At 32.3% G+C, this 119,876-nt stretch overlaps 4 protein-coding genes and 1 long non-coding RNA gene across 5 annotated transcripts; 1 reads left to right on the top strand and 4 right to left on the bottom strand.

Moving 5' to 3' along the window:
• Positions 1-562: 562 nt before the first annotated feature.
• LOC139490785 (uncharacterized) lies at positions 563-1,274 on the bottom strand. Its single transcript, XR_011656414.1, has 2 exons — positions 1,235-1,274; positions 563-671 (listed from the first exon to the last, which is right to left on the bottom strand). It is a non-coding gene; the product is annotated as an uncharacterized lncRNA (long non-coding RNA).
• A 10,351-nt stretch (positions 1,275-11,625) lies between these two features.
• LOC139491003 (TPR and ankyrin repeat-containing protein 1-like) lies at positions 11,626-62,035 on the bottom strand. Its single transcript, XM_071278247.1, has 22 exons — positions 61,923-62,035; positions 61,173-61,264; positions 60,443-60,552; positions 53,492-53,736; positions 52,233-52,395; positions 50,826-51,167; positions 49,662-49,931; positions 49,065-49,367; positions 47,884-48,144; positions 45,659-45,814; positions 43,394-43,977; positions 42,233-42,361; positions 31,556-32,462; positions 28,974-30,079; positions 27,888-28,301; positions 27,154-27,247; positions 24,157-24,375; positions 22,891-23,216; positions 22,171-22,335; positions 20,166-20,409; positions 15,995-18,999; positions 11,626-12,658 (listed from the first exon to the last, which is right to left on the bottom strand). The coding sequence occupies exons 3-22, from the start codon at positions 60,483-60,485 to the stop codon at positions 12,503-12,505; spliced, it is 9,132 nt and encodes a 3,043-aa protein (XP_071134348.1). The 5' UTR covers positions 60,486-60,552; positions 61,173-61,264; positions 61,923-62,035; the 3' UTR covers positions 11,626-12,502.
• Positions 62,036-67,563: 5,528 nt separating this feature from the next.
• Positions 67,564-108,595, top strand: LOC139491014 (cell surface hyaluronidase CEMIP2-like). Its single transcript, XM_071278259.1, has 24 exons — positions 67,564-67,762; positions 72,235-72,454; positions 74,340-74,479; positions 75,375-75,534; positions 76,949-77,116; positions 77,642-77,860; positions 78,921-79,019; positions 79,710-79,846; positions 81,387-81,459; positions 83,448-83,572; positions 84,705-84,850; positions 91,886-91,955; positions 94,959-95,099; positions 97,462-97,612; positions 98,149-98,212; positions 98,614-98,649; positions 100,079-100,207; positions 101,439-101,631; positions 103,070-103,297; positions 104,640-104,842; positions 105,513-105,683; positions 106,462-106,633; positions 107,647-107,766; positions 108,352-108,595. The coding sequence occupies exons 1-24, from the start codon at positions 67,652-67,654 to the stop codon at positions 108,397-108,399; spliced, it is 3,324 nt and encodes a 1,107-aa protein (XP_071134360.1). The 5' UTR covers positions 67,564-67,651; the 3' UTR covers positions 108,400-108,595.
• A 3,242-nt stretch (positions 108,596-111,837) lies between these two features.
• LOC139490997 (hepatic lectin-like) lies at positions 111,838-115,022 on the bottom strand. Its single transcript, XM_071278238.1, has 3 exons — positions 114,888-115,022; positions 114,234-114,318; positions 111,838-112,118 (listed from the first exon to the last, which is right to left on the bottom strand). The coding sequence occupies exons 1-3, from the start codon at positions 114,990-114,992 to the stop codon at positions 111,910-111,912; spliced, it is 399 nt and encodes a 132-aa protein (XP_071134339.1). The 5' UTR covers positions 114,993-115,022; the 3' UTR covers positions 111,838-111,909.
• A 2,489-nt stretch (positions 115,023-117,511) lies between these two features.
• Positions 117,512-118,900, bottom strand: LOC139484295 (trophozoite exported protein 1-like). The gene has a single exon (XM_071268060.1). It carries the CDS (start codon positions 118,898-118,900, stop codon positions 117,512-117,514), a length of 1,389 nt encoding a protein of 462 aa, XP_071124161.1.
• Between the last annotated feature and the right edge of the window lie 976 nt (positions 118,901-119,876).

Genomic DNA, 119,876 nt, shown 5'->3' with positions numbered 1-119,876 from the left:
TAACCACCGCCGAGGGTAGACAACCCAATTTTTACACTGTTATTTACTGGTTACCTGCTTTGGTAACTATGTAACCTTAACGTTCCAAAATATTTTATAAGACCATCAAATAAAAAAAGAATGATGCTTTCAGACACCCAACATACATATTTACGACTCAGAAAAATTTAAGTGCATTGAAATGCAGGGTTAATTTTCTACAACTGTCAAATTCAAGGGAAGATTTTTTTAGGCCTACTTTCGTATGCAACCGGATGTGACGTACCATGATTTGGTGGTATTACACCTAAAGAACACCTAAATGTCAAATAAACTTAATGCAATTTTTTCCCCTCCAATTGCAAGTTATTTCAAGCATAACTGTCAAGTTTTGTCTCAGTCAGAACTATAGTTTTAGAGAAAATCACTATAATGTAAGGCCATATCCTACGGCAATTTCAGTCCAATTTCTTCGAAAAATCCTAATTTCAGTGTATCATTATAAAATGCAGTGTTGACTAATATCTGATCATAAACTCATGATATATGCATTCAAACAATTAAATAGAATACAAAAGACAACTTTAAGATGATAAACAATTTTATTGCACCTTTTAGAGTTCATTTGAAGGTCTGTTTTGGTCCATTTTTCCTCCTTCCTTCCTTTTTCATCAAAACTTGATATCTTTTGTCTAAAAAATAAAACAAATGTGATTATTTTCCCACAAAAATGAAATAAATGTAATGTTAAATCAATAATTAAAGTGTTTTAGCTGAAAGAACTGTCTCTATAAATGTTAACAGTCTACACGGAAGTTTCTATAAGCCCTTATGTGTAACTTGAGTTTTTGGTCTGTTCCCCTAGTGTGAGAAATAACGGTTCCCTTTTAGTCAATCATTTATTGCTACTGGTATCAAAGTCTTTTTATTTACTCATAACAGTATATTTCTAATAGATTTACACAAAAAGTCCACTTTCTTGTATTTAACATTAGAAAATGGGGAGAAAGAGTAATAAAAAAATAACTCAAAATGTTTTTAAAAAGGGTTATGTCCCTTGGAATGCTGGTACAAAAAAATAATTGGTAAGAATTATAAAGTTTAAGTATGTGAGACTGGATTCTGATGTGTATAAATCCAGGACAAATAAGTGTTTAGATGAGTTATTGTCTAAGCAAAATGTAGACGGCACAATGGCAAATTGTAAACTTTTGCGGCCAAAACAAAAAAAAACATGATGATAGTTGATACATACTTTAATGCTGAAGTGTCATCTGCAGACCAATTCACATATGGCTAAGTATTCAGTAAAGTGCTGTTTCAATGGGTGTCCCAGAAAAATGCATTTTTTTCATATTTTAAATTATTTTGAGTTTTAATGCAGGTAGCTAATCAATTCACTGCATGATGAAGAGATAATATAAACAGTCTCATATGAAAAGTTTATTGTTGAATAAAGTATTTTATAAATGAAGTGTTGAATTCCCTATTTTTTGCATGCTTATTTTGTGACATGGTCGAATGACCCAAAATCAAAATTGTTTTATTAACCTTTTTGTATGAATGGCAACTAGGTAAAAAGGATTTTCAGGTAAAACAATAGGGTTGGCAAGGTTAAGGACACTAAAACATGAAAAATCATCGAAAAATAAGGATTAAAAACAATTTTAAATGGTCATGTTGTTGGACTAACATTTTCTGTCTTCTTCCTATGTGAAAATGAAATATAAGTTATGTAACAATAGAGGGCAATTAAATGCACAAAATATCTTGAGGCTTGAGCTTATTAACTAAAATGTGATAATTCATCATGAAGTTACAGCAGAAAGTTTTATTTTTTTCAGGAATTGTCATTAAAGTTTACTCTTGAAAAATCTGTCCAACCGTTACGGACGAACATTTCAATTTTCATTTGCAAGTTGCCAACTCAGTTTAAGTTTTTTTTAATGTTTATGACAACAAATTTTACTACAATTGCGATGTGCATACGGTATTGCTGTCAACTGTTCCTTTTTACTTGAGGTCAACGACATTGAAGGGGTGAACACTCTTTCTGTCCAACCAAGAGATGGAAGTTACATCCAACATTTGTCCAAAAAAATGTTACGTCCAACATCCAAGATATTCTCTAAAATGGCTACCACAAGTCACAGAATAAATTTCGCTTCTACTTTGACAATTACTTAACCTTAAATACTACCCATATAAATGAAAAATAAAGAGGTTTTAAACTGTTGACAGTCTAAATTTGACATAATTTTGAAAATTAGGACGTAACAAGAGTCCATTAATTTTCTGTTGGACGAACTGTAGGACAAAATCTTCTAATGTCGGACGTAACAGCTTTTTAAAAGTAAAAAGAACCTTGTTAACAACTAACAAGTCCACATAAACTAAAAAATAGTTCTCAGACCCTTCCTAGTCTCTTCTTAAGAGGTGCCCATTTTTAAATTCCCATTAGGATCAGTAAATTAATGAATTCTGTCCTATGTTTGTCCGACAGGGAATATAATCTGTCCTATGTTTGTCCTACAGTTTTTTATGGTTTTGTTTTATCCATTTATTTAATAATGAACCATTTTACCTCTTGCTGAGGAACACCAACTGTAGATATTAGTATAAACAGCATAGTTTTGATTTTGTTTTTGACTTTCAATGATGTAAATGGAACAAATTCTCATCCAAAAATGTCCCCGTTTGTCCGACATATTTTAAGATTTTTCCAACTTATAAGTTAGTTTTTGAAAAATTTAACAAAATGATATACTTTAATTGAAGATCTTATGAACTGTCAGAGAAAAATTGATATATTTATTAACTAGGCCTTCATATAAAAGGAAAATATTCAATTTTTCAATGTCCTGTTACGTCCAACATAACCTCTGTCCAACATGCTATTTAGGTCTAATTTTATGTTTTCTGACTAAATAACTATCTTTTTACATGTAAAACCCTAAACTAGAATCATTCTCCTTTCAGAAAATTATGTTATTAAGATTGAAACAGCTACTTTTAAAATCATACATGTTGTCACACACTAACAACACTATACTGAATACTTAGCCATATAAGATTTTTCAACAGAATGCTCTTCAGAACATGGTTAACACTGAAATAAAAAATTCACATGTTGTATAAACAAAACAAAAACTGTAAGGGTAATTTAAAATTTAACACAGTAATCTAAATACAGCTTCGTCTGTCCACCCATTTGACTAAGAAAACACCCGTAAACCCCCATTTCAATGCAATTTTACCTCAAACGTACTTTCTGTGTCAAAATCCATTCCGAATAGTCCATGTTTACAATGTATGAACTGGTTTATTAATAACTTTTAAAAATGAAAGTACAATAGGGTCACGAGTGCACATTTAGTTTCCCTAAATAGGTGTAATACCACCATTGATTTTTCCCTATTAGTCTTTGTTAAATTGGCACTTTTAAAAAAATCGTACAGTATTTACCTTTATTTCAACCAAAGAAATACTTTGCATGTGTAAAGTTCAATCCTTTCCAGTGATACAGTGAAAATTTCACACTACATTTCATTGCATATAAGAAAGTAACCACCGCCGAGGGTAGACAACCCAATTTTTACACTGTTATTTACTGGTTACCTGCTTTGGTAACTATGTAACCTTAACGTTCCAAAATATTTTATAAGACCATCAAATAAAAAAAGAATGATGCTTTCAGACACCCAACATACATATTTACGACTCAGAAAAATTTAAGTGCATTGAAATGCAGGGTTAATTTTCTACAACTGTCAAATTCAAGGGAAGATTTTTTTAGGCCTACTTTCGTATGCAACCGGATGTGACGTACCATGATTTGGTGGTATTACACCTAAAGGGGGAGGGTTGATATCTCACAAACATGTTTAACCCCGCCGCATTTGTGCGCCTGTCCCAAGTCAGGAGCCTCTGGCCTTTGTTAGTCTTGTATTATTTTAATTTTAGTTTCTTGTGTACAATTTGGAAATTAGTATGGCGTTCATTATCACTGAACTAGTATATATTTGTTTAGGGACCAGCTGAAGGACGTCTCCGGGTGCGGGAATTTTTCGCTACATTGAAGACCTGTTGGTGACCTTCTGCTGGTTTTTTTTCTATGGTCGGGTTGTTGTCTCTTTGGCACATTCCCCATTTCCATTCTCAATTTTATTCAGTACTTCAGTACTTCAATTTTCAGAAACCTTACCAATAAAATTCTTCCTTTTGCCACGAGAACACAGTTATTTCGTAAAAGTAAATCGCACCTGCTCTATCTCAAAAAGATTTTTACAGAGTAGTTTACTACTAGTAGGACAGATAATATCAAAATTATAGAAACTTTTACTAGCTCTAAAATATTGATAATTATGTGTTAAGGGGTGTAAAATTCAGTTTGACAGCTTCAGACGTAATCTATTTTTTTTAACTGGACCAAAATCACTACTTAACATAAAGATTCAGCACCCAATGACGGTTTTGGACGACTGCTAAGCAGTTGTTTAAGGGGAAAGATTTATAGATATAAGAAGATGGTGTACGAGTCAAAGTTATAACTTGTTTAAAGTAAACTATTATAGTTAAAAAAAAAATGACCTTAAACAGGGAGCCTTGGCTCACACCGAACACCATGCTATATAGGACCAAAATATTACTAGTGTTAAACCATTCAAACAGGAAAACCAACGGTCTAATTTGTATAAAAAAACGAGATTGAAAAGTACAGGTCAGATTTTGTTGAATCAATCTGAACGAGGACAGTATGATTCATCTTTGGCACAAGTTAGTTTCATTGTTACCAATAAAGAAAGTCTTCCATGCCTGCGTTGGGAGAATATCGGATATATATTGTTTCGATGCGTTCATTAAAAAAAATGATTGAATGTAGGCAATGGCCTAAAAACTGCTTATTAACATACAATACTACCAAGAAGTAAAATCACAAAAATACTGAACTCCAAGGAAAATTCATAACAGAAAGTCCCTAATCGAATGGCAAAATCAAATGACAAAACAAACAAAACGAATAGACAACAACTGTCATATTTCTGACATGGTACTGGCATTTTCAAATTTTAAAACTTGTTGATTGAACCTAGTTGTATAACCCCCACACTTGTATGACAGTTTCATTAAATTGCATTATATTTATAACGATGCGTGAACAAAACAGACATAATAGGTAAAATTGTCAAAATATCGGTACATCAGTCTAACATTAATCCTAATATGCACTAATACAAAAACACTGCTATGATATTTTAAAAGTATCGCATCGATATTAGAATTTATAGCATTTGTTTATTCATGCACATAAGAAAAACACAGCACTTCAAATTTTACTCGGACATACACGTTTGCTTTCAAATAACTTCTGAATGTATAATATTTGGATTTAATTGATCTTTATATTTAAACAATAAGTTTTAAAGTTCGTATTTTCTTAAGTTTTCGTTGCCATAAACAACATTTTCTGCATGGAATGTCTGCATATTTATATTTAATATAAGACAATATCGCTATGTGATATAAGAAACAATTTTATCGATTCGCTTCTTCCATAGACTATATACACTTGGATGGTTGTCCAGGTCCAGATATATGATATTAAGTTTAAAAAAAAATAATCTAGGTTTGAATTTGCATCTTTTTGGTTTATTTAAGATACAGACATACTGATTAGCGGCGGATTAAAGATATACGAAAGGAGCTGCGCAGTTCAATAATACGGGTTATATATGCGTCAAAAAAATTGGACGATTTTGTATTTTTTTCCAATATAGTAACACATAGGAAACAAGAATGTATCCCAAGTACACGGATGACCAACTCGCACTATCATTTTCTATGTTCAGTGGACCTTGAAATTGGGGTGAAAACTTTAATTTGGAATTAAAATTAGAAAGATCATATCATATATAGGGAACATGTGTACTAAGTTTCAAGTTGATTAGACTTCAACTTCTTCAAAAACTACCTTGACCAAAAACTTTAACCTGAAGCGAACGGACGCACAGACGGACGAACGGACGCACGGACGAACGGAGGCACAGACCAGAAAACATAATGCCCCTCTACTATCGTAGGTGGGGCATAAAAATATTATGATAAACTTGATTCACCTCCTGATAATATTGTTTGTTGCCGGACATTCAGAACATACAAACACATATAATAGTATTCATAACTAATTTATTCATCAAATTAATTAATCAAAACATTTATAACCGTTACCTTATGATACATTTCATTCATTTGATAAAGGTAAAAGAATAAAATACTGACAAATGTTTCATCAGAAAGCGCTATAATATTTTTTTCCTGATGGAAGGATGCATATAATGTGGTAACATTTGGTAAGTATTTCAAATAATGGTTAAATATATTCAGTAGATAAAATTCATAATATTTGATTATTTTGGTCGATCGTTGGTTTTAAACGCATTATATTATCTATTATCAGATATAAAACAGGGCACATTAGCTCTTTGCTGAAAATTCACTTTAGGAATTATTTGTACTGCGTATTCTTTTTTCCTTTATTAAGAGTTAAAACAGAGAAAGTAAAGATGGATAAACACAGAGGAAGCCAAAATAATTGAATTACAAGACAACCCTTAAAATGGAACCCACAAGCAAAGCGTGGTAAAGGTTGGCCAAGATACATTTGGAGAAGAAACCGTGCAGCCGAAATGGAGAAAGAAGGGTACCAATGGCATGATCTGGTGAGGCTAGACAAAATAATCAGAACATGATGGAGAAGTATCGTTTACTGCTTATATTCCAATAAGAGGCAGCAGGAGTAAGCAAGTAAGCATATTTCATTGGTTTTCATATCAAATTAAACTTTTCAAGAGTTCCATTTCAAAATAATTCTGAACGGCAAGCATGGAGTGGACATTTGAGAAAGGAACTATGTTTTTGTTATATTTATTTGCTTTTCGATAGTGAAGATTTTACATATCCTTTTCACTGACTACGTGACAGTGTGTAGAAACTAAACCAATATGCAATATGTATCTCTGACTGATTGATTTTTACAATTATAAGAGTATTTTTAAAAGGTTACAAATAAATTTTTATTGATTAGTATCACTCGCTGATTTTCTCTTATACATTACTGATACTTTCTCATCTGATCATGATTTGCCATATTGTCATACATGTATCAAACCTACTTTTTAAAACAATTATTTTGATAAAAGACAAACATTACTTTCAGTGAAAAGTAGGCCGACTGTCTTACACAACACCTTTTAAACATGATATAAATTTTCTTTACCTTAATCAATTACAGTCACCACTGGGTCGATGCCACTGCTGGTGGACGTTTCGTCCCCGAGGTTATTACCAGCCCAGTAGTAAGCACTTCGGTGTTGACATGAATATTAATCATATGGTCATTGTTTAGCTCACCTGGCCCGAAGGGCCAAGTGAGCTTTTCCCATCACTTTGCGTCCGGCGTCCGGCGTCCGTCGTCGTCCTGCGTCGTTAACTTTTACAAAAATCTTCTTCTCTGAAACTACTCGGCCAAATTAAACCAAACTTGGCCACAATCATCATTGGGGTATCTAGTTTAAAAAATGTATCCGGTGACCCGGCCAACCAACCAAGATGGCCGCCACGTCTAAAAATGGAACATAGGGGTAAAATGCAGTTTTTGGCTTATAACTCAAAAACCAAAGCATTTAGAGCAAATCTGACAGGGATAAAATTATTTATCAGGTCAAGATCTATCTGCCCTGAAATTATCAGATGAATCGGAGAAGCCATTGTGGGGTTGCTGCCCCTGAATTGGTAATTTTAAGGAAATTTTGCTGTTTTTGGTTATTATCTTGAACATTATTATAGATAGAGATAAACTGTAAACAGCATTAATGTTCAGCAAAGTAAGATTTACAAATAAGTCAACATGACCGAAAAGGTCAGTTGACCCCTTTAGGAGTTATTGCCCTTTATCGTCAATTTTTAACCCATGTTTCGTAAATCTTAGTAATCTTTTACAAAAATCTTCTCCTCTGAAACTACTGGACCAAATTAATCCAAACTTGGCCACAATCATCTTTGGGGTATCTAGTTTAAAAATTGTGTCCGGTGACTTGGCCTTCCAACCAAGATGGCCGCCATGGCTAAAAATAGAACATAGGGGTAAAATGCAGTTTTTGGTTTATGACTCAAAAAACAAAGCATTAAGAGCAAATCTGACACAGGGTATATTTGTTTATCAGGTCAAGTTCTATCTTCCCTGAAATTTTCAGATGAATCGGACAACCCGTTGTTGGGTTGTTGCCCCTAAATTGGTAATTTTAAGGAAATTTTACTGTTTTTGGTTATTATCTTGAATATTGTTATAGATAGAGATAAACTGTAAACACAATAATGTTCAGCAAAGTAAGATTTACAAATAAGTCAAACTGACCGAAATGGTCAAATGACCCCTTTAGGAGTTATTGCCCTTTATAGTCAATGTTTAACCATTTTTCGTAAATCTTAGTAATCTTTTACAAAAATCTTCCGCTCTGAAACTACTGGGCCAAATTAATCCAAACTTGGCCACAATCATCTTTGGGGTATCTAGTTTTAAAAATGTGTCTGGTGACCCGGCCATCCAACCAAGATGGCCGCCATGGCTAAAAATAGAACATAGGGGTAAAATGCAGTTTTTGGTTTATAACTCAAAAACCAAAGCATTTAGAGCAAATCTGACAGGGGTAAAATTATTTATCAGGTCAAGGTCTATCTGCCCTGAATGTTTCAGATGATTCGGACAACCTGTTGTTGGGTTGCTGCCCATAAATTGGTAATTTAAAGGAAATTTTACTGTTTTTTGTTATTATTATCTTTAATATTATTATAGATAGAGATAAACTGTAAACAGCAATAATGTTCAGCAAAGTAAGATTTACAAATAAGTCAAACTGACCGAAATGGTCAGTTGACCCCTTTAGGAGTTATTGCCCTTTATAGTCAATTTTTAACCATTTTTCGTAAATCTTAGTAATCTTTTAGAAAAATCTCCCCTCTGAAACTACTGGGCCAAATTAATCCAAACTTGGCCACAATCATCTTTGGGGTATCTAGTTTAAAAAATGTGTCTGGTGACCCGGCCATCCAACCAAGATGGCCGCCATGGCTAAAAATAGAACATAGGGGTAAAATGCAGTTTTTGGTTTATAACTCAAAAACCAAAGCATTAAGAGCAAATCTGACAAGGGTAAAATTGTTTATCAGGTCAAGATCTATCTGCCCGGAAATTTTAAGATGAATCGGACAACCCGTTGTTGGGTTGCTGCCCCTAAATTGGTAATTTTAAGGAAATTTTACTGTTTTGGGTTATAATCTTGAATATTATTATAGATAGAGATAAACTGTAAACAGCAATAGTGTACAGCAAAGTAAGATTTACAAATAAGTCAACATGATTGAAATGGTCAATTGACCCCCTAAGGAGTTATTGTCCTTAATAGTCAATTTTTAACAATTTTCATAAAATTTGTAAATTTTTACTAACATTTTCCACTGAAACTACTTGGCCAAGTTCATTATAGATAGATATAATTGTAAGCAGCAAGAATGTTCAGTAAAGTAAGATCTACAAACACATCACCATCACCAAAACACAATTTTGTCATGAATCCATCTGCTTCCTTTGTTTAATATTCACATTGACCAAGGTGAGCGACACAGGCTCTTTAGAGCCTCTAGTTTAAATTTCCTGTTTACAAAACTTGGAATTTTTCGAAAAAATAAGGATTTTCTAATCCCAGGAGTAGATAACCCTAGTCGTATTTGGCACAACTTTATGTGATTTTGGGTTCTCATTGCTCTTCAACTTTATACCTTTTTAAGCTTTTCAACTGTTTTGATATGAGCGTCACTGATGAGTCTTATGTAGACGAAACGCGCGTCTGGCGTATTAAATTATAATCTTGGTACCTTTGAAAACTGTTTTATACCACTGGGTCGATGCCACTGCTGGTGGACGTTTGTTCTCCGAGGGTATCACCAGCCCAGTAGTCAGCACTTCGGTGTTGACATGAATATCAATTATATGGTCATTTTTTATAAATTTCCTGTTTACAAAACTTGGAATTTTTAGAAAAACTAAGTATTTTCTAATCCCTGGAGGAGACTACCTTAGCCGTATTTGGCACAACTTTTTGGAATTTTGGGTCCTAATTAATGCTCTTCAACTTTATACTTTTTTGGCTTTTCAACTGTTTTGATATGAGCGTCACTGATGAGTCTTACGTAGAAGAAACGCGCGTCTGACGTATTAAATTATAATCCTGGTACTTTTGATAACTGTTTTACTAAAACCAAGATAGACACAAGAAGACAATCGAACATATTTGAGAGTTTGTCAATGAAGTCGCTATCCTGGCAACATTCTATTAGTCATTTCATTAGAAAAGTTCTTGTGAAAAAGAACCCATCTTCACAATGTACTAAATGAGCATAGTTTCAGAAATGTAAGCAAGTTTTTTTGCAGATAATATTGGATTAAAACTGTTTACATGCAACTATCAATAAGTCATTGCATTAAATTCATCAAATTATATTGTCAGTTACTTTTTATTGTATATATTTAATCAAATAAGAATCCGTTTAAAAGTATACATCTTTAAAGTTCCTGCATAAAACTTACTCATAGGTTACAGTATATAGTAGATAATAGGTCATGAAACTAAAATTAATTTAAAATTTTTCCTTTTATTTCAAAATTTACTATAAATTGCTTTCGAACATTTCTATATTCAAATACCTACAAACAATTTTCTTATTTCACTAGTGGCTGCTTATTCATTTTAATAATAAAAAAAAAATAATCTGACATTGAAGATCAATGGTTATAAGGTGAGATAGTGAATGTCCTATAATCTTTGTTTTTATAAAAGTGTATTTATTATTTCTTTTAATAAAGATCGACCTTTCCCCCTTTTAGATACAATTTTAATATTTCAACTTTGTAACACGGTATTTCTATTTTGGAGTTAATGCTATTCCCCTTCTGATAGAACAAATAATTTTCAAAGAAATAAAGTTAAAAAAAAAACCTTTTGTATCTCAATATTGTACAAATGTTTGTCCTCTATTCAAATATACAAACACATTAAAAGCAATATAATCAGAAAAGATATGCATACATTGAATTGAGTCTGATGAATTGCGGTATTTATACATCCTTGTATGTTTTTCGTTTTTGTTTTGAGTGTTCCTGATAGAGGCAAATATTGGAAATCCCTTTAGATGCACAATTTAAAAAGTTTTATAGTTTATATGCAGTTTTTCCTATTGTTTCAGGCAAAGATGAAAATAACAAATAGAATTTAACAAAAGACAAATGAATGTAAAATTCCTATTTCGTTTAAAATTAAAATTCGCTGAATATATGTGTATCTATGAAAACCAGGAAAATTTGCATATTGTGAAAAGTAAGGAATCCAATATACGTTGTACTGAGAAATTAGAAAATTGATAATTATATAAAACTTAAATGAAGCCTTCCATGCTTTGAGCAGTGTACCATTGACTTGATATAAAAAAAAATAATAACCTGATTTTGTGTCAAACAGTTCATAACAGTCTTTTTGACTTTCGAAGAGAGAAATGAGACATATTAAACATTACAAAGTTCATAACTATCCAAGCGATATAGATTTTTTTTATTTTATTGAGGTAACCAAGTATTTTTATACACACCACTATCAAAATGTGAAGGAAACATGTTAAACACCAACATAAATAATGTTTAATAGACAGACAACTATGGAATGTATATGTTAATCAAATAACAAATATTTACTACATGTACATATGCTATGTAAAGCTCAACTATAACAATTTGTAAAGATAGTAATACGGTACATTCTGGGAATATGCTGTTTATGCAAAAAAAACAAAAAAACCTCGGAGACCTTTTATATAAAATGTATACAAAATTGACAAAACAAACGAAGAGAGATTGGCTCTTTTCTCATCATCAAATAAAGGCTGCAAAAATCCTATACCCGTCAAATTTACACAAATCTAGCTAAATCTGAATAGGTCAACCCTAATATTTCGACACCTTGAATGCTAAAATGGTATCTTCCTAAAACTCTTTTTCAGATTAATACTTGCATGTAAATATATGCTTTGAGTTTCACATTTAACTGAACAGATAGCTAAATCTGAATAGGTCAACCCTAATATTTCGACACCTTGAATGCTAAAATGGTATCTTCCTAAAACTCTTTTTCAGATTAATACTTGCATGTAAATATATGCTTTGAGTTTCACATTTAACTGAACAGATGGGAGGAAATAACTGTCAAATGAAATCGTTTTAAATGGTTAGCAGGGGCAACACTTGATTTTAGCCATATTTGTTTACACATATCACAGTAGCATTAAAGAAGATGATTATTAAAAAAATTCCAAGTAATCGACAAGGTAGATGGATAGACACCGAATAGTGGCCATAAAAGCCACTTGTCTTCAATGCTATCACGATTTAAAAAAAACCACACAGGATAATATTTTTAGTTTAGTTTTGTTTTCCATTTTTCTTTTTTTTTCTTTTGCTCTTCCCATCTCTTCTATTTGTTGGATCTTCAACAACTGGCACCACACCATCTTCAACATCCTCATCATAATCCTCATTTTCATTTGTCTTATAGAGCTTACCTGGCTTGGCTGATACCTAAAATAGGAGAGAGAAAAATAAACGAAAAATTAAGACCGAGAAGAAAAAATATCAGTTTTGAGTAACAAATAATCATTCATTAAGTAAATAGAAAGTAAAATGTATTCTGTAAAAAATAACTCGAACAAAGTAATGTCCAGGGTTTTATATAACACAAAAACTTAAACTAAAGAAGAATGTGTCCATGGTACACTAATCCCCCTGCTTGTAAATATACAAGAGTCAATGTACTGGTTCAAACCATTGACTTTTTGTTTTCTGTTTTAAAAGTTTAAATTTTATTCTGTATGTTGTCAATAGAGATTGCTCAGAGTTTTGAGTGTTCTTTGTTCAATAACAAACAGTGATGGTATTATTTCAGAATAGTGACGCAACCGAACTCAAACTTGATATGTGCTTGGTGATAAAAAGTGTGTTCGCTCCATGCTAGAATTAGACATCACTTTGACTTTGAGATGAAGAACATTAGTACAAGGCATGTTCCTTGGCTTTCTGTGTGTTTTTAACCGTGCGTGTACTGATTTTGTGTCTTGGATGGATACCCACACCCTCTTTTTCTATTCTTTATATAAGATTAACAACATTTGTTTGGGGCACAGTAAAGTTATGGTGTGAAAACTGAAATTTCGCCAAGTTTTTCTTTTATAAAGAGCCATAAGTCAAGAAAAATGAAAGTGACGCACGCACATTAGAAATGTGTTTGGTGGTACTGTGCATTTTTTAAAAGTTTCATAATATTTTTTTTATGACAAACTGAAGTTAGAAAACGGTAACCCATTTCCGGACGTACGGATATGTTGACTTATATGTAGATCTTACTTTGCTGAATTATTAATTATTTCCCCCAATCTATTACAGTTTCTTAAAAAGTTAGTAAAATCTTTTCTTCAGGGCAAGAATCTTACAAGGGTTAGATTGAAAACCTGACATATCATGTAGATAATTTATTTTTGAACATTTTCTCTTTTTTTTTTCTTTTTTTTTGAACATTTTACACTTTTTAGATAATTGTTTTGAACATTTCTACTTTTTATATTTTTCTTTTTAACATTTTCACCTTTTATATTTTCCTCTCATTTATATATAGATTTTACTAAAATGATTGAACAAGTCTTACAAGGAAAGTAATTTGGATAAGATATCAACTGACGATTGCTGTTAATCTTTCTGTCAATCTTTCTCTTAAATTCGCTGTTTTTAAATTTAGAAATAATTAAGAAACTGAGGTTCTGACTATTTGAGGCAAAATTGACCTTAAATAGACTTGGCTATTGCATCGGACGCATACACTTTATAAAATGGGACTTTTATCTTTTTATCATTTAAAATTCTATACATATAATTATATTTTTTCTCATAATTGAAGGTAGTACGATAGCATATAATTGATTACATACATCACGTAGACACTCTTTCCGAATGGATTAAGGCAGTGAGGTCGTTGATACAAATCAGAATTAAGAAACTGAATGGGTCCATCAATGCCCATGCTACGTCAATCTTTAAAGACCCAAATGTTGCAAAACACCTATCCGACCTCCATGACAAATATGTTGTTGTCCCTGCAGATAAAGCCCCAAATAACATCGTTTTTGTGTGTAAAAGTCACTACATCAACTGCTTGATAAACGAATTAGGTATTGACAATTCACTTGGTAACTCAACATATACCCTCACGACACTTACCAAAGAGGAAATCCTGGATAATCATAGGTCTGTTCTATGTTCCTTTGGAATTTCAACCAAAGATGAAGAACTGGATCTTCCATCAATGTATTGGATACCTAAACTACATAAGTGTCCTTACAAACAACGGTATATTGCTGGGTCTTCCAAGTGCTCCACGAAACCTCTTTCTAAATTATTAACATCTATTTTATCAGCAATCAAAGACGGGCTTCAAAGTTATTGTGAAACTGCCTATTCTAGAGGTGGCGTGAATCAGATGTGGATACTTAAAAATTCAAAAGATCTTTTAGAGTACTTACAATCTAACTCTCTTTCATCTTGTAACAGTATTAAAACATTTGACTTTTCTACCCTGTACACAAGTATTCCACATTCCAAACTAAAAGACAAATTGAAAGAGTTGATATTACTTTGCTTCATAAAAAAGAATGGCCAACGTAGATACAAGTATCTTGTCTTAGGGAGGGATAAATCCTACTTTGTAAAGAATCACTCTGATTCAAACAAAAAATTCTCTGAAACTGATATTATCAAGATGCTTGATTTCTTGATTGACAACATATTTGTTACGTTCGGAGGACGTGTTTTTCAACAGACTGTCGGCATTCCAATGGGAACAAACTGTGCCCCTCTACTCGCCGACTTGTTTCTTTATTATTATGAGGCTGACTTCATGCAGGAACTTCTTAGGAAGAAAGATAAGAAGTTAGCAATATCCTTTAACTCTACTTTCCGCTATATAGATGATGTTCTTTCACTAAACAATTCAAAATTTGGTGACTATGTGGAACGCATCTATCCAATCGAATTAGAGATACTACAGATACAGTTAAGTCGGCTTCATATCTTTACTTACATCTAGAAATTGACAATGAGGGTCGGTTGAAAACAAAACTTTACGACAAAAGAGATGATTTCAGCTTTCCAATTGTGAACTTTCCATTTCTAAGTAGCAACATTCCAGCAGCACCTGCATACGGGGTATATATCTCCCAATTGATACGATATTCCCGTGCTTGCATTTCCTATCATGATTTTCTTGATAGAGGTTTGCTGCTCACAAGGAAGCTATTAAACCAAGAGTTCCAAATGGTGAAGTTGAAATCATCCCTTCGTAAATTTTACGGACGCCATCACGAGTTGGTTGACCGTTATGGAATAACCGTTTCACAAATGATATCGGATATGTTCCTTACGTTGTAACTACAATCCCCTTCCCTTTCATGAATATGACCTACCGAATTAGACTATTTACCGGATTTGTAATCACTTAAGCAACACGACGGGTGCCACATGTGGAGCAGGATCTGCTTACCCTTCCGGAGCACCTGAGATCACCCCTAGTTTTTGGTGGGGTTCGTGTTGTTTATTCTTTAGTTTTCTATGTTGTGTCGTGTGTACTATTGTTTTTCTGTTTGTCTTTTTTATTTTTAGCCATGGCGTTGTCAGTTTGTTTTAGATTTATGAGTTTGACTGTCCCTTTGGTATCTTTCGTCCCTCTTTTTTCATCGGTGGATTTTTGTCTCATTGGCAATCATACTCGATCTCTTTACTCTTATATTGATAAAACAAAATGAAACGTAAAACTTATTGTAAACAATTGTATGTGATTGATTAAAACAATAAATTTGATTGTTACAATACCTTTGATTGTTTACTGTAAATTTCAGATACCCAATGAGATATCTCATTCATGTTACCAATCATTTCTTTGGCTTTTTGAAGCACGGAAGTGTTACCCCAATCCTTCGTCTCCATTGTTATCCTTATGATATTTTCTAATTTCTCGTGACAAGAAAGTAAATCTATCACTTTTAATGTAAAATCTTTATACAAGGTTTTCGCTGCTGTTGAACGCAGTTCATATGTTTCAATAAATATCTTTACGTCATCAAGATCTTTTTTTATTTCTTTGACATACTGCTCCCTGAAAAAAGTAAATTGTGTTTGCTTCTGACAATGAGATTGAAGTGACATGTGATTCTCTTTTTGTGAAAATTCAGTGACTTCTTTTGAAGCATTGGTAGCAGAAATCTCTGACTGATGGCCATCCATGCCTTTTATTAAATGGAGAGACCCTGCCTCTAAAGGAGAAGTTGGTTGTCTGGATGAATTATCAATAGACCTTCGTGTGATCTCGGCATAACTTGCATGTTTAGAGGACTCTTTTTGTGCATCTTCAAAAACTTCCCCACATATTCCACACATTTTATCATCTACTACAATATCTGCAAAAATTCCCAATTCATCTTTCAATCGTTCTTTTCTCTGACCTTTTTCACAAAGATCCCTCAATATTTTGCATTTCCGAATGAACATAAAATTTCGAAAAAACTTTGTAATAACAACAGCAGATTTGTTTCGTTTATTTTCATCTTCTAACTGTTTTCTAACAGCCTCATCGTCTGTAGTTTGCTCGTCTACCATATGCATGTCCTCTTCCACAACTGTTTTCTGTTGAGCTAGAACTATTTCCGGATTATCTATAACAAGGTTTGTTTCAGGAGAACTAAAAGTTGAACTCAACATGTTCATTTCCTGCAGTGGTTCTGACACTATCCCATATCTTCTGTTCTTGTTTTGATTCCATCGACATAATAGAAGATCGTCATCTCGTTCATAAATAATGATTTGTAGGCAACCAACAATATCTAAAACACCTCTTGAACATTTAATCTTTTCTAATGCTCTGACAAGCCGTTCGGGACAATGTAAAGGCAGTTCAATCCTACAAAGTTCTCTGATAATGTAGGATTCTGATGTTGAGTAAACTGTCATTCCCATATTGGTTAACAATATCAAACTTAAAACAAGTACTCTTTCAGCAACACATATAGCATTGAGAGCATTTTCAGTATACTGGACATCAATTATTTCTCCTTTCTTCGGATCATCACCAGTCTGTACTTCACTCATTGCTTCTGAAAGGTTTTGGAAGACCTTTCTGATTACATTCATCCTGTTATCGGTGCCTGCCAACATTCCAATAAACCTTTCTATTCTGTTTCGAATTTTATCTGATTCTGGTGCATACTTCTGACGGGTTATTGATTCAAATGTTGTAATCCCATTATCTTTCCTGTAACTTGAATCAATAAAATAGACTAAGGCTATATATGATGACGGTACAACAAACCATGGATCAGGATTTGAGGAGAATTTACCCTCCATACATAACGCAGTTGTTGTGAAAAATTCTGTCCATGTAAGTAAAAGAGTAAGATCTGGAAAGATAAGTTCATAGTTTGAATATCGTACTTGTTGTATAAATTTTGCAAACGAAATCAAAGCTTCCCTTGTTTTATTGTTTGAGGAATACATTTTCCCGTAAGCGTCCAAGAATTGTCTGACCATATAGAGCTTTTGTAAATCTTTTTCAAAACTGAAGGCAAGTGTTTCTATGAGATTGAGTTTCATAAGTTTCATTAGAAATACCATTTTCATAAACAACTCTGTATTTCTTTCTCTCTTTAAATTAGTCTTTTCTTTAATGAAGTCATACTCATGTTCAAAGTATCTTGTCATACACATCTGAACAGTTTGGTATTCGGTTAAAGCTGTTTGCAACTCCATTGCTTGGTGTATTGTGTCAGAGATACCTGCGCCATGTCTAAAATGTTGGAACAAGTCACCTACCAACAATTCACATGAACAATATTTTTTATTAATAAATTTCTCAAGAAGGCTTTTTATTTCACTTGGTATAGTTTTGTTAAGCAAAACTGAAATCCCTTCATCAACATAATACTCCATTTGGATAAACAATTGATCAATTTCTATCAATTCCCTGAATTCCTTCTGAGTAACCTTCTTATGCAAACCACCACAACAGTCACTTCCAATGTTCTTTCTTAAACCTACAGTGTACAAAGGACACTGTGCGAACCTTCTGTGTTGTTTATGAATTTCCACTTCTATTATCTTGAACCATTCTCTGCCCCGGTTTATCAAATGTTCTGCAATTGCTAGGACAGCACCTTTAGTGTTGATTTCAGCCTTGATAGTCCTCAGATCGTTTTCTGAAACATATCTTCCTATATCTAGTTTCAATATTCTTGGCTTATGCTGTGGGTTGAGTACTAAGTGTGTGTCTGAAATCATTTCTAATCCATAAAACATGAAAATCTGTTTCAAATATTCCTTGTCTAATAAATTTTCAGCAGTTAAGACAATTCTCAACACTTCAAATAAATCGTGCATGGCATTGATGACCTTCACTAGATTTTCTCGTTTAGATAGATCGGAATGATTAACCATCCAGTTTGAACATTCTAATTGTCCAGCTTTATATTTCTTCTGTTGCAGAAATGTAAAGTTTGCAAACGCAGTAGTAATTCGCTTAATATCATCTGTTAACTGTCCCAATAAGAGTTCTGCCTCTCCAGCTCCATGCTTGGGATTATCAAACTTGTAACATGTCTTTCCTTTGAGATTATGATACAAGTCAATAGCAGATTGTAAATCTTGTTTAATTTGATCTAGTTTTTCAGAGGTTGCACTTTCGTCCATTTGGGTAGTACATTCTATAGTGGCAATCATAATTTGACAATAACCAACTAAATCTTTCTCTTCAATTTCTCGGAAAAGGACCAACGCTTTCCTGATTTGTCCTTGTTTTAAGTATAATTCAGCGGCTACTTTTATACAACCTTGTAAAATAGAAAATGAATATGAATGTTGTCTGCTCTATGATCGGGTTGTTGCCGCTTTGACACATTCCCCATTTCCATTCTCAATTTTAAAAGTGGATATCGTAAACATTGTAAGTTTATCTGTGTTGGACAAATGCAAACCGTTGCTATATACAATTGATCTACAGTAATTTATACAGCACGTTATATTTGTAGCATATAGATTCAAAGTGCTTTTCAGCAAAATCAAATGTAGATATTTCATAAATTGCTATAATGAACGTACGTGAATGATAGTGAATATTTATCCCTCTAAAAGGTATTTTTTAATGATCTTTAATCTTTTCTGAACCATGTAATATTCTCAACTTACACAAAGTATGGCTACATAAAATGACAATAGGCTTCAAAATAGTATTGCAAATAAGATCTATGTTTTAAGTTTGTAATAAGATCAAGGCAATAATTCAGAAACATGAATAATTAAAAGCGATAACATTTAAATATTGAAAAAACAGGGTCACTGAGTCTTGACAAGGTTTCAATTTAACTACTAGTATATAACACTTGATAAGACTTGATATAAGTACCCTACCACTTCAACTCGTATAACTTATAAGATGTATTACTGCTATGTAATATCTGATGAGTTAAGCCCTTTAAACGTTTGTTTTATGATGTACTGTTACAACACTGTCCCAGATTAGAGAGGGGTTGACGCCTTCAAACTATTGTAACCCCGCTTCATTCTATAGGCGCCTGTCCCAAAGTCAGGAACCTGTAATTGAGTAGTTGTCGTCTTTGCTGTTTCTCATATATTGTATATTATGTTGGTTTTAGTTCATTATTTCATATATAAATCAGGTCGTTAGATTGCTCGTCTGAAGTTTCTTAATTTCTGTGTCATTGGCCTCTTGTGGAGAATTGTCTCATTTGCAATCATACCACATCTGCTTTTGTCATATTTTTTGTTTTTTTTTGTTTGTTCTACCAATTTCACGGATAGTACGTACGCCTATTGATATTGAACTTTTAACGGAATAATATAACTGTATGAATGCCACAGCCAATAATAATCTGAAACGTCATGAAATTATTGCTATATAAAATATCAGTAAATTTTGAATATTTTGTTCTATATATTAGGTAACTCTCACATGAAGGTATGTGTATTTGTTCCTTACCATTGTGTATTAGAATCTCAGCAGCATGCGACATGTAATTATTCTTTGCATTGTGATGTTCTGTTAGGAAATTTGTTCTGTGGTCAATATTTGGTAACCTGTTTAAAGATGCCAACATTTTGCCAACATTGTTCGTTGAATGATACAGTTCAGCTGCTGCAAAGGCAAGCTGTTCTTCTGTGTGCTTCATTGGTGCATGATCAATGATATGTTGGGGAACAGACTTGCCTACCTCTTCAAATTCCTGAAAAGAGAAAAATAAACATGTAGATTAGAGATAAACAATATTGTTATCACAATTAACCTAATTGAACAAAGTATTCTACACATTGTCGCTTGATTTGTCTTAGAAATATAGTGATTGAGATCATATTGAAGTAAATTTTAATTGAAAAAAAAATCAATTGAAATATGATATATGCAATATTTTGATGTGAAGCTTTTTTTCTTATCCTAGATCCATAACGATAATGAGTAAAACGTTGACTAGTTGCTAGCTGTTGAACTATTTCTAATTCAGGTAGAGATGAATTTCAACAACAATAATACTAGCTTTTAATATTTTATCAGGATCGGCTTACCCATGTATAGTACATGAGACAACCACCTGTTTTGTGGGGATTCCTGTTTCTCAGTCTCAAATTTCATATGTTGTGTCTTGTATTCTGTTACTTGCCTTTGGTCGGTTTTTTTGTGCTCCATGGTATTTTCATTTTTTCAAATTATGTGTTTGATTTTGCCTTTGGAATTTATCGGGTCTCTTTTATACACAAATAAAATGTCAATGTCAATCTGTTTTCGAAAGTATTTGGATATGACCGTGTTTTGGATCCAGTATTTTTGTAAACCTTATACACAAGACCAGTCTGCAGTTAAATAAATATATACTTTCATATGTTGATAGTTTTTATTGGTTTGCTAAATAAATCATAAGTGGGCATATGTTAAGTAAATTTTTATTTTATTTAATTCTACCATACCTCTAAAATACTAGGATAATATCAATGTTATTTTCATAATTTGTTTAGGTAGACCCCTCTTTGTTAATGAGTTAACCACTAATGATATTTTGAATCGGGATTGTTATGAGTAATCAATTTATGTACAAATGAAAAAAAAATGGCGAGTCCTTTCTTGTTATCTATTCATTTCAGAAACAGTGCATTACTGGTTGATATGAAGTAGCATCCAAGATAGCCGTCTCCCATGAACCAAACACAAATGTTCAATTAATCTCCCCTCATCAGTTCAGTTAGTTATAATCCTTTTGAAAGGAAGGCAAAAGATACAAAAGGGAAATTATAACTTGGAAATTCATGCACATCATGGCAAATTAAGACCAAACTAACACACAACATTAAACAAAAATAACCAAGAAAACCAAAGACTGAGCAACAAAAAAACCACCAAAAATACGGAGTGACCTCATGTGCTCCGGAAGGGTAAGTACATCATGTTCCATATGTGTCACCTATCGTGTTAAGATACTAATCACTTTCATGAAAGTGTGATATTAAATTTGACACACTAAAGTACAAACTGTTGGTGACAACTGTCACACACCCTTACAAAATGCATTAAATATAACCAAACGCGCTTCAAACTATTATGGAAACTGTTGATGAATTTCTGTGCGATGCAAGTATATTGAGTGTTTTCCCGAGTTTTACTTACGCATTCAATAAACTTACAGAGCTACCTTTAAGTTTTTTGATAATTCCTGGAAACCAGAGAGATCAATGCTAAATAAACATAACAAAATAATTGCGAATTTTAGCTTTAGGGTTTTAATGGTCTGCTGGTCTATTGGTCTAGCGCGAGTTTTAGGCAAGTTGTCCACCTTAAAACGTAGTGTCTTGTTTATGATAGGCTGAAGGCTTCATGAGTTCAGATACATTGATCTGTAACTTCGAAGTAATATGATTGAAATTACATGAGCCATGAGGAACAAGAGACTTAAATGCATTACAAATTTGAACATATTTTTTCTGCGGCATAACATTACCTTTATCTGTAACTTGTATCTTTTCCATATGTCATTTGCCATGTCAAATAGTTTATGGTCATACAATGTAGATATTGCCTTGTCAAAGAATCCCAATCGCTCATAACAAGCACTACTATCTACTGGGCGATTTAATTTTCTGTACGTTTCTGCAGCCTTTTCTAACTAAAAATAGTAATTTAGGCATTGCTTTATCACTAAAAAAAAGTAGTTACGAGAGCAGTTAACAATTACTGTAGTGTTAAATATTTTCATTCAGCTGTCAGTTAGAAAATAGATGATTATCATTAAATAAACTGCAACAGATAAACGACTTCCTAATTCCTGTTCATACCTTTAATTTGTAATGACTATATCTGTAATGAATGGATACTAAATATGCTAAATGCTATGAAAAATAAGCAAGCAACAATATACTGTTAAACTGATATTTTAAGTATATCATTTTCAAAACAATAGACTTGATTTATTAAAACGATTGCTTATGTATACTACCTCCTGAGGTACCATTGTTATGTTTTGGATATTTCAATGTTTGAAACGAAATACTACAAAGAATGTGGTGTTACCAGCCCTATGTGTTATGATTGCACGTTGGGTCACGTACGATTATTTCTGGAGCATATGAAGTTTAATTTGAACTAGCATGCACGAAAATAATTTAGCTCTTTCATTTAAATATTGGTATCTTTTTGTAATATTTATATTAAGTTATCGTACTTGTCCCGCTTTGTCGTACGCATACGCCATAAGTTCCTTCTCTCTTGCATTCTGTAAACAAATAGCAGCTTTTGCAGGAAGCTCAACTTCCAGATATTTTTCAGCAGCAAACAAGAACGCCTCCCTCATCAGAGCAGGATTGTCTTTAATTCTCGAAGCTTTCAGTGCCATCTGATGACACATAGCGACATTTGCCATATAATCATCTCCTCCTTGTCTATAGCTCTTAGCTGCTACTTCATACAAATTATTCCTCATGAATTCTTGAGCTCTTTTTATCCATTCTTCCGGAGTTGATTCCTCGGCAAACATTCCACTAGTAGATACTTTTCAATGATATATAAAATAAATTCATCTCCCACATCAAATTAATTTATACTGTTAATTTATTTCTTCAACTAACCAGTTTTTCATCTATTGTTTTGTAACAACACGAGAGGAGAATCCGCAAAATTATAAATGGTTGTTTCTAGAATAAATTATTATTGACCTTGACATTATTATCTTTTATCCAATTTGGCATAATATACTGGAAGAATTTCAGCCCACTCGATTATAATCATTTGAAATAATTCATCATATACATTCTTTTTAATAACTTACTTTGTTAGTATAAATTCTATGAATATTTTGATATCTGTTCTGTAGCTCATTTCTTTTAGACACTGGAATTTTCATCCTTATTCCATTTTTAATTACAATTGTAAGAACAATATTCATGCACTGATTCAATAATTGTTGATTGTTTGGCACTTATTTCAGTACAACAAGATGTGGTTTTGGCATAATGAAAATAGTGATAAGACAATTACAATAACTATCATCTATAGAATTAATGTTATCTTCAAACAAGGTCATATCAAATCTATGGATCTGGGGTTATATGTTTTAATGTGCAAAGCGTACGGAGTTGAAAGAGTTATATCCGAGAATGCATTAGAAACAAAAATAAATACAATTATAGGATGATGCAGACATGGACCTTCAGACATAATATTAGCTTACAGTCATCACACATTCACTAAAAAAGAGATAATCAAAACATATGTCTGAAATATGCCCTCATTTATTCAGTGCATGCATCAACTGTGAACTTTTTGTTTTAGATATTACTATTTGTTCATTTTAATTATGCACCAATCTTGCAATAATTAAATGTCATGCCTGTTGTTTTTATCATTATACATATGGTCCTTACATAATGTCAATATTTGATCTTTTCGTTTTGGAAGAATAAACTATGTGTCTAGGAATCAATACACTTACAATTCTGTGCATCTTCAATACTGATGACTTTGACCAAATGTTGAGCTTTGAAGTACTCAAACATTGGTGCTCTTTTTTCTTTATCTTCATCAAAGATCCATACATTCACCCTAGCTCTTGTAACTGCTGTGTATAGATGCTTTAATTCAGAGTTCAATAGTTTATGTTGATTAGGATCAAAGGTCAATGCTCTGGGTCTGTCCTTCTGTTCCAAAATGTCTATAAAAAATATGTTGCAGTTTAAAATACACGTAATTGTATTTCTAATTGGTCTACATGTTTAAGGGAAGTTAATTGTAGATATAAGGTAGCCTCGTCTAAATTTATGAACAATCCGTTTATGTTCAAAGAGGTAAAAACTAGCACTACCATGTGGATATATCGATTGAATTACTGCTAATTCAAATCTTTTGAATGTTTGAATAATACTTACTTAGTAACAACCTGACATTTTTAGCTAAAATATATACGTAAATATCCTTCGATTTACCGACGCTTATCCTGGAAACACACCTGGTCTGGTTTCACTTCTGGAGTTTGTGCGATTCCCTCAGGTTTTGATTGTTACCTTGATTGTCTTTTCCAAATCGAATTACAAGATTTGAACTTTTTTTTGTTGTAATATTTTATTTTTGATGATGAAACCTGGAAACATGTGAAATTACATACAACAGTATTCGATACACATAAAAAAATAAGTAACACTTGATTGATCAATTAAGTCATAAGGATATAAGGATATAATAAGATATAAATATAAATAATACAAATGATTTTGTTAATTAATTAAATAAAAGTACAAGATTTGAACTTCGGCAAACTAATGTTGCCTCAATTTGTAGATCAAATGTGTATAACAGGATGCTCTATAGAGGTTGCACCTTACAACATTTGCATTGCTGGTAATGTTTTGGTGATTTCATTTGCTGCTAATCTATGTTAGTTTTCTGTATTATTAGTAAACAAGAATGTGTCCCAAGTACACGGATGCCCCATCCGCACTATCATTTTATCCTCGAGGCCCAAAACATAACAAATAGATAATAAGGTTTTGGCAGTATTTGGCCACAGCTTTATCTTGAATAAAATATAACATATATGATATATAATATGTATTTAAATTGGCAATCTTGCTCTGAAATATATTTATCAATGTCTGTATTTAATATATATGTAAATTATAATGTGGCTACCGCAAATTATGGCAAACCACTAATATAAATATATTTAAGTAATATGTCTGGTACGAGAAGTTGACTGATGAGCCCTGGTAATCAGAGGCTATCATTACTGTTCACTGAATATATGAATGTTAAATCCAGCGCAGCGAAATGTGCCAAATGTGCTCTGCCAATGTCCACTTTTACATCTACATTGTGTTCACTAGTTGTCTCCTACTCTCCCATCTCAGTACCATTAGCAGAATTAAGCTGAAATATAAACTTAAAAGCAGTATCTGGTTTCTTACTTCCATTCAGAACAAATACACATGTAACACAAAATTAATTTACATTGGGAGGGTGGTGGGTTTTTTAAGAAGATTATTTTCTCGTCCAATTTTCGTCTGCTGCAATCTTGCCGACGTATTTCGAAAAGACCAAAGCGAGGTTGCGATCAAACTAATAAACACAAATGTTAAATACCCAACAGTGAACCACCACCTGCCCAAATTAAAATCTTCGAGTTTGTACCCAATGGATAACGGGCTTTAAAATTGTAGATTTTAAATCCTTTTCTATGTTCAGTGGACCGTGAAAATGGGATAAAATCTCTAATTTGGCAGTAACACTAGAATGATCATATCATAGGGAACATGTTTACTAAGTTTCAAGTTGATTTGACTTCAACTTCATCAAAAACTACCTCGACCAAATCCTTTAACCTGAAGCGGGACCGACGAACGGACGAACGGATGGACGAACGGACGAACGAACGGATGGACGAACGGACAGACGCACAGACCAGAAAACATAGTGCCCATAAATGGGGCATAAAAATTCGAAAATAATAAGTAGTTTAAACAGTCCTTTAGGAAGTCGGCAGATGGTTTCAGTTGTATAGCCATTATTTGAAGTTTTGTAGCATGGATTTAATTCTGTTTGCAGTTTCTGCATATATATTATTGTTTTCGAGATAATAAGAGATTTCTAATATTTGACGGACACTCTCTACCTATAATGGTTTTCAAGGTATATTACCATCTATGCATTTTATTTACTATGATGTTTAGTTTTTTGGCCATTGCAATCATGTCAGTTATTGACAGTAAAAATGATAGCATAAGGGTCCTTTGATATGAAAAAAAGAAAAACAAGCTGTGGTGATGCCAAATAAGTTACGTTTTATTGATATTCGATCAGTGGTTTGATAGACAATTTTTTTTCTTCATAATATCCCTTTGATATCTTTCGCCTCTCTTTTATAGAGACAACGGCCAATCAGTGATGAGAAAAGATTCTCTGGACATTTGGGCAAGTTTAGCTGCTAAAGATGTTGAAAACGAAAAATGATGGTAAAACAGATCAATTTTGAAAAAAAGGTCTTATTGGATGCTTCACCGTGTAGGCGTAGTTCAAGAGAGTTTGTGATGATCGCGGGAAAATAAATTTTCTTTAAAAAATGGAGCTAGAAATTAGGGTTATCATCACGTGGTTAGCATGGGTCGTTTGGATGGAGAACAGATATTCACCCGTTATTGTATATCGAATAACTTGAGTCAAATTTGTATTAACATGACAAGTGAACCAAATAGCTGACCATTGCAACAACAATACTAATATAAACATTTATGCAGACAGTGACTGACATATTTCCTCAACATTCTCATTCAAGCTAAAGTAAGTATTCATTCTGCCAGATAAGGACTATCGACCAAAACCTGATCTTGATATTTCTGTTAAGGTTGTGTTTTTAGGAAATGTCACAAAAACATAGAAGAATGTTCAAACTTTGTCAAAATATAATATTCATTTAGGATAATTAAATATTAAAACTGACCTGAGCTAATCTTGACCAAATTTTCTGTGGAAGTTTCATTACTGCTACATAGTTTCTCCAAGAAATCTGTAATTACTCTCCATTCTTTTTTAGCCTGCAGAAATATCTTCATGTGATTAAATAAAGAACTATCAACATTGCAAAATTATATACCATTTTCCCTTAACGTTAAGTACTTATAAAACATACAGTAATTTAAACAATGTTTCTGTTTTACAAAACGGTACTGTGTGTTCTCTTTTGTGAGATGATAAGTAGGTTTGTTTAACATATGTAAGTAATTCTGATTTTTACTCTATTTTAGTTGTCAAATAGAGTGACGAAACAAATAATGATGAGAAAGCAGGACAATTCGGAAAATGAGAATCACCAACATATTTTAAAATACAGTTGTCATCCTTTTCTGAAAAGCGATAATTGTTAGTGACAATCAATGCATCTAGCATGCTAACAACAAAAATAAAAAATACATCTTTACTATGGATGTAATTAAACGATTAAATTCCACGTTTAAACATATACTATAAAAAATAAAAAGTAAAATTACAAACATACCGAACTCCGAGGAAAATTCGAAACGGAAAGTCATTAATCAAATGGCGAACTCAAATGACAAAACTCATCAAATGAATAGACAACAACTGTCATATTCCTGACTTGTTACAGGCAATTTTTAAATGTAGAAAATAGTGGATTGAACCTAGTTTTATAGCGCTAAACTCCTCTTATCTTACCTGTGAATCCCTGAAGAAATTGTAGAGCAAAATGTCATCAAATTCCAGACCTTTGGCTTCATATATTGTCAATATCAGACCACACTGAAGTTCTTCTGGAACATTTTCTCTTGCTGCATCATTTACAACCAAGATTGCTTGATGAGCTCCAAACTCGATGTGAGAGGTCTTACGTTTATTTCCTCTGAGTAACAGAGCCAAGTCACTAAAGCTACAAGACTCTAACAATACTGGTTCTGGTCCTTTAAAAAGTCCTTGATCTTTGTTAAGTCTGTCGAAGGATTCTGGGAATAATTCAACCAGAATATCAAGGATACTAGATGCAAGAGAGAGAATTCCTGCATGTGAACGGTAATTGTGTGTGAGCTGGTGCACTTGCTCAGGAATAGCTATATCTGTTGTTTTGCCCATGGCCTAATTGATTAAAATGAAATTATAAACAAAAATTCACAAACAAACAGAGGAGAACATATCCTACCACTGCAATCAGATGCTATTAGAATTACTGCTTTGATTTGCATTGTCGTGTGTCTTTGATCTCAAAAGAAAAAGAAAAATATTTGTCCATAGGATATCATGCTACGTTTGCACTATTACATCTCCATATATTCAGTGAACCTTGAACGTTTTCAAAATCCGTTACATATTCGAATATATATTGTGAATCATTCACATCATAATGAACGTGTGAACTAAGTTTCAAGTTAATATGACAACAATTTCATTGTAAATGAAATCATCATAGATACCAGGATTGAAAGGTTTTATCTGCACCAGACGCGAGTTATATTTAAAAAAGACTCATCCGTGACGCTCGAATAAAAATAAACTAAAAAGGTCAAATAAAGTACGAAGTTGAAGAGCATCGAGGACCAATAATTCCTTAAATTTTGCAAATACAGCTAAGGTAATCTACTATTAATCTGCTGACAAAATATGAAGTAATTCTTTCAGAAGAACATGACAAAAGGATGACCAAAATATTTGACAAACGATGACAAGATGGATGCAATGTAGCTCCACTATTATTTCTTGACTCAAATGACTGAATATTATTAATTTATCACTGATAAAGATATATCTTACCTGTAATGAATGACTGGCATAGAAGAAAAGAGATTTGAGATCATTGAATCTGAAGGATATTCCTCTCATGATGCCCTGAGCTGTATCACCTGTCAGAAACATATCGTTGGGATTCTGACACAATCTCAGAAGTAAACAAAGCTCAGCCTGAGTGAAATCTTGAGTTTCATCAACAAATATCTGATGGATCACCCAGTCCATGTTCTGTTGTTTACATAAACGCTGATACACATCCCGAACTAGATCTGTCTCGTCAAACAAGAATTTTTGTTTCCTCGCATGTTCATAGCGTTTGAACAAAGTGTAAATATGTTCTCTTTCTCCAGAAAAGTTTGGTGCTCTTTTTCTCCCAAGGTCAAAGTATTCTCCTTTCTCTAGGTATCCTGTTGGCTTGGATAAAGCTTCATATGAACCTTTTATAAATGACATTATTTCTGTCCAGACAAGAGAAGGATGATATTTCTTTCCAATGTCTTTATTCATGTGCGGCCATATTGTTTCAGCAAACAATTCATATGTCATTTCTCTTCGAGGAGCAACTTTTTTTCTTTTTTGATGACCTTGGTTTTGATTATCTTGATTTCCTTCCACTATGTCTTCTATTACTTCATCACTGTCACTTTCGCCATCAGATTCTTGTAGAAGTGGAAGAATACTAAGAGGTCCATCTCCATCTGTCCATCCCGGAATCTCAACCTTCAAACTTCCATCTTCTGTTCGATCAAAGAAGTAAGACTGGTCCACAGATGCATCTAACATTAACAGTAGCTGTTTAGATGTTATGAAAAGAGGAAATTGGTAATCATTCAAATCTTGAAGACGATTAGGCAAATTTTGATGTTCAGCTTCTACGTGTTGTTTAGTTTGATCACAGCCATGCAACAGTTCTCTGAAGTTTTTTTGGACTTCATTACATAATACAGCATTCTTAGTGATAAAGATTTGATGTAAATGATCATACTGTTGTCCCTCTTCTACCTCTGCCTCATCCGGCTCATCAGTCTTGTTTTCATTTTTTGATGCAGAAGGTTCATTAGGACAACCTTTAGGTATCTTTCTTGCATGAGATATATTTCCTAAATCAACACCACCCAAGTCATTAGCTTCTAAAATTAAGGTAAAGAAAACTACTCACTTAAATATTTACTGTAGTTATGAACATTATAACATATTGTCTTATTTTTTATAAAAAGGGATATACAACATGCATGAAAGACAGGGTTTTTTTGTTTTGTTTTGTGTTGTTAGAGGGAAGGGAGAGGGGTAGCTAGGAGATAAAAGTTTTTTTTCGGATTATTTGCATGTCAGCATCCATGACATCCAAAACAGAATACAATCATTGTTACAGAAATTTTCATTAATGGCTATTTGTAAACTGTAGTATACCCCATTTAAACTTATCCATAGAAGCACAATATATTTCTAATTGTGAAGCCGAAAAATATAAAAGAATGAAGTCAGTTAGTTTCCAGAATTATTCTATCATGTCTAGTTTAACATGTTTAACGTGGTATAGCTGTAGAAGAATGTTTCTGTATACTTCAAAATACTCTTATTCGTTTTCTAAGGCATTTAGTTACGGTCTCCTGTTTAGAATAAGCCCGTAAAGAATATGGCGAAGTTTAACATGATTGTCAGCCCTTGAATATCCACATGACATATGTAATAGCAGTGTAACCAGGAAACATAAGAAACTAGAAAAGTATGTTCGTATCATTAGAATTGTGCTAAGCACAGAAACCAACCAAAAAAAAAACATTCAAAGAGTAATCGCAGGTTCTGAATGATTTTTTAAAGCCAGTTTAACTACTATTAAAGAAAATCATTTTTTTTAAGAACTGATATTGACAAACATGGAAATATGAAAATATGACCGTGAAAAGGGCGACATTTGACCATATGAATATGCTCATGCAACAATAATTTATGTATGTTCTCCCTTACTTATAATTACAACACCTTTTTCTATGTCAATGCATTGTGAATTAAAGTATCTCTGACTGGAATACCTTACCTTCCCTTATCCGTTGTGGTTTCTATATATAATGCAACATGGATTGACGTGTCTTTCCAACCACCAGAAACCTTAATTATCATCTCCCTTTCTATTGAGATATATAAATTGACATACTGTAGCGTTTTTATTTAGTTACAAAATCCCTGACTCTATATTATCACTTTTCACAAGACAGGAAAAGCCAATTAGAAACCTAGCTGGGTAAATGAATAGACCTACAGGTTTATTACAGTTGTTTATGGAATCACCTGAAAATATTTGACTTTCTTCAACATTTCTTGTTACACAAATCATTTTTCAAACATGCTTACATTGAAAATGATGAGTAGCTTAAAATTCTACATAACATGAACTGGTATGACAATAAGCTATGGCCATACATTTGTTTTAATATGAAGCATAATCTGTACACTGAAATAATTTTTACAAGTTCATTTTTTTAATGACTGTTAGTCAACGTGTTTCAACATCACACCAATGGTGAGTAACAAATAATGTCACGAAAGTGATAGAAAAGGTCACATCCAATAAAAATTATTTGACATTAATACATCTAAATTCGTACCTTCAGTGTTCATCTCCCCTTCTTGCATTTTCTCCTCTTGTTTATAGATCATGACTCTAGGTAGCAATGGAGCATCTGCTTCAACAGCTTTAGTCCAATATTGCAAAAACCTACTCCACAGCCTATAGAGACAACATGTTGTCTTGCCTGTACCACTTCGCCCAATTAAAAGGATTGGTGCATTCGATGGGATGTTAATGATGTCGTGTTCTAAGCCTGTTACACAAAATGGAAAGTCGACCTTTATTTCTATGTTCTGTAAAATGTGTGACACAAGATGTGAAGAGAAAGAATAAAACTTAAGAATATGATATTCTGTCTCGTTGGCACTTGCTGGAGGGAAGAAAGGCTTGATTTCCTCCAAAACACTTCTTTCAATGTCTGTTTCAGCATAAATCCTAGGGACTTTTTTCAATTCATTCCCAGACCGTTCATGTTTAATGCCCTTTATCTTTTTTTGTATGATACAAGACTCACCTATCTCATGAGATTTTACAATTCTTTGAACGGAACTATATATTTTATCATGATCAAAAACTATGTCCCAAACTCTTATGTCTTCTGAATAAATTTTTCCACCTTTAACTGGACGATTTGACAACGGTTCTTCATTGCATTCAAGATTTTTTTCTGCTGACTCACTCAATCTTGGAGAAAAGGCTATAGCTTGTTCCCATATGATTCTACTAGCCTTTGTGATCTTTGCTTCAAATAACCTTAATGTATCAGGCACATGATTGAGTTTTTTACTCAGAACTGGAATCCAATTTCCTGCTGCCAGGTGCTGAATCTTACAGACAATTCTTTGTTTTATTTCAGGGAGAACATGTTTGCTGCTCAGGGCTTTCCATACATCAGCAGTACACACAACTTCCCATGCTAAGTTTTCAAATACTTGTGGATCAAACTGTTAAAAGAAAGAAAGTTATTTTTTAAAAAGGTGGATCTCTTTGTGAAAGAAAATGGTATTGGAATCCCAATTATTGGGGAGAGACTTTAATGAAACATTAAAAAAAATATTGATAGAATAAGTGCAAGTGACAATCACAAAAACAATAAACCAGTTACAAGCTTGAAATCGTTGATAAAAGATAAATCTTATTGATATTTCGCAAGTTATGAACGAAAATGTGCAACAGTTTATTTGGAGTAAAAAAGATAAATCTCAGGTGAGTAGAATAGCTCTAATATTGATTAGTACCAATTTAAGACCTCAGATAGATACCTGTAAAATAAAACCGGCACCGATTCAGTATACTGATCATCAGTGTTTTTTTAACCATTTAAAACGCGGGCGTCAGAAAAAGGACGTGGATTTTGGAAACTAAATATATATATAACTCTGTCTTAGAAAATAAAGATTATCAAAGTTTAATTAACAATTTGATTACTAACTTTTTAAATCTATACCAAAATAGAAATACAGAATGTCGGATTTTTTGGGATATATTAAAACTTGAAAATTAAAGAAGCTACTGTAAAATATTGAAAATCGAAAACTAAAACCTAAAGAGAACTCACACGCACCTTAGAAAAAGAATTACAAGAAAAGATTGTTGAAAGAGACCAATTAAATTTATTTAACTATAAATGGGATGATCGTATTAAAAATTTGGAATCAGAACTGAATAAGGTTGATTAGAAAAACATTGGTGCACAAATCATATTCAGAGAAAAAAAAGGTTGAATTAGGAGAAAAAAGAATGCGTATTTTTGGGGACTTGAAAAGCAAAGGCAAATTAAGAAAACGATAAATAAGTCATTAGATGAAAAAAAAACCAATGTTTTAAAAGATCAAAGTAAGATTTTACTTGAAATTAATAACTACTATAATAAAAAATTGTTTTCATCACAAAATTCTAATGATACATTATCTCAAGAATACATTAAAAATACAAAATTAGAAAATAAATTAAATGATGACGAAAAACTATTGTGTGATGGTTCAGTTACGCTTGAGGAGTTTTCTGGAGCGATAAAAAGTATGAAATTAAACAAGTTTCGTGGACTTGACGGTCTAATCGTAAAATTTTACAAAACGTTTAGGGAGAATATTTACTTGTCAAAGCATATAATAAGGACCATGAAGATAATTTATTGACCTATTCGCAGCGGTCTAGTGTTTTGCCGTTAATATTTAAAAAGGGGACCCATTAGAATTAGAAAATTATAGACCAATTTCATTATTAAACGTTATTACAATCTTGTCCCATTTACTAGCTCAACGACTGAAAAAAGTTTTACCAACACTCATACACAAAGATCAGTCTGGATAAAAAAAAATAGATTTCATTGGATATGATTTAAGGCAAATACAGGACATTATAGATTATGCAGATATATGTAATATAGAAGGGGCTATTGTTTTTTTTGTTGTTGATTTTAAAAAAGGCTTTGACACTCTTGAATGGAAATTTATGTTAGATACTTTATATCACTTTGGATTCAATGAATCATTTATAAATTGGGTTAACACTTTGTATACTGATATTCAAACATGTATTAGTTATAATGGTCGGATTTCAGAAATGCTTAAGAGTTCAAGAGGGAATAGACAAGGGTGTCCTTTATCTGCTCTGCTTTTTGTCATATCCGTTGAAATATTGGCACTGAGACTTCGAAATAACGAAGATATAAAAGGATTTCAGATAAAATTTCATAGAAAAACACATTGTATTAAAATAAACCATATCTTTTTTAATGATAAAAATGATATCGAACTAGCATTGAATGAAATGGAAATCTTTGGATCTTATTCCGGATTAATTATAAATAAAAATAAAACAGAAGGGATGTGGATAGGAAACTCAAAAATAGTAAAGACAAAAAAGCAAATATTAACTGGACAGATAAACCTGTAAAAGCTTAAGGGATGTATTTTGGACATAATAATGAAGATTGTGAAAAAAAATATGTTTTCAAAATAAAATAGATAAGAAAGATAAATTATTTATTCATTGGAAAAAGTGAAATCTCGCTATTTTGGGGGAAATCTTGATCATTAAATCTTTGATTATACCACTCTTTACCTTTTTAGCTAGCTCATGTGTCTTTCCAGAAAAATGAAATGACAAACCAGATAAAGTTAAAAGAAATACGATAATTGGTAGTTATGAAAACGGGGGTTTGAATATGATTGACATTGAAAGTCACTTTGAATCATTAAAAGCATCATGGATAGGTAGAATCTTAAATACAGATATTGCCAGATGGCAAGCTATACCTTTAAATTATTTACAATGCTCAGGAAAAAATTGCTTAGCAGTTTATATGAATATGGATTATAATAAAGTTGATCAATATAAACCTAATATTCCAAAATTTTATAAAAATGTATTAAAAAGCTGGATGAAATTAGGAGGAGGACAGACAGATATACCTAAAACCTTTTACGAAATTAGAAAACAAATTATTTGGGGGAATAAATACATTAAATCTAATATCAAATGTCTTTTTTCAAAAGTTGGATAAAAGGTAATTTGATTTATATAAATCATATTTTAAATGAAAATAGGGAAATTTTGTAAAAAATTGAAAAAAAATCCAACGGGGTAGCTGAGTTGACATCCCTAAAAAACGCAATTCCAAAAGATTGGTTACAATGTCTTAGATCAGAGAATTTAACAAGAAGTAGTCAATGTAAAAAGACAATGTTTGTCAGTAAGTGGTAAGTATATTGACATTGCTTTTTTTTATCAAATAAGTTATCATATAACAGATTAATAAAGAAAAAAATTGTGAAACCTTTTGGTATAAATGTATGGTTAAATGTATTACCATTACAGACAGAATTGTATTTGAAACCATTGAACAACTTAAAATAAATTGAAGATGTTTCGATGGAAACTTGTACAAAGTATATTACCTACTAAAAAGTTATTATTTAGATGGAAGGTAACAGAAAATGATTTATGTAACAAATGCTTAATTGAAGAAGATTATCAACATTATTTTATGTCGTGTTCTTTTTACACGATTTTTGGAGAAAAATTCATAATTTATTGCAAAAAGTAAATATAGAAAAGATTTCACATTAAAAGATATTGTTTTTGGCTATAAAATATCTGATAAATATTACTTTGGCTTTAACTTTCTTATTACTATTATTGGGTTTTGAATTTATAAATCCTACTATGTATCTGATCAGAAAATGAAAAGACTTTTCTATTCATTAGATAATTTACAAAACGAATGTATTATTCAAAGAAGATACAGATATTTTGGCTCTCAATAATGACGACTTTAGTATGTATATTAAAGAAATTTATCCTGCTGAACTTACTTTAAATAAAGCTAATACTAACAATGACCACTGTCCTTTCCTCGATCTTGATATCTATATCACTAACGGAAAGCTGAATACTAAAATTTATGATAAAATAGATGATTTTTCATTTCCTATCGTTAATTATCCATTTTTAGATGGTGACGTTCCCTTGTCACCATCTTACAGTGTTTATATATCTCAACTTGTACGATTCGCTCGTGTATGTAACAATGTTTTAGATTTTAACGAGAGAAATTTATGTATTACTGAAAAATTATTACACCAGGGTTTTCGATATCACAAACTAGTCAAAACATTTACTAAATTTTATCATCGGTATAAGGACATCATTCGTAAATATAGCTCAACATGCAGACTTCTTATACGTTCAGGTATTTCACATCTAATTTTTTATGGAAATATTCTTTATAAAGCACAAAGGTGTCAGTATTCACCTAAAAAACTAACAAAACCTTTGAATAGACTTATTAAGAAGGGATATAGTTACGATACTGTTGTCAGGTCATTAAAGATTGCATATTTTGGCGTTAATATTGATTCACTTATAGGGTCTTTGTATCGGAACTAAACACATATATTCAAAAACCAGTTGTTTGCATGACACGGGTTATGTTCTTCTCATAAATGTTATGATGGTATGATACTAAACCCCTAACGGGAAGGATTGTGCCTGATGTTCATATGATGAAATTATAATCTTTCAGTCAGTTTAATTGAAGTCTGGAGCTGGCATGTCAGTTAACTGCTAGTAGTCTGTTGTTATTTATGTATTATTGTCATTTTGTTTATTTTCTTTGGTTACATCTTCTGACATCAGACTCGGACATCTCTTGGACTGAATTTTAATGTGCGTATTGTTATGCGTTTACTTTTCTACATTGGCTAGAGATATAGGGGAGGGTTGAGATCTCACAAACATGTTTAACCCCGCCGCATTTTTGCGCCTGTCCCAAGTTAGGAGCCTCTGGCCTTTGTTAGTCTTGTATTATTTTAATTTTAGTTTCTTGTGTACAATTTGGAAATTAGTATGGCGTTCATTATCACTGAACTAGTGTATATTTGTTTAGGGGCCAGCTACAGGACGCCTCCGGGTGTGGGAATTTCTCGCTACATTGAAGACCTGTTGGTGACCTTCTGCTGTTGTTTTTTTCTATGGTCGGGTTGTTGTCTCTTTGGCACATTCCCCATTTCCATTCTCAATTTTATTCTTAGTTAAAGTTTAGAAACATTTATTAGATTGATGTTTTATATATTAATATAATAGAATTGAAACTTATATATCTATTCTTCACAAGGAGCTTGGACTTGTTGAAGACAATGTAACAAGCAACTGATTGAAATAAAGGAATTCAAAAAAAATTAAAAAAAAAAATCATTCAATCATATAAAATAGATGCAGTTAACTAATACAAATGAAAATATCTTTTTTGTCTTAAATTCAACAAGAAGTAATTGTAACAGGATGCTGTTACGAAGTCTACCAAACAAAGCTCCCATAATTTGCCATTCCAATGGTCCCATATTTCATTTGACTTGTTTTATTATCCTATACAAGAATATATATGGTTTAGGGGAGAGGATCTCGACCGTTTACAAGTTTTCAAACATGAGGGGGTGGGGTAAATCCAATGGACTCCGCCTAAATTTCGTTTGATTTATTTTCTTGTCACATACACAAGAAAATATATGGTTTAGGGCTGGGAATCTGTACCGTTTACAAGTATTCAAACAGGAGGGGTGGGTGACCCCAGTAACTTAACCTATATTTCATTTGATTTAATTTATTGTCCCGTACAAGAATATATATGTTTTTGGGTGGGGATCTAGATCGTTTACAAGTTTTCAAACAAGAGGGGGTGGGGAAGGACATATATAAACAAGAATGTGTCCCAAGTACACGGATGCCCAACTCGCACTATCATTTGCTATGTTCAGTGGACCGTAAAATTTTGGTAAAAACTATAATTTGGCATTAAAATTAGAAAGATCATATCATAGGAAACATGTGTACAAAGTTTCAAGGTGATTCGACTTTAACTTCATCAAAAACTACCTAGACCAAAAACTTTAACCTGAAGCGGGACGAACGAACGGACGGACGAAAGAACGAACAGATGGACGAACGGACCCACAAACCAGAAAACATAATGCCCCTCTACTATCGTACGCGGGGCATTGCAATCTAAGATATACTGTTTTTGTTCAATCATTGATGAAAGTGAAATAGTGAAATTATTTTTCGCTTTTAGCAGCCAGAATTGTTCAGTTTTGTCCAAATAAGCTAAGAAACATTGATGAGGAATAATTCACTTGCAATTGAATAATTCGACCTCATTGAATTCGTATTCATTTGAACTTCACTTTAACAACTTAGATAGAAATGGATAACGCATTGTCCGGGTAAAGTTATTTAAAATTAAAATAATGTCAACATTGAAAGTGAAACAAGGCTAAATCATGCGATTGACTGAGTGATTCGATCCACAGAAAATCATTCTTATACAAGTAAAAACGATGACAAACATATATTTTTAATCTATAATATAAGATTAGACAGACCTTACAAAAAATCTAATAACATGATTTGTTTAATCTATTTATATCTATATTTATGTTTATACCGCTTATAAGGTCATCGGAGGAGTTTAGAAAATTAGATGGCGTCTAGACTAAGATACACACGAATCGAAGCTACATATTAACCAGCTCATTACCTGTAAACTCTTTATAAAAGACTTTCAATAGTTTTGATAAATGTTTTACATTGTTAAAAAAATTAAATATGAGAATTGGAGTAAAATCGGTGAACATGAATTTGACAGCTAGTGCCCCTTTAATTGTCTCGAAACGATGCAAATTTGTAACACTACACTTTCTTAAAGTCTTGTTACTATCATTTTTATGAACACAATTAAATCAGCTGTATTTAACAATTTCATGAATCACATAGAACAAATAAAGGAAAAGAATTATGACAAACGAAAGCTTCTCAGCTGTTTTATGTTGGATTTTTTTAAATGACAAAGAATTCTCAAACTTAAGCAACTCACTACTGGACACCATATAAGTCAAATGCACATGTTCATACGTACTCGTGTAATAATATCGGACAAAATGTTATGAACAATTCTGAGCAACATAATGAATTAAAAAAGTTGACATCAGGTTACTTATGCTATAATGGGTTAACTCTTGCACACAATTGCCATAAACATATTTCATTGATAGATTCCATTCTATAGAACTACATGTTAATGATATGTGTTCAAGATTACAATGAAAGAAACAAAGTAGTACAAATGTATATACCAAGCAGTAAGGAATAATAATCCTGGAATAACAAAATTAACAAGAAGTAATTGTAACAGGATGCTGTTACGAAGTCTCCCAAACAAAGCTCCCATAACTCGCCATTCATATGGTCCCATGTTCATTTGTTTTGATTTTTTCCCCATACAAGAATATATATGGCTTACGAGTGGGGATCTCCACCATTTACAAGTATTCAAACAGGAGGGGATGGTGATGACCCCCAGGGACTTTACCTACATTTCATTTGATTTGTTTTATTGTCCCATACAAGAATATATATGGTTTAAGGGTGGGGATGTTGACCGTTTACAAGTTTTCAAACAAAAAGGGGTTGGGAGACCCCCTCGGGACTTCCCTTTTATATAATTTCATTTGTTTTATTGTCCCCTACAAGAATATATATGGTTTAGGGGTGGGGATATTGACCGTTTACAAGTTTTCAAACAAGAGGGGGTGGGGTGACCCATTCAAGAATATATGAGGTTTAGGGGTGGGGATCTGGACCGTTTACAAGATAAAAGCATATTCTCAAATTGAAGGGGAAGGGGATGACCCCCTAGGGACTTCCCTATATTTCATGTGATTTGTCTTATTGTCCTTTAATCATTTCTGAAGACTATATGTATCCATCACTTACAGTTTTCAAGTTATTTTCATTTGAAAATTTTAGAAAATAAAATCCCATAGGGTTCTATAGTAAACCCTTCCCTTCTTTCTGCCCCCCCCCAAAATACCCCTATGAAACCCTAAGTTAATCTGACCAGGAGTTTTGGAGAAACGCTGCGGACAAGTTCATTTTTAATGTGGCGGAAGAAAAAGAAAAAAGAAAAAGAAGAAGAATTAAAATGTCAATTGTTCTTGAACAATTGAGAGGTCTTTCCTTTTGTAATGTAAAATACATGTTCCAATAGAAGTAGAATGTATTGAAAGCTTTAAAACACACTAAAAACACTTTAAATAAGGTCAAAAACACATAATCCTCTATTTGGGACATGACCTTGACCTTTGACCTGTTGAACTTTATTCAGGTCAATAGTTTCCAATGTCCTGAACATTTTGCACTATTTACTATTTCTATAGGTATAATAGTTTTTGAGATATCCAATAAAAAGTGAAAGGTCAAAGGTCAAGGTCAACCTTAAAAAGCTTGAAAACACACTAAAAATCCTTTATATAAGGTTAAAAACACTAAATTCGCTATCTGGGACATGACCTTGACCTTTGACCTCTTGACCTTTGTCAAGGTCATTAGTCCTCAATGTCATTGCTGAAGACCCCATGGGTCTAGGACCTTTAGTTATATAGAAAAGGCTGATTTTGTCTTTTCAAAAACCTAAAACAGGCTTTATGCCCCTTAAAAAAAGGTCAAATCTCTTCGGTCAAAATATAACAAAGTTGCGCCGTCATGACCCAAACATTTTCCACTATTTAAAACTTTTGTAAGTATAATGGTTGCTGAGATTATCCCATAACAAGGTGTTAGGTCAAAGGTCAAGGTCAACATACAAATTTGACCTTGAGATATTTTTCAAAGATACATGAATTGATGATGAATGGTGAAGATCCTAGGTGTCTATGACTTACGGTTTCTGAGTTTTGGTGGTCAACCGACACCGGTTAATTTAAGTAGGGGCATAACCCTACCAATGAGTCGTTGAATCTTTTCGATCCAAATGTAACGAAGAACTGGGGTCTGGTCCTGAACAAATTTCACCCTTTGTTTTTTTTCTAATTTTTACGGTTACGGTGTTGGAGCGATAACAAGGTTTTTGGGTTTCGGAGGGATTACTCCGAACCGACAAAATATTTCGACTAACAGGGTGAGTTCCGGATAGGTATTCATGACACCGATACAATGTGTGAACATGAAAGCGACACGTCTTACGGTTAAGGCTGCTAACTTCGTCAAAGTTTGGCGGAAGAATAATAATAATAAACAGAAGAAATACAGTAAGGTCTTTCCCTTTTGAAAAAGGAAAGACCTTAATAATAAAAATAATAAGAACTGAGCAAAAACAATAAGTCTCCAAACTTTGTTTGGGACTTAATAAAAGCGAAGTGCACGTTTTAAGAATATAATATTTAACGAAAAATAAACCAACAACTATGGAAGACATCTACGGAAAACACCAAAGGACTAAATACTCATGGCTAGGAATAAAAACAGCGCTGTAATATAAAAAAAAAGTTTGGTTAAACTGGCAAAAAAAAAATCAAGGGATCAACTTCAAGTTCGTAACTTTTCACAAAAACACAGACAAGTTGACTCTGAAAGCACCTTGTATATTCTTTATTTTGGAACTGGACAATGCCTTTCTTTTCTCATACTGGGTCATGTACACTTAATCAGTTGACAGTTTACTATTCGATATTTTAGTCTCGCTAAATTACGGTTTATCGTATTAATGAAATGAGGCTTAGGACCGGACTAGCTTTCTGAAGCTGAGAGAAATCTTAAAATATTTTTTTTTGTATCGCATCTCATTTTGGCATTCTTTGACATATCAAAAAAGAGAAGCCGAATATTTGTAATGCATACTTTAAGTATTGGGTCAAAATACAAACTGTCAATGGCATAGCAAAAAACAAAACAAAGAACACAATACACAAACAAATGAGGTTTCTAAGACAAAACACAACATGAAAAAAAAAAGACTGAGCAACACGATACTCACCAAAAATCAGGGGTGTTCTCAAGTTCATTCTGGAGTTGATCTTTATTAAGGGCTACACATTGATCTATATTTTTTATATCGTTGTAATCGGTGATAACAGATAATTTGTCTTTTTGACAAAAATACCACATCTTCTATTTTAAATAATAAACAGAACATGTTTTCATTGAATATTTAATCGGTACACATCCGACAGGTTGGTGTGAAAACTTCATAAGCAGTGTGAGAAAACCAAGACATTGTTTACATCAAACAACATAGAATGAATCGGTCCAGGACCATAAGGGAACAAACAGCAATGTCAGCATTAGTGTCTCGTTATTTTATGAGGTCCCAGTAATATGTACATTAACGCAATATCAATTCGTATCAATTGGTTGTACAAATTATGTTTTAAAGAACCTTAAATTGCTCTTCATCGCTGTCTTCTTCGTCATCAAATATTTCTTTCTCTCCTTGATGTAGTAGTGCTGGTTCCTCTGTTACTTTTGGTTTTACAAGATAGGGTCCAGGATCAGGTACCATTTCAATCTTGAAAATATATCAAATCAGAAAAAGTAATACATGGAATGTCTGAAGTGTATACACAACCCTTCACAGAAACACACACAAGATATACATTCGCACAAAAACAGAACGCAACGTTTTTCTAGAAACGACAAACTCATGTCGAATGCTTTATTGAGAAGTTATGATTGGAACCTACAAAAAAACATTTTTTTAAGACTATAAATGAAAACCAATTTTTATTATCTCCCTATAATGATAAAATGCTATCTTACATTAATCACAGAGAGGGGCTAGCAAAAAAATATTAATTAGAGCTTAATTAACGCTAAAACAATTTTCCACTAAAAATGAATGTTACTTTATTCATTACAAATATAGGAACTTAGTTAGCCAAATCTTCTACTTTATTTTATATTATTAATTATAATTATATATTTGCAGGTGCTTCTTGAGTGTAGCAACAAAGAAGTGGATATTAAACAATTGGGAAGCTAAATTTATCCTTTTTTGTCTTCTTAGCCGAATTAGATTTTACTGACATCCAATTTAAGATGTCAGTCAAAATATGAGTATATCTAACTTTAAAAGTTGTATCATGCATGGTGTTTGCCTTTTTTCGTCGTTATTGTTTTGTTTATGGTATTTGATTTTCCTCGACTTATGTTTTTGAACTGCCACTTTGGTATTTACCCCTTTTCTTTTCATTGTTGTTTTTAATCTGTTTATTTGAGTAAATCTATACGATTCCTCATGTATAAAACATGTGTACTTGATTATTAGGAGAGCCGTGTAGTGGTTAGTGCATCGGACTACTAATACGGGCTGACCCGTGTTAAGAGAGATCCATATCTCTTGCACGTAAAATACACCTTTGTAAATTTCGAAAAAGAGTTGGCTAATTCCGCTAAAAGGAAGCACTAACACCTGTAAAGTGGAAAGGGATTAATATAAGTTGCAATAACTTGTTTCCCAATCGACTATAAATAAATATGTTTAAACTAATAGAAAACATGTTTCCATCTCTCCTTTTAAATCAATTAACCTTTAATATACCTTAGATTTGACTTTCTCTTTCTTAGACTTCTTACTCAAATTGTCAACATCGTCACTTCTGCTTGAGTATTTACTGTAACCCGCATCATTTAGATTATGTAGCAACTTCTCTATTCTTTTCCTAACAGCTTGTTTTCCTAACGGTTGTTTAACCGAAGGTTTTCCAACAACTAAATGATTGGTGTCTCTTCTGTCATGTAGAAGAAGATCTTCTCCTTCGAGTTTAGTGTTCGTGAGTTCTTCCGTTTGTAATTGCTTAGCCTTATTCATTTTGCAAGATTTTCTGGACACACTTTTTGTTGGTTTCTCATCATTTGCTAGTCTAAAAAATTGTAGTCTTCGATCATTCTTTGTTTTCAAATAATAAACTGGCAGTTTATCATCATTATTCTTTACATTTGATGACATTTTCTTGTCACAAAGAAGTTCGGTTGCTTTTTGAACAATTGAATTATACTTCGTTTTGGCAACCAAATGAAACAGACTGTCTCCGTTTATGTCTTGTTGTGTAGGATCTAACATGTTGTATTTTTTTGGGTCTCTTTCGAACATTTCTAAAAACAGGTTCAAAACAGAAAAGTTCCCTGTAATATAAAACATATTTTTTAACCATAATTGCAGTGGTTACTGTGGATTCATTATTATCCATGGGACACCAATTTTCTTGGTTTTCGTTGGGACCTGTGAACCCCGAATTTAAATGTTCAACGTATCACAAATTAGCAACTGTGGTATAGACAGACTTTAACAAAACCACGGAATCAAATATCCACGAAAATGCAAGATTTTCTCAATCCACGAAAATTGATACACACGAAAATAAATGAATCCACAGTAGTTTTACATTTTTGGATGGGTTAAAAGTGACAAGATACACATGTTTTTCAAGTAAGTGACATATACTATAAGAGGGGCGAAAGATACTAGAGGAACATTCAAACTCATAGATTGAAAATAAATTGACAAAGCTATGGCTAAATAAGAAAATAAACGACAAACAATCAAGCAAAAGTACACAAGACACAACATAGAAAATTTTAGACTAAGCAATATGAACCGCACCAAACCTCGGGGTGACCTGATGTGTTCCGGATGGATAAGCAGATTCTGATCCACATGTGAGTCATATTGAGATATGTAAATTCGAATAGAGTCAATGCACTAGTCCAAGGTCAGAATATTCGTTAGTGATTGTCTGTAATATTTATATTAATGTTATGTTGTATTTGGATGATTTTGCATTAATTTTTACATTTTATTCCTTATTCATTTGTATAGGATTGGCTTTGCTATTAAGACACAAAATTAATATCACCAGAAAGGACTAAAAAAATCGAATTGAATAATGTGTTTGAGACAAGTTTCCTTCCTTATACCGTGTTGATTTATTTATTATCGCATGGACAACTATCCGCCACAGATTAAAAGACATAGATATAAGCAATCATAGGTTACTACACGACCTTAAATAATGAGCAAAACCCAAACCATTAAGTACGTTATAAGTTGAACTTGCATGAATAAATGGTTAAACGATGTAGCAAGAATGTGGCCGGGTTGAAGAGATGTTTCTGAGATGTTTTTACATAACTACTTTGCTATTGATAAACAATAATGAAAACTAGTTCTACGTACGTATTATTGTATCGCTCAACTTTTATCAGACTGATTAAGACAATGCAACATTGTTAGGTGTGTCGCCCTGTTTGAAAGACATGTATCACCTTAATTATCTCTATACTCAATCTCCGGCGCAGAGTTCATATCCGTTCCATACATGCTCCGCAATACTGCACTAATATGAGTGTAGTGTTACAAAGTAACGGATATGTGATCTCTGCGCCAGATTGCTCTATACTGTTTTACTCCTATAGATTCTAGTAATAAAGCATGGATGGTGTGTCCTTAATTGTTAGATATCCATCACATTCCTGACTTCTATTCCTTTCTACTGCTAAACATATAATACATCATATATGGGCGTGTCTCCATGATTGTCAGACATCCATCACCTTTCTCACTTCTATTATTTTATATTGCTTAAGATAATCCAATAGTGATAGGTGTGTCTCCTTGATTTACAAACATTCATCACCTTACTTACCGTTATCTCTTGTTATTGCTTTAGATAATGAAGCATGAACGGATGAGTCTCCAGGATTGACGGCTACCTATAGCTTGCTTCACTATATCCCTTTCTATTGCGAAAGTTCATGCAGTGTAGATAGGTGTGTCTCCCTTATTGACACCTAAAATTTTACTTGCCTTTGTCCTTTTCAATTGCTATAGATAATGCAGCATGGATAGGTGTGTCTCCCTGCTTGACAGACAGATGTGATGGACATGCTCCGTGGCTAAATAATGTCTCCAGTATCTTGAACTGATTCTCCTGTACAGCAGCTTGTATACATATCTTGCCTTCTAAAATATACAAGTACTTTAAATTGGGCACATAAAAATTATTGAACCCAAAATAACGTTTGAAGATTAAGTCTTATGCGTTGTCCTATTTATTCTAACAAATAGTGAGTGCTTGCTAAAATCTATACCTAGGAAATTACATGATGCCTTTGGGCATATCGTATATTAAAATTAATTCGCTACAAGGATGTTGTTTGTTGGCTTTAACAAACACAATCAGACCTGTTTCTTTTTCCATCACTATCATATTTTGATTTAGGACGTTTTCTTTATGTTAATTGATGATGCTAAGGTGTAACAATAACCGTTTTGATAAAAAAAAATAAATAATAATCTGAATAATAGAAATTATGTCATGTTTGAAGTGAAATATTTTAAGGATCAATCATCACAATATACATAAAAATATGTCCTTTGTTTTCATCCAAAAGAAATAAAAGATACAGACATAACCTTTAGCAGTTTTTTTTTCTAATATAATAGAAATTGGTTTAACAAGTAGACAATATAACATTGGGACTATACACGTCACATTTACATTGGATGACATAATGAGATTTTAAAAAAAATGAAAAAGACAAACAGACAAATAATGGTACACAATACACAACATAGAAAACTAAAGACTAAGCAACACGAACCACACCAGAAACTGGGGATGCCCTCAGGTGCTCCGGAAAGATAAGCAGATACTGCTCCACATGATTGTGGCACCCGTCGTGTTGCTCAAGTTATTACAAACACGGTAAATAGTCTAATTCTGTAGGTCACATTCATATGAAACGGGACGCGGATTGTAGTTACGACGTAAGGAACATATCCGATATCATCTGTGAAACGCTGATTACATAACGGCCAACCAACTCGTGATAACGTCAGTTAAATTTACGAAGGGATGATTTCAACTTCACCATTTGGAACTCTTGGTTAAACAGCTTCCTTGTGAGCAGCTACCCTCTGTCAAGGAAATCATGATAGGAAATACAAGTTCAGGATTATCGTATCACTTGGGAGATCTAACTTCGTATGCATGCGCTGCTGAAATTTTGCTACATAGAAATGGAAATTATGTTTTTGGTCGTAAAGTTTTGTTTTCAACTGACCCTCATTGTCAATTTCTAGATGTACGTCAAGATATGAGGGAGACTCATTTATGTCTGTGCTATCCTTTGTCTCAAGTTTGATGGGATAGATGCGTTCAACAAAGTCACCAAATTTTGTATAATTTAGTGAGAGAACATCATCTATATAGCGGAAAGTAAAGTTAAAGCATACTGATAACTTCTAATCATTCTATAAAGTGAACGTTAAACGAAATGACAATGCCATTTAAAATAAAAGTAAACAACGAGCAAAGACAACTAAAGTCTATAAAAAGCTACTTCCAATGTAAAAATGTAGGCAACTCTAACCCCACCAAAACAGAGGGTGATTCCATGTGCTCTGTATAGAAGGTTAAGCAGATCCTATTTCATGCGACACCTTCGTGTCGGTCATGCAAGTATAAATGTAGTGAAAAGTACATGTATAACTTGATAGGTTATTCGGGAAAGAGGATGGGATTGTGGTTTTGACAATTGGAACATATATGTCGTCATATGTATGATATTTTATAACGTTCAACAACTAGTGATGGCATCCGAAAATTTTCGAAGAGATGAATTCATTTTCACTACTTGGAACTTAATTTTAGAAGCAGTTACCTATCAATGGAAAATACGTCTGGCTTAGTCAAAACATTTTACAACTGTTGATCATATCAGTTACAGAGGTTGGGTCTACCTTTCATGAATAGCAGATATATAAAATGTTCTTTGTGTTCTTTTTTAATTTTTATTTATATGTAACATCTCTAATATTGGTGCGTTCATTTTCTGATCTTATATAGTCAGATCTTCTTCTGCATTGCTTAACGTTATACATAATCTTCCATAACATGATTTACATCATCGAATGTCAATAGCAAAGTCTGTGTCTATGAATGATTTGTTATGAATATATAGAAGCAATTTATTGTATTGAGTTACCAAACATATAAAAAAAAACATTACTCTTGATCTTTAACATACCATTCTCCATTTCTGCACCACTTTTAAGCATAGACGTTATAATATTGATAAGAAGTTGATGAGAACCTTTCATTGAAGAGTGCATGATAACACGTGAAAGCTTGATACGCTTGGCATATTCTGGTAATTCCATTTTACCATGGCATTTTCTGTACTCATCTACCACTACAACTAACTGCGTCCAATTCTCTCCTTTGAGCAACCCATTTACAATTTGAAGGTATTGTTTATACATTATTTTTAAAAGAGGCTTCGGAATTTCTGAAATTCAAGTCATTTCCATATTTACTATTAAGTATACCAAAGCCTGAACAAAGCCCTGTTTTGTTAAATGTTAGTTTCGAAAATTTTCAGTGGTCATTATGAATATAATCATGCAGTGATACTCACTCATCTTCACGATTACCTCCTATGTGTCTGAGCACTTGTGTTTAACTTTAATGTAGCGATGACGTTAACAATGCATTTAGTTATTTTCAGTCAGTCATTACTATCTTGCAAGAGTTGAGCTCAGTTAGAGAAACATTATTAATTTTTCTTAACTTCCTCTTTTTTCAATTTACCTTCTAGTGTGATATTTTTGTAATTTTGCTCATGAACTTTGTCAAAAGAGTGTCTATATGCCATTTTGTTTTCCTTTTCTTTTGAAGTGATTAAGATTATAGCACAATATTGACTACTTTAGCCCATTTTTTGAAATTTGAACCTGTTATGTCTGTTTGTTTTGCTTACACATTGTTGTCAACATAATTGATTTATATATGACTATCATACAAGTGGTTCGAGACTGTCAACAGAGTGAGAGGTTGAGCGCTTTCAACCAGCTTTAATCCACCATTTAATACATTAGAAAATGCATGTACCAAGTCAGGAATATGACAGTTCTTGTCCATTCGTTTTTTATGTGTTTTTCATTTGATTTTGCCATGTGATCGTGGACTTTCCAATTAGATTTTCCTCTGAGTTCAGTATTTTTGTGATTTTACTTTTTTCTGCTTACTACAAAACTAGGTTTAATACAATGAAATGTTTTTACCAAGTAAGGAATATGACAGTTATTTTCCATTCGTTTGATGTATTTGAGCATTTGATGAAGGACTTTCTGTTGTTAAATTTTTTGGTCAATAAGTCCGGTATTGTTTTTGTTTTACTTTTTGTTATACTTTTTGTTAAATAAATACCTGGATTGAGAGTTTTTGCGATAGATTCAGTAATCATTGTCAACATCTCGTCAACAATTTTCTGATGTTTTGTCTTATCATGACTTCTTTCCTGAATAACTTTAGCCATACTGATGTATGTTTTTGCTGGTCTGTTATCTATAGTCTGTTTACTCATCTCCAACTCATCTTCACACTTTCTGCATTTATCATATTGAGGTTTAGATAATGGCATCTTTGGCAGCCATGACACATCTACTGTATTCTTGCTTTGTTGATGTTTGTGTGTTTTTTGTAATCTCTTGTCTAATGTATTTATCGAATCTACATAAATCAGTATACAAAGGTAAAATAAATATATCACATGACAAAAATCACATATGACTTGTGTTATAAATAAAAGTTAGATTGATTTATGATATTTTAAGCTGTATTGAGATTACCACAATGAACTAAAATAAAATAAAAATACAAGACAAACAAAGGCCAGTTGCTCCTAACTTGGGACAGGCGAAAAAGTGGTGCATCTCAACTATGCAAGTGCCCTCTGCTGGTGTCCATTAAACAATGCTCAATCATGAAGTATCCTATGTTTATGTAATGGAGATGTTTATTTACCTGGGTCATTATTTACTGTCTGTAATAGTGTATAGCCCTGATCTGTAGGTTTTAAGTACTCAATTGGTAGTTTTCCTGACATATCTTTATGACTAAATTTACAGCCATTGTTTATCAAAAGTCTTAAGATTGCTTCTCCAAAGGTACCATTTGTTTCTCCTGTCTTGATAACCACATGGATTGCAGTGTCTCCATTTGAATTGATCATGTCTTTCTTTGCTGAAGTGTCTATGTATGTTCCCAAAAGGAATTTTAGGAAGATAATGCTACCTAAAAATCAATATAGTACTGTGATTATACAATAGACAAACTTGTTAAACCATTGGATGCGTAATTATTCAAGCCTACAAAAATATGTAAATGGCAAATCAATCACTGTACCTATTCATATGGTTGAATTCATTTCTTTGGAGGTTAACATTTTCATATATATAGGAAGATGTGGTATGAGTGCCAATGAGACAACTCTCCATCCAAATAACAATTTTAAAAAAGTAAACCATTATAGGTAAATGTACGGCCTTCAACACGGAGCCTTGGCTCACACCGAACAACAAGCTATAAAGGGCCCCAAAATTACTAGTGTAAATCCATTCAAACGGGAAAACCAACGGTCTAATCTATATAAAAAAAAACGAGAAACGAGAAACACGTATAAATTACATAAACAACTACTGTACAACAGATTCCTGTCTTAGGATAGGTGCAAACATTTGCAGCGGGATTAAACGTTTTAATGGTACCAAACCTTCTCCCTTTTTCTGAAACAATAGCATAACATCACAACATAGAAAAACACACGATAAAATATAAAAATCATGTTTTCTTTTTTATATACCCTGTTTTAAAAGTTGTTTATGTGTCATTTGAAGTAACACAAATGCAGACTCAATGGAAATGATATCTTTCTCATTGAAATCCATAGTTAGATGAAACCTCAAAATTCACAAAAATGGTACAGCGCAAACAATAACTATATCGCAATAGACTGAGATCGTGTGTTAATACTGCACCTGTTCTTAAACAAACTTGATTGAAGTATTTGTAGCGTATTATTTATAAAGTATCAGATATACTGGATTTAGATTTGCGTATTGTATACGTAATGAAGAATTATCTGTATGACAGTGACAATGATTGACATCTATAGATTGATATAACTACCTGTTTCTAAAGCATCCTGGACACCAATATGTATAGCAGCTTGTCCTACACCAAGTTCCATTTGTTCATATGATGCACCATTTCTTAGTAAGGCAATAGCTAATTGTATTCCCCAACTTTTCTTCTGTGATACTGATGTTTGTTTAAGGAGGTTTCCAACGTGAACAAATGAGAAGTTAAGGTCAGAGAAACAGCCTGCTAAGTCCATATTATTACCTGGATAAACACCTGTCACTAAGTAACTTATATTTTCCCATGATTTGTTCAAAATCAGTCGCTGTATTATCCTCGCCTTTATTGCATCATCCCGTGGAAATTGTAGATTTCGATTTAGGGTGCTTCCTGCAAAATGTTTGTTAAATCGATATAATTTTGCCTATACAGATTATTCAGTTGATAACAAATATCATAATATCCATGTATTGCCTTACTTTTCAACTACTTTGACCATATCGTTTGATATCATTTTGCTATATGTATTACTTAAGAATTGAATGCTTCTTTTGGTAAATTTATTGGGGTGTAAAAGCGTTGACCGAAGTCCATTTTGTATGAAGCGCGCACGGTCAACGCTTTTACAACCCTATAAAGTTACAAAAAGAAGCATTCAATACTTATAATTACATTGTTTTTAGCTAGGATCATGAAAACACGATTTTTATCAAGTTTTATTTAATTCACCTGTGCACTTTATTGTGGGACCTCGTGTCATCATGAATGATAAACTTTATTGTCTGATGCAATTGCTTACGGAATAACATGTGATGTGCAGTTAGCCAATCAGAATAACGTATTATAATGAAACATACATCTAATGTAATTATATTATTTTGCCATACTGACATCTATTTTCAATGTTTATTTAAGCTATTTGCATTGCCGTACCTGTCTACTAAACTAGAAATAATATGGTGTCAGTAAAGCTGTAACGACGGTTATAACATCAGGTTAAACCCACCATTTTCTACATCGTGAAATGCCTTTACCAAGACAGGAATATGACAGTTGTTTTCCATTCGATTAATGTGTTTGAGCTTTTGATTTTGCCATTTGATAAGGAACTTTTCGTTTTGAATTTTGAACAACCCAAAATAAAACCAATGCGCGATATAAACTACACGATTTTCAAACCAATTTGACTTTTGGTAAAAACAAAAAAAGATCAAAGTCAAAGATGTGTGAACAATTACAAGTGTTCCTTTGCTTTGAAAGGTATACTGCAAAAAGTAAAATCACAAAAATACTGCATTATGATCCAGTGCAAATAGATATAGGAAAATGTGGTATGAGTGCCAATGAGACAACTCTCCATCCAAATCACAATTTATGAAAGTAAATCATTATAGGTCAATGTACGGTATATATTGATAGTTTTGAAACGCAACTTGTTTTTGGTAGGGTACTTACTTTTGTTTTGACAGAGAAGTGTTGACATCTCAACAAACAAAATGACCTGTTCTTCCTTAGGAGCAGAGTAGATTATACATGCTGCTAATCCATCGTTTAATATGTCCACTGCTCTTTCAATCTGTCCCGTTTCTTTCAAGACATTGCTACCCCTCCAGTAACCCTAAAAAAAAAACCAATAAAATGAAGGGAGTCGTATGATATATTGGTTTATATAATTGGGAAATTAGTCACTAAGCACAAATTGGTTTTTTTTTTTTTTTTTTATTAAAAACAAGCAACAAGCCCGATTAAAACTGTTAAATATGTCTTGCATAATGCTACAAATCAACACTTTTAATTTCCCGACATACTATTGTATATATATATAATTACATTAAATGTATGCTTCATTGTAATACGTGATTCTGATTGGCTACTCTGCAATATCGCGTTATTCCTTAAGCAACTTCATTACACAATAAAATTTATCATTCATGATGACACGAGGTCCCACAATAAAGTGCACAGGTAAATTAAAAAAAACTTGATAATAAAAATCTTGTTTTCATGATTCTAGCTAGAAAATGTAATTATAAGTATTGAATACTTCTTTTTGTAACTTCATAGTGTTGTAAAAGCGTTGACCGTGTGTACATTTTTAGAATGAAGCGCTGCCGCGCTTCATACAAAATAAACTTCGGTCAACGCTTTTAAACCCTAATGAAGTTACAAAAAGAAGCATTCAATTCTTAAATAAAAAGTCTAAGAGATTAATCAACCTTATGTAAGAAGCTTTGAAAATGCAATGCTTTAGAAACTTACAAAGGTAAATAGGTTTGATGGGAAGATCAGAGCTTGACATACTGTATAAACAGGTGTTATTGTTAAAGACAATATGTTAGTTCTAGATTTCTTTTGAGTGTTATGTTGTTGGATATATGACTTATTCGTGTAAATAAAGGAACTATACCGCTTCAAAAGTCATAAATCGATTGGGAGAAAAAAATACGAGTTACAAACTAAAACCGAGGGAAACATCCATTATTAGAGGAAAACAAAGATGCAGTACATTTAAAGAATCAAGGCAATATAAAGTTAAAAAAAAACCCAACAACACAATCGTGAATCTGAGTAGAATAAATATATACATTGTCACTAGTGTAGAATGAAATTTGTTTGCTCAAAGTGTTTGACTTAGACATTGACAAACTGCATGTATACATCAACAAAACGATGTATAATAATATAATATATTTCAATGCTAATGCAAATAATACCTTTATCCAATAAGGGAAATCTCGTATACTGAAATTAGCATCACTCATAGCCTCATCATATCTCTTCAATTTCAGACGAACCATGGACCTGTTACATAATATTTTAGGTATTTCTTCTGTGGTATTACTATATGGTATTTTACAAGCAAGTTCTAATGCCTGATTGTAATCTCTTAGTGCTCCTGTGTAATCTTGTTGTTGTAATCTAGATTCTGCTTCTAATTTGAATTGTTTCACTATTTCACCTTTTAAAAATGAAAAAGACGAAACAATTTATAATAATTATATTGATGCTGAAAATTCAGATTTAAAAGTGTTATATATATATATATGTTGAGTATATCTTATAAATTTGTTTCCATAAGTTTTTCTAACAAAACTTATTAGCATATTCTCCAAGTCTCATTTTCCCAATTAGTAATAAGAATATTTCATACATTTGTAATAATATCCCAGTTATGTAATAAACTTTGTAAATCTAACTTTATCTGTAGTAATGCATATTTTATCGCAGATATTAACCTAAAATCTTCGCTTACTTGAATTCAAATTTAAAAGGTTTTTTTCTCCTTTCCTATATTTTCCAATCAAACAAAGGATACTCAAGTCCTGTGGTCATTGGGTCAGACACACATGCACACGCACAGACGGACGGACCAATGGATTAAGTTACAATTTGGACCTATAATGTGTCCAAAATTATCATTTATGATTTAAAGGCAATATAAATTTCGATTTTTGATAATAAATTTTCAAAAATTCATAGAACTCAAACAGGTGATAATGAGTTTTCAACATACAGACTTTGGTCAAAAGTTTTTCACCTATCCAAATTTCGCTATTATTTCGTATAAAACATAATTTTTTTGTTAAATATTGTGAAAAGCACGTTGTCCTTAAACAGTGATTTCTCTAAAAATATAAAATATAAATATATTTTATATATAATGCCAAAAAACATGCAGCCATCTTCTAAAGAAAAATAAATCTTTCGAATTCAATCTGTACATGAAATATACAGTAAAATTTTAATTAAAAATTGTATGTGTTTTATTTGAAATAATAGGGGAATGTCTAATAAGTGAAACACTTTTGAAACACTTTTGACTTAAAACTGTAGAAATCAAGGATATATGTGTGCAGTGTATATAAAGTGCGAATCCAGCTAGTTCATTTTTACTGTTATATGCGGGTATGTCTATTGTAGAATAAAGGATCATGGGAAAACTGTATTTGTTTACGTTTTGAAAATATCAAGTTAAAGGATTTTAAGTTAAGTTTTAACATATTTTCATTGTGATATGTCTTTATAATATACAAACATAGCATTACACTTCAAATAAGTGTTATAAAAGCATCATAATATAGCATATCGATTATTGAAAGCGATCCATTTTAACTATAAATGCGATGAATTATCACTGTTAGTGCAGTCATTATTAATGTAGAATTTTCAAAGATGCGAGGAATTTTTATTGTAGAATTATGTGATAAATGCACTTGCAACAAATGAAAAAAAACTTAGTTGATGACTTTAGGATTTATAATGATACATGTATCTTCCAATTGAAATACAAACTCCTCATTCATTCTTCATCAAATATATAGCTTTTCAAACTTGTAACAAAAGCGATTCTCAAAATGTCATATTGTATTCTTCAGATTACGTTTCTCCTTGATTTTAACTTATATAGACGTCGCGTACGGTGTTGGTGATAATACGGGTTTTGCTTTCCAGTTCGCCTTTATTGCATTTGTTAGAAGTTTCGGAATTGATAACTATATAAATGTATATATCAAAATGTGCGTAATTAAAAGTAGAAATGGAATATGCCTTAAAATCAATACTTTTATTCATTTTGTTACTCGATTGATCCCTCATAACACTGATTTTGAGCGTGAAGACACGTAACACCGCGACATATGATCAGCGTTGCTTTGAAGTTATTCTTGTCATTTTTTAAACTTATTAAAAAAAGTTGTACTCCTAGCAAGAGTAGTCTTTGGTGTTGATGGTGTATGTTTTATTTATGACGTCATCGTTAACTGGAAGCGTCTGACCAGGACGAAAAGTTCACTTTGTTTTGTGGTCAAGCCGAAAATAGAAAAAAAATATGGATAGGGGTGAAGTTAAGAGTGATTTTAAAAGGTAATTCGAATAGATTATTCCGAAACTGATATATCTTTTTATTCCGTATATAAGGAAAAAAAATAATAAGTTTTGTTACAACATTTCAAAAGATCGTGCCAGAATTCATGATTTTTTGAAATTTGTATTTCTGTCACAAAACCCAAATCTCGCATATTTTTTGGAGCTCTTCAAAATTCGAACGAATGCTGCAGATCCAAACCACAATTTACATATCCACCCTTCTTGTGTCAAAATTATACAATAAATATACAACTTTCTGTGTCTTCAATTAGTAAGTAATGTTTAAATTATGTCCTAAATTGTTCATTTTATTCAATCCGTTGAAATGTCACACTCGCCGTTTTCTGACGTTTTGGCGTATTTGTTAAGTGTCTCATGAAAAGTAATAGGCAGTTGCAGTCTTTTCTACGATATGAAATTTTATTCAAACGTGAAAACTATTTTTTTAAGTGTATGAAAATAAATTGTGCCGAAGTTTTAAGAGAAAATATTGAAAAAATAATAAACGCGATCTTTTTGTTTTTGTCTAGTCAAAATGTCACAAAACGCCGTTTTCTACATTTTTGTTACAAGTATGATAAGTCATATTATACAGTTTTGGAGGGGGGGGGAATTTGAAATTATAATAGCACAACAATTTTATATAACATTAAAATCTACTGTTCAGGGATTTTTTTTAACCTAGTTTCGATCACATGTCGGAAGAATTAACGACACAGTCAGCGACTACTTTTGTCTAGTCATAATGTCACACCATGCTTTTTTACTTGTTTTGACGTTACGTTCTGTAAAACTTGACATGTAGTGCCTAACGTCGCAAATTACGGAAGCCTTTACGTACCATCCTAATTAACTTTTTCCAATTTGATATGACGAATTATGAATTTGATATAACAGATTATGAATTTGATATAACAAATTATGAATTTAATATAACAAATTATCAATTTGATATAACAGATTATCAATTTGATATAATAAATTATCAATTAGAAATAACAAATTGTCAATTTGATATAACAAATTGTGAATTTCTCTACCAATAGTATGATTTAATTACATGTATACTAATGAGATTGATTGAAACATTGCGTAACCCAAATTGGCGCATTTTTTTGTGTATTGGTTCATTGTTTATCTGACGTCCAGCGACAAATATGTCATTGAATGCTTATTCAAAACTTTCTTAACAGGTTTAATGTTTCTGAAACCCTCTCCCTCCTCTTTTATCTATTATTGAGGCAGTTTGGGGGCCTAGTTTGAACGTTCTCTATTCAGTACATGGGACCTGGTGTCTTAGAACGAACGATTATAATAGAAAAAGGATCAATTTATATTGCACATTTTCAAATCAGAAAGAATGGATAGTGTGTTTGTAGGGACATGGGAACATGCAAGGATAAAAAATGCTTCCCCTTCCTCAAAATCCTGGCATGCTTCTTTATCAATTTCGATGGGCACATACAAGGATTAATGAAACATCCTTAAGTTCATCCTTGCATATATTTTTACATGTTTGTTTCAATATTTATTTTGTTTGCACACAATTCATTAAAAACAAAGACCCATGCGCGAGATCTAGAAGAGAAAACATATGCCCATGCACAACCAGTGCAAAAGGGATCTGATATATCAAATTTATAAATTTTTATTTCAAATTATCATAATTTTGATACAATATCTTAACAGATTTTTATCGAATCTAGTTAAAATTAAGATCTGTATCTGTTTCGGCGGAGGACATTTTAGCGCATTGGTAGGACATTTTAGAGGAAAAAAATCTAACGTTTTAGCGCCAAAGTAAAGCCCATTTTAGCCCAAATTTTAAAACCCATTCGAAAATGGAAATTATCAATTCCCATTTTAGAGCAATGCTTTAATCCATTTTATGATTAATGATCAATATTTTTTTTTTAAATAGAAGCAAGACAGCACAATTTAAAAAATATCATGTCCATTAAAATATAACACTAAAATTTTTAAATCAAATTTTAAAAGACCGTTCTAGCCTGGAATTTATATTCAAGAGAACGTAAGTAATGGGCTCTGGGTATACCTCCTGTACAATACTGTTCATAAAGTTGCAATAGGAACTGATTTTTCTCTTTACCTTGTCTAGATTGGGGTGCACATTCGTCTATACATTGTATTTTTATATATGCTGTTGTTTGCAATTTGATGATAGTATCAAGAAAAACGTAAATAGCTGAGTGACAACTATAGAATTACTTTTATTTCCATGATGAACCAAAGTGAACATATATATATATATATATACATACAACTTTAATATTAAGCCAGCATAAATTAATGCTCGTGGTTTTAGTATTATTCAACTAGGAAAGTTTTCGCTAAAATGGGCTATCGAAAATACAGCTGAATGGATTAATCCTGCGATAAAATGGGCTCTAATGTCTGCGCTAAAATGTCCCTTGTAGTTTTTCTCTAAAATTATCTGCGCCCATCTGTTTTCTTGTTCATATAGGTGAGATTAAATTTCCTTTTGTTTATGAATTATGAAATTGACAAATTTGATTAAATTAACTTTATTGTGGTTAATTTTGAATTTGCTTTCAACTGTTGATTCTTTTAACATTTAATACAGGCGATAAAAAAAACTATTCAATTAATAAAAATTTTATTCGAAAATTATCAAAAGCGGATAAAAGAATAAGCCCTTGACACCATTTGCGAGTATGATGGTCTTGTAAAATGATAGTCCGTCGGAAGGGGACAATACATGACTAACCCGTGTTAAGAGAGAGCAGTATCTCTTGCACGTAAAAGTCACCCTTTTAGATTTCGAAAAGAGCAGGCTAAGGCTACAAGGAAGCAATCGCACCCTCAAAGTGGAAACGGGTTAATATAAGTTGTAATAACTTGTTTCACAATCCACTATAAATAAATATGTTTAAACTAAAAGAAAAAGCAGCAGAAAAGACAGGGGTTTAAACTTGTTTTAAAATATCCTGTTTCAATCAAAAAAAGAGAAAATATCTTTGCTCCAAGGGGATACTAATTAAAATGAATATTATTTTTCTGTTTTAATTTAACTGTACTTAAAAACAATATGTGCCGCTTTTGAATTTCGGTTCTATACGTAGCAAATCAAGCAAACCGCTCATATATATTATGCTGTATGATTGAGCTGCACGAAATGAAAAAAGTGCGACGTTATTTATACAATGCATGAAAAATAACGTCAAACTAACGTTACCAAAACTAATACCAACACCGTACGCGACGTCATAGTGAATCACTGGAGCGTGACAGCAGCGGGCCCTCTTAAGCAGTCAGTGGGCCCCTACTTATGAAAAATTCTAGATCCGCGAATGGATACTACCACAGAGGTAAAACCATGCACATTTGGGTTATTGTACACGAAATGCATGCTACAATTCATTTTTGTTGATTTTAGACCCTTTGGAACTCTATGTGGGCTATTTCAGCAACTAGGCAAAAAATCCCCAAACTTGATACATGGTCAGATTCAGCATGTCAACGAATTCCAAATATCTATATTAAAGGACTTTTGTCTATAAATTTGGACCCCACAAAATTGAAAAAGGGACCAAAAATATGAAAAAATGCATGCATCGGATACTTTTGTTATTGAAGGCATGACTGTAACAATAGGATGAATATACAAAAATATCTTTTTCTGAGGTCTCATTGGGGGGTTCTGATCCCGGATCCCGCTTACTGTTTTGGCAGATTCCCGTATTCCGCTTACTGTTTTGTCAGATTCCCGTATCCCGCTTATACTATGCAGTTCTAATTTTTTGTAATTATCCGTGTCCCGCTAGACTTCATTTCCCGTTTTTCTCTACACAATCATTTGACTTTCACCTGTCACGCTTGCAAAAAATCGGCAATCCGGCGTGACGCTTATACCCAAATGCGACCCACTATTTTACTCTATTTTGACTCATATAAAGCCCATTATAAATATATTAAAAAAGTAGCGTAGATTTTTTCATCCCTTTTTATCCCGTCTCGTTTCGTTTTTGAGCCATATAGATGTCGTATGTGACAATGAGACAACTCTCCATCCGAGTCACAATTAAGTAGACCATTATACGTCAAAATACGGTCTTCAACATGGAGTCTTGGCTCACACCGAACAGCAAGTTATAAAGGGCTCCAGTGTAAAACCTTTTAAACGGGAAAACAAAGGTGCAATCTATATCAAGATGTACGTAATTAGTGGTGAAGTGTCATGGAAATGGATAAAAAAAAATAAGGATAAAGATCTCTATACGCTTTATAAGAAACTAAATGGAATACATTTGAAATAAATGTTATTTCTATTGAATTTAGTAGAGTGTTTTAAAACCAAACTTTTATCCGTAAGTTAAATTTTATCAAATCTTTCTCTTACTTTATCTATTATTTGAGCAAGTCGGCTAAATTAAGGCTTTACAGCTAATTTCCTAATGCATGTAAAGCAAAACTTTGGTTGGCTTGCTTGCTTTGTTTGTATAATTGTTTATACAAACTTTGTAAATAAGATTGACATTTTTAAACAATATGAATAGGCATAGTTTAACCTGTATTTTTAATATTTGAATTAAATTGGGTGTTATCATAATGATTATCCAATTAAAAAAGCAAGCAAATCAACTAAAGTCTTGCTCTACATGCTTAAAGAAATGAGCTGTAATAGATAAAAAAAAATAATAATTATACAGTGAAAATGCACCGCAATATACATTTGTGTGAATAACCGTATATACTGTCAAAACTAGCCTCCATAAAAATCTTATCTTTTTTTAATTTATAGATGATTCAATAATTACCGTAATCAAAATCTGGCAAAACAGGAACTTCATAATATGCCATTACTTTAATGTCTTTCTTGTTTAAATCTAATCACTCAAATACATCTTGGTATACCGAAACCATATATCTATGCCGAAACAAAAGAACAAAACATAAAATATTATATTAAAGTGTTTGAAACATTTAAGCTGGTGGATTTTGGCTTGTGATTAATTTTGGCTGATTTATTTTTTTGGTGGGGTGAGTTGACAATGTTTATCTTTCAGGAGTATCAGTAGGCAAAACATAAGTGTCCACCTGATGTCCAGCTAGCTGAAAAAAACTATGTAAATTGTAATTTACTTAATAGTGATCAAGCAAAGACTATTATATACGTATGATCATCTTCTTTCATGTGTATATAACATTAGGAGTAACACCTACTTGATTCGGGTCATCCATCATCTTGGATTGTAAAATAGTAGAACATAAAAATTTCCAGATTTTAAATGAAGTCAATAAGTTCCAATGCAAGAATACAGTCAACCTCGTTATCCTGATTTAAATGTACAAATCTTGTACCTTTTATAAATTAAAGGTATTGAAAACGAGGATTTTTTCTCCATCTTGCGTTATCATGGTTATGTAGCCGGACAAAACGGTGTATGGTGATTGAACCCATTTTTTCATTCGATATTTTAAAAGCACTCTTTATATCAGTTATCTTGCCATATATTTGGATTTAAAATAATATCTATATGATCTCACCTGCTATTCACATAATGATGCTTTTCTTTGTATAATCCATGCAAATTGTGTCATTTTTTCAAATCCTTTTGCTTGACAACAAAGTTGGTGGCCTACAAGTATCATTTTCCGAAAATATCACAACTAATATAATAAAGTACGTATTAGTTCATGGCACTGTAGGCAAGATTTATCATATGGTGGGAGCTAAACGACGAGTGTCACCCCCATTGTTTATTAGGTTTTGTGTTTCTCAGTCTTTATTTTTTTCTTTGTTTGTATTAATTTCGTAGTCTTTTTATTTCTCATTGTTATGGTACGTGTGATCAGTTTGTTTTCGACTTACATGACTTATGAGTTGAATATTTCTTTGGTATCTTTCGCCCCTACCATAGATCAGTGCTGATTTTTTTTTTCATAATAGTTCTTTTATTTTCTGATGTCCCCAATCGAGTGTTCAAGCTATTATTATTTGGAAGTACATGTATGTATAGCTGATTAATAGTATTGTGTATAAATTTTCTGAACGTTTACACTATATATATAGAACTTAAGAATTAAGGTTCATCAGTGTAGCGATAAAACATTTTCAATATTTCCAAAATATATATGATTTTTAAAACTATGTTTCGGAAAATCTTATATATACTACTTTTTGAGGTGTAAACACTGCGACTTTATCTAATTATTATGAACATTTACCATACATGTATACGTACACAAAACATATAGACACAGGAACATTCATAAAATAGGACCAAAATATCTTACCTTATAATATCAAATTAAAAATACTCATTCATGAAATGAACAGAGTAAAAAACATCTGTTATATAACGGCCTTGGTGGCCTTAGATACAATATTTGTTATTGTGCTAGGTGTCACTATAAATAGATTTGGAATTCCTACTTCTTAATTTACTTCCTACTTTTTACTTCCTACTTTCACTTTTACAGATCGTCGAGATAAATATAGTGCTCGTTGAAATTAGAGCTAGAGTACGATTCAAGTTATCGTTCGAGTTCGAGTCGAAGTTTGAGTTAGTTTCGAGTTTGGTTGAAATTTGAAAAAAAAGCAGGACATGAGTTTTGGATAACCAAAAAGGCAGGATAATCAACTTGGCAAAAAAAAGGCAGGATGACAATTTATGTACGAAAAGACAGGATATAAACTAATAAAATAAATGCAGGACCGAATAGAGTGAAAACTTAAAAGGCAAGAACATTCATTTTTCATCTTAGACCCCCCCCCCCCCTTCCCCTTTTCCACCATATAAATATCTTCTTTTTGTATTCAAATATATTTTCTCACTTGATCCCATGTAATGCGGAAGTGAGAAAAGCAATCGCGTTGAGATGAACTATGATAATCTGTTTATCGCTATTCTACCTAGTGACGACGTAGTTAATTTCATTGACAACAGCACGTACACCCTTAGTTTTTTTAGCGATAACTTTGTTTATCAATATACTGTGCTTAAAAAGAACTTTATCAGTCAGTAAGATCAAAGTAAAATTTCTTAAAAAGCGAGTAGTAGATGTACATTTATTGTAGTTTATTTTTTTACTTTGATGACTACTTCCTGTGAACAGCTATCTAAAACAGGAAAACCTGTAAAATTTTGATTTGTTGTAGGCATTGTGAATATTTCAGAAAATAAGTAACACACATGAAATAGTGTAAATTTACTTTCTTGGAGTATTTAAACAATAAAGTAATCATTTTGATAAAACGCAAAAATGAGTCTTTTTGAAATAGACAAAAAATCCAGCATATGTTGAATTTCTCTTGCCTTGATTCAATTCGTTTTATAAAGCTTTATTGCTAACACTTACTAATTAATCAGAAGGAAAAAAAGAGTAAACATAAATGTACAAATAGTCAGGAGCCTGTATTTCAACAATCTAATTAAAAAACCGATCTCAATTGTTGTCTTTTGTTGGTGTATGTTTTTGTTCATTATTTTTTTACAAAAATCAGGAATTTAGTTTTCTTGTTTGAATTGTTTTACATTTGTAATTTTGGGTCCTTTTATGGCAGAATATACGGTATGGTGTTTGCTTATTGACAATGTTGAAGACTGTACGGTGACCAATACTTGTTTACTTATATATCATTTGGTTTCTATTGAAGAGTTGTCTCATGGATCTTAATTTTATATAATCGTGTATGTATATTTCTAGAGCATGCTAAAATCCACTTCGAAATCATTCGAAAAAAAAACGAATGAGGAAGTGCAAAAGTAAATCACGTGAGATAGATTATGAGAAAGTTTTACAAAAGTTAAAAGTATATGATGGATAAATCTAGATGTGGATTGATTTTTTTTTAACTATTTCAAGTTGTTTACTGAGATTTTCTCTGTCGGTTATCCAATTTCACTTTTCTTTTGCATAACAGTACGGTTCATGCGCGAAGTCAGGATATGATTTGGATTGGAAGGGGGAGGGTGCTCCTGAGAATTAGGAGTTAGATGATCAACATGCAATTGGTTTTGATTTAACATATAAATTAAAAACATACCTGTTAATATGCTATAGCACACTGTTAAACCAGACGTCAAAGCAGGTATGATAACTTCTGTTTTAAAACCAGGAAGATATTTTATATAAAAAAGATAACACGTTGACTTCACGGAAGAAATAATACGTCAAAATAATTGATAGATGATATATATAGTTAATTGTTAAATAAATAAATGTTATTGATATCTTTTTGTTTATTTGATTGTTGATAATCATGTCATAATTTAGTAGTAAATAAGGACTAATTTTAAATTAATATTATGATGCATATGTCTACAAGAAAAACACTGGATTTCTAGAATTAACAAACGTGTACTCTTTACTAGAATGCTGGACTACTAAGTAAACATAACATTGTATACAGCAGAAGTGTAATTTCATATTGAATAAAAACAAAATAACAACAACAGATAGACACACATATTTTAACTTATTCTGACTCCGCGCCTGGGTAATCTGTTGTTCCTCTAAAACATTTTTACTTCGTAATTCAAATAGAACGCTAATTCGAACTCTAACTCTAACTTAAAACTTTACTTTTACTCGAAATTTTACTCGAAGTGTGACTCGAAACACAATGTGACCCATCCTTTTTAGCTCACCTGGCCCGAAGGGCCAAGTGAGCTTTTCTCATCACTTTGCGTCCGGCGTCTGTCGTCGTCCGTCGTCGTCGTCGTCCGTCGTCGTCCTGCGTTAACTTTTACAAAAATCTTCTCCTCTGAAACTACTAGGCCAAATTAAACCAAACTTGGCCACAATCATCATTGGGGTATCTAGTTTAAAAATTGTGTCCGGTGACCCGGTCAACCAACCAAGATGGCCGCCATGGCTAAAAATAGAACATAGGGGTAAAATGCAGTTTTTGGCTTATAACTCAAAAACCAAAGCATTTAGAGCAATTCTGACATGGGGTAAAATTGTTTATCAGGTCAAGATCTATCTGCCCTGAAAATTTCAGATGAATCGAACAACCTGTTGTAGGGTTGCTACCCCTAAATTGGTAATTTTAAGGAAATTTTGCTGTTTTTGGTTATTATCTTGAAAAATATTATAGATAGAGATAAACTGTAAACAGCAATAATGTTCAGCAAAATAAGATTTACAAATAAGTCAACATTACCGAAATGGTCAAATGACCCCTTTAGGAGTTATTGCCCTTTATAGTCAATTTTTAACCATTTTTCGTAAATCTTAGTTATCTTTTACAAAAATCTTCTCCTCTGAAACTACTGCGCCATATTAAACCAAACTTGGCCACAATCATCATTGGGGTATCTAGTTTAAAAATTGTGTCCGGTGACCCGGTCAACCTACCAAGATGGCCGCCATGGCTAAAAATAGAACATAGGGGTAAAATGCAGTTTTTGGCTTATAACTCAAAAACCAAAGCATTTAGAGCAATTCTGACATGGGGTAAAATTGTCTATCAGGTCAAGATCTATCTGCCCTGAAAATTTCAGATGAATCGAACAACCTGTTGTTGGGTTGCTACCCCTAAATTGGTAATTTTAAGGAAATTTTGCTGTTTTTGGTTATTATCTTGAAAAATATTATAGATAGAGATAAACTGTAAACAGCAATAATGTTCAGCAAAATAAGATTTACAAATAAGTCAACATTACCGAAATGGTCAAATGACCCCTTTAGGAGTTATTGCCCTTTATAGTCAATTTTTAACCATTTTTCGTAAATCTTAGTTATCTTTTACAAAAATCTTCTCCTCTGAAACTACTGCGCCATATTAAACCAAACTTGGCCACAATCATCATTGGGGTATCTAGTTTAAAAATTGTGTCCGTCGACCTGGTCAACCTACCAAGATGGCTGCCATGGCTAAAAATAGAACATGGGATAAAATGCAGTTTTTGGCTTATAACTCAAAAACAAAAGCATTAAGAGCAAAACTGGCATGGGTTAAATTGTTTATCAGGTCAAGATCTATCTGCCCTGAAAATTTCAGACGAATCGATAGTCAATTTTTAACAATTTTCATAAAATTTGTAAATTTTTACTAACACTTTTAACTGAAACTACTGGGACAATCATTATAGATGGGGATATATGTACGCAGCAAGAATGTTCAGTAAAGTTAGATCTACAAACATATCACCATCACCAAAACACAATTTTGTCACGAATCCATCTGTGTCCTTTGTTGAATATTCACATATACAAATGTACCAAGGTGAGCGACACAGGCTCTTTAGAGCCTCTAGTTTAATATAGTGATCTGAATTTCGTTCTTGTTAAATTACACCATGATGCATGGGTTATTGAACAGACCTTTAACGTTCCTAATCATCTTCTAGCATAACCGAGAAAATATGTATATATAGTGTTCTAGCTTGAACATATGCCGCCATATGATCACAATTTCAGACTGAAGTTTTATGTAAAAGGGTAAGAATCCTTAATAAAGCTTGGCTACGATGGCGACCACTAATTCCGGTATTTCAAATTTTAGCTAAGTCAGTTATATGATGTTGTATCTATGATAACGGTTTTGTCGAATTGCATCTAGTAAACCAAGAATCTAGTCATAGTGTTCCATTTCCAGGTTGTCCATAATAAACCAAAAATTCAGGTGTATTAATTTACGTGTTTTGATCGAGTTAGGCCTGCCAATTGATATTTTATCGTGTGTTTTCTATGTTGTTATGTTATGCTATTGTTTCAGAAAAAGGGAGAAGGTTTGGATCCATTAAAACGTTTAATCCCGCTGCAAATGTTTGCACCTGTCCTAAGTCAGGAATCTGATGTACAGTAGTTGTCGTTTGTTTATGTAATTTATACGTGTTTCTCGTTTCTCGTTTTTTATATAGATTAGACCGTTGGTTTTCCAGTTTGAATGGTTTTACACTAGTAATTTTGGGGCCCTTTATAGCTTGTTGTTCGGTGTGAGCCAAGGCTCCGTGTTGAAGGCCGTACATTGACCTATAATTGTTGACTTTTTTTAATTGTTATTTGGATGGAGAGTTGTCTCATTGGCACTCACACCACATCTTCCTATTTCTATATAGTAGATATATAGTGCATGCTATGAAAATAATGCATGCCTTTTCTCTCTCTGTTTATTCATTATCACTATTTTACAAGCTCGCAGCATAGAAGGCAACTGCCCACATGCTTTCGAATAAAAAGGCCTTTGTATCATTTTGTTAGCCCTTTTCTTCAGGACATATTATAATCTTTATGGTGATGCTCATTTGAAATTTATATATTATATAAAGAGCAAATTACAAATTAGGGTGGTGGATTTTTATAACTGAAATCTTGTTACATAAGATTGAAACGCAATGTCAAATAGTTGTAGAGGGCAGGTATACTTCCATATGCGATGCTTTAAATAAAGGTTGATATGTGTTAAATAGTTTCAGAAGGGGAAAACGAATGCACTCCTCACACTATGTACGGGCCTAGAATGATAATCGGGTTGCTCGTTGACAATGCAATGGATTTCTATAACCAAAGTTGAAACATTTAGTTCTTGGAAAATCTCAAATAATTAGATATTAAATCAAAATTCCAAAAACATATTTACACTAATTTCGTTTAACTTAAAATTGTTTTCATGTACCTCGAATGTTCTTTTTACTGCCCTTATGACCTTGTTAATTGATCGTTAATCGAAAACTATTTTATTAGTTTATCTCATACAAAGATTTAAGTATACAATTTTACCTACACTTTACAAAAGAAACTTTTATATATTTATCAAAAATATTTTTATTGATATATGTGAAATATTTTTATCAAAATAAAGCACCTGCCTAATTAAGTAAGCACAGACAATTATACCTTTGATAGATCAATAAACCAAGAAGCTAATGAGTTGTGGAATATAACCTCTTACTAAAAACATGTTGTTCTACAACATTTAAAATACGTTATAAATATATTTAAACGTGACGCACGAATGGCTTTATAATTCACTATTTAAACACCAAATTGAAATTAAGCAGTTAGAGTTAACGATGAAGTTTCTACTGATTTTTTGCTTTGTCATAGGGTCTTCGTTACAATGCCCACATCAGGATCCTAATTTGCTAGATTGGAATAACCCCACAGCCTGGGACGGTGGAACGGTAAGTTTACTATAAGAAAAACTCAGAGTGAATTTATATACATTTGAATCACAACGAAATTCAAAACAATTTATTGCATATTTTGATTATCGTTTATCTTTTAATTTAGAATCTTGTGGATCGTTTTTTTTTATCAGGATAACGACCATATGCTTACGGGAAATAATATAATGGTCACTCAATTTGACAAGGCGTCGAACATTAATTCAATTAAAATATCATAAATGTAGCTTAAACCGCTAGAATTTGCAATTGAACAGAACACACGAAAGTGTGCTTCCGTAAATCTGTACAGCAGCATATTTTTGTTCTTAATAAAAGTAATTTTTCTGTTTGGCAACAGACCTAGTACAGCTCTCTAAACGAATATTTTTTTCTGAATCCTTTAAGAGGTTTATTGAAATTCTGTTGGTTCTATCATACTCTAGTTTTATGAATCGCCCAATAGATTTGTAACCAAAATTGACTGTACACTTACATGGTAAACTCATCTTATAGAACAAGCTATTAAAGATTTTTTTTCTCCTGATCTTTAGTCATTTTTCACGTATCAATTATAAATGTATAACGACGATGAAAAAAACTAAAATCGTTCTTCCAATTTCTAATCTATGTATAAAAAAGCAGAAAAAACGTATATAAATCCGATATTTATAAATATTTTAAAAAGTACACCAAAGTTTGCGATGTACAATATTTATACCAGAGAGGGATTAATTTAGGTAATCAACTTCAGAGATAGAGTTAACTGTAGCCATTATCAAGAAAAACAACATTACTTGTTATCATTTAATTAAACGTTTAAAACTATTCAAACACCTCTAGTTGAAAACCAAATATTTTCATTATCAAGATAACGTGACTCCAAGAGAAAAGTGACACACAATTTATTATACAAATGGTTTCATTCGCGTCTAGACAAAACAAGAACTATCTTTAAAAAAGATATCCGACGTATTTAAATTTGAGTATATGTTTAAAACTATCATTTCATGTTTAGAACCATTTGTGAAATAAGTAGAACCTTTTCCCTACACAGACGGCTTTTTCCCCCTGAAATTCCTGTTCAGTAAGCTTCTTCGATTCTGTTGAAATTTTACATTGTAACCAGCCAGCATCGTAGTTTAAATAGTATGAATCTGTCATTCTTATTTGACTACATTATATTTAATTTTGAGTAGAACTCTATTTTTAGGAAAACAACAACCCCCCAACAAAAATTCTCCACTATTTTTTTTAACTATCAAACCATTATCAAATATGATTTAATCATAACAAATAAAAGATTGAATACGGGGATTGCATTTCGATTGCATTTATAATATCAACTCAAAGGGTTTTTAGTATATGCAATTCTACCATCAAATTATACATAATAGAACGGAATATTCTTCTTTGATAAATACACCATTCCTGTCAAGTACTACTCTTTATATCATATGCTTCCGACTTAAAAATATACGACGAAGTTGTTTGCTATTTTTAAACTAAGAAAATCCTCTTACAAAACTAGAGATGTTTAAAAATTTGTTTTCTATAATTTGTTTATCTTTAAATGCTCTTAAATCCTAATAAGCCCCAGTCACACTGTCACGTTTCAAGAGCTACGTTTTACTATGTTTTGAAAGTGTAGCGAAACGGGAATATACGTAATGAAGCGTATCGAAACGTAGTGATCCTTTGTTCAAAACGGGACCTGCCCCGTATGTTTTGAAAATTCAACAACAAACGTAGCGAAAATTGAAACGAAGTAGAAACTAGTAAATACGTATCAAAGCTTAGCGGAACAAAACGTGATCAAACGTGCTAACTACGTATCGAAACGTATCAATGCGTGGTGGAAACGTGGGTCTACACGTACTAATACGTAGGAAAATGTGATAAGAACGTAGCACAAACCTAGTAAAACCTCACTTTAAAAAAAACGGGACATTTTTATTCAAACCGTAGTTGAAAAGTAGCATTTCAAAACGTAGTAACACGTGACAGTGTGACTGGGGCTTACATTTGTTTATCTTTTTAAAAATCCTTATAGCTCATATCAGTAAGTATTCATCTTTTAAAAGTTATCGGATAGAAAAAAATATTTCAATTTGATCAATGATTACATATAGCCTCATATGTTTTTATTCTTCAGACCATGACAGAAAAATATTTAAATCAAAAGTAAAAAATAAGATTTCTTGACAGATAAATGTGTTATTTGTAGATTTTATGGGGAGAAGTAAACATTTAACCATTTAACAGCTTTCGTCCTTTAAATAAAACTAATTATCAAAACTTATAGATCTGATGAAATTAAAAAGAACATTTGCCAGAGAATGGTACCAATTGGATGTAAACAATATAAATACATATACGTACATTTAGAACATGGCTTTTATTAGTTTAAACAATTTTTAGCAAGACTAGAGCATCAATCTAAATATAATACCGTGTACTTAAATGAAAGTTATTAGTTTGAAAAGAAACATAAATATGCGTTTAGACTTGTATCTCCTCTACTTTATTTTTCTGTTTATCACTTCTAAAAGTCCATTTATTTTTATAGTTTGTAGGTAGTTGTTTTGGTATTCACTAATTGATAACCAAAAAATACATTCACTCTTGCATGTATACCCAAGGAACCCAACTTCTTTCAGGATACAATTTGGTTCATATCGTATGAGCATATTTGAACCACAAATTTCATGACACTTTCACATACACAGACACCCTATTACCGCAGGCAACATAGAATAAACGAATTGTACAACAATTGCATTCTGAACAGCCCGAACAGAATTTGGTTTCACAAAAAGAAACCTGACTAAGATTGGTCGTGAATCATGAACAGTTACGAAGAATCTTATTTGTAAGTTTTTTTGTGAAAGCAACTCCCGCGGGGGAAGGAGACATGAATAGCTTTACACGACTTGATATTTATATCTGCTTTGTGATAATTTGTGATGGATAACAATAATGACTTTGGCGTAAATACTCATTCTAGAATTGTTCAATGAACGATATTTGTCAACCTACTATATTTTAGTTTGGGAAAATATTTGATCATCGTGTTATTTTTTAAAGTAAATTTTAATATTTCGAATGGAGAAATATGATATCCGTGGAACAATATAAATTTTTTGCAATGTCATATTGTCCTTAATAGAAGTAGAACTGTTTTAATTATATACTTATTAGTAAATATAAGTGAATTTAATATGAAATACAATGATCGGCAAAATTTCTGTTTCAGCCACCCGTGAATGTATCGATATCAGTCACGGTTGCACATGCTTATCATATATCAAACCTTTATGACACTATGTCACGAGAAAAACATCTGTTTTAAGTGTACTAAGATTAAAAAAAAGTGTTTATGAAATGACTTCTCAATATCACCTCTTAACCAAAATGAACCCGAGAGAATATTTATTTGGTGTCTCCATTTGATACAGGTGTGGTTTGAATAAAAAGTCATATATTTGCATTCATCATGTTTTCTGTATTTTAACTTTCTTGTCACGTCAGACCGTTTCTTCAGTACAAATAAGAATAATGTTTTGACCTATGATCAAGATAAAGGTATAAGTATTTCTCATTGTGTGTCCTTGGGTTATTGTCAATCATTTTATTTATTTGTTAATTTCCCTTATTTTGCTGATATTGATATTTAAAGATGATAAACCGATATGAATACTGATCACGATTATATGCTAGTATGGTGGAAGTAATTGATAAACCGATCTATATCAATGATGACACAGTGGTACATGTATGTTATACCATTGATGTATACAGTTTTATAAATCAAAAGTTATATGTAGTACTAAGTAATTGTGGTGGTTTTTTTTACAGAATCTAGAAAGTGTAATAAGTTGTGGAGACTACTGAACACAAATCTTGGAAACTTATTTCTGTTTAAATGTGATCACTTACTCTCTGTTCAAGTATATATCGGGATGTAATAAACACAGGCACTTGTCTCAGAAAACAAATCCTATATACCTTAATATATATTAAGGTATATAGGGGAAACAAATTCTGAGACAAGTGCCTGTGGTAATAAACGATCTTTGTAAAGTCACGGTTTAAACACTTTTAGGAATTTTGGATCTCAATGCTCTTCAACTTTGTACTTTATTTGGCTATTTTTTTTTATAACTTTTTTGAATTCGAGCGTCACTGATGAGTCTTTTGTAGACGAAACGCGCGTCTGGCGTATATACAAAATTTAGTCCTGGTATCTATGATGAGTTTATTTGCAATCTTACAATTCTTTATATTTCTATTACAGTTATTTCGATAACATTTATCCTTTTAACATACCACAAATATAGATGCATCTAGTATAAAGTAAAAAAGAAATTACCTATTTAAAGGGTTTATATAGTTGACCTGTTGAATGCGTTTCCTTTGCATGTCTTGGTTTCAAGACCAAAATATCTGTATTATTTAAATTTGATATTGATATCAATTTTGTTTTATAGGTACCACAACTTAACAGTGATGCTACACTTATAAAAAGTGTCAAACTTAATAGCCAGCCGCCTATTTTACGTGAGCTGACTATAGCGTCTGGAGCTAAGCTGGTATTTGATCCAACCACAGACGTTCATCTACAGGTTCACGCCATATACATCGACGGAGAATTTCATATTGGATCAGAGACATGCTTATTTGAAGGAAATGCTCATATCACATTTTTAGGTATTAAATTTTACCACAAAAAACTACTGGTACTGCATTTTCTACGACGAGAAGTTGATAATTTAAAATTGTTCATGTTCTTTAAAAAAAAAAGTCATGTTTTATTGATAGTGTATGTTCTATCAATTTTAAAGACACAGTTATTTGATTTCTGTACGCACTATATACATTAGGACATACATATAGATGGTAAAGTCAAGTTAGAAATAACATATATACTTTGATTCATAAAAACCCCACTTTTTTACGGAAAATCTGTTGGTAGCAGTAGTCTTCTGTACAGAAACATATGATTTACACCATTGATATTTTGGGATCAAGTTTTACTGAAAATACATTATGAGTCGAAATGCGAATCTGGTGCAGTAGAATTAGTACCGTGAATGTTCCTGTGAGCTACAATATACTGTTGTCCTTCTTTGTAGTGACCTTTAAATAATTTGAATTAAAAGCAACAATATAAATTAAAATCCATGTCAAAGAATACGCAGCCTTTATCAATTTCCAAACGTCAGTAGGTTATAAAGACATGGCAAATAAGAATCCAAAACTTTCAAATTAATATTCTATAAAATGCATGGCAGGTGGGAACAACAAGGTTTCTTCTTGTAGGGAGACTTTAGTAAGGAGCTGCAGTGTTGTCCTAGCAAGACAAGACAAGACAAGTTTATTAATACACTTAGGTACACATTGTGTGCAACAAGAGCAACATAATGTAGTATACAAAATAACAAATTGGTCAATAAATATTACAAATAAAAAATAACGCAACCCTTTTATTACTATGGGTGAAAAAGAGGTTTTCAGTATTTGTGAAATAAGTTCAGGATAGTACTAGCGTAGAATAAAATTTTCAAGATAGATTATTAATAGAGTTCATGCACATCGCATTGATTTTATATTGGCCAGGCTTTACGAATCGGGTTCGTCAGAGTTAATTCTGTTCCGCTTCAGAAGTTTCCGTTGTTTTGGTATCGGGCGATTCCATGGGTAGAAATCATTGAGTTGGGTTGAATGAATGAATGGACTTTTATCAGATAAACTATCTGCTTCAGATTTTGGACGTTTCTGTTCTGCGTTTCTTTGTAATCCGTGTGTTTTGGTTCTCTGTCATCGTTTGGTTCGTATGATTCTTTACTATGAACAGTTTATCTCTTAACAATACAGCTATCTTTCGTTCTTTCTTTGCTTGCTTTAACACAGGATATAGTTTTTTCCTTTTCTTTTCCATTTTTACCGGAAATTGTGCTCTGACAGAAAAATTTGTCCCCTTTAGTTTGTGACAGTTGCTCATAACTAACTGTTTGTCTTTTTAAGATATAAATTTACTCATTATTCTTTGAATATTTTGTCTTTGCTTTCCAAAACGATGTACAGAAACGAAATTGATATTTTCACCGATTACAAGATTTTTGCGGATAAAATCCCTTACAGTGATCTCTGTATCCTCATTTGGCTCCTGTTACTAATGATATAAGAGGTTAACCTCATCTGAAATGTTTATATTCACACAGACACTTTATGTTGGTGCGTCCGAAGCTCTTTTCTGAATTCAATCACACCAGGAACGCTCAAACCCTAACTTTTGAAAACCAAAGATGAAATAAACACTTTCATATGTAAAAAGCAATGTAACCAAAAATGAAGATAGGCTCAATAAGTGAGATATTAAAATCTTTCAATTATTCTATGAGTTCTAGATGAACAACATTTTAAACTAATCATATTCTGAGTGGCATAACGTTGCACATGAGACTTCTATGTTATAGTAGTCTCAGGTTACACACATCTTACCATCAGATGGTAATGAAACTAGAATGCTGTCATGAGTTATTTTAATTTTTTTTTTTTTTAACATTATTTACAAATTTTTAATCACTTTTAGGCGATGTTGGAGAAGAGAAAATTCTCTTGGTTAGATCGGGAGGCACTTTCGAAGTCCATGGGTCAAGGAAATTACCATGGACAAAGTTAGACGGAACGGCACCAAAACTTCAGAAAACTCCTGATATTCTGGAAGGAAAGGTATATGTTTCAAATTTCTAACTAGTGCATCTTTATAATTCATAGCAATTAACCCATACTATTTTCACAAGTGTTATCTATAATAATTAAATCATTGATAAACTATCTATATAATTAGCATGTTTGGCTCACGAAAATATCAAAGCTATGTCCAAACTTTGTATCATGTAATCTGTGTCATATATCAACATAACTTCATGTTTCCAAACGACGCACACTATGAAGTAATGATGTATTCCAAGTTTCATAGCCATTATTGTCATCTCTAGATGTTTTCTCGTCTCTGTATTATTCAGGCTTACTAGACAAGCTAGATTTCAAATCATATAATCGTCATACGTGATACTTATGAAAAGAACAGAAAAATATAACATCCATTTAAGAGATGGAAATCGATGAATGGAACACTGCATGCAGTCGATTTGTGTGTTTGAGTGTTAACGTTATATTTCTATTTTAAATAAAGAGAATAAAATGGTTTTGTTTTGCCATGAGAAACTACGAAAAACAACGAAAAGACGAACAAGTCTGCAACATTGCACAGAAAACTAAAGGCAGCGCAACACAAACCCCACCAACTTTTTTATTTATTAAATTGATCATTTGAGACATATATAGAAAGATATAAAGGCAATATGATGACAGAGTGCATGTTACTATTTTGAAAAAGATAGTTCACAATAGGAAACTGAACTTGACATATACATAAAATTGAGAATGGAAATGGGGAATGTGTCAAAGCGACAACAACCTGACCATAGAGCAGACAACAGCCGAAGGCCACTAATGTATGCATATGAATTTCGAATTGTTTGATGTTAGAAGTCGTTACTCCTACACCAGATTTTAAATTCATTCATCTTGCATTATTTTCTTCTTCTTTTTACAATAACAGGACAATTTAGATTTTTGCAACGATAAATGCCAGGATGGTTTATTAGTCTATCAAATCGAACCAAGCAGTGGCCAACTGATAGCTGCCCATATATTTGATTTCACGATACTTAATGAAGAAATAGATGAACGAATTAACCAGTTTGTTGATTATCTTGAAGGTAATGTGAAAAAATGGAGACCCCCGCAATTTTACCCGTAAAAACAAAACACTTTACATTACTTTTACACAAAAAAAAAAATATGATAAAACTCAGACGCAGACCCATTCTAATTTAACAAATCTTCGTTACTTGTTTTGGATTTATAATTAGTTATCAAAGGTGCCAGGCTCCTCGTTTCATCTTCATAAGACTCATCAGTGACGCTCAGATCAAAATAGATATACAGCCAGTCAAGTACAAAGTTGAAGAGCATTGAGACCATCTATTTAAATGGGCTTGGTTTTTTTTTTTTTTTTTTTTTTTTTCTTTTTTTTTTTTAAACAGTTTATCGGCTTTTGTTTTCTTGAATTTGTTGTAACATTTGTCTTTGGCACCGTTTATATTTCTTCTTCAAAAATTTCATTTTTATCATCTTATATTAAACTCCACTCTGTGAATACCAACATTTGTACGATCAGAACAAACAAGCAAATTGATTTCAAATCCAAAATCTGATAACCCGTATTAGTATCGTATTTCCCAAACCACATACTTAATAACTTTCCTAATAGTATATAGAATTTTTCACTTCAAAATAGTCAGTAAAACATTTTGGATAAATTAAAAGTTCTGAATTCATATCTAAATACCTCGAAGAACAGGCTTTTTGACAAGAGGTATTTATTATGATTTAACAGTACAAAATATGTACTCTTAATTGACTGCTTCTTTAAATGCAATTGAGACTTACCATTTGTAAGAACGTGGAGTTTCATCAAGATACAAAACTCTACGAATTGCTAAAACTTCTTGAACATAGGAATGTTTTGCTTTGAATAAAATTGAGAATGAAAATGGGGAATGTGTCAAAAGAGACAACAACCCGACCATAGCAGAAAAGACAACAGCAGAAGGTCACCAAAAATTCCCGCACCCGGAGGCGTCCTTCAGCTGGCCCCTTAACAATATATATACTAGTTCAGGGATAATGAACGCCATACTAAACTCCTAATTGTACACAAGAAACTAAAATTAAAAATGTTTGATTTGGTTAAAAAACATCACGAAAAAGTCCAAAAAGTGTTTTTATGTTCTAGAAATCATATACAGTCTTACTTCAGAATCTTTAATATTTTTCTATATACTCTATCGTTTATTTGCCAGACGTCTCAATGCAGGGATAATTGCACTGAGGGTTCTTTAAAGTTTCACTTCCGCCTCTAGCTCTTGGGTTCTCTGCGTTTTCACACAACGCTTAACTGAAGTTTTTACATACATCACTAATTTACCAATAGATTTGTAAGAACTATTTATTTTGGTTCTCTGATGAACGAAATTAATTATTGTTGTTATTCCAAAATACATTTGAAAAACAAGCAATTCGCCAGACATCCATTTAGGCCAATTTTTTAAGGTTTTTTTCTGTTTTCAGACATTCCTGTCGGTCGTATAGTTGGAATAGGACTGAAGAAACAAATCGTAGACAACAATAAGCATGACCTGACACGAGTATTTCAAGCCATTGGGACTTTGGCTCATGTTGAAAGCCAGCTTCGAGGAGTAGACAAAGGAACTGCATTTGCATTGTTAGCTTTGAAAGGTAAAACTGTACAAATTACAATGCATTATATATACTAGTAAGTTAAACGACAATTAAAAGTCTGCATGCTTCTTTCATACACACTTTCATCTCCGTTATGACAGATAGTATTAACATGTAAAAAGATTTTATGTATTGAACTTTAGGCTTGATAGTGCAGACCTTACTTTTGAAGATTATTGAATCCTTTTTTTTTTTTTTTTTTTATTGCATCCTTTTTTTTTTTTTTTTTTTTTTTTTTTTTTTTTTTTAAATATATCTACACATGTATGTATCATTTTGCATGAATAGAATGTTTTAATGTGATTAAATATTGATATTGGAATATAAAATTCAAAGCAATTAAAGATACAACACAAAAAAAAAATGATCATCCGGTCAGGTCTGGAATTTGTTCTGTAATTTTGTTTATATATTTTTGGACAAATTTTTGTGGGAAATAAAGAACTTGTTCACTACAAACAATTTAAAAAAAAATCAATGTTTTTAATTCATAAAACTTCTATTTTTTTAAATTTTATTCAGGTGATAAAAGTAAAACTGTGGAAGTGTTTGAAGCTAACGTTAAGGCACATCACAGTGTTACGGCTAAATTATATCATGGGAACTATGCATACGTGATGGAAAGTTATGTCCGTAATCTAGGCATGGGATGTGAGAATAAAGTGGAACTACATGTTTATGACGATGCTTTGTATAGGCCTACTATTACCCTGCTTGATGAAGTTTCAACATGGTTGCCAGGTATAGTTTTATTGTATTTTGTTTTCCTGTACAGATGTATTGACAAAAAGTTATGAACATTGTTCAAGGAAAATCATGATATTATTTGATGAATTAATAGAAAGATTAATATGTTATTATGTCCTTGAATATTTAGACTGTTATGACTTCTTGATAAAAATCCGTTGGATATAAACTGATTGATACTTTTGTCTGGGAAAACGTGATTTATTTATTAGATATAATTGGCTTTGAAAATAGCTGCCAATAACTGGCAGAACTCTAATATCGATGGCATGTGTCTATTGTTGCTATTTTAGTTGTATTTGTGATTCGTGTTGATCTATATATGTGCCATTTGCAATCATTATTTGCAACCTTACGGATGCTTAGATATGTTTTTCTTTTGTTGTGCTGTTACACCAATGTCCTATTTTATGAAAGGATTGAGCGCTCAAAAACCCGTTTTTCTCCGTCATATTCTGTATGTACCTTTATGATCCTGTTGCAGGAGTCAGGAGCCTATCATTCAGTGGTGGTCGTTGGTTCATGTCTTTTTTTATTTGTCAATTGCATTTTTTTAAAATAAACTGTTGGATTTTTTTCTCCCTTTTTAAAGTGTCTGAACTTTTCATAGCTGAATATGCGGTAAGGGTTTAAATGTTTCTATTTTATTTTATTATACAGAGGATTTGTTTAGACTAAAATTAAGGAAAATTATAATCAGATATGGCATCTGTCAGTTTTCAACAATAATTTCACTAACGTTGATGTTTGTAGTACAATGTACATATCTACAATTGCGCTGATCAACACCTTGTGATATTAAAGAAAACAATCGTATTGTCTGAACCTCGATGACGGCCTACCGCTTGAGCCTGATTTTTAAAACTAGTTGAATCTAGGAAAATCTCCAGTACAGATTTTTTTTAAAGGCTTTTTTTATAGTTACATTTTCACATACTATTGATGTTTAGTCTTTCAATCTTATATCTTCCTATACGTTTTTACGTTCTAAATACACTATGGTTTTTAAAAGAAATTCACTGTTAGTATTTTTGTATTTGTTGTTTCTCAAAAGGTGATAAACTGATAGTGGCATCTACCGACTATAATCCTGAACAAGCCGAAGAAGTAATTGTTATGTCTATACCATCATCACATCAAGTTCGTCTTACAGGTGATTAGATTAGTTATCATTTTCTATGTTTTACGTTTGATATATTACAATAGGCAATTGCAATGAATTGAGACCGACTTAAAGTTCTGTTATAAGAAGGAAACAAAACCTCCAATAACGGAAGCAAAACCAAAATATTATTATTTTGAAAAGATATCGTGCAAGTATACCAATTTCGCTATTTTGTATATAGTGACATGACTGTAACATTTCATTTCAATGCAACATCTTTCTCAATCTGATAAAAATCAGATCTTTAACAATGCCCTGTTTGATTTGCTTGTTGCTCTGTAAGATCTGATCAGAAGACATCCCATAAGGGTCGTGTTTTATGACTTTTAATCAAGGCAAAAAATATAAGATTCAAACAACATTCATTAAAATTTAAGCACAACATCAAAACTGAAGACTTAGCAACACGAACCGAACCATCAACTGAGGATGATCTCAGCTGCTCCAACAAGTTTAGCAGATCCTGTAACAAAATCGAAATGCATCAAAAATCAGTGACGATCGACTTCATGAGAGAGGATATTTTACAATACATACTCAAGTATGACAAATATTGATGCTATGGTTAAAACTATATGAATAAAATAATGACGTCACTACTCAATATACTTGGAATTCTACAGCGATTTGTTATCAAGAATTCAACTGTTTGTATAACTTTAAAATTATTTTTTTCAGAGCCATTGAAATTTACACATTACGGAAATATTTACAAAGGTGTTGATATGAGAGGAGAAGTTGGATTGCTGTCCAGAAATGTGAAATTTGATTCCGAAGAAGCTTCAACGAGTGATTTCTACGGCGGACATATCAAGGTTTCTCCTTATGAAAACACATTCAAGCATTTAAATTGAAAAGATAGGAACTAAAATATCCAAAAACAAATACGCGTTATCACCCCCTAAAAACAACAAAAAAAGAATTCTTTATGTTTTTGCTACCAATTTTATTTGGCTGCTTGTCAGTTATTTTCATCCAGTTTCTAGTGCTCAGTGTAAGTTTGATTTATCTGATAAATTCTGCTGTAATTTTTTTTTAGTATAAAATCCAGGGCCGTGAATTACATAGAGGCATGTAGGCAGTTGCCTCCTGTTGTTGCTCCTGTTGCGGGCTGACAAAAAATAATAAATGGAGAAAAAAAACACTGAAAAGAAAACATTAGTTAAAATTATGCAATATTTTTATAGCACTGGTTGTTAGTTAAAACAACAAGGTGATTAATCATAATGGCATGCAGGTGTGTTGAATGTTTGGATCTGAACGGTCGCGGTACCCAACTCAACTCCTTTACACACATAAAATTTTCCCACCAAATACTATTGCATCTGCATAAATAGAAGTGACAATGTTGGCAATATTGAATGCATATAAGTGCTAAAAAGATGGGATTCGTCCAGTCAGCAAAAAATCACCATAGCATTTGACAAAGCCAGAATAAAACTTTTTGGTGTATACAAACAATGTTTTGTTTTAATAATTTGAACTTGATAGATAAAATTATGAGTTATTGAGTATGCATTTTCATTTTAAGGTATGAAAATTGTGTCTTTGAAACGAAGTCAAAATTAGTTCTATTTGGACAGCCAAATAAGCCTGATAAACCACAAAAAATTACCAACTTCAGGGGGGCTTTCATTTTAGGTCTTTGCAAAATTTTCCCTAAACTTAAGTAAAAAATAGCTTGTAAAGAGTCAAAAAGCAGGATAAAGCGAAAACAAATCTTACTCTACAGGGACATGTAATCTTACTCTGGTTTATAACTATTTTTAATATTCCAGGCGCATATTTATTGAAATGTAACAAAAAATTAATAAGTCGTGTATTCTATGGAGGTACATTACATACAAGGAAAAGACCCGAAAAAATATCCTTTTCTGCATGGAATGGGTCCAAAATTTTTACAGGGCAGGCAATTTACACGCCTGAAATCTATTGCTATAACTCTGTTGTAGAACTCCACTATGAGTTTCGGATTAAGACCTGCCATTTTGAATTATGAACAAGAGCCAACGTGTTTTACATTTGGCAAACCAACATACTTTGGAGTTTATTCTGAAAACACTTATCGTGCTCATGGATCATAGCATTAGTTTGTTTTAGCCTCTAAACCATACATTTAATAACTTACTGACTGTCAATTTCTAATAAAAAAAAACCTGTGATATGTTATGCGACACAAAACTATAACAACGGTCACAATCTAGAATAACAAATAGAACTTGAAATATAGTGTATCATCAGATTTCAACAAAAGTTTATATAAAGTATATTAAGGTGTTTTAGTAACAAGCATTTACATTAAGTATTGTTTAATGTAGTTAAGGTCGATTCAATTTTTTTTTTATTACAATTCAGTTTTTGAAAGGTCATGCTTCAGCTCATATACAAGGCGCCGAATTAGACGGACTAGGTCAACAAGAAGTTTTAGGTGAGTTTATACAGAAAATATTTCACTGCCCATACTGTTTCCTCGTTATTCAAAGAACAAAAGGACATATTCTCAGACTAAGAAGCATGTTTATTTGCTAGAAACTAGTAAGTAAAAAGAAGAATTTGCTCCCTTGAGGCTGGCTAATAATTTTGCATATTTGTCCTTGACCAAATCGAGAATTCGATATACTTCTGTCACTTGCATCGGTGTTTGAATGGACATACGTTATGCAAGAGGTATGGCCAGCTACCCTTGTATTTGACAGGCTTACATGCTGTGTCAAAATAACTTACTGATAATCGAATACTAACGGGAATTCATAGTATTGTCGTACCATTTTGACATATTTCAGGGAAATCAAAACAGGTTATTCGGAACTTGATATTGCTGTTGCAGACACTATTGCTAAGTTTGCATGTTTTTTTACGTCATGTAACAAAATGATTTTTATGCCCCATTTATGGGCATTATGTTTACTGGTCTGTGCGTCCGTCTGTTTGTCCGTCCGACTGTCCCGATTCAGGTAAAAGTGTTTGGTCGAAGTTTTTATTGGTGAAGTTGAAGTCCAATCAACTTGAAACTTAGTACACATGTTCCCTATGATATAATCTTTTTAATTTTAATGCGAAAATTAGAGATTTTTCCACATTTACACGGTCCACTGAACATAAAAAATGATAGTTCGGATGGGGCATTAGTGTACTGGGGACACATTCTTGTTGTTTTTGTTTTCGAAAGACTAAACTTTCCAAAAAAGAATTGTTTTTGTTAAGGACGTCGTGACATTCTTCCTTTTTTGTATAAATACTCAAATTTGTAAAATTCTGTATTAAAAGATTGTGGTTCTGAGTAATTTTTACGCATTTATAATTTCGTCACACCAAAATGTCGTTAAACCTTAAAGCGGAATCTTTGATACTGTGAAAGTAACTAAAGATTGAATGGGTTCATGAAAATGGACCTTTTGTGAAATTAATTGAGTCGAATTTGCCGAACTATTTTGATTAGATTTAGAAAAAACGATATTCGGTACAACTGATATAAACACACTTCGAAAGTACAAGTTTAACTCTGTGATGAAATAAATCTGAAATCGCATTTTAGTCGGCTTCATATCTTGACTTACATCTAGAAATTGACAATGAGGGTCGGTTGAAAACAAAACTTTACGACAAAAGAGATGATTTCAGCTTTCCAATTGTGAACTTTCCATTTCTAAGTAGCAACATTCCAGCAGCACCTGCATACGGGGTATACATCTCCCAATTGATACGATATTCCCGTGCTTGCATTTCCTATCATGATTTTCTTGATAGAGGTTTGCTGCTCACAAGGAAGCTATTAAACCAAGAGTTCCAAATGGTGAAGTTGAAATCATCCCTTCGTAAATTTTACGGACGCCATCACGAGTTGGTTGACCGTTATGGAATAACCGTTTTACAAATGATATCGGATATGTTCCTTACGTCGTAACTACAATCCCCTTCCCTTTCATGAATATGACCTACCGAATTAGACTATTTACCGGATTTGTAATCTCTTAAGCAACACGACGGGTGCTACATGTGGAGCAGGATCTGCTTACCCTTCCGGAGCACCTGAGATCACCCCTAGTTTTTGGTGGGGTTCGTGTTGTTTATTCTTTAGTTTTCTATGTTGTGTTGTGTGTACTATTGTTTTTCTGTTTGTCTTTTTTATTTTTAGCCATGGCGTTGTCAGTTTGTTTTAAATTTATGAGTTTGACTGTCCCTTTGGTATCTTTCGTCCCTCTTTTAAATACGTTGGTAACCTTTGTTATTGGACAGCATCATCAGCATGCAACAAATTTAAACAACAAAAGAGATTGTTTTTTTGTCGTGTCTTTGTTAGTTTTTCTTGATATATCATTTTTCAAATTCCCCTTGGTATCTCCCGCCTATTTTTGTCTTCGAGAATACTAAGCTCAAAGTTAGTAAAAGACTAACAATATTCTTTTTTATTTTTAGGTGCATATTCTATCCATTTTCATATGTGTGAGGATGTAAGCCAAGACAGACCTTGGATACGACAAAACTCCATTCATCATTCAAAATCTAGATGTATAACAATTCACCATACCATGGGACTTATTGTAAGTGTATATATCATATTCTATGCTTACCGTACGTTCAATTAATAGTAAATTGCAACATGTTTAAAAGATGTAGGTACAACTGGTATTACGGTAAATCATAGACCTGGAACAAACTTTGAATTTAACATTTAGTTTGACATTAAACCATAGCTTACATAACAAACTTATATTGGTTCGAATTGTGTTCATTGTTAAAGACCTAAAGGTTGCTTATACTAGCTAACATTCACTTTATTTGAACTTTGATCGATAGTTTCTCATTGGTATTCATACCACATCTCCTTAGCCTTTGCCAGTTTTAGAATAATCAAAGGCTCTCATAGTTCTGTCTTTGATATTCAATTTCGATACCTTAAAAAAAACAAATTAAAGTTAAGGTTATCGTGTAGATAATAATAGCTGTGTTAATGCTGTGATAGGTGTTGTCCGTTATGACATGTATATAATGATGTTTTCAACTCCCAAGGTAAGGCTAACAGCTTCGTTTTTATACGCCCGTCAAAATTTTGACGGGATGTATTATGGTAAGCAAATGTCCGGCGTCCGTCTCTCCGTGTATCCGTCTCTCCGTCTGTCCGACGTAAACATGTCGCGCCGTAACTTGAGAACACCTTCTACAAATTTCACGAAACTTAAAACAGTTATTTCTTATGATGATCAAACAATCTGTATACGTGAAAATAAAATTAAAACTTTTTGAGTTACGGGACTTTGTAACTAAAAGAGGGGTGTGTTTTTTCACTTGTCGCGCCTTATCTCAAAAACAGTTTATGATTATTGCTTTAAACTTCACACACTACTTAGTTATATTAATCTAAATATCTATACTTTTTGGTGATGATTCAAAAATTATTTTTGAGTTATTGAGTTTTTTGGTGAAAAAAAGGGGGGAGGTTTTTCACATGTCGTTCCGTATCTCAAAAACGATTTATGATTATTGCTTAAAACTTTACATTCAAAACTGAATCCGAGCTGTCCTCACTTTGAATAGTTGGGTTTAACTATTTCCGCAGGTAATGAATGTTTGTCACCCAACTCGGTAACTATGATTTAGAAAACATATATGGGTTTTCTTTTATATATATATGACATATATTTGTTATTCTATAAAGAAGATATTTTTCCGTAGATCGAGCAGAATGTGTGTTATAGAACCATCGGCCATTCATACTTCTTTGAGGCCGGTTCAGAGCAAAATACCATTATGGAGGGGAATCTTGGATTAGGTACATCTAAACCTCCACCTGGAAGAGGATTAATTCCAACAGATACTGCGTGAGTTAAACAAACATACTTAGGTTAACTACAAAAATATAAGACAACATGATACGTATATCTTATTACTGCAATCTTAATAGAATATTATTTGAGGCAAAGTGAAAGATTGATAAGTAAACCTTGTGATTTGCATCTCAATAGTTTGAACTTGCTTTCAGTATTTGGTAGCATTCTCAATACGTGCCTCTGTTTTTTGAGGGATTTATTATGCTTTTAAATTTTCTCTGTAGTGGTTCATGGAATTGTGTTTGTTTTGTTTTGTCGTTTTTCGTTCTTAGGCACCGCTTTACAAGCAGAGCCAAATACAATGAAAGTCCCAACTATGTATTGGCTTCCGAAGCTACACAAAACCCCTTACAAATATAGATTTATTTCGTCTTCAAGCCATTGTTCAACTACTAAATTGTCTATTCTTCTTACCAGCACACTTGGTACAATTAAAAACCTGATAATAAATTGTTCAAATAAGGCCTTCGAAAATAGTGGAATAAATTACTTTTGGAGTGTCAAGAACTCGTTGGAAGTACTTGATAAATTGCATGCTTATATTGGTGATTTTGAATCTGTTCAAAGTTTTGATTTTTCTACCCTGTATACCACATTGCCTCACATTCTCATTAAGAAAAAAATCACACACTTAACTAAATGAGCATTCAAAAAATCAGAATGTGAATATATATGTTCAAACTCTTTTAGGTCATTTTTTAGTAGCAATAAACAAAAAAACTATGTTAATTGGACATGCTTTGATACTATATATGCCCTTGAATATTTACTAGATAACATTTTTGTTCGCTTTGGGGATTCCGTATATCGTCAGATTATCAGAATTCCAATGGGGACTAACTGTGCACCACTTATTGCGGACCTGTTTTTGTATTGTTATGAGTTACAATTTATGACAAAAATAAGCAAAGACCCATCGAAACAACATCTGATAAACAAATTTAATAATACTTTTAGATATTTGGATGATATTTTGGCTCTCAATAATGACGACTTCAGTATGTATATTAATGAAATTTATCCTGTTGAACTTACTTTAAATAAAGCTAATACTAACAATGACCACTGCCCTTTTCTCGATCTTGATATCTATATCACTAATGGAAAGCTGAATACTAAAATTTATGATAAAAGTGATGATTTTTCATTTCCTATCGTTAATTATCCGTTTTTAGATGGTGACGTTCCCTTGTCACCATCTTACGGTGTTTATATATCTCAACTTGTACGATTCGCTCGTGTATGTAACAATGTTTTAGATTTTAACGAGAGAAATTTATGTATTACTGAAAAATTATTACACCAGGGTTTTCGATATCACAAACTAGTCAAAACATTTACTAAATTTTATCATCGGTATAAAGACATCATTCGTAAATATAGCTCAACATGCAGACTTCTAATACGTACAGGTATTTCACATCCAATTTTTTATGGTAATATTCTTTATAAAGCACAAAGGTGTCAGTATTCACCTCAGAAACTTACAAAACCTTTGAATAGACTTATTAAGAAGGGATATAATTACGATACTGTTGTCAAGTCATTAAAGATTGCATATTTTGGAATTAATATTGAGTCACTGATAAGGTCTTTGCATCGGAACTAAACACATTTATTCTAAAAACAGTTGTTGGCATGACACGGGTTATGTTCTTCTCATATATGTTATGATGGTATGATACTAAACCCCTAACGGGAAGGATTGTGCCTGATGTTCATATGATGAAATCATAATCTTTCAGTCAGTTTAGTTGAAGTCTGGAGCTGGCATGTCAGTTAACTGCTAGTAGTCTGTTGTTATTTATGTATTATTATCATTTTGTTTATTTTCTTTGGTTACATCTTCTGACATCAGACTCGGATTTCTCTTGAATTGAATTTTAATGTGCGTATTGTTATGCGTTTACTTTACTACATTGGTTAGAGGTATAGGGGGAGGGTTGAGATCTCACAAACATGTTTAACCCCGCCGCATTTTTGCGCCTGTCCCAAGTCAGGAGCCTCTGGCCTTTGTTAGTCTTGTATTATTTTAATTTTAGTTTCTTGTGTACAATTTGGAAATTAGTATGGCGTTCATTATCACTGGACTAGTATATATTTGTTTAGGGGCCAGCTGAAGGACGCCTCCGGGTGCGGGAATTTCTCGCTACATTGAAGACCTGTTGGTGACCCTCTGCTGTTGTTTTTTATTTGGGCGGGTTGTTGTCTCTTTGACACATTCCCCATTTCCATTCTCAATTTTATTTTTTACAGAGTTTGTCTTTAGTGCCGTGCGGAGGCAGTAGAGTGCCTCCCCGTGCTTCAGGTTTATGCTCTTATAATATACTAGATTATGGAGTGTGTGTCCGAGCGAGAACTGCTCTAATTCATTACTTTAGGAATATTTATCAAAAAGTAGTATTTCAATATTCAGCCCCATTCTACTATTTAATACTGATAGCGTTTGACATTTTTAGCCGAACAGATTTATCCATTTTATATACTTCAATTATTGTATGCTGGTTCATATTCTGGACGCCAATCTTTGCTCCTTTATTATATAATTCACTAACAAAACAATTATGAAGCTTAGAAATGGAAAATTACTAAATACTAAACTTGTTCAAAGGGTATCCACACGTCTCAATCTTCAAAATCGGTTATCTAAAAATACTACCATCGCTAACATTTTTAACAATAAAAAACGTGGTTACCCTTCTATCGATAAGTGTCATGCCAAAAAATGACTTACATGTCCCCGTCTTTCCACCAACAATACGGTAAGGTCCACGTTTAATGGTCGCACATTTTCTTTAAATTTTGAAACTGATATAACTTGAAAAACAAACAGTATTATTTATTTACTCACATGAAACAAACCGGGGTGTGGTATTCAGTACGTAGGAGAAACTGGACGATATTTATCTAAACGCACTCAAGAACATCTGTATCGTTTTAAAAGACCCAATAAATTCAAAAGTATCATTTACCAACACCTTAAGAAGCACAACCATCCTTTTAAATATTTAGCAGTTCAACCTTTAGAAGTAGTAAATAAGCAGCCTGGTGAATCGCATTCAAAGTTTGTACGATCACGGAAAATAATTGAATTAAATTGGATTAAAAAATTACAGACAGTTTACCCTCTCGGTCTAAATGATAATATCATGGGAATTGGTTATATATCTAGAACCAATTCCGTTAACATTTTGGATATAGTTTCTAAAACTGTTCGTAAAAAACGTTCTCACGGTCGTAGAACAAATCGCAATCAAAGAAAATTTCGGGCCAATCATACCAATATTTCGGACCTAATTTCTATTTCAAAAAACAACGGCAGACATTATCTGTTAACAAAACTCTGTTCGTTACCGGTTAATAAGTTAAATAAAATTTTGGAGGACTGCAACACAATTTCATATAGCAGTCCTAAGTATGAAATTGTTTAAATTATTATGGCATATTGTTATTCTAAATTATTTCCCAAAATTGATCGCCCTGAAGATCATAAAAAAACATTTTATTAAAATTAAGTATGTCAATAAAGGCTTTGATTTTGTAAATATTGCCGGTATATTTAACGACCATTCTGTTAAAGAACAAATTCCTGGATATTTTGACAATACTGAGCTACCTCTTATTTGTTATATTTACAAGAAATCTACCCGGAAATTTGTGTTTAATTATAGTCAATTGTGTAAAGATGTTAATATCAGTGAAAAAACACCTACTTCATGTAATTGCAGTAATTCCGAATATATTTATGGACCCATTTCCCATGTTATAACAGGAGATCTTAACATCGTTCAAGACCGAGAGTTAAAATCATTCCTCAGTAAAGGACCTAAATATCGTCCCCCGTCAATTATTAATTGGAATGAGTGTCGTAATATCATCCACGACTCACTCCATACTTACTGTATGAAATGGATAAAACGGGAAAAAGCTGACAAAAAATCTTTGGACTCTTTTTTTAATTCAGTAATGAAGATAGTTGATATACGTATTCAACATTTTAAAGAACATTTTACTATAAACAATAACAACAATAAACCTATTTCTCGTATCAAACATAAACTAAAAGAACTAGCCAAGGAATTTGTTTTTGACCCGGCAGATAAAGCTGCTAATAATATTATTATTGTTTGACGTAAATTTTACATTGAGGTTCTGAAAAAGGAAATCACCAATTCACCAACATTCCAAATGACTCCATTTTCAGAAAACGAAATCTGTAACAAACATAAACTTTTAGGCACCGCTTTACAAGCAGAGCCAAATACAATGAAAGTCCCAACTATGTATTGGCTTCCGAAGCTACACAAAACCCCTTACAAATATAGATTTATTTCGTCTTCAAGCCATTGTTCAACTACTAAATTGTCTATTCTTCTTACCAGCACACTTGGTACAATTAAAAACCTGATAATAAATTGTTCAAATAAGGCCTTCGAAAATAGTGGAATAAATTACTTTTGGAGTGTCAAGAACTCGTTGGAAGTACTTGATAAATTGCATGCTTATATTGGTGATTTTGAATCTGTTCAAAGTTTTGATTTTTCTACCCTGTATACCACATTGCCTCACATTCTCATTAAGAAAAATTTCACACACTTAATTAAATGGGCATTCAAAAAATCAGAATGTGAATATATATGTTCAAACTCTTTTAGGTCATTTTTTAGTAGCAATAAACAAAAAAACTATGTTAATTGGACATGCTTTGATACTATATATGCCCTTGAATATTTACTAGATAACATTTTTGTTCGCTTTGGGGATTCCGTATATCGTCAGATTATCGGAATTCCAATGGGGACTAACTGTGCACCACTTACTGCGGACCTGTTTTTGTATTGTTATGAGTTACAATTTATGACAAAAATAAGCAAAGACCCATCGAAACAACATCTGATAAACAAATTTAATAATACTTTTAGATATTTGGATGATATTTTGGCTCTCAATAATGACGACTTTAGTATGTATATTAATGAAATTTATCCTGTTGAACTTACTTTAAATAAAGCTAATACTAACAATGACCACTGCCCTTTTCTCGGTCTTGATATCTATATCACTAATGGAAAGCTGAATACTAAAATTTATGATAAAAGGGATGATTTTTCATTTCCTATCGTTAATTATCCGTTTTTAGATGGTGACGTTCCCTTGTCACCATCTTAAGTGTTTATATATCTCAACTTGTACGATTCGCTCGTGTATGTAACAATGTTTTAGATTTTAACGAGAGAAATTTATGTATTACTGAAAAATTATTACACCAGGGTTTTCGATATCACAAACTAGTCAAAAAATTTACTAAATTTTATCATCGGTATAAAGACATCATTCGTAAATATAGCTCAACATGCAGACTTCTAATACGTTCAGGTATTTCACATCCAATTTTTTATGGTAATATTCTTTATAAAGCACAAAGGTGTCAGTATTCACCTCAGAAACTTACAAAACCTTTGAATAGACTTATTAAGAAGGGATATAATTACGATACTGTTGTCAAGTCATTAAAGATTGCATATTTTGGCATTAATATTGAGTCACTGATAAGGTCTTTGCATCGGAACTAAACACATTTATTCTAAAAACAGTTGTTGGCATGACACGGGTTATGTTCTTCTCATATATGTTATGATGGTATGATACTAAACCCCTAACGGGAAGGATTGTGCCTGATGTTCATATGATGAAATCATAATCTTTCAGTCAGTTTAGTTAAAGTCTGGAGCTGGCATGTCAGTTAACTGCTAGTAGTCTGTTGTTATTTATGTATTATTGTCATTTTGTTTATTTTCTTTGGTTACATCTTCTGACATCAGACTCGGATTTCTCTTGAACTGAATTTTAATGTGCGTATTGTTATGCGTTTACTTTACTACATTGGTTAGAGGTATAGGGGGGGGGTTGAGATCTCACAAACATGTTTAACTCCGCCGCATTTTTGCGCCTGTCCCAAGTCAGGAGCCTCTGGCCTTTGTTAGTCTTGTATTATTTTAATTTTAGTTTCTTGTGTACAATTTGGAAATTAGTATGGCGTTCATTATCACTGGACTAGTATATATTTGTTTAGGGGCCAGCTGAAGGACGCCTCCGGGTGCGGGAATTTCTCGCTACATTGAAGACCTGTTGGTGACCCTCTGCTGTTGTTTTTTATATGGGCGGGTTGTTGTCTCTTTGACACATTCCCCATTTCCATTCTCAATTTTATTGACATTACGTTGCAAGTCTTTTTGAGTTACAAGTTTCTTTTCGATTCATGAGTTTATAATGTTCTCTTAGTACCTTCCCTATCCTTTTGTTTTGTTATGCTGATCGTTTGCTGAAGTAAAGGGATTTTCTGAACTGACTTTGTTGTACACATTAAGAAAGATGTATGACGTTTGCATACAAGCTTCAAAACCTCGCACGTTAATGTCCCGATTTATTATCAATTGTCCTGCCCCCTTTTTTGCAGATTCAATATTTATCTATTACCATTGATAGTTTTTTTGTTAGATGTAAGATATGATTTCATGTGCAAAGCAGACATTTTATTGAATGAGTAACGCCAGGTTACGCTTAATAATAAAGGCTTTGTTTGCACATATACTTAATTCCTAAATAGCAATCTTTATGTATGGTCAACATGGTCAATACATGAGGTTGCAATTCAAGAATATGATATGTTAAACAGTACAGATCTAGATATCCGTAGGACAACAATATATAAAAAAAATTCGTTTCATCTCAATTTTGTCTAAGCGTTCATATTAATCATATTAATTTAAGGCATACAAATTGATATTAAATGTTGGTCTATGGGTGTCTTTTATGTTGTTTTTGTGAATGGTTGGTTTCTTGTATCATTGACCTTTACTCCACATCTACGTTCATAACACAGATTTAAAGTATTCAAATAGCTTATAACTATAGAAACACTTTTTTTTTGTACACTGTTATATTGGTATCGTTATTTCATATAATAACTTGTAGTCAACAACTTTATTCTTTCCCACTAATGTATGTCCTTTTTGACAATTTCAGCTGTCCAACAACTTTCTGGGTGACGAATCCAAAGAATCGTTTTAGCAAAAACGTAGCTGCTGGTAGTTTTGTAAGTTGTATTTCTCGAAACAGTAAAAGCAATAAGTTGAAACGCAGTTCATCTAAAGGAAAAACCGCGAAGTCTTCGTAATCGTGTGGTCCTACCTAATAGTTAAGTCAACATTTTACAATCCTGTCAAATGTCATTTTATATTGTAAGCAATAAAAAATGAACTAAATACATTTTAATTGTTTTGTGCAATATTTTTTCCAGCTTTATTTTTTGGGAAAACTGTAAATGCAAAAGGTAGAGTGGGGTGCTCATTTTCGCCATAATTTTCCATGTTTTTATGCAGTTTATGTTCAGGTTTTTATGTTTTTGAAGTATACTGATATTTCTATATGAAGATAACATCAAAAGCAAAATATTCTTAGGCAATAGTAGTATACCGCTGTTCAAAAGTCATCAATCTATTTTTAAAACTGAAACAAATGCCTTTCACAAACCAAAACTAGGGAAACACTTCAACTATGAGAGGAAAATCTATTATATCTGTGTTGTACAAGTTTAAAGAATGGGAAAATTAACAGTTTTCTATATTGGAAACTATTTACATAATATAAGTAGCAAATGTAGTACTATCTAAATCTACATAAAAGAGTGAGAATGTTTGTTTCGATGAGGTTACTGGATTTTGTTATGATTATCATACATGACATGATTTTACTTTTGTTTCTGAAATCACTCAAACAAGAAATCTCACTTTTAAACGTTTAACATCTAACGAAGAACAGCAACTCCGACCGTTTTACCATAGAACATTTATAACATTAAGTTTCTTCACTAAAATAATAAAACAGTTTTGGATTGCTCAATCTATTTATAAAGTTGTTTCTTTATTCTATCTATTTATGTTATATATTATTATCTTAATTCCATATATTTATTTGTTTGATTTGTTTAATAATTTTATTTTATTCAGCATTCTTACGTATTTTTTCTATTTTTTGAAAAACGTTTTTTTTCTTCATTTTTCATATTGTTGAAACAAGATATTCTGGGACATTGTTGCTATCGATCATCTCTATTTAGTAACTGTTATTGTTTTGAAAATTCCATTATTTGTTTGGTTTTTTTAGCTTAAAGAATTGTTACTAATATTAGTTCGTGTTAAAGTTTACGTAATGATTTGGAACCAACTATGCATAAGTTTTGATTGGATAATGTCATAAATAAAAGGGTGTACAATCACTCCCCTATAAAATTATTTGGTCACAGTGTAAACCAAATGTTTTACGTTTAATGAATACTGAAATATGTTCACTGTCATTTTTACCTGGCTGTTAGTTGAAAATATATAACCATCATTGTTTTTATTGAATTCTTAGAAGTATATTTCAATACTGTCGAAGCATTTTCATATACAAGTAAACACATTTTATAATACTTTTTATCTAAAATAACACTTACTTACATAGCTGCTCTTTTTACAACATTTAGAACTGATTTATTTACTAAATTATAATCCTGGTACTTTTGATAACTATTTAAACCACTGGGTCGATGCCACTGCTGGTGGACGTTTCGTCCCCGAGGGTATCACCAGCCCAGTAGTCAACATTTCGGTGTTGACATGAATATCAATCATGTGGTCATTTTTATAAATTTCCTGTTTACAAAACTTTGAATTTTTCGAAAAACTAAGGATTTTCTTATTCCAGGCATAGATTACCTTAGCCGTATTTGGCACAACTTTTTGGAACTTTTGATCCTCAATGCTCTTCAACTTTGTACTTGTTTGGCTTTATAAATATTTCGATTTGAGCGTCACTGATGAGTCTTATGTAGACGAATCGCGCGTCTGGCGTACTAAATTATAATCCTGGTACTTTTGATAACTATTATTTACATCAGAGCCAGATAGTTCTACCTAGAACGCATTCTAACAGCTCTATCATTGAAATTATCCTGACAGTTCTACCTTTAAATTGATTAGAAAAGTTTACCTTAGAATTGATTATGATGGTTCTAGCCTAGAAATGATATGACCAGTTCCTCCGTAGAACAATTCTATGACAGATTAATCTAACAGTTTTGAAAAGAGGTTAAAACTGTCCCAACTGTACATTAAATTAGTATAATAACAGCTACAGTAGTTTATCGATGTTCAAATGAAAATGTCTTTAATGTATAATATTTTTTTAAAAATATTTATTCGACATAAACGTTTTCATAATGCACGACTCAATTAAAAACAAATATGTAAGGTTTGGATGAGGATGATTAAATAAGGTTTTGTGTTCGTTAGGGATTATTTAAAAGGTTATCAGTTATTGTATTTGAACATCATTAAATGTAACACGAATAAGTTAAAATAAAAAGTATGTCAGCTGTTTATTACAAATTGCATATCTTGAAAATATGTACATCATGTGGCGGACACCACGGTCTGTTCAATGCGTTACCTTTTATTATCATGATTATGGACTTTTCAAAAATATACATTTAGAAAATATTTTCAACTAATTTCCATCAAAATGTTAGGAACGACATCAAAACATCAATGTAGGATAAAAAAAAACTGAAATCAAATAGTTTGGGGGGGGGGGGGGGGGTAAAAATTGCTGCAAGTTTTGGTAATCGATTTTACATATATCCATGTTGGTCAATCAATTTTTCGCATATTAAATTAAGAGGGGTGGGTTGGGGTCATTTTTTTTTTATCCTACATTGAACTTTTGATGTCGTCCCTTACTGTAAAACTAAAACATAGTTGCTCATTTAAAAAAGAAATGTTCGTTTTATCTGTAAATCTCGTTTTTTATCAATTGCTATTGTAAGTATGAACTGTTTGTTTGCGTAATAATTTACAAATGAACAAAACAAAAATACATTTAAATATACTGCACCTTAAATGATTTAAAACATGTGTTTAACGTATATAGTTTTTGTACCATGTTCAATAAATGTTTTATACAATTTTGAATATACTGTACCTTAACTAATTTTAAACATGTGTTTAACGTATATAGTTTTGTACCATGTTCAATGTAATGTTATATACAATTACAGTGTCGAGGATTCTGGTTCAATTTCCCAGACTTTCCATTATTACCAGATTCATATACTGGTAATGCCTACATGTTAAATAAAGAGGCTAGATTTACTGCTATCCATCAATTTGACGATAACACGGCTCATTCAAATGGCGGGGTAAGTAATTATTCTCCGACATCAATCGGGATTTTCCAAATGCAAAGAAAAAGTAACTTTATATACTGGTTCTAGAATTGAAAAATCTTACTATCACTTGCATGGTGAGTAGTAAAATAACAAAACTAGAAAATGTAGTTGACGTACACTGTACATGTCCGCGGGTGAAAAAGGATGTTGGGATTACTTATTATACACTTCTTTCTAAATTTGATTTTCCAACCAATGTTCATTATCTTAAACCTTATTATACATTAATAGATGATGCTACATATATGTATTGTAAATATTTTATGCATGGAGGAAAACATAAATTAAAACAGTTGTTCATTTTAAATTCTGATCTTTTATTGTTGCAAAATGAACATGTTCTACCGAAATTCATATGCATAAAAATCAACTAGTCAAATAAATGTGATGTTCTTATCTTCAAATACAATGGATAGAAATCTATAAGATGGAGTGCACATGATCTGTAATATCAAAACGAATAATTGAAAAAAATTTAAAACGAAATCAGAAATTCAAGTTTTCGGTCTGAAAATTAGCTTCCCGTCAAAACTGAAATGCTCACATCTACTAATACATCAAAAGAAAGAATAAAGTTATTTAGCAATACACATTTATTTTATAATAAAGATGATGTTTGCAATCTCTTCTACAAAAGAACAAAAGAGTAAAACATACTACACAGAGGAACAAGTGATCAGTATGCTGGAGTTTCGTATTGACAACATATTTGTTGAATTTGGAGGTAGACTTTTTCAACAAATTGTCGGCATTCCTAAGGGAACGACTTTGCGCCTCTCCTTGCCGACCTCTTCTTATTTTCATATGAATAGGAGTTCCTACAGACACTTGTCAAAAACAAGAAGATCAAAGAAGCCAGGTCATTTAATTTCACTTTCTGATATATTGATGATGTTCTTTCCATTAACAATCCGAATTTTTCTAATTGGGTTCCATTAATATATCCACCAGAACTAGAAATTAAAGAGACAACAGACACGGCTTCCTCCGCCTCATTTTTTGACTTATACCTCGAATTTGACATACACAGTCATCTCAGTACCAGAATCTATGACAAACGAGACGATTTTAATTTTGAAATTATTAATTTTCCCCACCTTAGTAGTAATATACCAACTTCACCTGCATATGGAATATACATTTCCCAACTTATTCGGTATTCAAGAACTTACAGCTCCTATTCAGACTTTGTAAAACGTCACCAGTGTCTGAGCAGAAAGTTGATGAACCAGGGGTATGTCAAAGAACGTCTCGTCCTTTTTCTAAAACAGTTCATCGGAAGGTACCAAGAACTTGTTGATAAATATTCCGTATCAACTTCACAAATAATACAAAATGGTCTTGAAGTATAGATTTTGCGTACTGGCGTTGGTTATCATCTTAATAACGTGTTATAGTATTCTTTTATTTGTCTTTATTAATATTACTTTTACTGTTAAGTCAGTTTTTTGAGATATTAATTTGACGTGACTCTGTGCTTATGTAAAACATCATACTTTGAACGACAAAATTATTTTATTTATTAATATTACTTTTACTAATGTATCTTGTCATACTTTGAATGACAAAACTATTTTATTTATTAATACTACTTTTTCTGTTAAGTCTGTTTTTTATGATATACATTTGACGTGACTCTGTACTTATGTATCCCGTCATACTTTGAACCACACAATTATTTTATTTATTATTACTTTTACTGTTAAGTCTGTTTTTTTGTTATATCTACTTTACGTGACTCTGCATTTGTGTATGCCGTCATACTATGAACGACAAAATTATTTTATGTCTACCTGAGCGAATTTCAAGCGCGCAATTTTACACCAGTACTGAAAACATTCCATCCTTTACGGGCAGATTTTACATAGATAAATAAAATCGTATAAGATAAGCAAAATGAGGATGTTCAATTTGATGTATGCCTTTTTTGCTTCATCGTTACATTTGTTGTTTTTATAGTGATTAAGTTGATAACACAATGTTGACTGCTATACCCCTATTTTTGACATTTTTACTTATTGGGTATGTTTGTTTTGTTCACGCATCGTTGACAATGTAATGGAATTTGATGCGACTGTCAAGTGAGAGGTTTAGCTAGCTATAAAACCAAGTTCAATCCACCATTTTCTACATAAGAAAATGCCTGTACCAAGTCAGGAATATGACAGTTGTTATCCATTCGTTTGATGTGTTTGGACTTTTGATCTTGCCATTTGATTTTGGACTTTCCTTTTTGAATTTTCCTCGGAGTTCAGTATTTTTGTGTTTTTACTTTTTTCTATTCGCCATAATACCCCCAAAAAAACCCAACACAATACACATTTTATTCTAGGCCGGAGGATTTTGGGACAATATACTTAAACCAAATGGAAAATCTGAAGGCTATAATCAATACAGACCAATGAAAAATCCTGTAGAAAACAACTGCATCGCCAATCCTAAAGGCTGTGAGGACGATTGTGTCTACCTCAGAAGATTTACAGGTAACTCATCAACACAATTCCTGTTAGTGAGGAAATTAAATATCATAATTGTACAGATCCTCTGTACCTAATAGTTTCAGTATGGTATCTTGGCATTGCACATGGTCGAGTTTTTCTCTGTCTGTCTTTACATTAAATTCATTGGATGCATGTGTACTGATAGATATTTTGCCTAAGATGAATTCGTAGTGTCTTAATGTTTTGGAGATATACAAGTACACGTCAACGTCAACTCTGTGTTTTGTTAGAAGTAATTCTATGTGTATCCATCTGATGAGTTTAGCCCTTTTTCAACAGATTTTTATTGCTTTTTTTATTATGTTGTACTGTTACACCACTTTCTTAGATTCAATAGAATGGCAAATATTCGATTATAACAGATTTTACGCATAGATGGATAGTCATTATATTAAAAGAATATGAACTAGATTTTTACCATAGATCTGAGACACTCTCTTCGTAACTAGAGTGTTGTATATATGCAAAATATATGCATGTTATCAAAGAACTCAAATGATCGTTTAATTGATTTCTAGCTTATAAGAACGTTAGACAGAATGCATGGGTAAGAGGAGGCTGTATGAAACTCGTAGAATCCTCGTAAGTACATGATATTTCTCATGAGAAATAGTAACTAAGAATTTTAAGAAATACAAAACAAATGCTCTTTGAGAAAGCAAGTACGGAATTCAAGGATTGAGTGAAAAAATACGTGTTGACGTTTCATGTAGTAAGACTGGATATAGAATTTACCGGAAAAACTCTCGGAGTTCAGTATTTTGTGAATTTACTTTTTATAACAAGTATAAATTACATCACGTTGGACAACTCGACTCAGAAAAAAATGTAACAGTCTATTTTTGATTTTGAAGTGAAATGAATGAAGTTAAGTGTTACGTAAAGTGGCAGGTTCACTTGAACCAATGTTTATTTCTGAACGATAAGAATTCATATTTAGCAAGTATCTTATGATAACAAAATATCGATGTTTGTATTTTCAGATTTTCGGACAGTCTTTCTAGCGTTGTTCTTTTAAGGTTAGTCTTATATAATGAATTAATATGCCACACGGCCATAATTAAATTTAGCATATGGATCTGCGCTGGGTGCATTAAATGTACCCACACAATTGTATAACTCTTTATAAATACAAATATATAAATCTTAACTTATATGAAACTGGTTTATAGTATTAAAAGTAAAAAAAAACACCTTTGTTTCTCTTAAAATCAACAGGAAAACAATTTTGCTATATTTCTGGAAAAAAAACCTCGTCAGTGCTTGTTAATATTTACCGACAAATGACTATGATTACATGTATGTCCAATTTGTCGTGACAAAAATGCCGTCCTTTTTTCTTCGATTGTTATAAAACTGAAACGATTTTGGTGTCACATTAGAAGCAGGAACTACTCACTCATTCGAAGCCCCTAAGTTCAACCCCAGTTTTGGTTGGGATTCATGTTCCTAAATCTTAGTTTTCTCTGTGATGTGTGTGTTTTTGTTGGTTTTTTTTTTGGCGCATTATGTAGTCCGTTAGATTTTTTCCACTTTTGATTTGAGATTACCCTTAGTTTTTTTCGATTGAGGAAATTTGTTCTGATAGCTGATCTTTTGTTGTCTTTGATGCTTATGTTGGCAGTTTTTAAAATCTCTGAGCTTAAATTTTACTTACAATATAAACACTGATTTAACAAAGACCACTGTATATTGACCTCATGTGTTGTTTTCTGTGTCTCATTGACACCACATCTCCTTTTTTATATGAAATAATTTAAAAGCTGTCTCATACATTTCAAGTTTTTCAGTTTTCAAGCATGAATCCAGAAATAACTAATTTCCATTCTTTGCAATGTGGATGTTTTACTGGTTGATAAAATGTCGAAATCAAGATTTATTTAATTTTGGTGTACACCTCCTTTCTACATACGTGTACCATTTTAGTTTCATTCATATTCAGGCGTACCAGTTTTCAAATATTCAGGAATTTTTTTTTTTTATGATTCTTTGTTTCGTGATTTTCTTTTAATGATAGCTGGTTTCGTAGTTTTGACAAATTTGGCATACACGCCATATAATGAGTTTCGTTTTAAACAGCTATATTGAGATACGTCATTTCAACAGAAATTAAGGAAAAACAAGTATCCAATAAATAATATTTAATGCAAAGTTTGTGTCAATCGAAACAAACTAATATCTCTGGCATTGTACTGTTCAAACAGATCTTACTATTTCCAAACTAAGGATTTCAAATTGGTATTGTGTTTCATCCACAACTTTAATCATTCACATATCAAAAACTTTTTCTAACATTTGTATTGTGTTGAGCTTCCAATTTGAAGTTTCAATGCATTATTTATTTTAGATATCAAAGGACGTACAAAACATTAATTTTAAGTTAGAAATTTAATACTGAATAAATAATTAAACAAAATACATATCCTGTGTTTTTTTATTTCTTTTTAGAGATACCCCAGCATATCAATTTTTGGAAAAAAGTATCATAGTTGGTGATTCGGATAACTTTGGAGAACCTGAAACATTTCTATCATCAACAGGAAACTTGCAGAGATCATTCCCGTTTGGTGGATCAATGTAAGTGAAGTTATTTTGTTGACTAGGGAACAATGGAATAATTGTTAATGACGCATTAGAAAAAACAAACGCACTAAGTAGAGAGAACACTCACGCAAGAATCTCCGTAGCGCTACGGTAAATTGTATAATAAAACGTTAGACACGTGTTCTATTGATTCTTTAAAAATCTGATAATAGAGCATTTGCATTAATCAAGTATTTGCTGGCGTATCCGTATCGACGTATCGTATAACACGTATATGAGGAAAGGATAAATAAAGTCAAGTTGGTCCCGATGAAAATATTATATAATGAATTTTTTTTAATTGAGATCGGAGTAAAATCATTATTGTAAACAAATCTGTTCGATACGTTTACGTCGATCCGTGCACGTATCCTGATACGTGAATAATGCAAATGCTCTTCTAATAACTCATCAAAACGAACAATCAAATACTAATTCATACAATAACAAACCTCCGGAATAATTCAACTTCTTTATTATCAATGGACCTTTCGTTTATACAGTTATTTCAATTAGCAGGGTTTAACAAAACTTCACACCACTTTTCAAACAAATTTTCGATCATCTCTTATCTTTTTTGATTTGTGTTCGTTGTTTATTCTATTTATTTACATGGAAGTTCAGATTTTGGCACATGCTCCCAAAAATGTGGTTTCTTCCAGGAATTGTTACTGACGCGAACATTCCTTGTCCAGAGCTATTATCTTTTTTTTATTTGTGTTCGTTGTTTATAATATTTATCAACATGGAAGTTTAGATTTTGGCACATGCTGCAAAATGAAAAAAAAAAAAAATTCAGCAGACTCCAAAAAGTGTGATTCTTTTCCAACAAATTGGTATAATATAATTTATAAAACTTCCATGAAACAAGTAGAATAATAATTCTAAAGCATTTATTTATGAACATTTTATTTGAAAGTACATATACTAATATTATACACAGAGTATTAGTTTTAAAAATAAGTATCGAAATGACTTTTGAAATGTAATTATTAACTGTTTAACATTTCGTTTTTACCAAATTCTATATAAAAACTCTACATAACCGATACATGGTCTAAGAATTATAGTTTCTTACCTATTCTACATAATTTTTTGACAAATGTCGATTAATGTAGCGCTGTGCAAGGAATTTCAAATCTTAAGCTTTGTATCGAATTTGCTTTGCTTTTAATCATATCAAAAGATATGCATTCTTAACAAATATACGGCTTCTACCTTCAAGGGGAAATCGCAATCTATTGCACGTTGGAGTCGAGTTTATGAAAGGACCAGTCTACATCACTGATGTGAGGTTTGAGGATTTCAAAGATACAGACGAATACTATCAAATGGGAGCTCTTGGTTTCCGTCGGAATAATGTAGCAAAAAGTTCAGCAAGGTCTACTGTTAAAAACGCACAGTTTGGATTTGCAGACGTAAGTTTTGTGACATAATATTAACTGCATTATCAAATGATAATTTTCAATCATCTGAAGAGAACATCAGTATATCTTTTTCAATCAATTATATCAACAGTTGCAGTTTCAATTCATCGAAAAGGAATATGATACTAAGGGGCAACTACAACCACAAGATGAAGAACAGAAAACAAGGAAAAACTATGACGAACAAACCCCAGTTCAGATTCTAGTGCATAGAAAACTAAATATGTTATCAATAACCCTTGATAAACTTTTTGTCGTCACCCTTTCATGGTCAGAACATATGTTTTTGTATGTCAAATGAATTAGTGCTATGCATGTTCTTTAAATGGAAATTGTGATGTCACAATGCATGCTTAATAGCATGAAAACATATGAGACGAGGATAATTCAGATTCCTATTAGCTGACAAATATATCTGAATGATTCATGATATCAAATACTTGATCCGTATACACAGTTCCCTTTCCTGTTGATTAAAATTATATGTTGAACTAATAACAAGTTTCTATAATGCAATACAGTTTCAGATGAAGCCTACCATTACAATTTTTCCTATTTTCTTTTAAAAGATATTCGTTACAAAATGTGTAATCTGTAAACACTGTCCAATATCGCATTTTAAACAATATACAATTGCACTGCACACAAATCAACATTGGAAGATGTATAATCCACAGCAGAATACACGACACCTTTTTAATTGGAGCTTGACCCAATACATTCACATTTTAAAAAGATTTAATGCCCCAATACCAGCAGTGCATCTGCAATCCCTATATTTTCGGTTGTGACTGTTATGTTTGATTCTTACATATATTGTTGCAGTCATATATTTAAAATGTTTAAACTTCGATTCAATCATGGGGCATATTAGAACATGTGTTAAATATCTAAAATGAAATTACGAATACATAGTCAACTTTATTGATGGATCGCATAAAAAATAAAAAAAAAAAATAAAAAAATACCGAACTCCAAGTTAAATTATAAAGGAAAAGTCCCTAAACAATGGACAGAAACAAAGTCTCGAACCTTTAAAATTAATGGAAAACAACTGTTGTAATCCTGGCTTTGTACAAGTATTTTCTTTGACGGTTGATTAAACCTAGTCCTATAGTTCGATAAACATCTCAATTGCATGACTGTAATTGGCTGTGAGTGAGAAAGTTGATCAGTACACCTATCTGAAGGATAAGAACTCCTTAAACTGCAAAATTAAAAGAGCAACATGGAACGTATTGATTCTTTTAAGAACCTACAAATAGTACAACAGAAAAACTCTGTCAAAATTCAATATGATAAAAACAAAACGATAAAAACTGTCAATTTATGAAACAAAATCACTACACGGATGTTGAAAATGAAAAGCAAAAGCCCCAAATAGTGTGTTTTTTTGTGTACGAATCTGTAATTGTTATTGAACTTGTAGCCAACCGAAGGAAACCGTGTCAAAGATTATGACAATGATGATGACCTATATACTGAAAGAGATGGGGATGACATTGCAAACTTTCGGGACGCAGATAGATCTGTAACTCGAACTGATGTGTGTAGTGAGGCAGTTACAGTAGTAAGACCGGAACCATTCCATATGACACCAGAATGTTATAAAAGAACAGGTTGGAATATGGCGTGGTGTTGCCAAAATTTTGGAGAGGTATATATTCTTGTAATCCGTACTCTAAGTTTGCAAGCAGAAAGGCTGATGAACATTATTAAACGTTGATTAGGTCAACGTTTTTAAGTTTAAAACACACGTCATTTTAAATAGAAGGCATCAGAGTAAGTGCGAACAAGTTAGTCTACGAAGAAACTCACCAATGATGCACAAAGAACTAAAACAGTTGGAGGGCTAAATTAATTTGAAATAAAAGTGCATTGAAAATCCGAAGTTACAAAAAGATAAATACAAAAAGAATAAACGTTTCGTTTGTGCTGAAAAAAATAAAGTCAGATTAAAAAAAACAATGTTTCCGAATCGCATTACCAGATTCAGCGTAATCAGGAATTCTAAAGCATAACATTTGATAGTCAGGGATGACACTTAAAATTTAAGAAATTTTAAACAAAAAGGAGTTTTGTTTGTAAAAGGTCACCTTTGCTTGAGGGAGTTTGAACCAAAGTTTCTTAATGATTTTTAGGTTTATCCACATAGAGGCTTGATATCAGTCATGTCAGTACCGACTGTTTAGTTAATGATACCCTAGCTGACTAAAGTCAATCAAAAAGTGCGGTTGGACTTTTAAGAAATTAACGGCTGTCAAATAACCCATGTATAAGAAAAAATACGTGTACGGGTCATATCAGACTGGTCTTTTCAAAGTCAGACTGGAAGTCCAGCCGAAGTCCACTTGATCTCCTGTTGAAATTTTCGTACGGGTAAGGCCAAAAGGGGTTATGGATTTTATTGACTGTAATTGCCTACAAATTCAAATATGTCAATGCTATTCTTTAATTGGTTCGATTGCCAATAACACATATGATTCTCTAAACCAATTTGAGAATAAACGTTATAGGTATTAACCATAATGCATTACTTTGTAGACCACATAAGTGTGATAAAGGTTTAAGCAGACAATTGTTTAAATAGTGTTTTTTTGTGAAATTCCTTACCGTTCAAAATAATAGTTTTGAATTTCAGCTAGTTATTTACATTAACATCAGTTCGTAGCGTCACATTTGGGACAAGATCTGCTAACTTTTGCAAAGCACCTTTGTTATATAGGGGTTTGTGTTGCTTAGAGTGTAGTTCTTTATATTATGATTTTATACTATTCTTTTGTTTTGGTCGTTTTGCGCCAAGTCATTGTCAGTAGGTTTTGGACTTATTAGTAAAACCTAAATCGGTATCTTTCGTTTCTCTTTTCTTTTTCTTTTTTTTTAACGAAAATGAGATATAAGTTGGGAAACGAATTTCTGATGTTTTTTTCTTACCATATAGATTTGATTTATTTTATATTGGAGACACTGAAATATAAATGTTAACTTTCTTTCAATAGATAAGAGTTCAAGATAGTTCCTCAACCAATGATGCACACTTGGTTACCATGGTACGTGATGACGTCAGCACGGCAATGATGGAGTCTGACATGGCACACAATGCTCCCTTCCTCGTAATACTCGGTGGACAATACAGTTATTCGATGTTTTTCAATAATCAAATTCCGAATCCAGTAAAAATCTTAACAGAAGCAGTTTCAAAGTAAGACATTTTCCGAATACTTTTTTAAATTGCATTTAACGTCCATCTCTGCACATTCCAGTTATTTAAAGACGGATGTTTGTCTGCGATTGCTAATTATGTGTCCACTGGTAGAAGTTGAATAAAATAGAGATGATAGTAGAAATATTTGAAACAGTCTCCCCTTTCTGACTTGTAAAATGCAGTGCATAACAATAGTCTGCCAATAAAAAAACAATTCTGTCATATATATCTAAATGAAATAATCAGTATTACCAAACTATTGGTTTTATACCGTTGTCATATATATAATGTATAAATATGCAGTAAGTAATTTTTAATTTCAAATTGCACTGTGATACATAAGTTTTCTTTAAAATGGTGTTCTACCAGAGACCAATTGTTTAAGATATTTCTGATTTTACATATTGAAAAACAAAATAATAATGACAAGTAAAATTAATAGTTAAAAACGGGACCACTTGAATAACATATTTTACATGTGTACAAAGATGTCTTTTGAAGATTAAAGAGAACGTTATTGATTGTGATTTTACAAGAAGAGAAAAGTAATCCTGAAACTAACACAATAAATGGCAACATTGATAGCACCTTACCACATTAAGTGTAACTGTATTTAAGATATTTCAAATGTTTTATTATGATATATTCACAAATCATATCATTGTAGCTCAGGTTACGTGCGAGTCGGTGTCTGTTTGCCACCAAACGCAGATTTTCAATTGAAAACATTTCATCCATCGACGTTCAAAACAATAGACAAATGGACTCTTGTAGATGATGTTCATGATCTCGATTCCGATACAGATGGTGGAAAGTATTTCTATGACAAAGACACAGGGTACGTTACTGACGTATTTTTATTTAAGGCAATCTTCGTCTGACAACATTCGATAAAGGCATGAAAATATATACTGTACTTGCAGCTTTCAAAACAAAGCGAAGTTTAACGCAACTCCTCAAAAAAAAAAAAAAAAGACGGAATGGTAATAAAAAAAACCCATGTTATTTCAGAAAAAGTATCACTTAAAAGGATTAAAATTCTACTTTGGACCAAAATTATTCGTCTACATAAGACTCATCAGTGACGCTCAGATCAAAATAGTAGACTCATCATAGATACCAGGATAATATCATATAAATGATTCATCAGTTATTTCCACCGAATAACAGTTACGGTGATGACTGCTTTACCCCTATTTTGACGATTTTACCTATTATGTCTGTTTTTGTTTACGCATCGTTGTAAATATAATGGAATTTGATGCGACTGTCATACAAGTGAGAGGTATAGCACTATCAAACCAGGTTCAATCCACCCTTTTCTACATTTGAAAATGCCTGTTTTAAGTTAGGACAGTTGTTGTACATTCGTTTAATGTGTTTGATCTTTGGTTTTGCCATTTGATTAGGGACTTTCCGTTTTGAATTTTTCCTCAGAATTCAGTATTTTGAATTTTACTTTATATAGATTGACTGACAAGTATATTCATCAAACGTTTTGAGATCAATTTCCAAACGTTGATAAATGATGAAGTTTTTTCTTTAACGTTTATTTTTCCTTTTCTTAGCATTGAAATCTTATTTTCATTTAACTACTTGTATATGTTTTATTAAAGGTACTTCGCCACCGTATTCAGAAATCAAAACGATTTTTTGAACGATGAATATCATCCAAATCCTCGCAACAGGGCAATACAGCTTACAATTGATATTAAAAGTGGGGATAGAGCAGGCAACGATTGTCTAAATAATGCAAGAAACTCATTTGGAGATCTCAGTCCAAAAGTGGTAAGAAATTGCAATTAACTCGCATGCTAATGTCATTGAAGTATACTTTATGAAAAAAAAATATATTGTTCATACAAATGATTTTATTGAGTTAAGCTTCAAATTTGCCCTCCAAATAACTGGCCATTCGAGTTATGTTTTCAGTAATGAAAAAGATGACACATGAGAAAGAATAAGAATGTAAAATAACGATGTTTTTATGCCCCTTTAATGGGCATTATGTTTTCTGGTCTGTGCCTCCGTCAGTCCGTCTGTTCATCCGTCCGTTGTTCGTCCGTGCTTCAGGTTGAAGTTTTTGGTCAAGGTAGTTTTTGATGAAGTTGAAGTCCAATCAACTTGAATCTTAGTAAACATGTTCCTTATGATATGATCTTTCCAATTTTAATACCAAATTAGAGATTTCCCCCATTTTCATGGTCCATTGAACATAGAAACTGATAGTGCGGATGGGGCATCCGTGTACTTGGGACGCATTCTTGGTTTTTTTAGAGATTTTCCAGAGCTAGGGTTTGAACAAAGAAATAAGTGAGAACAAGGTTTTTCTTTCTTTAATTATGCAAAGTTTTCATTTGATAGATATATCTTTTAAACCATTTAATCATTTTATCGTGTACATGTGGTTGGAAAATATTAATTTCAAAGTCGGAACGAAAATTAAAATTTTTTGATAACATGCATTTAATTTTAGTTCATTTTTATGTTTTGGAATTAAGTATGACGTTCATTTTCACTGACCTTTTTGTTTTGAGGCCATCTGAAGTCCGCTTACAGGTGTGGGATTTCCGTGCTGTGTTGGTGACCAATTGGTGGTCGTCGGCTGTTCTCTGCTCCTTGGTTGGGTTGTTGTCCTTTTGACAAATTCCCAATTTCCATTCTGTAATTCACACATGCTATATAAGTTTGTATATTGTTTATATGTATATGTTCTCTGGAACAATTGTTTTAAGAAAATGAAGTATTCATATTCAGTATTCATTCTCAATTTTATTACTGATATTGCCAATTCTTGTTAGTCATTAAAGAGAAATCTGAAAGCCTTGCTGAGGAGCTTACTCAATGATGTTCGAGCAAAGAGATCTATCAGTGGAGAAGATAATAACCGAGAAATCCCAGCAGACGGAGCAATCCCATCTGTAAGTACTATATGTTCTATGTGTTATAGGAAGGCTATGGTTTAAGTATAACAATGTCAGTAAATATTTTATACATCCAAGTATAAAGATTGTTTGTAAAGCATAATCCTAAAAGGCTTAAACACGGTCAGTATACTTAATATAGGACGAGAGAATGTAAAATATATTCGATTAGTGATTGGCTGTGTAATAGTAAATATCCTTCCAACAATTTCATACTTAAACTTTTTAAAAAATAACAACACTTTACATGCGTCCAAAACAATTTTCTGGATTAACGTTCAACAGGAGATCTCTAAGTCAAAGATTTGAACGCAAATAATGTATAAGAACCGAAACAAGCAGTACAATAGTTCATCATTTGTATGACAAGTGCATCACTTGCAAATTTAACAAAACGATTTGTTTACTTTAAAGTTTGTAACTTTATTAATCTTTCTTTTTTTTACCTTCTAATGGTTAAACAATTGATTAGCGTATTTTTGCAATGTTAAAAAGATACACTACATGAGAAATATGCGAGGGATGATGCTGAATAATTCAAATTGAAGACATGAATACATATTTTTATATTCTTTTCGTCAGGAATGGGGAGCAGGATCAACACATACACCATGGGTTACTCCAGCTTAAAGATGATTGAATATGCTACATAACCTGTATTATGGATGATGACTGGACCGAAAAGGATTGCAAATTCCACAATTGTAATGAGAATGAAGACATATTGCTTCTTTATCATTTTCATTTTTCAATCGTGTATTTAAAAAAAATCATATTGCTGATGTCAATGTTTTATATGTTTCGTAAATCAAAATATCAGTTTTAAGATGTCTTTGTGTCTATAGCACTATCGTCAATAAACCTTCACGATGAATTCTCTCAAAATCAAAACGTCAAAGACCATGATTGTGTTAAAAAAGGTAAAATCACAAAAAACACTGAACTCAGAGGAAAATCAAATCGGAAAGTCCCTAATCACATGGCAAAATCAAATGACAAGACACATACAAAACGAATGTACAACAACTGTCATATTCCTGACTTGGTACAGGCATTTCCAAATGTAGAAAATGGTTGATTAAACCTAGTTTTATTGCACAACCTCTCACTGTGTACGACAGTCTCATCAAATTCATTTATATTTACAATGATGTAGTAAAAAGTAACCATATCCCGTCTCTCTAGCTTTAATATATACCAGCTTTCATAAGTGTTTGATATGAATTTAAATTTGCACTCCTGTTCTCGTACTATGGTAAAAAAAATGTTTCTGTTCCCATTGATACTGTATAACTAACAACAAAATAATTTGCATTAACCTGTGCACATTATTCTGTTTGGCGTTTTGAGAAAGGTCATGAAGACTATGGGCTATCTTTCTGAAATTGTTTACATCTCACCCCTTATTTTATTTATTTTGTATTTACAAATTCTCATCAATCAAAATTATTCGTTCGGTGTATGTTCACTTGTGTAAATATGTCTTTTGATTGAGTTAAACCATTTAAATTGATATTTTAAAGAATATGTATGTCTTTCTATGTGGTGATGTTACACTCTTGTTTCAGGTAAGGGGAAGGTTGTTAAACGTTTAAACCCGTATCATTTGTTTGCTCCTGTCCTAAGTCAGGAGCCTAGTGTTCAGTGGTTGTCTTTGGTGGTGTGGTTCATAAGTGTTTCTCGTTTCTTGTTTTTTATATAGGTTAGACCGTTGGTTTTACCGTTTGAATGATTTTACACTAATATTTGTTGAACCCTTTATAGATTGTGTTTTTTGTGAGTCAATGCTCCGTTCTGAAGGCTGTACAAATTGTGACTTGGATTGAAAATTGTCTGATTGGCACGCATACCACGTCCATATAGGATCTACACAAATAGCCCAAAACCACCGAAGGTTAACTTTGATTTGTAGATGGAGTCAAAGCCTTGTTTTTTATTATTTATAAACGGAAAATTGTAAAACATAAGTTATATATCCTGACAGTGATAAGACCGAGTGGTACACTGGTTGACAATGTATCAGCAGCAGACAAACAGTTCCATTGTTATGATGCAATTTTGGGTACATCACTATATACCTTGTTCATTTGTTTCCCTCAGATTTTATTATTTATACTGTTAACAGTGTTTAATTGTTACATTTTTCTAACCCAATCTGAATCTCGTATGTTTATCTAAAGTCTAGTTTACGTTTTATAAATTGTATTCATGATATTTTGAACATTTTGGTTTACATATTTTGCAGAGAAGGGATGTTGCTATTGGTAAGGTTACAAGAAATAGATGACGAACACAATTGTATATGAAAGGGGTCACTTACGAAGGTTGCGTCTTTGTCTTCAATATCAAGGTCCATCAACATCTGTTTGTGGTTGAAAGTTTAGTTGCAATATATAAAAGTCAACCCTTACTTTACACTCCAATCTACATCTACATGGGAAATCCGTCGTGAGTTGGTCGACTCATCACATGAATATGTTGAAATAAAAGTTGTGGTGTTCTTTTAAAAGATGTACAGGTGTTTAACATATATTCATGTGTCAGTTCAGCAAAAACATATATGGTGATTTTTTATGAATATAAGTGTGCTAAGAGGTTATTCTTGAATGCAGGATCATAATCTGACAAATCGTCAGTCTTGCTGGTGTCATCATGTATTCTGGAATTAGGATTGAAATAGTTGGTGGATCACATTGTGTAAAAGATTGAGAAGCTTTGATTTCGTCTCTCCTGTAATTGTGGTAGTTAAAGGACCTCTAATAAAGATGTTACTATGTCCTGGTTTCGAGCATACTCGTGCCTGATGAATCTTGTTACCCCCTTTAAACCATTTCCAGTTGTTATATGTGGTTTTGAAGGTGTTGGTCCAAAACACTGCTTGCGTAATATAATGTGTTGGTCTTACGAGGGTTATATATGCCTGACGCATTATATTCATTGGGCATTTATTAAGATTCCATTATATAAAGCCTACATTTCTGTTTGCCTTTGTGGTGATTTTTTTTATAAACTTACAGAGGGTTTAACTACAGTATTTGTGGTTTCGGTATAAGTCACGACAAACAACTAATGAAACAAATCATGCATCTCAGACTAAAAAATAAAACTCTATAAGTTTAGATTGGTTGAAAATGGCAGTGCCGGACATGATTGGTAGAGAAAAAAAAGTTTCGAGAACGAAAAAGGATATAAGATTGAGTATACGTTATGTTTACATAAGGGCTTAGAAATACATGACTGATAACCATGTCTCCCTGATTTTAGCGTTAGTTAAGGAAATGAGAAACAAATTACTGAATTCGTAATTTTTCAATCTGTTTGTTCGGAATTCACCATGACAAATAAGTGGATGGTCGATAAATGGCTATCAACTTTCAAGTAAAATTTAACTTTTGTTGGTAAGTCTGGTCCATACAAGCTACAAATATAATGAAACGCTATTCATGCAACTTGAAACAAACGATAAGACCGACAACAAAATTCCTCGTCTATGGTCGTGCACAGATCTTGTTATTCACCATTTTAGTTGTTTCTAATGTGTATAGGTTTATACATCTAATATAAGTACGAAAAACATGCTACTTTTGACAGAATGCTGATGATGGTATTTTTATTCATGAAAAATGTGGTTTATTCATAAGATTAATTAATGTTGTGGCTTTGTACCAGCTTTCATTCCCCTTTAATACTCTAAAATTGTCATTTTGTTACATTTTTGTTAACAATGCAGATTATAAAAATCTGTAAAAATCAATTGTAGAGGTCCCGCCTTATTTGCATGTCATATTCAATTGATTTGTACTGATGTTTAAATGTTGTGCTTTTATATCGTTATCCTAGGTTAGGAGAAGGATTTGCGTTAGTAAGAACATTTATCCATGTCACGTCACCTTTGTACCTGATGAAAGCCAAAAACCTGAAGTCTAATGATGCTTTGCTTATGCTAAAAAACCCAAATATTTTAGCTACTGCAAAATGAACAACAATAAAGACTTATATTTTGAATCATATTTTTTTATAAATAAATTCATGAAATTAAACATTATATGACTTATTTCCTACCAAAGCTTCAATACAAACACATAGTGTAGTAAAATATTGATTTAAATAATTTAGTTTTTTTTAATTTGATGACTTATGTTACATTTCCTTTTCACAGACATAAAGTATTCGTTCATTACAAGGACAGTCGTTCCATCCATCAATTCTCATGTATGCACAGTCTTCACTATAGTTTTCATCATTTGGTTCCCCTTTTTTCCATGCAGTGTATGGTAAACTAGTACCATCTGAGTAACTTATCCAATGACCCTCATGCCACTTGTCAGTTGCATCTATCCAAACGCCATCTAAAATACAATAATATTAAAAATATAAATTGCAAAACAGTCTGAACAGATGATAAGCTCTTTTTGCTCTTTATTTACAGATATACCGTGAACGGCGTACTCAAATGAATGTAGGTGTTATATTCCATTTGATGGAGATTATGGGTTTTCACTCCAATATTAATACCGTCATGTAACTGTAAAATGTAGGAATATAATAAAAAGGCTTTTTTAATAATTTATGCACTATTTCGTTTCAGTCCCAATTGAATCCAACTAGTAAATACCATTAACTGATTTTGCAGTAGACGTTTCCTTTAACAGTTCTAAATATTCATGTTTAGTTTATTTCAAACCAGAAGCAATACAGCTTGGTGGGATTCGTGTTGTTTGTTCTTTAGTTTTCTATGTTGTGTCATGTGTACTATTGTTTTTCTGTTTGCCTTTTTCATTTTTAGCCATGGCGTTGTCAGTTTGTTTTAGATTTATGAGTTTGACTGTCCCTTTGGTATCTTTCGTCCCTCTTTCATAGGTATATCATAAATATATACATGTATATCATAACAGAAAGTTTTGAATAAAATCGGAGGCAAGACTACATATTATAAATTATTCAGAGGATTGTCACGAACATTTTATATCTGTGGCGTATTTCAAATATAACTTCATCGAACTTAACTGATTGAAGGTTGGTAGAGACTAAATACTTTCACTTTCTACGTTATTTTTGTTCTCGTTACATTTTCCCCCCTTATTGCTGTAACCCACCCTATGATAGCTAATGTGTATTATGTTTCCGGTCTATTAGTCCGTTTGTCCGTTCGTTCGTCCGATTGTTCGTTCGTCCGTTTGTCCCGCCAGGTGAAAACTTTTGGTCAACGTAATTTTTATGAAGTTGAAATCCAATCAAATTGAAACTTAATACACATTTTCCTAATGATATGATCTACAGTGTTCACTGAAAAAAGAAATTGAAAGTACGAGTGAGACATACGTGTAGTTTGATCACATTCTTGTTTTCAGTACATACGTTTTAGTTTTAACAGAGTCTACAAAAAAATGTAATTTCTTGTTAATATAATTACAACTTGATTAGTTATAGATTTACTTTTTTATTCGTGTATCTTGCGAATACAGATAGTATTCTGCAAGCGACCACTAAAAAAATCATGATACACACAGTTATGCTCATACACTTATCCACGGATTTGTACTGACGTTAGTTGCATGTCAGGTACAGTGTGTGTAGCATGGTAAGCTTACTCCAAATAAAGGCAACAGTAGTATACCGCTGTTCAAACTCATAAATCCATGGACAAAAAACAAAATCGGGGTAACAAACTAAAACTGAGGGAAACGCATTAAATATAAGAGGAGAACAACGATACAACACTACAATGTAACACACATAGAAACGGACCAAGCATCAGACAAAATCCCACGAGAATAACAAATAGAACATCAAAACCAAATACATGAGAAAATCCCCGATCTTGGTGTGATTTTATTTTTTTTTACTTTGTCCCCTTTACATCTTTTTGTCTATCATGAGCAATTGATTTAGAATAATGTACAATCCATTTACTACTCACTTCTTTCATGGAATTGTGAATGAAATTAAAATTAATATTCATTCAGTAAATCGGAAGAGTCATTTATAACTATGGTAGCTTTGTGTAATGTTTAGTATTATATCAAATATTGTTTCATCAATCATTGAAATTGTTAATTTGATTTTTGTATATGCACATTTGTCTCTTTAACCATCTTGACGAATACTACGTATGCTATTTTTTATTAATAGGATGGTATTTTAACCCTGCTGTAGGCCCTATCACAACAACTAAAGACATTGCAAAATAAATAAATGGTTTCACATTTTAGATAACATTGTATTTTTATTGCTTTCTTTTTTTTTAAAGAAAGAAAATGAAGAGAATATATCTCCACAATGAATTTATAGAGGTATCTTTTACTTAAACAAATATTTCGTTTGAACTCATTTCTAATCTTTTTTGTTAAAAGTTAAGTTAGTCCTGAGAAAGGATTGCAAATATTTACTTGAAAACAAATAAAATTATTCACGTGCCATTGAGATCCATAAAACTATCATTGATTATTCTTAGCATTATATACCGTTTTCAATGTTAGTCTGTAACCATAAATCTTCAGCTCTGTTGTCAACTTTGACTAAATGGCTGCCTTTCCGTGAACACTCATTCTGAATAACAAACATTGATGCAACTTATTGTTGAAAAAACTGATATAAAAGAAATACAGAAAGCAGGATAGTGGGAAACGTTTTTAATGAATGTTGGAAATTTTCACATGGCCTTAATCGTTATATGACAATTATATCACAAGCAGATAAAATTAACTGGCCAGGTCATGCGGAAAGGATAATCAATCAATGACAGACATACATTATTTCGTCTCTGATAGGATACCGTACACTGATTAAGACATCTGCGACCAAGTTCATCTATTAGCCCCTCATTTGCTCCTCACGATTGGCTTCCTGACTTGGAGTTACATATTTGTGTACCCTTTACATGCACTACTAAAAAATGTTCGTGACTTGGTTCGTTCGTTTGTAACTTTCCTTTTTCTTTACTTTCCTTTCCTATGTTAACATTAACACTTCATTTACAAAATTGTATCGTCCTGCCTGCGCCCTGTTAAACGATCACACCATTTAGAAAAAAAGGACCAATTTATCTCAACGCAGACCAGCGCACATCATTGTGATAATTTCTGTATACATATTGTCTTATTTGACATCATCCTTACCTTAGCCTGGTCCCAATTTAACGCATTTTGTAAACTGAAGAAGTAACAATGTCGTTTGTATAATTTCCAACCACGAGGGCAGCTTTCTGTAAATATAAATTTCATTGCATGTTACGCTCAAAGTTTACATAAACTAGTCTTGTAGGTTTAATACCACCTACTCATAGTACGTCCCATCCGGTTGCATACGATAAACGGTCGAACAAATGTTCTCTTGAATATGTCAGTTGTAGGAAATTTGTCCTATATTTCATTGCAGTAAAACATATCTGTGTCATAGAAATATATCTGGGGTGTATCAAACAAACCCCCATTAATTTGTATTTTTTAGTTAGTATAGAATATTTTGGAAACTTGCGGTTACTAAAGATTTTACACAGGAAAAAAAGGGTTGACCATTAGATTGGTTAACTTCCATTGATGTTTATTATGCCCCACCTACGATAGTAGAGGGGCATTATGTTTTCTGGTCTGTGCGTCCGTTCGTGACGTCCGTTCGTTCGTCCGTCCGTCCGTTCGTCCGTCCGTCCGTCTGTTCGTCCGTCTGTCCCGCTCCAGGTTAAAGTTTTTGGTCAAGGTAGTTTTTGATGAAGTTGAAGTCCAATCGACTTCAAACTTAGTACACATGTTCCCTATGATATGATCTTTCTAATTTTAATGTCAAATTAGAGTTTTTACCCCAATTTCACGGTCCACTGAACATGGAAAATGATAGTGCGAGTGGGGCATTCGTGTACTTATATGATGTGTTCAAAGGGAATGCTAACAGATACACTTATACCTGTTAATTTAGAATCAGCTTTCTTTGTAGTCTTTTGATTCGAATCTTTGATTTGCTGGTTTTCTGCAATAAATTCATTTATAAACTTTCATTCAATTAAAATTCATATAAAAATACAACAAAATGAAGTGCTAAGAACAAATCACTGATAAAGTAGAATTACAGCAATATACATATAGATATAGGATGATGTGGTATGAGTGCCAATGAGACTACTCTCCATCCAAGTAATAATTTATAAAAGTAAACCCTTATAGGTCAAGGTACGGCCTTCAACATGTAGCCTTGACTCACATCGAACAGCAAGCTATTAAGGGCCCCAAAAAGTTAGTCTATTTGACTTTGCCACATGTCTTAAAGTCAACTTAAAACATTTTTCATCTTGTTACATTAAACTTTATAATCGGGGCGAAATATGGCCCTTCGCGAACTTCCTCCTCTGATCGCGAATTCAAAATACTTGGGTAAACATTTTTTCAACGCATACAGTATGTATTTCGCACTTGTATAATATTACTTCGTAAATATTCGAATAATATTTTTATCAGATAATTATTTTAACAGAATTGAAAGGCCAGCTAATTCTCAAAATTATATGAATTTTTCTTGTTATCTTTAACCGTTTGAAGTTTAAATACACATTGCTATAAAATGATGCAACTTCAAAACGATAAAAGATATACAAGTATAAGCATTCGATTATTCCCCATGAAAATCATTAACTTTAACAGTATAGTCATTATTTCAAGTGCATTAATGGCCAAATTTTGAGAATAACTGATTGATACTTGTTTTATTTAAAATAAGTATACTAAAGCCAAGGGCTAAAATGATTTCTCACTGGATCAGTTTAGGTGTCTTTTATTTAAAGAATGACTATAATATTGTGTCTGTCTATGAAGAAATAACATAAAAAAATGTGGTGTACACTAAATAACCTGTGTGACAGGTTATTTTCGAGTGTGCACCACTTTTTTTACGTTATTTCGAATACACAGACAAAATATTACCGTCATTTCTTATGATTTAATTCTAAATTAAAAAAAATCCGGAGTAAATAAAGAAAAAACGTTGATAACGTCAAGGTCACATGACAAAACTATGTCTATGAACTGATAGACAAAACACTGTCAGCCAATCAGAAGACGCGTTAGATCCAAAATTAAATCATTGTAACATATATATATATATAACAATTACTTAGGGAAAATCCAGGTTCTCCTGATAGAGGAAGGTTATGCATTGCAGAAGGTATTAGGGTAACCGGAAACTACATGTGATATATACTATTAGTATCGGTACTAGATTCGATGCGGAACTTGTTAATTATTGGTAATATTAATTATATGGAATACAAAAGGCCCCGGAATGGTGCAATTTTTAAACAACACCATTTGTCATATATAATTAGTTATCAAAGGTACCAGAATTATAATTTAATACGCCAGACGCGCGTTTCGTCTACATAAGACTCATCAGTGACGCTCATATCAAAATATAAGTTATATATAAAGATTAACTGCTTTATTGTATATACGTCTTTACGACATGCCGGCTAACCTCGTTATTTTAGTGGTATAAATATTTTTAAAAGTATGTAATTCGAAATACTAGGGATTTTCATATCCCAGGCAGAAAATACATTAGCCGTATTTGACACTTTTTTTGGAATTTTTGGTCGTCAATGCTCTTTAAGTTAATACTTGTTTGATTGTTTTTAACTATTTTGATCTGAGCTTTACTGATTATGTAGACGAAACGTGCGTCTGGCGTATCAATTATAAGTCTGGTACATTTTATGTCTATCCATGTATTAAACAGACATTAAGTAAGTAATACATTTTTACATACCATTCTTCAAACTGATTACCAATGCTATTACGGTCATCATCATTATAGACAAAATACCAACTACTAAAACTTGAAAAATCTGTTTTCTTCTTTCCCTTCTTCTATAAAATCGTTCGTTTTCATCAAAATCTTGAAATCTGAAATCTCGCAAACTGTCTTCGTCTCGGATGCTTTCATATATTGCTTCATTATCTTCGATAAGATTAACTTGACCATCACTGTTCTCTTCATTGACCTCATCAAAACTATTTATAATACTAACATCCGAAATTTCACATTCAACTTCATTGTTTTCGATCGAAGCGTGATTTGCAATAGATTTTAATTCGGTCAAATGATATGAGTCATCGTTATTCTCGTGTTGCCTTCTTTCATCTTCGATATCGTCGAAACTGTTTCTCATTCCGTAGTTTTCATCCAAATTCGTTCTGTCCAAATCTTGTTTGACTTTCGTTTCGGGCTTTAAGTCATCCTTAGTGTCATTGTAAATGTGTTCACGATCTTCCAATGTTCTGCAAATTTTATCTAACAAATAATTTTTATTTTCTTCGTTGTCCGTAGAATCTTTTCTAATGGTGTTATAAACTTGTTCATGATCTGCTAACGCTCTATCATTTGGATCCAATGAACAGTATTGGGTTTCTACATTTTCGGCCAATACAAATGCCAGGGTTTTCATTTTATTCTTCTTTTTCTTTTCGATGGTTTTACTTTCAGAATTGATTTCACTTTCTCTATTGTCACTCTGCAAAGTTATTTTATTAAAAGATTTTTTTATCGGTTCTCCCTCGACAAGGTTCATATTGCCAAATTTGTTTACATCGTCACTCTCCTCAGTGATTTGATTGTTAGTTTTCTCATCTTTTACTGCGAAGGTTTTACGTGTATTCGTTTCAGACCGGTTTTCATGTTGTCCAACAGCTCTGCCCAATTGTCCTTCTATTTGAATTGAAATGTTATTTTCAGTGTGAATAAGGCTTGAATCTTTTGTGTCTGCTATGTCACCATCATTGAACTCATCTTGCTCATCCAATATACTTGTCTTTTTAATTTTATCATTATTTTCTAGAATCACGAGTTCTAGTTTTTCATCTACATTGTATTCACTGCCGATATTCTGACATTCCGTTGCATCCATTGACCGATTATTGCACGAAAATTTCGTATCTTGAATACATCCATGTGCATTCGCATTTCCTTTTGGTTCTTCTTCAGTATTTCCCCCCTCATTACAAAAACTGTAACAACTTTCACGTATTGCACTAGAGTTATTGGTTTGATCCTCTGTTTTGTAGTTGTTTAAAAGGGGTTTACATGATCCTTTAGATTGTTCTAATACTTCATCCTCATATATGTTGATGAATGCATTATTTCTCTCCATTATGAGTTAAACTATATGAAATCTGTTATGTTGTACAGCAACTTTCCATTGATATAGTTTATTCGTGGGGGTTTAATTCAATAATAGAAAACAGGAAAAAGACTTTTAAACATTTATATTTGTTTTGCTTTTTTGTACTTGTTCTCTTATCAACATAAATATTACACAATACATGTGCTGTATGTCAATGACACATACTTCATTTTCTTACACTTTTGAAAGACTAGACGAAACTACGAACAAATTGACAAAATCTGAAAGATTTGGAAAGAATAATTTTTAAATTGAAAACGATTAATTGATTTTTTGGTTTTTGACCAATTTTCAACACTATTGGCTATTTCGTGACGTCCAGTGTTTGTCTGCGGAAGAAACCAGATTACCCTTAGAGAACTACACACCTTTATTTGTTAATTTTAACGACTTGTCCTGCAAACTTAACCTTCGATAACAAATGTTAATTTGGATTCTTGGTCAATATTCTAGTTGTTATTATCTTCCTTATTTAGAAGAATGGAAGTTTTATAATAATAACTATATTAACATGCTGACATATCACAAATGCAGAAAATAACAGTGACAATCAAAATCAGAATATTTGGCTTCCTTCTATCTATTTTCATTTTTTTAATTAAAACAAATACTCTGTTTGCAGTCTAGAACTACGATCTTATATTCAAGGCTATTTGTCAGTGGTTAACGTTAGATATTTCTTTCGTAATGTATGTGCAGGAAATTTTTCTTGTATTTACACAAGAACTTTAGTGTTTAGATTTAAAAGAAGTGAAAATCAATTTCTGAACGGAAGAAAAAACACCCATCCTATTCAGGTACAATTTGTTTTACTAAGGATGTAGTTAAACCTTCCGTTTTACCCTTGTTCGCTTTTTCCCGGCACTTGTGATAGTAGGATAAACGTATTACTCTTTTTGTCTTTTTCGAATTATTTTAGTGTTTCTTGTTATGGATTCAACAA

This window comes from Mytilus edulis, chromosome 1, assembly GCF_963676685.1.
Source record: "Mytilus edulis chromosome 1, xbMytEdul2.2, whole genome shotgun sequence".
Taxonomy (NCBI): Eukaryota; Metazoa; Mollusca; class Bivalvia; order Mytilida; family Mytilidae; genus Mytilus; species Mytilus edulis.
This window is presented reverse-complemented; position numbering and strand designations above follow the sequence as displayed.

Coding starts and splice junctions, on each gene's coding strand:
- LOC139491003 (XM_071278247.1), bottom strand. CDS start 60,485: ATGGCATATTATGAAGTTCCTGTTTTGCCAGATTTTGATTACG. Junction 42,362..43,393: donor AAGAGAAAGTCAAATCTAAG/GTATATTAAAGG, acceptor TATATTTTCAAG/ATTGAAATGGTACCTGATCC. Junction 23,217..24,156: donor TATTGAAGATGCACAGAATT/GTAAGTGTATTG, acceptor ATCATTGAAAAG/TATCTACTAGTGGAATGTTT.
- LOC139491014 (XM_071278259.1), top strand. CDS start 67,652: ATGAAGTTTCTACTGATTTTTTGCTTTGTCATAGGGTCTTCGTTACAA. Junction 79,847..81,386: donor TCTACGGCGGACATATCAAG/GTTTCTCCTTAT, acceptor ATTACAATTCAG/TTTTTGAAAGGTCATGCTTC. Junction 81,460..83,447: donor AGGTCAACAAGAAGTTTTAG/GTGAGTTTATAC, acceptor TTTTATTTTTAG/GTGCATATTCTATCCATTTT.
- LOC139490997 (XM_071278238.1), bottom strand. CDS start 114,992: ATGAAATTTATATTTACAGAAAGCTGCCCTCGTGGTTGGAAATTATAC. Junction 114,319..114,887: donor TAAATTGGGACCAGGCTAAG/GTAAGGATGATG, acceptor TTTGTTATTCAG/AATGAGTGTTCACGGAAAGG. Junction 112,119..114,233: donor ACAGACTAACATTGAAAACG/GTATATAATGCT, acceptor ATTGTATTTTAG/ATGGCGTTTGGATAGATGCA.
- LOC139484295 (XM_071268060.1), bottom strand. CDS start 118,900: ATGGAGAGAAATAATGCATTCATCAACATATATGAGGATGAAGTATTA.